Source organism: Electrona antarctica, assembly GCF_951216825.1.
Source record: "Electrona antarctica genome assembly, chromosome: 9".
In the NCBI taxonomy this organism is placed as follows: domain Eukaryota; kingdom Metazoa; phylum Chordata; class Actinopteri; order Myctophiformes; family Myctophidae; genus Electrona; species Electrona antarctica.
The window spans coordinates 55,382,462-55,486,510 of record NC_136790.1 but is presented as its reverse complement, the minus strand read 5'-3'; the positions used below and the strand labels follow the sequence as shown (position 1 = coordinate 55,486,510).

Below are 104,049 nucleotides of genomic sequence, written 5' to 3'. Positions count from 1 at the left end.
CAAGACCAAATAAACAACTACACTTTAGAAACAAGATCAAATAAACAACTACACTTTAGAAACAAGACCAAATAAACAACTACACTTTAGAAACAAGATCAAATAAACAACTACACTTTAGAAACAAGACCAAATAAACAACTACACTTTAGAAACAAGATCAAATAAACAACTACACTTTAGAAACAAGACCAAATAAACAACTACACTTTAGAAACAAGACCAAAAAACAAGTACACTTTAGAAACAAGACCAAATAAACAACTACACTTTAGAAACAAGATCAAATAAACAACTACACTATAGAAACAAGACCAAATAAACAACTACACTTTAGAAACAAGACCAAATAAACAACTACACTTTAGAAACAAGACCAAACTAGAAAAAGTGCCCCTCGGGGCACAGGTCTCCACCAGGGCAGGTCAGGTTGTGGCCTCCTGGTGGCGCTATAATAGGCCAATGTGAAAAGGGTGCCATTTCTTCATACGCCTTTGATGGCAATTGGATGATTTCAGGCATTTTGTTCCAAAAATGTGTTTTGCAAAAATCAACCTGTTGGTGGCGCTATAACAGGCCAATGTGAAAAGGGTGGGATATATTCCTCTGCCTAGTAAGAAACTGTGTGAAAGATTTCACGTAAATTGCATGCTGCGTTCATGATTTGAGGCTTTTGTTCAAAACGGGGCAATCTTGCAAACTGTGAAAGCCAATTATAGCCAATTAGGATGGAATATGAAATATCGGACAGATCCGACTTGCGCACATGACCATAGAGATACTGTGTAACGATTTGTGAGATTTTTGGACAGAATCTGGAGGAGTAATATCAAAAAATGTGTTTTACAAAAGTCGGCCTCCTGGTGGCGCTATAAAAGGCAGATGCGGAAAATGCAGGTCAAAGGTTTGTCCTTGGCCTCTAGGGAGTGTGCATGCAACGTTTCACGCAGATCGGTGAAGTTTTAGGTAAAACATGTGAAAAGCTGCCTCATGGTGGCGCTATAACAGGCCGTTCTGGAAAATGTGGGGCAGAGGTTCATCGTTGGCATCCAGGGAGTGTGTGTGCAAAGTTTGGCATCGACCGGGTTAACGGTGCCGGAGATTAGCTGTACACAGACGGACGGAAGGAAGGACGGACACACACACACACACACACACGGACGGAGTGCAAAACATACTCCCTCCCCATGCCTTCGGCCTGGTGGAGACAATAAACAACTACACTTTAGAAACAAGACCAAATAAACAACTACACTTTAGAAACAAGACCAAATAAACAACTACACTTTGGAAACAAGACCAAACTAGAAAAAGTGCCCCTCGGGGCACAGGTCTCCACCAGGGCAGGTCAGGTTGTGGCCTCTTGGTGGCGCTATAATAGGGCAATGTGAAAAGGGTTTTCTATAAGACTATTGTTGTATTCTATACTCTATATGTTTTTAATGTAGGCTTCTCACTGTTTAGCAGTTCTATATATTTACATATTTTTCCATTGACTGAACATTTTGATGTCGTTTTTGCATATTGTTCTATATATGATGTACAAATAAAGTTTTTGTTGCCAGCAATCAATCACCCACTTTGGGCGTTGGCCTGATTGAGGACAATCTTTATAAATATCTGGTGTAACTCCTTGTATGTCATTCCCTGAAGAAAGCAACTTGTTGCCGAAACGTTGGAAAAATAAAGATTTTGATGGCATCGTGACTACGAGCTGTGCGGCCTCTCTCCTTTCTCAGTCAATGTGAAAAGGGTGACATTTCTTCTTACGCCTTGAATGGCAATTGGATGATTTGAGGCATTTTGTTCCAAAAATGTGTTTTGCAAAAATCCACCTGGTGGTGGCGCTATAACAGGCCAATGTGAAAAGGGTGGGATATATTCATCAGCCTAGTAGGAAAGTCTGTGAAATATTTCACGTATGCAATCATGATTTGAGGCTTTTTGTTCAAAACGGGCCAATCCTGCAAACTTTTAAAGCCAATCTTAGCCAATTGGGATGGAATCTGAAATATCGGACACATCCGTCTTGAACACATGGCTATAGAGATAGTGTGCAACGATTTCAATTCAATAGCCTTTATTGTCTCCGAGGAGAAATGTGTCTTGGGCACCAAGAGACGGCGTTATACACTACATACATACATACACACATACACACACAGTTCATAGTACAAACAATACAGTTCATAGTACAAAAAATAATTATCCTACCCACACTGTGCAAATATATCAAGGTTCAAGTATTGCAGCATTGCACTCTCCCAGTAGTTAGTTATCTGTTATTGAGTGCTTTGATTGACAGTGGAACAAAAGAGAATTTATTTCTGTTTAGCTTGCAGAATGGTGATCTGTACCGTCTGCCAGACGGCATCAACTCATATTCCTTATGGAGGATGTGGTTCGGGTCTCGGGTAATTTTGAGGCCCTGCTTCCTCACTGTACTCTCAAATATCTCTCAAAGAGAACATGGGGGCTGCATTCCTATGATTCTCCCAGCCCTCTTGACTAGGTTTTGAAGTTGGGATTTGAGTTTGACGGACAGGTTATCAAACCATGTGGTGATGCCACAACGGATAACGAATTCTATGTTTGCCCTGTAGAACAGTAGCACGATGTTAGTTGCCACGCCATGGACCCTGAGCCTTCTCAGAAAGTGCATGCGCTGGTTAATTCGGGAACAGACGGAGTCAACTTGGTTGGCCGAGTTTAACTGAGAATCAAAATAAATACCCAAGTACTTATATGAGGTCACCTGTTCCACACTCTCCTCGTGGATGAGGATCGGGCTGTGATCCCCCACAGACCTTGGATCGAAGATGATCTCCTTTGTTTTTGTAACATTTAAAATAAGGTTTTGCTCCTCACACCACCTTACAGCCCCTGCTATCTCTTGTTTATATAAGTCGATGTTAGAGGATTTTTTCAATAAGCTAAGGATTACTGTGTCGTCCGAAAACGTTATGATATAATCATTTGGATGCTGATTCCTCAGTTGCTTTGTGTATACTATGAACAGAAATGGCGAACTTACACAGCCTTGGGGGGCTCCCGTACTTATGGCCTGTAGGTCAGAGAGAGTGGAGTTGACCTTGACCTGCTGTTGCCTCTCTATAAGAAAATCACAGTACCATATAATTATATAAGGGTTGACATCCATCTGTTTCAGCCTGTGTAACAGGGTCTGAGGGAGAATAGTATTGGATGTTTCAGCCTGTGTAACAGGGTCTGAGGGAGAATAGTATTGAATGTTTCAGCCTGTGTAACAGGGTCTGAGGGAGAATAGTATTGAATGTTTCAGCCTGTGTAACAGGGTCTGAGGGAGAATAGTATTGAATGTTTCAGTCTGTGTAACAGGGTCTGAGGGAGAATAGTATTGAATGTTTCAGCCTGTGTAACAGGGTCTGAGGGAGAATAGTATTGTAATGTTTCAGCCTGTGTAACAGGGTCTGAGGGAGAATAGTATTGAATGTTTCAGCCTGTGTAACAGGGTCTGAGGGAGAATAGTATTGAATGTTTCAGCCTGTGTAACAGGGTCTGAGGGAGAATAGTATTGAATGTTTCAGTCTGTGTAACAGGGTCTGAGGGAGAATAGTATTGAATGTTTCAACCTGTGTAACAGGGTCTGAGGGAGAATAGTATTGAATGTTTCAGCCTGTGTAACAGGGTCTGAGGGAGAATAGTATTGGATGTTTCAGCCTGTGTAACAGGGACTGAGGGAGAATAGTATTGAATGTTTCAGCCTGTGTAACAGGGTCTGAGGGAGAATAGTATTGGATGTTTCAGCCTGTGTAACAGGGTCTGAGGGAGAATAGTATTGAATGTTTCAGTCTGTGTAACAGGGTCTGAGGGAGAATAATATTGAATGTTTCAGCCTGTGTAACAGGGTCTGAGGGAGAATAGTATTGTAATGTTTCAGCCTGTGTAACAGGGTCTGAGGGAGAATAGTATTGAATGTTTCAGCCTGTGTAACAGGGTCTGAGGGAGAATAGTATTGGATGTTTCAGCCTGTGTAACAGGGACTGAGGGAGAATAGTATTGAATGTTTCAGTCTGTGTAACAGGGTCTGAGGGAGAATAATATTGAATGTTTCAGCCTGTGAAACAGGGTCTGAGGGAGAATAGTATTGAATGTGTCAGCCTGTGTAACAGGGTCTGAGGGAGAATAGTATTGAATGTTTCAGCCTGTGAAACAGGGTCTGAGGGAGAATAGTATTGGATGTGTCAGCCTGTGTAACAGGGTCTGAGGGAGAATAGTATTGGATGTTTCAGCCTGTGAAACAGGGTCTGAGGGAGAATAGTATTGAATGTGTCAGCCTGTGTAACAGGGTCTGAGGGAGAATAGTATTGAATGTGTCAGCCTGTGTAACAGGGTCTGAGGGAGAATAGTATTGAATGTTTCAGCCTGTGAAACAGGGTCTGAGGGAGAATAGTATTGAATGTGTCAGCCTGTGTAACAGGGTCTGAGGGAGAATAGTATTGAATGTTTCAGCCTGTGAAACAGGGTCTGAGGGAGAATAGTATTGGATGTGTCAGCCTGTGTAACAGGGTCTGAGGGAGAATAGTATTGGATGTTTCAGCCTGTGAAACAGGGTCTGAGGGAGAATAGTATTGAATGTGTCAGCCTGTGTAACAGGGTCTGAGGGAGAATAGTATTGAATGTTTCAGCCTGTGAAACAGGGTCTGAGGGAGAATAGTATTGGATGTGTCAGCCTGTGTAACAGGGTCTGAGGGAGAATAGTATTGGATGTTTCAGCCTGTGAAACAGGGTCTGAGGGAGAATAGTATTGAATGTGTCAGCCTGTGTAACAGGGTCTGAGGGAGAATAGTATTGAATGTTTCAGCCTGTGTAACAGGGTCTGAGGGAGAATAGTATTGAATGTTTCAGCCTGTGTAACAGGGTCTGAGGGAGAATAGTATTGAATGTTTCAGCCTGTTTAACAGGGTCTGAGGGAGAATAGTATTGAATGTTTCAGCCTGTGTAACAGGGACTGAGGGAGAATAGTATTGAATGTTTCAGCCTGTGTAACAGGGTCTGAGGGAGAATAGTATTGAATGTTTCAGCCTGTGTAACAGGGTCTGAGGGAGAATAGTATTGTAATGTTTCAGCCTGTGTAACAGGGTCTGAGGGAGAATAGTATTGTAATGTTTCAGCCTGTGTAACAGGGTTGAGGGAGAATAGTATTGTAATGTTTCAGCCTGTGTAACAGGGTCTGAGGGAGAATAGTATTGAATGTTTCAGCCTGTGTAACAGGGTCTGAGGGAGAATAGTATTGTAATGTTTCAGCCTGTGTAACAGGGTCTGAGGGAGAATAGTATTGAATGTTTCAGCCTGTGTAACAGGGTCTGAGGGAGAATAGTATTGAATGTTTCAGCCTGTGTAACAGGGTCTGAGGGAGAATAGTATTGGATGTTTCAGCCTGTGTAACAGGGACTGAGGGAGAATAGTATTGAATGTTTCAGCCTATGTAACAGGGTCTGAGGGAGAATAGTATTGAATGTGTCAGCCTGTTTAACAGGGTCTGAGGGAGAATAGTATTGAATGTTTCAGCCTGTGTAACAGGGTCTGAGGGAGAATAGTATTGAATGTTTCAGCCTGCGTAACAGAGACTGAGGGAGAATAGTATTGAATGTTTCAGCCTGTGTAACAGGGTCTGAGGGAGAATAGTATTGAATGTTTCAGCCTGTGTAACAGGGACTGAGGGAGAATAGTATTGAATGTTTCAGCCTGTGTAACAGGGTCTGAGGGAGAATAGTATTGAATGTTTCAGCCTGTGTAACAGGGACTGAGGGAGAATAGTATTGAATGTTTCAGCCTGTGTAACAGGGTCTGAGGGAGAATAGTATTGGATGTTTCAGCCTGTGTAACAGGGTCTGAGGGAGAATAGTATTGGATGTTTCAGCCTGTGTAACAGGGTCTGAGGGAGAATAGTATTGAATGTTTCAGCCTGTGTAACAGGGTCTGAGGGAGAATAGTATTGAATGTTTCAGCCTGTGTAACAGGGTCTGAGGGAGAATAGTATTGTAATGTTTCAGCCTGTGTAACAGGGTCTGAGGGAGAATAGTATTGAATGTTTCAGCCTGTGTAACAGGGTCTGAGGGAGAATAGTATTGTAATGTTTCAGCCTGTGTAACAGGGTCTGAGGGAGAATAGTATTGGATGTTTCAGCCTGTGTAACAGGGTCTGAGGGAGAATAGTATTGAATGTTTCAGCCTGTGTAACAGGGTCTGAGGGAGAATAGTATTGAATGTTTCAGCCTGTGTAACAGGGTCTGAGGGAGAATAGTATTGAATGTTTCAGTCTGTGTAACAGGGTCTGAGGGAGAATAGTATTGAATGTTTCAGTCTGTGTAACAGGGTCTGAGGGAGAATAGTATTGAATGTTTCAGCCTGTGTAACAGGGTCTGAGGGAGAATAGTATTGAATGTTTCAGTCTGTGTAACAGGGTCTGAGGGAGAATAGTATTGAATGTGTCAGCCTGTGTAACAGGGTCTGAGGGAGAATAGTATTGAATGTTTCAGCCTGTGTAACAGGGTCTGAGGGAGAATAGTATTGAATGTTTCAGCCTGTGTAACAGGGTCTGAGGGAGAATAGTATTGAATGTTTCAGTCTGTGTAACAGGGTCTGAGGGAGAATAGTATTGAATGTTTCAGCCTGTGTAACAGGGTCTGAGGGAGAATAGTATTGAATGTTTCAGCCTGTGTAACAGGGTCTGAGGGAGAATAGTATTGAATGTTTCAGCCTGTGTAACAGGGTCTGAGGGAGAATAGTATTGAATGTTTCAGCCTGTGAAACAGGGTCTGAGGGAGAATAGTATTGAATGTTTCAGCCTGTGTAACAGGGTCTGAGGGAGAATAGTATTGAATGTTTCAGTCTGTGTAACAGGGTCTGAGGGAGAATAGTATTGTAATGTTTCAGCCTGTGTAACAGGGTCTGAGGGAGAATAGTATTGAATGTTTCAGTCTGTGTAACAGGGTCTGAGGGAGAATAGTATTGAATGTTTCAGCCTGTGAAACAGGGTCTGAGGGAGAATAGTATTGGATGTGTCAGCCTGTGTAACAGGGTCTGAGGGAGAATAGTATTGGATGTTTCAGCCTGTGTAACAGGGTCTGAGGGAGAATAGTATTGGATGTTTCAGCCTGTGTAACAGGGTCTGAGGGAGAATAGTATTGAATGTTTCAGCCTGTGTAACAGGGTCTGAGGGAGAATAGTATTGAATGCCGAGCTAAAATCCATGAACATTAATCTAGCATACGCTGAGGGATCCTTAAAGGGGCATTTCACTCATTTTCAACATTTTACTATGTCATTAATGTACCTTAGAGCTGTTGTGTGGAAATAATAAAAATAAGTTCCCCCATTCTGTGTTTCCTAGAACTAGAGGTCTGAAAAAAATCATTAACATGGCAAAACACATCTTGATGATGTCATCAAGATGTGTTTCACCATGTTAATGATTTTTTTCATAATTACAGTTCTAGGAAACACAGAATGGGGGGACGTTTTTTATTATTTCCACACAACAGCTCTAAGGTATATTAATGACATAGTAAAATGTTGAAAATGGGTGGTTTTCTCCTTTAAGGTGTTTTAAGATCAGATGAGTAGTGGAGTTCAAAGCGTCATCAGTACCTCTACCTCTATTGTAGGCAAATTGGTGAGGATCTAGAAGGTGTTCTGCCTTCTCACACAATTTACCTACCATGATACGTTCTAATGAATTCATTACGATTTGCGGGATTTTTGGACAGAATCTGGAGGAGTAATATAAAAAATAATGTGTTTCAAAAGTCGGCCTCCTGGTGGCGCTATAACAGGCCGTTCTGGAAAATGTGGGGCAGAGGTTCATCGTTGGCGTCCAGGGAGTGTGTGTGCACAATTTGGCACCGACCGGGTTAACGGTGCCGGAGATTAGCTCTACACGGACGGACGGACGGACGGACGGAGTGCAAAACATACTCTCTCCCCATGCCTTCGGCCTGGTGGAGAAAATAATGATTTGGTCTTGTTTCTAAAGTGTTTATACACACACACACACGCGCACGCACACACGCACACACACACACACACACACACACACACACACACACACACACACACACACACACACACACACACACCGACACCACCCTGATACTGTTGCATTGTGACATAAACACACATGTACCCTCCCTCTCTCTCTCTCTCTCTCTCTTTACACGTTTCCCCTCCCCATATTGTTTAGGCACAATTGAATTGAATTGAATTGAATTGAATTGAATTGAATTGAATTGAATTGAATTGAATTTTTGCCAAATTCTCTCTCTCTCTCTCTCTCTCTCTCTCTCTCTCAAAAAAAAAAGGCAAACCCGGCCAGCCCCACCCACCGGGGGAGAGGCGGACCCCCACGACACATGCGCATGATGGGCGGAGTCGCAGAGAGAGAGAGAGAGAGAGAGAGAGAGACCCAGCCCTAAACAGACAGACAGACAGACAGAAGCGTGACTGACTGACTGTTATTATCATTTCTAAAAGCATAATACTAATAATTCCTCCTACTGGGTGGTGGGTGGGGGGGGTCCGCTAGGTGCAGACATGGCGTCCTGTCAGGGTGGAGGTGGTCCCTCCACCACCACGCCGGGCGGAGGAGGAGGAGGAGGAGGGCCCAGCGCCAGCTCCACGCTCCCCCAACAGCAGCACGCGAACAACGGCGGACCGCTAACGGTCCACCCGTCCTGGAACCCCGGAGCCATGGGCTCCATGCAGCAGCACGCCCACCACGGAGGAGGGGGGTCCGCGGCGGGGTCCGCCGCCGCCGCCACGGCCACCACCACCACCGGCCCCGGCGTGGTGGTGCTGGGGGTCCGCAGCCTGGAGCGCGCCCTGGAGGACGCGCAGAGCTCCGGCTTGCTCAACCTCAGCGGGAGGAAGATGAGGGACTGGCCGGCCACGGGGCACGATCTGACGGACACCACGCAAGCAGGTGACCGCTGGCTGGCTGGCTTGGTTCATTTAGTGGTGCTGATGTTATTAATTAATCCATCTGTCTAGTCTTACAATCCACTTCAATCTGTGTGTCAGACAGACTCGAGGTCCAGATCGTCATATAGGCTACAATTTTAACCTTTTATTTTTTAATAATTAGGGTCCATTATATGACATAATGCACAATAGATAACGTCCTAGCCTAGTATTAGGCTATTATTGTCTGTATTACTATTATCGTTAACGGTCGGTGACTGCATGGTTCTATAGTCTCAAAGTGTCAGACCTCAAGGTCCATATGATATCATCCCATATTGGATACAATCATTTTACCGTTTCTTTTATAATTAAGGTCCATATATTACACACTACATACAGGCTATATTCACATAACATGATGCACAATACATAATAGCGATCTTATGTTCATTTGCAAAAAAAGAAAACAGGATCTCCTTCGATTTTGCATTAATAATTAATGTCTATAAAAGTGAGAATTAATTATTTATTCTGTATAAAGGTATAGGGATCGAAGCCCCTTTTTTCCTGCATAGGCTGCAGTTTTTATTTTATTTTTTATATTTCATAATTTTCTTCTAGCCTATAGATATTCCAGGCTGGTCTGTTTGCAGTACTGTCTCTCCTGCATTCATTCTACAGAGGCTGTAGGGAAGACCCTTTTCCCCCTGCATAGGCGGATATTATAATAATACAATGAATGAATAACAATAATTACACAAAAAGTAAATACAAAGCAGTACGTTTTAGCATTATAGAAATGCAGGCTTGTAAACATTCAATTCATAATAGCAGATAATGTATTGGCGACCTGCAAATGGAATTCTAGCTAAATTATTCCAATCTCTTTTTTTTTATTCCAATCTTTTTTTGTGAGTGTGTGTGTGCACGCACAGACATGGAACCAAATGGACCCGTACGGGTCCATTTGGTTCCATGTCTGTGCGAGCACACTCTCAGAGATAACTAGAGCAGTGGGTCACATATGCTTTCACTCTTTCCTATTTTTATGTCTTGTTTTTTAAGCCATCAGTATATATTTATATTGTGTTTTATTATAATGATGTGATGCTGTGATAGTAGAGACTGATTTAATATAATGCGTGGATTGAAATGAGTGAATCCTTCGCGGGTGTTTTTCTGCTGTGAAATCTTCGTATAATAATTAGCTAGGATGCTATAGGGGGGTTTGGGTGGGGGGGAGGGAGGGAGGGGGGAGGGAGGAGCTACACCCGTGGTGTGGCATGCAGACACTAGACATGCAAGTCTGGAACCAATCAACTGTGTGTGTGCGTGTGTGTGCGCGTGTGTGCGCATGCAGCCCTTTAAATTACAACCAGGACATTGTGTGTGTGTGTGTGTGTGTGTGTGTGTGTGTGTGTGTGTGTGTGTGTGTGTGTGTGTGTGTGTGTGTGTGTGTGTGTGTGTGTGTGTGTGTGTGTGTGTGTGTGTGTGTGTGTGTGTGTGTGTGTGTGTGTGTGTGCGCGCGCGCGCGCATGCGCGTCTGGCTGATAAAGTCTTATATACAGTAGGCTACTGTCTGCAACGCATCGTTACACAGTGTAACAGCTGATGGTGCGTGCGCGTGTGTGCGTGTGTGCGTGCGGGAGCAAGCTATCTGTGTATGAATGCAGTGCCGGATCGACCCCTACGAGGGCCCTGGCGATACACCAAATCAAAAGGCCCTGTGTGCGCGCGTGCTTAGCGTGCACATATCAAGAATGTATTTAATTACCTTGTGGTGTTCTTGCTGTCTGTAAACCAACTCTGGATTAAGAGCGCCTGCTAAAGGCCTACTTTGTAAAATGTGCCATCCTTTTCAATGGAAATCTGAAGAGTGCGTCTTGGGCACCTGGAATACAGTCACACGTATTAATGTAGACACGATCTGAACACTGGAATACAGTCACACGTATTAATGTAGACACGATCTGAACACTGGAATACAGTCACACATATTAATGTAGACACGATCTGAACACTGGAATACAGTCACACGTAATGTAGACACGACCTGAACACTGGAATACAGTCACACATAATAGACACGATCTGAACACTGGAATACAGTCACACGTATTAATGTAGACACGATCTGAACACTGGAATACAGTCACACATAATGTAGACACGATCTGAACACTGGAATACAGTCACACGTATTAATGTAGACACGATCTGAACACTGGAATACAGTCACACATAATGTAGACACGATCTGAACACTGGAATACAGTCACACATAATGTAGACACGATCTGAACACTGGAATACAGTCACACGTATTAATGTAGACACGATCTGAACACTGGAATACAGTCACACATAATGTAGACACGATCTGAACACTGGAATACAGTCACACATAATGTAGACACGATCTGAACACTGGAATACAGTCACACGTATTAATGTAGACACGATCTGAACACTGGAATACAGTCACACATAATGTAGACACGATCTGAACACTGGAATACAGTCACACATAATGTAGACACGATCTGAACACTGGAATACAGTCACACATAATGTAGACACGATCTGAACACTGGAATACAGTCACACGTATTAATGTAGACACGATCTGAACACTGGAATACAGTCACACGTAATGTAGACACGATCTGAACACTGGAATACAGTCACACGTATTAATGTAGACACGATCTGAACACTGGAATACAGTCACACGTATTAATGTAGACACGATCTGAACACTGGAATACAGTCACACATAATGTAGACACGATCTGAACACTGGAATACAGTCACACGTAATGTAGACACGACCTGAACACTGGAATACAGTCACACATAATGTAGACACGATCTGAACACTGGAATACAGTCACACGTATTAATGTAGACACGATCTGAACACTGGAATACAGTCACACATAATGTAGACACGATCTGAACACTGGAATACAGTCACACGTAATGTAGACACGACCTGAACACTGGAATACAGTCACACATAATGTAGATACGACCTGAACACTGGAATACAGTCACACGTAATGTAGACACGATCTGAACACTGGAATACAGTCACACATAATGTAGACACGATCTGAACACTGGAATACAGTCACACGTATTAATGTAGACACGATCTGAACACTGGAATACAGTCACACGTATTAATATAGACACGATCTGAACACTGGAATACAGTCACACATAATGTAGACACGATCTGAACACTGGAATACAGTCACACATAATGTAGACACGATCTGAACACTGGAATACAGTCACACGTGTTAATGTAGACACGACCTGAACACTGGAATACAGTCACACGTAATGTAGACACGATCTGAACACTGGAATACAGTCACACGTAATGTAGACACGACCTGAACACTGGAATACAGTCACACATAATGTAGACACGATCTGAACACTGGAATACAGTCACACGTATTAATGTAGACACGATCTGAACACTGGAATACAGTCACACATAATGTAGACACGATCTGAACACTGGAATACAGTCACACATAATGTAGACACGACCTGAACACTGGAATACAGTCACACGTAATGTAGACACGACCTGAACACTGGAATACAGTCACACATAATGTAGATACGACCTGAACACTGGAATACAGTCACACGTAATGTAGACACGATCTGAACACTGGAATACAGTCACACGTATTAATGTAGACACGATCTGAACACTGGAATACAGTCACACGTATTAATGTAGACACGATCTGAACACTGGAATACAGTCACACGTATTAATGTAGACACGATCTGAACACTGGAATACAGTCACACGTATTAATGTAGACACGATCTGAACACTGGAATACAGTCACACGTATTAATGTAGACACGATCTGAACACTGGAATACAGTCACACGTATTAATATAGACACGATCTGAACACTGGAATACAGTCACACATAATGTAGACACGATCTGAACACTGGAATACAGTCACACATAATGTAGACACGATCTGAACACTGGAATACAGTCACACGTAATGTAGACACGATCTGAACACTGGAATACAGTCACACGTAATGTAGACACGATCTGAACACTGGAATACAGTCACACATAATGTAGACACGATCTGAACACTGGAATACAGTCACACATAATGTAGACACGATCTGAACACGACAGTTTGTTTCATTTCGGGGCTTAGACTAGTTGCTGCATAATAAATCAAAGAAAAAAAAGATCGTAGTCTAGATTCAGACACACCTGAGAGCTGAGATCTTATTTAAATCTAGATTCAGACACCTCTGAGATCTCATTTCACTCTAGATTCAGACACCTCTGAGATCTCATTTCAATCTAGATTCAGACACCTCTGAGATCTCATTTCAATCTAGATTCAGACACCTCTGAGATCTCATTTCAATGTAGATTCAGACACCTCTGAGATCTCATTTCAATCTAGATTCAGACACCTCTGAGATCTCATTTAAATCTAGATTCAGACACCTCTGAGATCTCATTTCAATCTAGATTCAGACACCTCTGAGATCTCATTTCTAAATTTGAGCAAACATTGCGCTGCACTTGTTGTCTGTCCATTTTATTCTAGTCAGTCTTGTGTTTTTGCTAAAAGAGAGAGACTTTAAGAGAGGTTTAAGTCTTTAAAAGGATCACTGGCTAATAAGACAAATCTGCCTTAATTAAAACATTATACATGGCCTCTATAATTAAAACATTATACATGGCCTCTATAATTAAAACATTATACATGGCCTCTATAACTAAAATTAAAACATTATACATGGCCTCTATAATTAAAACATTATACATGGCCTCTATAACTAAAATTAAAACATTATACATGGCCTCTACAACTAAAATTAAAACATTATACATGGCCTCTACAACTAAAATTAAAACATTATACATGGCCTCTACAACTAAAATTAAAACATTATACATGGCCTCTACAACTAAAATTAAAACATTATACATGGCCTCTATAACTAAAATTAAAACATTATACATGGCCTCTACAACTAAAATTAAAACATTATACATGGCCTCTACAACTAAAATCAAAACATTATACATGGCCTCTACAACTAAAATTAAAACATTATACATGGCCTCTACAACTAAAATTAAAACATCATACATGGCCTCTATAACTAAAATGAAAATATTAAAACTATTTTTTTTCTTTCATAAAAAGAGAATCTTTCACTCATTTTCACTTTATTTATTTTGTATTTGATCTAGAATTCTACAAACCACCATTTGATATTTAGATTCTAGTATCTACAAACCATATTTAGACATTTAGACTCTCTCACACCCAAAAACGAAAGAATATTTTGTTGCTGTATAGAATGATGCTGTATAGTCGGGGAGCGGAAGGCTGGTTTTTGGCTGAACTTGGTTTTGTCAGATAACGTTTTTTTTTCTCAACTGATTCTTGTAGCTTGGGGTCACCTCTTAAGAATTCAAGAGGATGCCCAGTGATATCCCTCGGGCATTTTTATGATGGAGTCTGAAGAGGTGGGTTTTCAGACTACGGCGGAAGATTGGGAGTGAGGCTGCAGTTCTGATTGTGATGGGAAGTGCATTCCATAGTTTTGGAGCCAGGAGGGAGAAGAGTTTGGGACGTGTGGAGCGTTGTCCTGGCCGTTTTTAGTGAAGGTACTTCCAGCTTACCCAGGAAGGGACTAGTGGACAAGAGATCCAGTATCATTTCATTATACACTTGGTTGCATGCTGAAAATAGCAGATCTACAAGTAATTGTGATATCGGGATCGGATCGGAAACATTGGGACAGCCCTAACATAACCCTAACCGCAGAGGCGGCGCCACACATGTTCGGGAGCGACGGCTGAATTCGGACCCTTAGGTGTGTCGGATAACCCCCCCTCCCTCCCTCCCTCCCTCCCTCCCTCCCTCCCTCCCTCCGGGACCACTGGCTGAAAGAATGGCTGTTAATACTGGTCTGAAAGAAGAGATGCTATGCATTGCTCCCACTCAGCAACACACAGCGGAGCCTACATGTGTGAGATAACTGAGGTTGTTCTGCTGGTCAAAGAGCTTTCAACAGATCCCCCTTGGGACGCGATGGATGAGGCCAGAGCCCAGAATTTCATGAAAAGCAATAGATTATGGTGGCAAATTCATAGTTTGATGTATTACATTGTATTATAAGGATATTATATGAAAATGAATATAAAAAATTAGAATCTCGGTTATTTCTCATATAAAAGTGCATGGTGGTAACAGGTACAAAGCTACCAAGTTGGTAGTGCTACCATGGTTTAAATGATACCATGGGCATGTGGGAACATAAACATCATCATTAGAATGTGCCACCAGAATCTATTGCTATCGAGAGGAGAGGAGAGGAGAGGAGAGGAGAGGAGAGGAGAGGAGAGGAGAGAGGCGCACCCAAGCCAAGCATTGCAGAACAAGCACTTGCATGTTAGCTGTCTGTCTGTCTGTCTGTCTGTCTGTCTGTCTGTCTGTCTGTCTGTCTGTCTGTCTGTCTGTCTGTCTGTCTGTCTGTCTGTCTGTCTGTCTGTCTGTCTGTCTGTCTGTCTGTCTGTCTGTCTGTCTGCCTGCCTGCCTGCTGGCATGGTGACAGTATGAGCTAGCTAGACACAGTGCTTATCAACCTTTTGGGGGGGAGATGTGAAAATGTGGCACAAATCTTTGTATATACTGGTATATTCTTTTAGAGCGAACATTTTTAACTCAAATCTTTGCTTCTGGGAGGGTCCCTGTAACAACATATTGTCAGATGGGGGTCGTTGGCCAATTACAATACAGTCCCTTGACATGAGAAACACTGACATACATAGAAACGTAGGTTTTTCAGAAATCTCTTAGAATCGGCCTCAGGTTGAAATGGGTTAAGGGCATTTGAGGTGCTGTGGTACCAGGAGGTGCGTGCATAGTCGAAGAAACCTTGTTCCCAAGTAGGCCGGCCGCTGGTCGACAGGCACAGGTCTGGTCTGTGTAAATGTGATTAGGTGTCCGTGTGGCTGCCTGCGTGACTGTATATCACATGTGTGTGACGTTGATAAGACCCTCTAGTCTCTCTCTGACCGGCCGTCCTTCGCTAGACGTTTAGTCCAGTTCGTCTCTGCTCTTTTAGAACTGAGAACTGATTCTAAAAAGGTCTTCCATATCCTGACAGTTTTCTGAAAAACCTACGTGTTTGATATCAGTGGTTCTCAAAACGATTTCATGTCAAGGACCACAACAATGATGTTATTGGCTGCCGACCTGCGTCGCAATATATTTTGTCCCAGGGACCCAGTTCAAATTGGAATACGTTGGGGGTTCCCCAGTTGAAATATGATTACTTTGGGGTGTCCCCAGTTCAAATTGGAATACGTTGGGGGTTCCCCAGTTCAAATATGATTACTTTGGGGGTTCCCCAGTTCAAATATGATTACTTTGGGGGTTCCCCAGTTCAAATATGATTACTTTGGGGGTTCCCCAGTTCAAATATGATTACTTTGGGGGTTCCCCAGTTCAAATATGATTACTTTGGGGGTTCCCCAGTTCAAATATGATTACTTTGGGGGTTCCCCAGTTCAAATATGATTACTTTGGGGGTTCCCCAGTTTAAATATGAATATTTTGGGAGGTCACATGCTGTAACGTTCAGGGGGTTGAGTTTCCTCCAATAGCTCCACATTGATCCAGTGAGTGTGTGAGTGTTCAGCTAGTGCTCACGCCTCACACACTCTGGTCCACATTTAAACCCAAACCACCAGTTTAGCAACAGTGTTCACTTCCTCTCTGCTTCAGGGGGAAAGGACTTCCTCTCAGAGCGTTTTCTAAAAAACATGCAGCAGCAACTTCCCAAAATCAACCAAACACTAAGACCTTTTTAAAAGCATGCACCAGCAACTTCCCAAAATAAACAAAACACTACAATGGTGTTTGAAGCTGCCGTACGACGGTACGTGTGTCATGTTGTTATATGGTTTATCCCAGACGTATTCGTTACGTTTTAAACCGGTTCAGCTGGAGTCTACGCGCTTTATCAAATTTCTAGCCCTGGATTGGAAGCGCTCCAAATGGAACCAAATGGACCTGTGCGGGTCCATTTGGAGCGCTTTCAGAGTCAGAGCAGTCATTAAGGTTTTTACTCCCGTACAGATGGAACCAAATGGACAGAATTAGATCTGACATTAAGGAGTGTTTACTCCCGTACAGATGGAACCAAATGGACCCGTACTGTCAGAATTAGATCTGACATTAAGGAGTGTTTACTCCCATACAGATGGAACCAAATGGACCCGTACTGTCAGAATTAGATCTGACATTAAGGAGTGTTTACAGTGAAATAAATGCTGAATGGACTGGGTCAATGTTTTCAAATGTCTTTCTTAATGTGTGTTTGACCCTGAGAGCGCGCTCAGGGTGCGTGTGTGTGTCTCTCTGTGTGTGTGTGTGTGTGTGTGTGTGTGTTTGTGCATTGTTTGCATGTGTGTTCTCAGGTACAGAAGAAGTGATGCCTCCATCTAGTTTTACAGATTTCCGTTTTCATTTAGTTTTAGTCCTAGTCTCTTGAATAGTTTTCATTTAGTTTTAGTCACATTTTAGTCACCTGGAATGTTTTAGTGTTAGTCTAGATTTAGTCGACTAAAATCTACAGTTTATTTAGTCGACTAAAATGTATTTTGGCATCTATTGATGCCGTCATAATGACTGATTTTACACATGCTGAAAATAGCCGATCTACAAGCTCACAACGCGTCGTAGTTCGACGCGTTGAGCTTGTAGATTGGCACATTTTCAGCATAGCATACAACCAAGTGTAAAATGACCTTCACTGGATCTCTTGTCCACTAGTCCCTTCCTAACATTTTAGTCTAGTTTTTATTTGTTTATGAAATTGTCAACACATGTTACCGTTTCTGACCGAGGCTAAGTCATTGAATTTCTTGTTTAATTTTCGTTTTTGACATCTTGGTTGTTCAGTTTGACCCACCAGTTTTGGAGATATGGCTTATATTTTTGTAGAAATAGCAGCCACTTCTCTCTGCATAGTTTCATTATATAGATATTCCACTGTTCTTAGCTTACGTATAATTCATGATAATTATTTTTATGAATATAATTTAACATGTTTTTTTGTTCTTGTGTAAGCCTACTGTAAATCGCTCTGGATGAAGAGCGTCTGATAAATTCCAGCATTTCAAATTGCGTGTGTGTGCGTGCGTACGTGTAATCCGTGTATTAGTGTGTGCGTGCGAGTGCGTGTATGCGTGTGCGTGCGTGCGCGCTGGGACCGGGTTGTGTGGTGTAGCTACATGAACTGAGTACTTTCTGTAGAGGCAACAGCAGGTGCTTTCAGATAAGGGTGTGTGTGTGTGTGTGTGTGTGTGTGTGTGTGTGTGTGTGTGTGTGTGTGTGTGTGTGTGTGTGTGTGTGTGTGTGTGTGTGTGTGTGTGTGTGTGTGTGTGTGTGTGTGTGTGTGTGTGTGTGTGTGTGTGTGTGTGTGTGTGTGTGTGTGTGTGTGTGTGTGTGTGTGTGTGTGTGTGCATGCACAAAGTCTCTGGCTTCCTAGATTCATGCCCCCCCCCCCCCCCCCACACACACACACCTCCTTAAAACTACCGCACTACGAGCTCGTAGGTCTGCTATTTTTTGTAAAAATGTGGCACAAACCTTTGAATTTATATTCTTTCAGAGCGAACATTTTTAACTCAAATCTTTGCTTGGTGACGCGTTTTGAGCCTGCAGATCGGCTATTTTTGCTTTTATTTGAATTCAAATCCTGATTTTCTTTTTTTTATTGGAATCCTGAAAAGTAACTTTTTTTTAAATTCATTTCAAATGCCTTTTCAAATTTCCAATTACGTGCCTTACCATATGGTTTTTGTACCATATGGTTTTTTGTCGGCAGAATCATCTCATCTCTCCCAGAAAGCATCAACGATGCATTTTGAGCTTTTGTAGATCTGCTACTTTTTATACGTTTTGAATTTGAATCCTGAAAAGTACGAGTTTTTGGAACATATGCGGACCTCCTGGAACCCCTTCCTGGTGGTCTGTGGACCCCATGTCGAGAAACGGCTCATACAGACAGACAGATTCTTCACAGAAAGTCCTAGTTACTGAGACACACACACACACACACACACACACACCCACCCACCCCTCTGTCGCATGCAGTGAGAATAGAATAGTGTCACTTTCCCCCCCAAAAATGTCACATTTCTCATTTAGAATTCAGCTCGAATTGGAAGGTGTTCTTTCTGCTGTTACCACTGCATAAAACATAGAGTGTGTGTGTGTGTGTGTGCGTGTGCGTGTGCGTGTGCGTGCGTGTGTGCGTGTGTGTGCGTGTGTGTGTGTGTGTGTGTGTTTGTGTGTGTGTGGACATGTTTGACAAGCACATACTCGAGGTGGGAATTTGGTCTTGGGAGGTTGCAATTACATTGTCTACTTTTTTTTTTTTTTCTTTTTCTAATTTTTTATCCCACAATCTTGTAACCCATCCCCCCCCCCCCCCCCCTCCCCAGTGTCAATTATCTAATGTAATCCTGTGCGCTACACTCCCTCTGCCAACCTCTGCCAACCTAGCGAGAGCAATTTAGGCATTTATCAGACGCTCTTAATCCAGAGCGATTTACATTAAGCAATAACAAAAAACATGGCAATACATCACATAAAGTAGTTATCATGAAACATGCGTAAACTAAGAACGTAACAGTGGAATATCTATATAATGAAACTATATATATAGAACTGCAGCCTCACTCCCAATCTTCCGCCATATATATATATATATATATATATATATATATATATATATATATATATGGCGGAAGATTGGGAGTGAGGCTGCAGTTCTGATTGTAATGGGGCGGCGGTGGCTCAGGGGTAGAGTGGCTGGATGGTAACCGCAAGGTTGCCAGTTCAAACCCGGGCTCCCCCAGAGTTAGTGTCGAAGTGTCCTTGAGCAAGACACTGAACCCCTAATTGCTCCTGATGTGCTGGTTGGTGCCTTGCATGGTTTCTGACGCCATCGGTGTATGAATGTGTGTGTGAATGGGTGAATGTAATGCACAATCTATGTGAAAGCGCCTTGGATAAAGGCGCTATATAAATGCACCATTTACCATTTATGGTAAATGGTCTTAGACAAAGGGCCCGCATGCAAGCGTAGCCCTTATGCCCATGTCGCCGCAGAGCAGCGCCAAAAGTGTAAGTGCATTCCATATTTTTGGAGCCAGAAGGGAGAAGAGTTTGGGACGTGTGTGGAGCGTTGTCCCGGCGTTTTTAGTGAAGGTATACTTCCAGCTTCCCCGCGTTGGCTGATCTGAGTGCGTGGGAGGGTTTGTAGGGTTCGATCATACTTGCACGATATGGGGGAGCCATACCTTGTACCCTGGAACAACATATTTTCAGATGGGGGGTCCGCAGCCACAACACAGATCATTCTGGCGGTCCTTGACATGAAATGGTTTGAGCATCATGCACTGACATTATAGAAACAAGGTTTTTCAGAAAAAAGGTCATGATTTTGGTTTGACGTTTTGGTAGAATCTGGTCTCCGATCTTAACCCATTCTGGGCGGGAACCCCTTTTTTGGTGTTGTAAGCATCATGTTATGCTTTAGCTATTGAAAAATAGCAGACCTACAAGCTCATAGCGCGGCACCGCCGCGCTACGAGCTTGTAGGTCTGCTATTTTTGAAAAATCGTGAAATTGTGGCACAAATCTTTGAATATATATATATATATATATTCTTTCAGAGCGAACGCTTTTAACTCAAATCTTTGCTTAGTGTTGTAAGCATCATGTTATGCTTTAGCTATTGAAAAATAGCAGACCTACAAGCTCCTAGCGCGGCACCGAGTGCCGCGCTATGAGCTTGTAGGTCTGCTATTTTTTGAAAAATCGTGAAATTGTGGCACAAATCTTTGAATATATATATATATATATATATATATATTCTTTCAGAGCGAACGCTTTTAACTCAAATCTGTGCTTTGTGGATTGACTGTAGCGTACATGAAGACCTACACGGGTGTCTGTCTGTTTAGAGTCCAGTGAGTCCCGCCTGGTCTGTGAGGTTTGTGGTTCAGCTTTAATGATCTTAAATCCCTTTTATTTTAGGTCGTTTTTTTTTGTAATAAATACAACATAAACATTACAGAGAGCCTTTAGTTGTTACTGTACAATACTTTAAAACAGTTGCCGTGTTGCACACATTGCCTAAAATTGCTCTTATTTTGCGCCGCCCTCGTTGCAAAACAATGTTTTTCCAACTCCAGTTTGTCTCAGTTCAGGCTGCATGAACAGTAGGGATGTCTCAGTTCAGGCTGCATGAACAGTAAAGATGTCTCAGTTCAGGCTGCATGAACAGTAGGGATGTCTCAGTTCAGGCTGCATGAACAGTAGGGATGTCTCTGTCTCTCAGTTCAGGCTGCATGAACAGTAGGGATGTCTCTGTCTCTCAGTTCAGGCTGCATGAACAGTAGGGATGTCTCTGTCTCTCAGTTCAGGCTGCATGAACAGTAGGGATGTCTCTGTCTCTCAGTTCAGGCTGCATGAACAGTAAAGATGTCTCAGTTCAGGCTGCATGAACAGTAGGGATGTCTCAGTTCAGGCTGCATGAACAGTAAAGATGTCTCAGTTCAGGCTGCATGAACAGTAGGGATGTCTCAGTTCAGGCTGCATGAACAGTAGGGATGTCTCTGTCTCTCAGTTCAGGCTGCATGAACAGTAGGGATGTCTCAGTTCAGGCTGCATGAACAGTAGGGATGTCTCAGTTCAGGCTGCATGAACAGTAGGGATGTCTCAGTTCAGGCTGCATGGACAGTAGGGTTGTCTCAGTTCAGGCTGCATGGACAGTAGGGTTGTCTCAGTTCAGGCTGCATGAACAGTAGGGATGTCTCAGTTCAGGCTGCATGAACAGTAGGGATGTCTCAGTTCAGGCTGCATGAACAGTAGGGATGTCTCAGTTCAGGCTGCATGAACAGTAGGGATGTCTCAGTTCAGGCTGCATGAACAGTAGGGATGTCTCGGTTCAGGCTGCATGAACAGTAGGGATGTCTCGGTTCAGGCTGCATGAACAGTAAAGATGTCTCAGTTCAGGCTGCATGAACAGTAAAGATGTCTCAGTTCAGGCTGCATGAACAGTAGGGATGTCTCAGTTCAGGCTGCATGAACAGTAAAGATGTCTCAGTTCAGGCTGCATGAACAGTAGGGATGTCTCAGTTCAGGCTGCATGAACAGTAAAGATGTCTCAGTTCAGGCTGCATGAACAGTAAAGATGTCTCAGTTCAGGCTGCATGAACAGTAGGGATGTCTCAGTTCAGGCTGCATGAACAGTAAAGATGTCTCAGTTCAGGCTGCATGAACAGTAAAGATGTCTCAGTTCAGGCTGCATGAACAGTAAAGATGTCTCAGTTCAGGCTGCATGAACAGTAGGGATGTCTCAGTTCAGGCTGCATGGACAGTAGGGTTGTCTCAGTTCAGGCTGCATGAACAGTAGGGATGTCTCAGTTCAGGCTGCATGAACAGTAGGGATGTCTCAGTTCAGGCTGCATGAACAGTAGGGATGTCTCAGTTCAGGCTGCATGAACAGTAGGGATGTCTCAGTTCAGGCTGCATGAACAGTAGGGATGTCTCAGTTCAGGCTGCATGAACAGTAGGGATGTCTCAGTTCAGGCTGCACGAACAGTAGGGATGTCTCTGTTCAGGCTGCACGAACAGTAGGGATGTCTCTGTTCAGGCTGCATGAACAGTAGGGATGTCTCAGTTCAGGCTGCATGAACAGTAGGGATGTCTCAGTTCAGGCTGCATGAACAGTAGGGATGTCTCAGTTCAGGCTGCATGGACAGTAGGGATGTACCCATGAGACATTTTGGCCGAAATCGATATCCGATATGATTAACCCGTTTCGGCCTGACGTCAATTTTTTTAATTTTTTTAAATAAATCCTGACAGTTTTCTGAAATACCTCATGTTTCTGTATCAATGGTGCTCAATATTTCATGATCTGTATTTGGCCGCCGACCCCCATCTGAAAACTGAAATAATATATTCAAAGATTTGCGCCACATTTTCACGATTTTTCAAAAATAGCAGATCTACAAGCTCGAGCTTGTAGATCTGCTATTTTTTAACAGCTAAAGCGTAACATAACGCTTGAAACACCAAGAGGGGTTCCCGCCCCAAAATGGGTTAATTGCTACTATGGACGATAACCGATATAATCGATATGATCTCATTCTGTATTTAAAATGTATCATTATTTTGGCCATTCTGAAAAAAATGCTCCGTTATTGTAATGTTGGCTCACATCCCAACATAAACAGCTTGAATGTAGTATTTCTTTTTTAATGTTCCAACTAGTGACTCTTTCGAAAGCTTCCCCAGAAAACACTGATATATAATTTGCAGCCTTCATCATCACAAAAAGGCTTTTTCAGGCTTTTTTCAATTTATTTTTCAACATAATTATAATGAAATTAATTATCTGCTAAATCCGATATACTCTTTTACCGATTACCGATTAATTGGTTTAAGGTCCAATATCGACCGAGTACCGATGTGTTTGCCGATTAAAACCCATTCTGGGCGGGAACCCCTTTTGGTGTTGCATTATGTAATGCTTTAGCTATTGAAAAATAGCAGATCTACAAGCTCATAGCGCGGCACCGAGTGCCGCGCTACGAGCTTGTAGGTTTGCTATTTTTTAAGAATCGTGAAAAGTGACATGAAAGTGTTTGAGAACGACTGACATAGAAAAACATTTTCAGGAAAACAGTCAGGATTTAGAAGACATTTGTAGAATCGTTCCCAGGTCAAAATGGGTTAACCGTTTCCGTCCGTAGGACGTGTCCACACGTGTAGACGTCCTAGCGCATCCTCAATGATACCGGGCAAGCGAAGAATATTCTGAATTTTTTCGGCTACCGTATGCTACACTCTGCTACACTCATGTTAGCTTACCGTTGACTTAGCTGTTAGCGCGGCAGAAAGAATGACTCGTCTCTCCTAATCCAGTCTCTCCGTGGTTTTGATCTGACGGATATACTAGCGCTTCATTTCTGCTCCTCATCCGTCTCTCCCGCAAAATATGAACGCTTTTTGGATCATATATCGTATAAATTAAAACGATAGCAATGTAAGCTAGCAATGTAAAGCAAACTTTTTTTTAGCTGATTGTTTCCGGGGGGTGGGTTTCAGAGTAAAAGCGGCCATGTCTTTCCGGCACCCCAGAGCTCCTATTTTGAAGGAATCCCGCCACGGATTGTGTTGAGCAGCTCTCGAGCGTTCAGTTTTCTGCCCCCTCAATGTCCTAACTCTGTCTTATAGGCCGATTCAGAAACGGGTCTCATGGTCGCAGGCAACGTATTTCCTGTAGGCGGAGACGACATATCTGTGGTTTATACCCACACCTCTTCTACTACAGTGAATGGAAAAGTGACTGATGTTAGTCTGCCTCAAACGTTACTCTTTTACCTGCTTTTTACTAACACTAACATTACAAAGATGCCCAGAATATCGAGATGAACCTGTGTAGTTTATGGCTGCTCCAACAGTAGTGGCAACATTCCCAAAAAAAAAAAGACGGAATGTCAGAGGTATAAAGTACAGCAGCCTTGTGTTCCTAAAACAGAAAGATTGGGTATTGGGTAAGACTGACGTTATGTATCTTTCAGGACCTTTCACTGCTTTGTCTCAACCATTACTATATGGCTCTGGTCTCAGCCACCGCGGTAGATATTTTGACATTTGGAATGTTGCCACTACTGTTGGAGCAGCCATAAACTACACAGGTTCATCTCTACTGTTGGAGCAGCCATAAACTACACAGGTTCATCTCTACTGTTGGAGCAGCCATAAACTACACAGGTTCATCTCTACTGTTGGAGCAGCCATAAACTACACAGGTTCATCCCGATGTTCTGGGCATCTTTGTAATGTTAGTGTTAGTAAAAAGCAGGTAAAAGAGTAACGTTTGAGGCAGACTAACATCAGTCACTTTTCCATTCACTGTAGTAGAAGAGGTGCGGGTATAAACCGCAGATATGTCGTCTCCGCCTACAGGAAATACGTTGCCTGCGACCATGAGACCCGTTTCTGAATCGGCCTATACTCTAAGGCTCTGGGGGTGGTGGTGGGCCCCCCGCTGTGGGTCCCAGATGGTGTTTGGTGGTGGGGGGACGGAGGAGGGGTGATGAGTGGGGCCAGCCCAACAATGATTGCCCCTACCCCCCCCCCCCGCATCCATCCCATAATGACCAGCCAGATGGAGTCTCACTGTCTTTACAGTAGAGGTCAGAGGTCACGGCACATCAAAAGTGCAGCGTTCCCATTGGATCTTATTTATTTATTTATTTATTTGTGGGGGTGGGGCTATTTGTCCCTTTTTTATGATTTTTTTATTTTTATTTAATTTTAGTTTTTTTTACTTTTTTGCGAATGAGAATGCACCATAGTAAACGCTGCATTCGTGGTCTGGAGAGGGCAGTTGTTTTACAGACGGGTAAAAAGGGTGCCTGGGCCGTGGCTCAGCGGTCCAGGCACCTTGGCAGTGTGCCGCAGGTTCGACTCCCGATCCCGACGGCCTTTACTGCATGTCTTCCCCCCGTCTCTCTCCCCATGTCCTGTCAGCCTATTGTCTGTCCCTCTATAAAATATATAAAATAAAGGCGAAAGCCACAAAAAAAACATACAAAAAAAATTAAGGGTAAAAGGGGCAGGGGTTCGAAGCCCCCCTTTGATGTCTATGTGTGCGTGTCACTAAACCCACCGTCCAACCCTATGCAAAGTGACGCCTGTGAGAGTCTGGCTCAAGGACACTTGGACACTAACTCATTTCAGGACGGGAACTCGTCTTGGTGTTTTAATCATTATGTTATGTTGTACTTTAGCTATTGATAAACAGCAGATCTACAAGCTCATAGCGCGGCACCAATCTTTGAATATATATTCTTTCAGAACGAACGAACAAACATATACTTTTTTGAGGTTGACATGAAATTGTTTGAGCACCACTGATACAGAAACATAGGTTTTTTAAGAAAACTGTCAGGATTTACAAATCACCCGTGCTGCTGGTTACAAATCACCTGTGGATTCCTGTGAGGTTTGGGTTAGGGGTATTAATAATAATAATAAATAATACAACTTTATTTATATAGCACCTTTTCAAATTTTCATTACAAAGTGCTTTACAACAACAAATCAAATATACAGCAGAAGACATTTAAAAATAAAACAAAAATTAGGAATTGGGAGTGAAAGCTAATCTATAAAAGTGTGGTTTTAACACTTTGATTGCTGCAAGATCTCAACAGGCCTATTTGGATGTTGCTGCCGTTTAACATTGCACAAAGGCCTTGTTCGGGGGCCCACAGTAAAATGTTCTCTTATAGCGAGAATCACACGCCTACATCAAAAGAAAGCTGAACTTGTCCACTTCAATTAAAAAAATACATTTTGATTTTACCATGTTCCATTCTGGAGATATTGACCTTTTTGCAACACCTGCATTTGCCTGGAAGTGGTTATCTTGAACAGCGAGCAGAGTTATGGATGGTTTAAAGTCAGAGACATTGACAGGCAGATATAAAATTGAACCCAATAAATATCCTATACATCCTATACACCGAATGAAAGCCCTGAATGTGTACTTTTACGAGGAAAACAGTAAACATTGATCCCATCTACAGTTAGACAGTAATTGGTTATTGAATGCAGCTTGTGCCCACCAGATAACTTCAGAGAAGACATGGACGTGAACTCCTCAATATTCACAAAATAAGGCCTATAGCGACATATAAATACTATATACCGTATGAAACAGAAGACTCTCTGCTTTCATAAGGAAAAAAATTGTACTGTAATAATAAAAAAATCACACCCCTGTGAAGTGAGCAGTGCAACTCTACTTCTCTACTTATTCACTACAGCTCGCTATATACGGACTGAGGCAGAAAGTCATGTAAACCTTTTATTTACAGTTTGGTCTGTAAACTTCTACTGTAATAATAAAAATCACACCCCTGTGAAGTGAGCGTTGCAACTGTTCTGTACTTATTCACTACAGCTCGCTATATACGGACTGAGACAGAAAGTCATGTAAACCTTTTATTTACAGTTTGGTCTGTAAACTTCTACTGTAATAATAAAAATCACACCCCTGTGAAGTGAGCGGTGCAACTGTTCTTTATAGTTGCGCGGTGCAACTGTAGAGAACAGTTGCACCGCTCACTTCACAGGGGTGTGATTTTTATTATTACAGTAGAAGTTTACAGACCAAACTGTAAATAAAAGGTTTACATGACTTTGTCTCAGTCCGTATATAGCGAGCTGTAGTGAATAAGTACAGAACAGTTGCAACGCTCACTTCACAGGGGTGTGATTTTTATTATTACAGTAGAAGTTTACAGACCAAACTGTAAATAAAAGGTTTACATGACTTTCTGCCTCAGTCCGTATATAGCGAGCTGTAGTGAATAAGTAGAGAAGTAGAGTTGCACTGCTCACTTCACAGGGGTGTGATTTTTTTATTATTACAGTACAATTTTTTTCCTTATGAAAGCAGAGAGTCTTCTGTTTCATACGGTATATAGTATTTATATGTCGCTATAGGCCTTATTTTGTGAATATTGAGTTCGGGTCCATGTCTTCTCTGCAGTTATATCTGGTGGGCGCAATGTGCATCCACCCAGTATCCAATTTATGACAAACTGTACATGGGATCAATGTTTACTATTTTCCTCGTAAAAGTACACATTCAGGGCTTTCATTCGATGTATAGGATGTATAGCATATTTATTGTGTTTATTGTTATATCTGCCTGTCAATGTCTGACTATAAACCTTCATAACTATGCTTTCTTTTTGATGATGATTGCCGCCTCGCCTAATCTATCTCACTGCTTTCATTGTTTTGATCGCAGTAACATTGGGGGGGGGGTCATGGGCACATTGGGCAGCAAAAGTCTTGATCCGTACGGCTATAAAAAGTCCCATTCCACCGTTCGGTTCAGAACTATAGTATAACGGCGAGACGCGTTGTCATCAGCTGATTTTGTTTTTCAAGCTAGTGTAGGGGAACATGCCTGGGCATGCTAGCCTGGCACGGCCAGACTCATAGCGAGGGTTCACTGATGTTTCCTCCGGGGAAGAATCTTCAGTGAATCCCCGCTATGAGGCTGGCCAAGCCAGGCTATGGGCATGCAGCTTGGGGGCGATGGAGGGGGAAAAAAGCGTCACCCGGCTGTGATGTCGACGAGAAGGAAAAAATGACTTCCACAGATGACAACACCACGGTTTAGGTCGCGGAAAAGTTCGTTATACATTACACCCGGGTCGATTACGTCCCCGACGCGTTCATTGCGGTCTTATCACTACAATTATAATGAATAAAAAAGCGTTACAATCACACGTCTGAGCGATCTCCGATTATGACGGCTCTGCATGGCGATACGTGATCCACCAACGGAACACTGTCTTGTCGTGGCAGCCCCTCGATACTGTGGTTAGTTCGTAGTATTGTAGGCTCGGGGATCGTTTGGTCGCTACAGTATGAAGAAGGAAACATGCATCTGTCCATGTGTGTTGCAGATGTTATGCATTGCAATGCCGATCTGGTGCATATGTGTTTAGGCAATAGGCAGCGTTCCGTTCAGCGTTCAACTGGCTTCTACACGTAAAGCGGCCAGCCCTCCTGTTTTCAGGAGGGGAGGGGGGTTTTTGTTTTTTGTTTTTTTTTCTGATCACGTGAGCGGGAGTAAGCAGCAATGATAGGGCGATGGTTCTTCATTGTCCGGGTGGGTAAAAAGATGAATGAAAGTATTCTATAAAAAAGTGATTGAAACGTATTGATACGTGATCCGCACCCGACGTTTGATTAATTGATAACGTATTGATACGCGATCCGCGTTGGGAGTGTTAAAAGGGATTTAAAAGAGGACACTGATTCAGCACGATTGATATGTAGGGGCAGTGTGTTCCAAAGTATTGGCGCTATGGTGCTGAAGGCCTGGTCTCCTTTAGACTTTAGCCGACAAATTTGAGGGTTAAGAAGGTCATTGGATGAGGATCTCAGGGAGCGGGTTGGGACATAGGGGGAGATAAGATCGGCGATGTAGGGTGGAGCGAGACTGGACCTGGCCTTGAATATGGTGAGAAGGAGTTTGAAGTTGATTCTGAAGGGAATTGGGAGCCAGTGCAGGGACGCTAGAACGGGGGTGATATGGTCAAATTTCCTGGAGCCAGTTAGCAGACGAGCAGCAGCATTCTGTACTAGTTGGAGACGATTAATAGATTTTTTTAGTGAGGCAGGTATACAGAGAGTTACAGTAGTCTAAGCGTGAGAATATGAATGCGTTAATTACTTTTGTCAGGTCAGAGGGGGATAGAAATAATTTTATTTTGGCAATGTTTCTTAAATGGTAAAATGATGATTGAGTGACTTTTTTAATGTGGTGTTCGAAGTTGAGGTCAGGATCAAAAGTGACACCTAGATTCTTAACAGTGGGCCTGAGATTTACGGTTAAGGGGCCAAGGTCATTTTCTATTTGGGCTCTGGCGAGAGGGGGGCCAAATACTAGCACCTCAGATTTTGAATCATTAAGCTGGAGGAAGTTTGCTAACATCCAGCTTTTGATGTCCGCAAGGCACTTATGGAGGGTGGATAGGTTGTCTTTATTGTTGGGATCAATGGGAATTAAGGGGTTAAAGTATAAAGTAAGGTATTTTTCTAGGGCTTCTATTGGTTCTACTGAGTGAGGACCCGCCCTCAATTCGGTTGCAGCCAATAGCAGTTGCAATAGCAATCTTTTTTTCTTTTTATTTATTTATTTTTTACCGGAAGTTCAAAGGTGGAGGATTTGAATTTGATGAAAAAGTGTCTCCAAATTGTGTCTGTAAAAACCAATGGGCCTCTCTTTTTCTATATATATTTTTTACAGTATATGTCAAGAATTTGTTGAATGCTGTCTTTTCCTGCTGGTTGTCATGGCTGCCAGTTCCCACCTGATGTTGTGTGGGAGTTCAGACTGATCCAGACCGTACTGAATAACTGCCAGCTTGCATAAGGTCTTCAGACTAGGACTCAAGTCTAAGACATACAGGTCATCATTGACTGTGTTGTATGATCTACGTCCTCCAAAGAAGATGATATGATCTCCCACCATGCAACAGAATACCACGTGACTCCATGTTGTGTAATAAGTGCTTAAACATGGAACATTCCCTTTGGACTCACCCTTCTTCCAGGTGAAGGTCGCTGGACTGAATTTCCACAGATTATTTAAGTCCTGGTTATAGGTACTGCCACCAAATATGTACAGCTCTCCATTGTAGGAAAAGGCTGAATGACCGTAGCGTCCTTTTGGAAGAGGCTGTGCAGAAGGTGTGTCCAGCCAATGGTTCGTCTCTGCGTCAAACACTCTGATGGTGTTGTAGTACTGATGCCCCCAGCCCCCAAATACAAACATCTTTGTCCCGATGATGGTGGCAGAGTGACATTCTGTAGCAGGTGGTGGAGTTCCTCTGGTGTTAATTAAAGTCCAGACCATCGTGGTGGTGTCCAACTTGTAGATGTCATTAGTGTGTCTATCAGGCCTTCCTCCATGGATAAACATGACCTTCCCAACAACACAGGCTGAGTGGCCGTGTCTCCCCTCTGGAACAGTCCCAGAAACCTTGGGTGTGAGCATTCTGTGGTCGTCGACATCAAATGCATAAAGGACCGTGCTGTAGTGCACTGTGCAAGTCATTCCCCCCCAGATGTAGATGAAAGGGTCGATCAGCACAGCTGTGCGGCTGGTACGCATGGGGCGAACCTCAAGGGGGCGTTGTCCTCTTCCATGTGTCTCTGGGGGCAACTCGGTCCAGCATAAAGACTCTGTGTTGAAGACATGCACTTCAGTCCGACGCTTGGACTCAATAAAGTCTCCTCTAAAGCAGTACACTTTGTGGTCCACTGCTACAGCAGCATCATACGGTGTCTCTGGAAGCCCTTTTAGGTGCACCGTCCAACAAAGCATTTCACACAGTAGTTTATAGGTTTCTCCCTGTAAAATAATGCAGTCCTGAATACCTTGAAGGAATGCAGTCCTACTGTGTGGGTCAGCACTTATATAGGTTAGGGGGCCTACGTGTGACATAGACATGATGTCACATGTAGGCCAAGTTGGCGTGTCGTAGATGACTGACGTCATAGACCATACATGGGCAGCCTTCACTTAACACATTGGATTCTAAGGACAGGTATACTCGTCATATAAATTAATTACGCACGGCGCTAATGGCGACTGGGCTCGTCTTCAAATCGCTATAAGTTCGCCTCGCTGTGTTTAATTTTTGGAACCGCTCTGGTTGCTATGAATGGTTGCTAGCCCCCTCCCCCCCAGCACCGTTTCTGTAAGACCCAAGCACAATTAGCTTCTGTTTTAGCCGCGGCCTCTTTTCTCTGAAACTACTGACACCGTCCGTGGTTTTGAACAAATCGTAGATGTTCAGAGGTGTTTTCTGACTGTCCGGTAATCGCGATTGGAACATTGTCATTTTCTAGAGCAAGGATTGGCCTCCATTTTATCTCACTAGCATTAACGCTAATACTTTAGCATCCAAGATGGAACCCAAAAGCGGGTGCGAGTCATAGTGGAATTGCTTCTCATCACGCGGCACCCATAAGCACCACCACTTTCGTCCACCAGGTGGCACTCAATGTGTTCATGTGGCCCGCAGATTCATATCAGCATACTGAAACATTATTGATTTGATGTCAGCTGTTAGAATTCCAAACATGCAAACATGACCCGCTTTAATGATGTCCGACATGCAGTACCACTCGGTGCCACTCGGAAGTGACTCCTGTGATGGGCTTCAACCTCTCCCAGCAAGACAAATGACGTCATGATGACGTACTCCGGTGACTCCGGTGACGTTCAGGACTAGGCCAGATCACAGCCCATATGGGGATGATCTTTACGTTCAGGACTAGGCCAGATCACAGCCCATATGGGGATTATCTTTACGTTCAGGACTATAGGCCAGATCACAGCCCATGGGGATGATCTTTAGTTCAGGACTAGGCCAGATCACAGCCCATATGGGGATGATCTTTAGTTCAGGACTAGGCCAGATCACAGCCCATATGGGGATGATCTTTACGTTCAGGACTAGGCCAGATCACAGCCCATATGGGGATGATCTTTACGTTCAGGACTAGGCCAGATCACAGCCCATATGGGGATGATCTTTACGTTCAGGACTAGACCAGATCACAGCCCATATGGGGATGATCTTTACGTTCAGGACTAGGCCTAGATCTGCTATTTTTGGGGGTGCAACCCAGCACTCTTTATCTACTGGAGATGTGGGCGTACAACATGGATTTCGAAACGTCTGGAGAGGGCAGTTGTTTTACAGATGGGTAAAAGGGGCCCCCTTTGATGTCTTTGTGTGCGCGTCACTAAACCCACCGTCCAACCCTATGCAAAATGATGCTTGTGAGAGTCTGGCTCAAGGACCCTTGGACACTAACTCATTTCAGGACGGGAACCCGTGTTTTAATCATTATGTTATGTTGTACTTTAGCTATTGAAAAATAGCAGATCTACAAGCTCATAGCGCGGCACCAATCTTTGAATATATATTCTTTCAGAACGAACGCTCAAATCTTTGCTTTGGGGCTTATATGTAATACATTATTATTACATATAATTTACAATTTAGGCATTTAGCAGACGCTCTTAATCCAGAGCGACTTACATTAAGCAATAACAAAAAAGCATGGCATACATCATATATATATATTTAAAGTAGTTATCATGGAACATGCGTAAGCTAAGAACGTAACAGTGGAGTATCTATGTAAACTATACATACTATACTATATTATATATAATACATGTGTACTATAAAGTGCTATGACTACATAAAATGCAATTCTAGTGCTGTCTACGTAACATGCTAGAAGTCTGTTTAAAATACTATCTAAGTCTACATAAAGTGCTATCTAAGGGGCTAGGGTAAGTGCTACGGGCCATGATGGAGTCTGAAGAGGTGGGTTTTCAGACTACGGCGGAAGATTGGGAGTGAGGCTGCAGTTCTGATTGTGATGGGAAGTGCATTCCATAGTTTTGGGGTCCTTGACATGAAATTGTTTCAGCACCACTGACACAGAAACATAGGTTTTTTTAAGAAAACTGTCAGGATTTACAAATCACCCGTGCTACTGGTTACAAATCACCCTTGCTGCTGGTTACAAATCACCCACCCTGCTGGTTACAAATCACCCTTGCTGCAGGTTACAAATCACCCGTGCTGCGGGTTACAAATCACCCACCCTGCTGGTTACAAATCACCCTTGCTGCGGGTTACAAATCACCCTTGCTGCTGGTTACAAATCACCCTTGCTGCGGGTTACAAATCACCCACCCTGCTGGTTACAAATCACCCATGCTGCAGGTTACAAATCACCCGTGCTGCTGGTTATAAATCACCCACCCTGCTGGTTACAAATCACCCTTGCTGCACGTTACAAATCACCCTTGCTGCAGGTTACAAATCACCCATGCTGCAGGTTACAAATCACCCGTGCTGCTGGTTACAAATCACCCCTGCTGCGGGTTACAAATCACCCGTGCTGCTGGTTACAAATCGCCTGCGCTGCAGGTTACAAATCACCCCTGCTGCAGGTTACAAATCACCCATGCTGCAGGTTACAAATCACCCACCCTGCTGGTTACAAATCACCCTTGCTGCAGGTTACAAATCACCCATGCTGCTGGTTACAAATCACCTGCGCTGCTGGTTACAAATCACCCGTGCTGCGGGTTACAAATCACCCGTGCTGCTGGTTACAAATCACCCGTGCTGCTGGTTACAAATCACCCGTGCTGCGGGTTACAAATCACCTGTGGATTCCTGTGAGGTTAGGATTAGGGGTATTAACACTAGCATGTCTGAATTAAAATCACTACTACTATGACGGCTAACGGTCAGGCTGACCGGTGTTTTTCGTGCAATTCCATTGGCCACTCTCTCCCTGCATCTCTTCACACCTCTCCCCCCGTGGCGGGGGGTTGACGACTTGCCATTGTCTTCTAAATGTCACATTCCAACTAATTCAAGGCAGCGTTTCAACTCGACAGGACAACTCAAAGTTATTTTTCAACATGTATTTATTTAGCTATGCTCAATAGATAGGTGGAAACAATACGCCAGTCAGTCAACACACCATATTTCACCATATTTTTGATGCGCTGATATGAATATGCGCGACAGCTGTGCGTGCGTGCGTGCAAATCAGAAAAGTTTAGGCTACAGACAAAGGAGTTGGGAGTTTGGGAGCGGCCGGCTAGCCACATATTAGCCTATATATATTTTAAAAATACCCAGCATAATTGTTGGGAAGGCTAAGCCTGGCCTAGCCGCCGCCTATGATCGATGTCATTTATATATATTTGATTTATTGTGCCAGCAGAGAGATCCGTAGCAGCAGCACGGTTTATATATACACCATAGGATAGATCAAGTCATGTGACGCATCACCGCCACAAATAGTGCTACAGCGTTATCTAAAATGCACTTCCGCATACCTCACCGTCAGTTACTTGGATATTTTCTCCCTCTCCACGAGAGAGGGAGGGAGAGAGAAAAAAGAGAGCCGTGATGCGTGGAAATCAGTTCCACTGGTCGCGTGCAGAAAAGTTATTTTCTTTTTCATTTCAGTTTACCAAACTATAATTATAGTGACGATGTGAGCGCTATATATTCAATATAGCGCTAGCTATAGCTAGTTTCTGTACAACACACCATATTTTCTTTTTCATTTCAGAAACTATAATTATAGTGACGATCTGAGCGCTATATATTCAATATAGCGCTCACATGTCACTATAATTAATTACCCTTGCGCAGCAATTACACTGTCCATCTTTGTATTGAGACAATAAAATAAATACGACATTAGCGTTATATATTGTCATTTTTATATAGAGGGGATACATTATAGGGAAGGAGGTCTATCGCGTTGGAATGATTCATGTCATTGATTCATGTCATTTTTACACTGTTCGTTTAGCGTGCCCTCCGAAAAATAAAGTAAAAATATTTTTGATGCGCTGATATATGAAATGAATATGCGCGACATAGTCACAATGCTATAAACTTTATTATTCCAACATAATTATGCTAAAGATGGTGTGTATAGTCAACATATTTCTTTTTCCGTTTCGAGAAATAAAGTCAGACATCGTTATTTCTGCAAACCGCATATAAGAAATATAACATCTAAAACAACATTTAGTTTATGTAAGTTTGTAATGTAAGTTTGCCTACATGTGGACTTCCACATGTAGGTTGGAATGCAAATGACACATTAGCTTGAACAATGCCCGTCTCCAGCCGGGAGGAAGGTGTGAACAGCACGGCTTGTGGGGGAGAAAGGGTGAGGGCTCTAAGAGCGGTCCCACGGACCGCAAAAGAGCAGACATTTTAGTAGAATTATGTCTAAAATCATATTTCCAAAACGTTTCAGATGAAACAAAAAACAGAGATGGTTTGAATCGAACATTTAGAAAAAGTCATGCAAGGGGAACTTTCTCAGGACTTCATGGGCAAAGAAAATCCACTTCAAAATTTCAAAATCGGTCAGCCTGACCGCTCCGACGCGCTAGTGTTAAGGAGTTACCGTAAGTATAAAGTAAGGTATTTTTCTAGGGCTTCTATTGGTTCTACTGAGTGAAGACCCGCCCTCGCTTCAGTTGCAGCCAATCGTTTAGCAGTCGTTTATTTTATTCATTTATTTTTCTTTTACTTTTTCTTTTTTCTTTTTACTGGAAGTTCTAAGGTGGAGGATTTGAATTCGATGAAAAAGTGCCTCCAAATTGTGTCTGTAAAAACCAATGGGCCTTTTTTACAGTATATGGCAATAATTTGTTGAATGCTTTTTTAGCTCTCCCCCCTCTTTTTCTTTAGTGGCCTGTCTTTTCCTGTTGGTTGTCATGGCTGCTAGTTCCCACCTGATGTTGTGTGGGAGTTCAGACCGATCCAGAACGTACTGAATAACTGCCAGCTTGCATAAGGTCTTCAGACTAGGACTCAAGTCTAAGACATACAAGACATCATTGACTGTGTATGATCTTTGTCCTCCAAAGAGGATGATACGATCTCCCACCATGCAACAGGATACCATTTGACTCCATAGTGTGTAATAAGTTCTTAAACATGGAACATTCCCTTTGGACTCAACCTTCTTCCAGGTGAATGTCGCTGGACTGAATTTCCACAGATCATTTAAGTCCTGGTCATAGTTCCTGCCACCAAATATGTACAGCTCTCCATTGTAGGAAAAGGCTGAATGACCGTAGCGTCCTCCTGGAACAAGCTGAGCAGAAGGTGTGTCCAGCCAATTGTTCGTCTCCGTGTCAAACACTCTGATGGTGTTGTAGTACTGACGCCCCCAGCCCCCAAATACAAACATCTTTGTCCCGATGATGGTTGCAGAGTGGCACATTGAAGCAGGAGGTGGAGTTCCACTGGTGTTAATTAGATTCCAGACCATTGTGGTGGTGTCCAACTTGTAGATGTCATTAGCGTTATTCCCAGTCCATCCTCCATAGATAAACATGACCTTCCCAACGACACAGGCTGAGTGGCCTTGCCTCCCCTTTGGAACAGTCCCAGAAACGTTGGGTGTGAGCATTCTGTGGTCGTCGACATCAAATGCATAAAGCACCGTGCTGTATTTCAACCTGCCAGTAACTCCCCCCCAGATGTAGATGAAAGGGTCGATCAGCAAAGCTATGCGGCAGGTGTTCATTGGGCGAACCTCAAGGGGGCGTTGTCCTCTTCTAGGTGTCTCTGGGGGCAACTTGGTCCAACATAAAGACATTGTGTTGAAGACATGCACTTCAGTCCGACGCTTGGACTCGATAAAGTCTCCTCTAAAGCAGTACACTTTGTGGTCCACTGCTACAGCAGCATCATACGGTGCCTCTGGAAGCCCTTTTAGGTGCACCGTCCAACGAAGCATTTCACACAGTAGTTTATAGGTTTCTCCTTGTAAAAGAATGCAGTCCTGAATACCTTGAATGAATGACCTGAAGGAATGCAATCCTACTGTGTTCGTCAGCACTTATATAGGTTAGCGGGCCTACGTGTGACATAGACATGATGTCACATGTAGGCCAAGTTGGCGTGTCGTAGATGACCGACGTCATAGACCATACATGGGCAGCCTTCGCTTAACACAGGTATATAAATTAATTACGCACGGCGCTAATGGCGACTGGGCTCGTCTTCATATCGCTATAAGTTCGCCTCGCTGTGTTTAATTTTTGGAATCGCTCTGGTTGCTATGCACGGTTGCTCCCCCCCCCCCCCCCCCCCCCCCGCCCCCAATTGGAACATTGGCGTTTTCTAGAGCAAGGATTGGCCTCATTTTATCTCACTAGCATTAACGCTAATACTTTAGCATCCAAGATTGAACCCAAAAGCGGGCGCGAGTCATAGTGGAATTGCTTCTCATCACGCGTCACCCACAAGCACCACCACTTTCGTCCACCAGGTGGCACTCAATGTGTTCATGTGGCCCGCAGATTCATATCAGCATACAGCATAATAGGATACATTATTGATTTGTTCTCAGCTGTTAGAATTCCAAACATGCATACATGACCCGCTTTAATGATGTCCGACATGCAGTACCACTCGGTGCCACTCGGAAGTGACTCCTGTGATGGGCTTCAACCTCTCCCAGCAAGACAAATGACGTCATGATGACGTCCTCCGGTGACTCCGGTGACATTCATGACTAGGCCAGATCACAGCCCATATGGGGATGATCTTTAGTTCAGGACTAGGCCAGATCACAGCCCATATGGGGATGATCTTTACATTCAGGACTAGGCCAGATAAAACCCCTATGGGGATGATCTTTACGTTCAGGACTAGGCCAGATCACAGCCCACGGGGATGATCTTTAGTTCAGGACTAGGCCAGATCACAGCCCATTATGGGGATGATCTTTACATTCAGGACTAGGCCAGATCACAGCCCATATGGGGATGATCTTTACGTTCAGGACTAGGCCAGATCACAGCCCATGGGGATGATCTTTACGTCATTTCCAGGACGTCTTCACCAGTTTAAATAATATAGCTTATTCTGGGCCAGATCTGACTATAGGTATGATATGACCTGGCCTCGATCGGACTCTCTCCGATTCATCCAGGGACAACCGTCTTATTGGGCAGAATTTATGTTGGTTGAAATCAGGTGATATTCTGGGCCAGAACTGACTGGTCTTGGTTTGACTTGATCTGGACCCCAATAGAGACGTCATTAATTCGTCCAGGTCCTGATCTGGACCCCAATAGTTGGGTCACAGACTAAGGTTCTGTGACCATCCTCTGGCAAGGATGGTTTGATGATTGATTTGACCTCTATGGACCCTTTATAAAAGATTTAGCCCCCAGGTCCCTTGCAAAAATCCCGGCATTCTTTGCTAGAGGGCCAAATAAAAAATGGCGTCCGGCGCCATAGCCAAAAATTTACTTTTGATCTAGATGACCTAGAATCATGTATGAAGACACTTTTCCATACAAGTCAACCATGAGGATTCCAAATCTGACACCATTTTAATCATAAGACCTCGTGTTGGCCCCGCAATTCAAGATGGCCGCCATCCAGTACAGTGAAAACATTACTTTTGAATCTATTTGGGGGCTGTAATTTTTACAGACACAAAACACGTGTGTCACTGGTTTCTGAATCATCAGATTCAGATGACTCCACCCTCCTCTGTGCATCATCCACCTCCTCATCCTCCTCCTCCTCACTCTCAACTTCCTCGTCCTCTTCAACTGGCCCTGTTGCAGGTATCACAAAACACATTTTACTGGGAGATCATCCTGTGTCCTCATCACTCTGATCAAGGCAGTCAGGCAGAGAACCCAGACAAGTACCATGACATTGTGTCCTTTCTTGGTCCTTTCCATACACAGTGTGTGATGATGAATGCCATCAACAAGCGCTACAAGGGGGAGAGAGAGCGAGTGCATTTTCTGGCAGCGGCATCAGCCGCGGAACACCCACGGCAGGAGGTACAGCAGTGTTTCTCAGCGGCATCAGTCCGACACTCTACCCCAAACCCTAAATCTAACCCTAACCACAAGCATGACGCAACGCATGGCATCAGCCGCGGCACACCCACGGCAGGCGACAATGTTTCTCTGCGGCATCAGTCCGACACTCTACCCCAAACCCTTACCCTAACCGCAAGCACGACGCAACGCATGTTGGACCAACGCACAGCCACGGAAGCGAGCGGCAGTTGAGTGTCATAATCCCAGTTTCCCCGGCAGATGCCGCCCCTCCCCCCGGCAGCGCCGCAGCTGTTACCAGCAGTTTACCGGCAGTTGCGGCGTCTGGAGCACAGCTGCCGAATGTACCGACAGTGCAGCAGAACGGACCTGTCATAATCCATCCACCTACCCCCGGCAGCTGTCAGCCCTCCCCCGGCAGCGCCGTGTCTCATTGGCGTAGAATGCACTCACTGCTTCTGACAAGGGGAGTGAGCTAGGAGATATACTTGTCACGGGAGGAGTCATTGCTGTGGGATCTGTTGATTGTGCGCTGATAGGCAAGCATTATAAGAGGGGCTGGGTTTCTTGAGGCTGATGTATGAGGCACTTATGAGTCAGCTGGCCAAGGAGAGGCTGATATCCAACCTAACAGAGGAGATGAGATAATCTTGATATTCTGAGGAATACAAGTCTCTCCCAGGAAACCCTTGCTGCTGCTCATGCAGCACTGGTGGATGATGCAGATCTCAAGAATCTCATCAGCAACCTTTTCTCCCAATTAGAGGTCAGTGAGATGGCAGACTACTGGAGGGACTTCCTGTTCATGACAGCTAATGCAGAATGTGCATGCAGTCCATATCTACAACTGGGAAGAGTATGTCAGCTCTCTGCGTGCTATGCAGCCGTGGATGGTAGCATACAACAACAATACGTATTGGAGGTGGCTGCCTGACTTCTGGGATGATGCTGACAGCTCTTCCTGCTGAACAGGTTGCCTTCCTTCGTACTAATTTCACTCAGTCCATCACAGGTAACTATTATTCCAATATGGCCTAGGACATGTAGATTGAATGTACAATGAACAAGGGCAGCAAAATTAAGTCAGGCTGGTTCTCCATCCTCTAAAATGAAAAGCAGCTGCTGGTGCACTCCAGAAATGTTAACAATTTGGCCCGCATAAGAGCGGAACACAACACTCTTGCCACCCGAAAAGAAGCCAAGAGGAAGCACGCGGAAAGTGGCCCGAATGGGCATGATCTGAAGGATGGCAACTCCATCAGCAGAAGATCGAGATCAAGAAGGCAACCCATACAAGTGCTTGGACTATGTCCACAAGGTGTAATCCATCATCCTTGCTTGCCATTGTGATGCTCACCATATCATCTGTGTGAATGACCCATACGATGCAGCATACTCAACTAAAGATGATGAGCGAGACCTGCGTGTAAGTGTAAGGCACATGTTACCAACACGTACATGAAATTGACTGACACCTTCCCCTCTGCCAAGGCATTCAAAACACTACTGTGTAGTGTCAGTAACAATGAGTGGTTGAAAAAATGAATGTGAATGAATGTGAATGCAGCGATTGTCAACGCTATGCTGTTGGCGCACATTGCATCAACTTGTCAACACAACAACCGATGGAAGGCTACAGCATTGAGCAGTCTGAAGCTGACACCATCCTCTTCACTGTTTATGCAGGCTGTGATGCCAACTCAGCCTTCTTTGGCAAAAGAAAATCATCAGTGTATGACAAGTTGGTAAAGAGCTCTGTGGCACAGCAGCAGCTCTCACGGTGTGGAGATAGCCTTGACCTTGAGAAGGAGGTAGAACAATAGTTATTTGCATATACGGGACAGGTCATCTATGGAGACAAGAAGCCTGTGCTGCCAAGTAGAAGAGAATGAAGAAAAAATAATGAATCTGTCTCCCTCCAGATGGAGATAGCCTACGCCAACACTGCCTCCACACCAACTACTTGGTGTATCTAGTGCTCCACCCCACACTGAAGCACCACCCCTCACCACTCGGACAGATTGGGAGTTGGTGGGTGGTCGCTGTCGTCCTGTCTGCCACCTGCGGCCTGCTCTCCCAACACACCTACCTGCACCAGTTGAAGAGGTCGAGGAAGTTGAGAGTGAGGAGGTGGAGGAGGAGGAGGATGCACAGAGGAGGAGGGTGGAGTCATCTGAATCTGATGATTCAGAAACCAGTGACAGAATACTATCTGACACATGTGTTTTGTGTCTGTAAAAATTACAACCCCCAAATAGATTGCTTTCCTATTCAAAAGTAATGTTTTCACTCCACTGGATGGCGGCCATCTTGAATTCCGGGGCCAAAACGAGGTCTTATGATTAAAATGGTGTCAGATTTGGGATCCTCATGGTTGACTTGTATGGAAAAGTGTCTTCATACATGATTCTAGGTCATCTAGATCAAAAGTTCATTTTTGGCTATGGCGCCGGACGCCATTTTGAATTTGGCCCTCTAGCAAAAATGCCGGGATTTTTGCGAGGGACCTGGGGGCTAAATCTTTTATAAAGGGTCCATAGAGGTCAAATCAATCATCAAACCATCCTTGCCAGAGGATGGTCACAGAACCTTAGTCTGTGACTCAACTACAATAGAGACGTCACTAATTCGTAGGAGGTCCTGACCGTGCTTGCTGGGCTAGTATGTCTGTCAGAAGCAGCTGAGGGCTGATTTCACCCCCCGTGTTGCACTGTTTACCGTTAGATATAGCAACCCAATGCTAATGTATGTGGTGGCATTACGACCCCCATGTATCATACACCTCTCTCTCTCTCTCTCTCTGTCTCTGTCTCTGTCTCTGTATCTCGTTGTCTCCACCAGGCCGAAGGCATGGGGGGAGAGTATGTTTTGCACTCCGTCCGTCCGTCCGTGTGTCCGTCCGTCCGTCCGTCCGTCTGTGATCAGCTAATCTCTGGCACCGTTAACCCGGTCGATGCCAAATTTTGCACACACACTCCCTGGATGCCAACGATGAACCTCTGCCCCAAAATTTCCAGAACGGCCTGTTATAGCGCCACCAGGAGGCCGCTTTGTGCAAAACAAGTTTTTGGACAGTACACCTACAGATTTTGTCCAAACATCACGCAAATTGGTACACAGTCTCTCTAGAGCCATTCAACGAAACGGGTCTTTCAGATTTCTCAGACTCCATCCTGATTGGCTAAGATTGGCTTCCAAAGCAAGCAGGAGTGCTCAGTTTCAAACAAAATGCTGCAAATCATGAACACATCGTGTGATTTCCGTGAAATTGTGCACGCACATTCCCACTAGTCCGAGGAAGAAATGCCACATGAACATTTTCAACTCGGCCTCATGGTGGTGCTATAACTGGCAGAAAAGTGTTTTACCTCTAACTGCACGGATCTGTGGATAACTTTGTATGCCAACTCCCTAGAGGCCAAGGAAAAACCTTTGCCTGGAATTTTTCACATCTGCTCTTTATAGCGCCACCAGGAGGCCGACATATGTAAAACCCATTTTCTAATATTACTCCTTCAGATTGTATCCAAATTTCACGCAAATCGGTACACATGCTCTCCATAGTCATGTGATCAAGACGGGTTTGTTTGATTTCTCATAATCCACCCTCATTGGCTACGATTGGCTTCTAAACTTTTCAGGAGTAGCCGTTTTGTACAAATCGCCACAACTACTCAACACAGTGTCCGATTGTGGTGAAACTGTGCATGCATATTCCCACTAGGCTTTGGAAGAAATGCCACTTGACAGTTTTCAAATCAGCCTCATGGTGGCGCTACAACAGGCCAAGCCACGTCACACAAACGTACGCATGTACGCACGCACAAGCATGTTTATATTGCTCCTAAACATTTTGCCAAACATCACACTCACACTCCTATCCTCCTGGTGGAGACCTGTGCCCAGAAGGGCACTTTTTGTAGTTATCTCTCTTTCTCTCTCTCTCTCTCTTATCTCCCCTCTCTCGGACCTGTCCAGTATATAAATATGAGGTCATATTTTATTAACAGTTTAGACGCCACTCCCGAGTTAACGAGTTAACCTACCTTTGTCCAGGACACCACGCCCGAGATAACGACATTTGATGAATTGTTTTTTTGGGGTTGTTTTAAGCTTTTTTTTTTAGCATTTGTAGCTAACCACCGCTAGCGTCCACATAAAAACAGCCACAATCCGTCTTTATTGGCATTATGGCTCCTAATGCGATACCCGGGGCTTGGTTTCAGCTCAATTTGGCCTATGACAAAAATAGCTATTATAATATAATAATAATAATATAATATAATATAATTATTATAACAACAATAATTAATTATACATGTGTCTCTCTCTCTCTCTCTCTCTCTCTCTCTGTGTGTCTGTATGTCTCTCTCTCTCTCTCTCTCTCTCTCTCTCTCTCTCTCTCTCTCTCTCTCTCTCTCTCTCTCTCTCTCTCTCTCCCTCTCAGACCTGTCCAGGAACCGCCTGTCGGAGGTTCCTCCTGAGGTGTGTTTGTTTTCTCCTCTGGAGTCTCTCAATCTGTACCACAACGTCATCAAGGTGATCCCCGAAGCCATCATCAACCTGCAGATGCTGACCTACCTCAACGTCAGGTGAGACGAAACGCACGCGCGCACACACACACACACACACACACACACACACACACACACACACACACACACACACACACATTGACCTACCTCAATGTCAGGTGAGACGAAACACCCTGCACGCACACACACACACACACACACACACACACACACACACACACACACACTGACCTACCTCAATGTCAGGTGAGACGAAACACCCTGCACGCGCGCGCGCGCACACACACACACACACACACACACACACACACACACACACACACACACACACACACACACACACACACACACACACACACACACACACACACAGGACATAATAATTCAGGAAATATTAAATTTGCCCCTTACTCACATGATCAATTCTGTATCTGTCGATCATGAGAAAAACGATCAGTAATCGGCATCGGTCCCCAAAAACCTGATCGGCGCACGCACGCACGCACGCACGCACGCACGCACGCACGCAGGCACGCACGCACGCACGCAGGCAGGCAACGCAGGCAGGCAGGCAGGCAACGCAGGCAGGCAGGCACCGCACGCACGCAGGCACCGCACGCACGCACGCACCGCACGCATGCACCGCACGCACGCACGCACGCACGCACGCACGCAGTGCACGCAGTGCATGCACGCACGCACGCACGCACGCACGCACGCACGCACACACACACACACACACACACACACACACACACACACACCCCACAACGTCATCAACTTCTCTTTCCAGAATGGCAGCGGCAGTGTTTGATTTTGGCAGCAAAATTCTATTTTAGTTTCAGTCATAGTCTCTTGAATGGTTTTCACCCGGGGATGTTTTAGTGTTGGTTTTAGTTTTAGTCCTGTTAATGCTGTGTGTGTGTGTGTGTGTGTGTGTGTGTGTGTGTGTGTGTGTGTGTGTGTGTGTGTGTGTGTGTGTGTGTGTGTGTGTGTGTGTGTGTGTGTGTGCGTGTGTGCGTGCGTTCGTGCGTGCGTGCGTTTCCAGTCGTAACCAGCTGGGGGCGCTGCCCAGACACCTGTTCTCGCTGCCTCTCAGAGTCCTGGTGGTCAGTAACAACAAGCTGCAGTCCATCCCAGAGGACATCGGCAGGGTCCGGCAGCTCATGGAGCTGGTGAGTGCGTGCGTGCGTGCGTGCGTGCGTGCGTGCGTGCGTGCGTGCGTGCGTGCGTGCGTGCGTGCGTGCGTGCGTGCATCACATTTCATTTTCATATTTCATTCATAAATGCATTGGCCCGTGACCAGGTCTTTCAGTCGTGTCGTATTCAAGGCGAACCCGTGGGGGAATCATTTTGCCTCCCGTCCTTTATAATGGAGGAGGAATCATTTGGACGACGGACCAACGACTTCCGGTTTTAGACTGTAGTGTGTCGCCGCTCGCCGATATCAGACCAATATGAAGCATTAACACATTATCTGCCCAGAACGGAGATCTCCACCTTTTTTAGGTTTCATGACCTCAATATTACACCCAAACACAACCTGAACTTTGAGCATTCAGTGGATTGTCTGTGGTCTGGGGGTTTTCTCTGTGTGTTCTGAAGCCTTTTGAACAGTGATGTCATCTGCTGGCAAATTCCTATGTCTTATATGGGGTTTGTGGACTGTTACATCACAGTCCACAGTCCAATCAGAGCAGAGAAAACCTCAGACCACAGAAAATCTACTAAAGTTGAGGTTTTTTGGGTGAAATTGAGCTCGGAAAACAAAAAAATAAAAAACAAATACAAAAAACGTTTTTTTAATGTCACGATCCCTTTAATCAAGCCGCCCACACGTACCTCTGAAACACCTGTGCTCTCTGTCGCCCCCTGCAGGACGTCAGCTGCAACGAGATCCGAGTGCTGCCCCCGCAGGTCGGGAGGCTCCATGCTCTGCGAGAACTCAACGTCAGGAAGAACCACCTCCACATGCTGCCAGAGGGTCAGTCAGTCTGTCTGTCTGTCTGTCTGTCTGTCTGCCTGCCTGTTATTATTAATCATATTATAATTTCATTAAAATATTAACATACTCATTAATGATTGGTCCAGAGCTGTGTGAGCTGCCTCTCATTAACATATCATTAACATCTCATTAACATACAGAGCTGTCCGATCTGCCTCTCATCCGGCTGGACTTCTCGTGCAACAAGATCACAGAGATCCCTGCCACCTACAGGAGGATGAAGGAACTGCAGCACATCGTCCTGGACAACAACCCCATGCAGAGCCCACCCGCACAGGTGTGTCTGCGCGTGCGTGCGTGCGCAGGGTTTAGTTAGAAGACAACACAAAAAGAGCATAGACTAATAACAGTTCACAAGTCCACACTAATTATCCATAATGTATAAATGATTAGGGGTCAGGACAACCAGGTTATTCGTCTATAGTACTTAGTGGCTTTTAAAACCAAGGGTGCATAACAGTGCCCTCTGGTGTTGAGTCAGATCACTGCCCGTTGTGTCCCGTTCTAACCTTAGAGTATATATGAATAGAGACAGCACCCGGAGGAAACCCTGAGGCGAAATGGACATAGTGGCTGAATTTGGTATTGCAGCGCTGGGCCAAACTCATGAACGTCCTGGTCCGTTGACTAACGCCGGGGCTCCACCGGACGTGTTGCGTCTCCGTCGCGTGCGTCAAAAAACTAACCGGGGCAATTTTAATGCAGTCACGCAACACAACGCGGGCAGTGGAGCCACTCTTCATTGATTAAAAAGGGAACATTCCCTGACGGTGATTAAAAAGGGAACATTCCCTGATGGTGACGGAGACGCGACGCTGACACGCCCGGTGGAGCCTCGGTGTACCATTGCACACGTTCATGATGACACGTGAACGCTGTTTCATATGTGAACGCACGTGAATGCGTGCAATGATAGTCAACGGCCAGCGCGTTCTATGCGATCTACACATTTATTTCACCTCAATTATCAATATCGGTGAAATAAATAACCGATGTAATGGATACGCTACCGATTACACCGTGTGTCTCTAGCAATATGAAAGCAGCTGATCTACAAGATCAGCCATTACCGCTAGGGGTTCATGTGGTTAACACAATCAGTGCCGGAAGTCCTTCAAAATAGGAGCTCTGGGGTGCCGGAACAACATGGCGGCTTTTACTCGGAAACCCATGACCCGGAAACAATCCACTAAAAAAAGTTTACTTTACATAGCTAGCTTACATTGCGATCGTTTTAGTTTATACGATATATGATCCAAAAAGCGTTCATATTTTGCGGGAGAGACGGATGAGGAGCAGAAATTAAGTGCCAGTATATCCATCCGTTCAACACCACGGAAAGCGCCCTGGATTAGGAGAGACGAGTCAACAGCTAACTCAATGATAAGCTAACAATTGCCCAGAGCGCAGCATACGGTAGTCTATAACTGACAATTAAAAAAAAGGAAAAAATTCTGAATATTCTTATCTCGCCCCGTATCATTGAGGATGCGCTAGGAAGTCCTATGTACGCGTCGATTGGGACCCCTAGGACGTGTGGGGACGTCCTATGTACGGAAACGGTTAATGAGTTGATGTACTGTGCGTATGTTTACAGATCTACTGTGCGTATGTTTACAGATCTGTCTGAAGGGCAAGGTGCACATCTTTAAGTACCTTCACATGCACGCGTGTCGGACGGACAAGAAACCTGACTCTCTGGACCTGCCGTCGTCTCTGGGAAAACGATGTTGCCTCCCCCAGCCCCTGACCGACAGGTTAGTACCGTGGTTACGTATGTAACCTCTGACTGACAGGTTAGTACTGTGGTTACGTATGTAACCTCTGACCGACAGGTTAGTACTGTGGTTACATATGTAACCTCTGACCGACAGGTTAGTACTGTGGTTACATATGTAACCTCTGACCGACAGGTTAGTACTGTGGCTATGTAATCATTTTAATGCCAATAGAAAATTATGTGATATACACACATCTCATTTTAACAGGGCAAGACTATAGTATTAGACACGCAGTCCTGATGGTGGCGGTAACTTCACCGTTATGCCGATTTTTACCGAATAGAGCCAATCTGGCGATGTCATTTCCGGTTAAACGGAACATCAACATCCGCTAGCTTTCTGCACTGTTACACAGTCATCTGTCCCTGATGCTATGCGATGATGCGATCATCGTTTATTTTAATATCTAAGTCAAATTAAGCTCTAATCAAGGATTTCGGCCGGTTTTAGGTAGAGGACATCGGCCGTTAGCCAAACATGCTAAAAGTTGCTACATACTGTAATTTAAAACAAAGCCCCCGCTTATAAGGAATAAAACAATTACATCAATACCGTCAAGGGCAATAAGAGGGTTAAAATGTGTTCCCTACAGCATGGAGGACTTCTACCCCAGTAGAAACCACGGACCGGACTCCGGGATCGGGAGCGACAACGGCGACAACAAGAGACTGTCCACCACAGAGGTCAGAGGTCAAGCATTATAGCTGCACATGTCAGCCGTAAAACACGGCAGCTGGATCCATGAGTAGGATGTGCTCTTAATCTCTCCTCTCCTCTCCTCTCCTCTCCTCTCCTCTCCTCTCCTCTCCTCCCCCCCAGCCATCAGACGATGACACCATCAGTCTCCACTCCCAGGTTTCGGAGACGGCCCGGGCCGACGCCCTCTCTCTGCTCTCCAAGATGGACCCCTGCAAAGGTGACTTGTGACTTTAGCCAAATTACTTACTTAATACTTACTTACTTATGCCTACTACCCCTTCTGGGGCATATAGGCCGTCAACAAGCGATCTCCAGGCATCTCTGTCTTGGGCTGTTCTCTCCAGCTGGTTCCAGGTCATCTTCATGGTCTTGCGCCAGGTGTTTCTTGGGCGACCTCTTTTCCGCTTGCCCTGCGGGTTCCATGTCTAACCCATTTAGGCATGACCTCAAAATTAAAAAAAAAATCTTCTAAAACCTCCGGTTTTCTGAAATAAATATTTTCACGATTTTTCAAAAATAGCAGACCTACAAGCTCGTAGCGCGCCACTCGGTGGCGCGCTATGAGCTTGTAGATCTGCTATTTTTCAATAGCTAAATTATAACATAATGTTTAAAACACCAAAAGGGGTTCCCGCCCAAAATGGGTTAATGGTTAATGTGGTTAAACGCTAACGTGACATGGATGCGTTCCAGGTCTCAATGGATTAAAACACCAAAAGGGGTTCCCGCCCAAAAGGGGCTAATGATGGTGCTTGCGGGCTTTCGTAGGGTGTGGCCTATCCGTCTCCATCGGTGTTTTCTTATCTCCTCTTCTGCGGGCAGCGGGTTTGTTCCCTGCCAGAGTTCTGTGTTACTGATGGTGATTTAGCCAAATTCCAACACCCAAAATCTCGGGGCCGCTCGCTCACTCACACTCGGGTCACTCCAGAATGGCAAATTATGGTGAAATTGGTGACACAAGTGTGAAAAGAGGAGTTAACGGGCAATTATGGGCAATTACGGGCAGATTTGCCCGTAAACCTCAAGTTTAGCAGCATATACAGTTAATATACGGTAATATACAGGTGTGATGGTACAATTCGGGAGTTTACCGGAGTTTCCTGTAATATACACATCCGTATTCCATGCTTTTAGCGCAGTGTGAGCTGCTCAAATATGTGACCATCGTGTGGTCTTCACACAACTTACATGGAGGTCTTTAAATAAGTGTCCCGAATACAGCTAGATTGATCTCTGCTAATGAACAAACTGCAACCATTTACATTGGGACACTGACGTGATGTGATTGTCTACACAATTTACAATTTAGGCATTTATCAGACGCTCTTAATCCAGAGCGATTTACATTGAGCAATAACAAAAGCATGGCATACATCACATATATAAAAAGTAGTTATCATGAATCATGCGTAAACTAAGAACGTAACAGTGGAGTATCTATGTAAACTATACATACTATACTATATAATATATTATACATGTGTACTATAAAGTGCTATGACTACATAAAATGCAATTCTAGAGCTGTCTACGTAACAAGCTATAAGTCTGTTTAAAATACTATCTAAGTCTACATAATGTGCTATCTAAGGGGCTAGGCTAGGGCAAGTGCTACGGGCCATGGTGGAGTCTGAAGAGGTGGGTTTTCAGACTACGGCGGAAGATTGGGAGTGAGGCTGCAGTTCTGACTGTGATGGAAAGTGCATTCCATAGTTTTGGAGCCAGAAGGGAGAAAAGTTTGGGATGTGTGGAGCGTTGTCCCGGCGTTTTTAGTGAAGGTACCTCCAGCTACACGATGGTCACATTGTTCAGCAGGTCACTAGTTCCACCGTAACACCTCCATGCTGGAGTGAGCCAGTGTGAGTGAACGAGATTTTTGGGGTGTTGGGATTTGGCTTTTGTTGTGGTGTACTGTTGAGGTCATTTAGCCTCATTACTTCTGACCTGCACTGGGCAAAAAGCATGGAATACGGATGTGTATATTACAGGAATGTGTATATTACAGGAAACTCCCGTTAAACTTTCCAACAAACTCGGGTAAACTCCCGAATTGTACCGTCACACCTGTATGTTACCGTATATTATATGGTTTACAGGCAAATCTAGTGCCCATAATTGCCCGTTAACTCCTCTTTTCACGCAGTGCTGAGTCAATGGGCCCGACGCGCAGCGGAGGAGGACATTATAAAATACCCGTTAAACTGGGACCTTGCGTGGCTTATTGCTATTCTAAGGTCGTTACAAACATATAGCACTATTCCTGATTCAAAGTAGCTACACTTTGCACCACCAGAGAGAGCAGAGACACTTCCTTGTTTAATCAGCCAGTCCAGCCAGGCTGTGTTTACGACTTGATTGATTGATTGAACTCAATACAAAGACTGTTAACTGTGAGTGGACGACCCAATACATTTGTTTACAAGAGGGTCCACCTTGTTCAATTCATCAAAACATTTAGAGACGTACAAATGGACACTTCTATATAGTCAAAGAACAGAACAGGAATTCATCATAAAGGAGGTAAAAATGGAAAAGAAACATACAGTGAGGGGGAAAAAGGGGTGGGGGGGGATTCAGATTTTACGGGGGCCAGTTTCGAATTGCAGCCGTCCGTAGGTGCCCTTTGAGAGCGGTTTGAAGGAGTCAAGGGATTTGCATGTCTTAATGACAGTTGGTAGGGCGTTTCACTTTTTGGTGGCATAGGAGCGAAAATTATTTAGTCCCTTGTTTGTGCCGATTCTGGGTTGACTCACATGACATGAAAACATGAAAATGTAAAAAAAAATTAAATGAGGTCAGAATCGGTCACAAATATAAATGCTTCCGTCATACGGTCTGGAGCAACGGAAGCTCTGATCATGAGTAAAATATAAATGCTTCCGTCATACAGTCTGGAGCAACGGAAGCTCTGATCACGAGTAAAATATAAATGCTTCCGTCATACAGTCTGGAGCAACGGAAGCTCTGATCATGAGTAAAATATAAATGTTTCCGTCATACAGTCTTTGGAGGGCCGGGCCAAAAGGCTTAACTTAATTTTGCATAATATCAATTGTATTTCTATATAAAAAGCAGTACATGGCCATTTATGATGATGTACAATAAGAGCGCCCCTCATTTCACATGGGTGTGATTTTCTACTTGCATGCTTGAGACGTTTCCTTTCCCAGTTGAAAACTTTGTTTTTGTTTAAGTTACAAGTCATGTAAATACTAGCATTTTATTTGAACAATGAGAACATTGTTCTTCCATACGGAGGACCCTGGAGGTGCCACTTTCACAGCCCACATGGCGCACTGCTTACTATTGTTGAGTCACTCACAACCATTAAACAACGACGTTCTGAAAACACAATAACAAGCCAACCAGTGAGGATCTGGTTCTTGTTGAGACTTGGCAGCCTGGCAGGCATTGATGTGTGCAATTCTGCCAGATTTACTTTGTGGTACAACGGTGTCGACTCGTGTGCCGAAAACAGACGATCCACAATTGTGAGCTTAAGCTCACGGCGCATCATTAAGAAGCGTGCCACATTCGGGGCGCAAGCACCGCCGTATGATGCAGCATCTTAAGTTAACTTTATTGGCGAGGCGGGTTAGAGCGGGTTAAATAAAGCATAATGGGATTTAACTTGTCCTCCTGCGAGGAAGTTTGGTAATCATGCGCCTGCCCTACCATGTTGTGGAGCTGCATGCTTAGCTGGGCTTCATGGCTATTTGCATTCACCGACGCTGTTGTCACCAATAAATCCAAAAAGCCGACATTTTCGCATATGAGGGGGGTGAAGGAAGGAAGACAGGTTCTCAATCACACGTGCACAGTTGACGTGCAGATTGCATGCGGTGTGAGAATACATGGGCTTCAAAATAAAAGCAATGCGGTTTTAGTCCACCCATATGGTAATGAAGGTATGTTTTATTTTCTAATTATCAAGTAATCTTTCGCGGGCCGGTCAGAGTCAGCCGGCAGGCCGTATTTGGCCCGCGGGCCGTACAATGCCCAGGTCTGGTCTGGAGCAACGGAAGCTCTGATCACGAGTAAAATATAAATGCTTCCGTCATACAGTCTGGAGCAACGGAAGCTCTGATCACGAGTAAAATATAAATGCTTCCGTCATACAGTCTGGAGCAACGGAAGCTCTGATCACGAGTAAAATATAAAGCGGAAGTGAAGCCCCTATGATGTCCTTGGTTCCTTTCCTATGTCCTTGTTTCCTTTCCTTCCAGATCAGGACCTGTATGACTTCATAGATCCTAACCCAGAGGATGACTGCGTGCTGCTGTCGGAGGACGGAGGTCCACAGGGGGTCCATGTGTCCTGCATCAAGGTACATGTTACTGTCGGAGGACGGGGGTCCACAGGGGGTCCATGTGTCCTGCATTAAGGTACATGTTACTGTCAGAGGACGGGGGTCCACAGGGGGTCCATGTGTCCTGCATTAAGGTACATGTTACTGTCAGAGGACGGGGGTCCACAGGGGGTCCATGTGTCCTGCATCAAGGTACATGTTACTGTCAGAGGACGGGGGTCCACAGGGGGGGGTCCCTGTGTCCTGCATTAAGGTACATGTTACTGTCAGAGGGGGAGGGGGGGGGTCCACAGGGGGGGTCCCCCCACAGGGGGTCCCTGTGTCCTGCATTAAGGTACATGTTACTGTCAGAGGACGAGGGTCCACAGGGGGTCCCTGTGTCCTGCATTAAGGTACATGTTACTGTCAGAGGACGAGGGTCCACAGGGGGTCCCTGTGTCCTGCATTAAGGTACAGGAGGACGAGGGTCCACAGGGGGTCCCTGTGTCCTGCATTAAGGTACAGGAGGACGAGGGTCCACAGGGGGTCCACAGGGGGTCCCTGTGTCCTGCATTAAGGTACAGGAGGACGAGGGTCCACAGGGGGTCCACAGGGGGTCCATGTGTCCTGCATTAAGGTACAGGAGGACGAGGGTCCACAGGGGGTCCACAGGGGGTCCACAGGGGGTCCATGTGTCCTGCATTAAGGTACAGGAGGACGAGGGTCCACAGGGGGTCCATGTGTCCTGCATTAAGGTACAGGAGGACGAGGGTCCACAGGGGGTCCACAGGGGGTCCACAGGGGGTCCATGTGTCCTGCATTAAGGTACAGGAGGACGAGGGTCCACAGGGGGTCCACAGGGGGTCCCTGTGTCCTGCATTAAGGTACATGTTACTGTCAGAGGACGGGGGTCCACAGGGGGACCCCCACAGGGACCCCCACGGGGTACACAGGGTACAGTCCCTCCCTAACATTTATTTCTACTGGATTTATCATACGTCGATTTAATAGCCAGATTGATACGGTGGTGAGTCACCGCAGTGGGGGGGCAGCCATGTTTGTTGTCTGACGCTGTCGAGTGACTGGGCTGATGGCCAATCAGGTGAATCAGCTGCTGCGATCGGATTGCGATTCTGAACGACACTAACGCCGCCGTAGTCGGAGAGACTCCAGACCTGAATCGCCAGAACATATTTTCTGAATGGGGCGTGGCTAGCGATCCAGGGCTGGAGCCAGGCTAGGTACACCAGAGGACGACGGGGTACGCTGTACGTCTGCTGTTCATTTAAAAAGATCTTTTGTTTGGTGGTGTTTGTGTTTCTTCAGGACCTGGAGAAGGTTCTGAACATGGCCCACCAGAACAGAGACAAGGAGGAGGAGTCAGGGTGAGTAACACCTTATATGGACATACTGTCCAGTTTTAGTCATCACAGCTTAATCTTTATCGTGTTTTCATTTAGTTTCCGTCTTTGAAAAAGTCGACAAAACTTTATTTTATTGTATCCTTTATTAATTGTTCCCGTATGTGCTGAATGTATCCCAGCCATGCATGGCCATCAATTCGACCACGCCTGCTTTTATGGTGTGCTAAAAAAAACATACCATTATATAATGTGTGATAACATTTTGTATTCATCTCGACGGGATCCCAGCTGTGAGCTGGCTTCATTACACCAGGGGTTCTCAACGTTTTTGGCCGGGGACCCCCGGAAATGCTTTGGCAATGTCTCGGGACCCCCGCCCCGCCCCCTCCCGACCCCCAATATAAATTGACTGCTACAATAACCTTAAACCATTTTGGGCGGGAACCCCTTTTGATGTTTTAAGCATTGTTATAATTTAGCTATTGAAAAATAGCAGATCTACAAGCTCATAGCGCGCCACCGAGTGGCGCGCTATGAACTTGTAGGTCTGCTATTTTTGAAAAATCGTGAAAATAACATTTTTTTTTTTTTTTTTTAATAATTTGGGGACCCCCTAAAATAATTTGGCGACCCCCCGAGGGGTCGCGACCCACGGGTTGAGAACCCCTGCACTATAGATACAAGTTACGTCATGTCTGTAACCCATTCAGACCTGAGGCCGATTTGGTTTTGCCTGACGTTTTGCGAAGAAAAATTATATATACGATATTCAAAGATTTGTGCCGCATTTTCACGATTTTTCAAAAATAGCAGACCTACAAGCTCGTAGCGCGCCACTCGGTGGCGCGCTATGAGCTTGTAGATCTGCTATTTTTCAATAGCTAAATTATAACATAATGCTTAAAACACCAAAAGGGGTTCCCACCCAAAATGGGTTAAGGTTATTGTAGCAGTCAATTTATATTGGAGGTTGGGAGGGGGCGGGGCGGGGGTCCCGAGACATTGCCAAAGCATTTCCGGGGGTCCCCGGCCAAAAACGTTGAGAACCCCTGCATTATATAATGTGTGATAACATGTTTTATACATCTCGACGGGATCCCAGCTGTGAGCTGGCTTCATTACACATGCTAGATACAAGTTACATCATGTCTTTAATGGCATTCATTTATCATAGTAGTAATAATGGATGAATGCAGGATAACGTAATATGTTTTATTACATCTTAATGGAGCTAAACATGAGCTGGCATTCTCTGAGCCCAAAGTAAACGTCCTTTAAAGTTTACTCGGTCCCTGGCACCGAAACATTTCGGATGGTCTATCGCTCTGATAACAGATCTGACAAGCAGCAGCAGGTGATAAATGGACTATTTCTATAGAAACATGTTCTATCTCTCTCTGAGAGTCTCGCGTTACCAGACTGGTGCCTCTCGCAATTTAATTCGGCATTCAGCATTCGGAGATTGTGGAATAGTTGTCTGGATACGCGAGAATTATCTTTCTGATAACAGATCTGCAAGGTAATAGAGTATAGTTCTGCTATAGAAACATGTTCTATCTCTCTGATAACAGATCTGACAAGGAGGCGCCGGGCGAGGAGGAGGACGAGGAGCTGAAGGAGGTTCTAGACCTGAGGAAGATCGCCGTGCAGCTCCTCCAGCAGGAGCAGCAGAACAGGTACCCTGTGGCACTCCTTTTTTAACGAGAACTACAGGTATCCTGTGGCACTCCTTTTATAACGAGAACTACAGGTACCCTGTGGCACTCCTTTTATAACGAGACTTAGTTACCCTGTGGCACTCCTTTTATAACGAGACCTACAGGTACCCTGTGGCACTCCTTTTTTAACGAGACCTACAGGTATCCTGTGGCACTCCTTTTTTAACGAGACCTACAGGTACCCTGTGGCACTCCTTTTATAACGAGACCTACATGTACCCTGTGGCACTCCTTTTATAACGAGACCTACAGGTGCCCTGGGGCACTCCTTTTATAACGAGACCTACAGGTACCCTGGGGCACTCCTTTTTTAACGAGACCTACAGGTACCCTGTGGCACTCCTTTTTTAACGAGAACTACAGGTGCCCTGTGGCACTCCTTTTATAACGAGACCTACAGGTACCCTGTGGCACTCCTTTTATAACGAGACCTACAGGTGCCCTGGGGCACTCCTTTTATAACGAGACCTACAGGTGCCCTGGGGCACTCCTTTTATAACGAGGTACTACAGGTACCCTGTGGCACTCCTTTTATAACGAGACCTACAGGTACCCTGTGGCACTCCTTTTTTAACGAGACCTACAGGTACCCTGTGGCACTCCTTTTATAACGAGACCTACAGGTACCCTGTGGCACTCCTTTTATAACGAGACCTACAGGTACCCTGTGGCACTCCTTTTATAACGATACCTACAGGTACCCTGTGGCACTCCTTTTATAACGAGACCTACAGGTACCCTGTGGCACTCCTTTTATAACGAGACCTACAGGTACCCTGTGGCACTCCTTTTATAACGAGACCTACAGGTACCCTGTGGCACTCCTTTTATAACGAGACCTACAGGTACCCTGTGGCACTCCTTTTATAACGAGACCTACAGGTACCCTGTGGCACTCCTTTTATAACGAGACCTACAGGTACCCTGTGGAACTCCTTTTATAACGAGACCTACAGGTACCCTGGGGCACTCCTTTTATAACGAGAACTACATGTACCCTGTGGCACTCCTTTTATAACGAGAACTACAGGCACCCTGTGGCACTCCTTTTATAACGAGAACTACAACTCCTTTTATAACGAGACCTACAGGTACCCTGTGGCACTCCTTTTATAACGAGACCTACAGGTACCCTGTGGCACTGCTTTTATAACGAGACCTACAGGTACCCTGTGGCACTCCTTTTATAACGAGACCTACAGGTGCCCTGTGGCACTCCTTTTATAACGAGGTACTACAGGTACCCTGTGGCACTCCTTTTATAACGAGACCTACAGGTACCCTGTGGCACTCCTTTTATAACGAGACCTACAGGTACCCTGTGGCACTCCTTTTATAACGAGACCTACAGGTACCCTGTGGCACTCCTTTTATAACGAGAACTACAGGTACCCTGTGGCACTCCTTTTATAACGAGAACTACAGGTACCCTGTGGCACTCCTTTTATAACGAGACCTACAGGTGCCCTGTGGCACTCCTTTTATAACGAGACCTACAGGTACCCTGTGGCACTCCTTTTATAACGAGACCTACAGGTACCCTGTGGCACTCCTTTTATAACGAGACCTACAGGTACCCTGTGGCACTCCTTTTATAACGAGAACTACAGGCACCCTGTGGCACTCCTTTTATAACGAGACCTGCATGTACCCTGTGGCACTCCTTTTATAACGAGACCTACAGGTACCCTGTGGCACTCCTTTTATAACGAGACCTACAGGTACCCTGTGGCACTCCTTTTATAACGAGACCTACAGGTACCCTGTGGCACTCCTTTTATAACGAGACCTACAGGTACCCTGTGGCACTCCTTTTATAACGAGACCTACAGGTACCCTGTGGCACTCCTTTTATAACGAGACCTACAGGTACCCTGTGGCACTCCTTTTATAACGAGACCTACAGGTACCCTGTGGCACTCCTTTTATAACGAGAACTACAGGTACCCTGTGGCACTCCTTTTATAACGAGACCTACAGGCGCCCTGTGGCACTCCTTTTTTAACGAGAACTACAGGTACCCTGTGGCACTCCTTTTATAACGAGACCTACAGGTACCCTGTGGCACTCCTTTTATAACGAGACCTACAGGTACCCTGTGGCACTCCTTTCATAACGAGACCTACAGGTACCCTGTGGCACTCCTTTTATAACGAGACCTACAGGTACCCTGTGGCACTCCTTTTATAACGAGACCTACAGGTACCCTGTGGCACTCCTTTCATAACGAGACCTACAGGTACCCTGTGGCACTCCTTTTATAACGAGACCTACAGGTACCCTGTGGCACTCCTTTTATAACGAGACCTACAGGTACCCTGTGGCACTCCTTTTATAACGAGACCTACAGGTACCCTGTGGCACTCCTTTTATAACGAGACCTACAGGTACCCTGTGGCACTCCTTTCATAACGAGACCTACAGGTACCCTGTGGCACTCCTTTTATAACGAGACCTACAGGTACCCTGTGGCACTCCTTTTATAACGAGACCTACAGGTACCCTGTGGCACTCCTTTTATAACGAGACCTACAGGTACCCTGTGGCACTCCTTTTATAACGAGACCTACAGGTACCCTGTGGCACTCCTTTTATAACGAGACCTACAGGTACCCTGTGGCACTCCTTTTATAACGAGAACTACAGGTACCCTGTGGCACTCCTTTTATAACGAGAACTACAGGTACCCTGTGGCACTCCTTTTATAACGAGAACTACAGGCGCCCTGTGGCACTCCTTTTTTAACGAGAACTACAGGTACCCTGTGGCACTCCTTTTATAACGAGACCTACAGGTACCCTGTGGCACTCCTTTTATAACGAGACCTACAGGTACCCTGTGGCACTCCTTTCATAACGAGACCTACAGGTACCCTGTGGCACTCCTTTTATAACGAGACCTACAGGTACCCTGTGGCACTCCTTTTATAACGAGACCTACAGGTACCCTGTGGCACTCCTTTCATAACGAGACCTACAGGTACCCTGTGGCACTCCTTTTATAACGAGACCTACAGGTACCCTGTGGCACTCCTTTTATAACGAGACCTACAGGTACCCTGTGGCACTCCTTTTATAACGAGACCTACAGGTACCCTGTGGCACTCCTTTTATAACGAGACCTACAGGTACCCTGTGGCACTCCTTTCATAACGAGACCTACAGGTACCCTGTGGCACTCCTTTTATAACGAGACCTACAGGTACCCTGTGGCACTCCTTTTATAACGAGACCTACAGGTACCCTGTGGCACTCCTTTTATAACGAGACCTACAGGTACCCTGTGGCACTCCTTTTATAACGAGACCTACAGGTACCCTGTGGCACTCCTTTTATAACGAGACCTACAGGTACCCTGTGGCACTCCTTTTATAACGAGACCTACAGGTACCCTGTGGCACTCCTTTTATAACGAGAACTACAGGTACCCTGTGGCACTCCTTTTATAACGAGAACTACAGGTACCCTGTGGCACTCCTTTTATAACGAGAACTACAGGTACCCTGTGGCACTCCTTTTATAACGAGACCTACAGGTACCCTGTGGCACTCCTTTTATAACGAGACCTACAGGTACCCTGTGGCACTCCTTTTATAACGAGAACTACAGGTACCCTGTGGCACTCCTTTTATAACGAGACCTACAGGTACCCTGTGGCACTCCTTTTATAACGAGAACTACAGGTACCCTGTGGCACTCCTTTTATAACGAGAACTACAGGTACCCTGTGGCACTCCTTTTATAACGAGAACTACAGGTACCCTGTGGCACTCCTTTTATAACGAGACCTACAGGTACCCTGTGGCACTCCTTTTATAACGAGAACTACAGGTACCCTGTGGCACTCCTTTTATAACGAGACCTACAGGTACCCTGTGGCACTCCTTTTATAACGAGAACTACAGGTACCCTGTGGCACTCCTTTTATAACGAGAACTACAGGTACCCTGTGGCACTCCTTTTATAACGAGAACTACAGGTACCCTGTGGCACTCCTTTTATAACGAGAACTACAGGTACCCTGTGGCACTCCTTTTATAACGAGACCTACAGGTACCCTGTGGCACTCCTTTTATAACGAGACCTACAGGTACCCTGTGGCACTCCTTTTATAACGAGAACTACAGGTACCCTGTGGCACTCCTTTTATAACGAGACCTACAGGTACCCTGTGGCACTCCTTTTATAACGAGAACTACAGGTACCCTGTGGCACTCCTTTTATAACGAGACCTACAGGTACCCTGTGGCACTCCTTTTATAACGAGACCTACAGGTACCCTGTGGCACTCCTTTTATAACGAGAACTACAGGTACCCTGTGGCACTCCTTTTATAACGAGAACTACAGGTACCCTGTGGCACTCCTTTTATAACGAGAACTACAGGTACCCTGTGGCACTCCTTTTATAACGAGACCTACAGGTACCCTGTGGCACTCCTTTTATAACGAGACCTACAGGTACCCTGTGGCACTCCTTTTATAACGAGAACTACAGGTACCCTGTGGCACTCCTTTTATAACGAGAACTACAGGTACCCTGTGGCACTCCTTTTATAACGAGACCTACAGGTACCCTGTGGCACTCCTTTTATAACGAGACCTACAGGTACCCTGTGGCACTCCTTTTATAACGAGAACTACAGGTACCCTGTGGCACTCCTTTTATAACGAGAACTACAGGTACCCTGTGGCACTCCTTTTATAACGAGACCTACAGGTGCCCTGTGGCACTCCTTTTATAACGAGACCTACAGGTGCCCTGTGGCACTCCTTTTATAACGAGACCTACAGGTGCCCTGTGGCACTCCTTTTATAACGAGACCTACAGGTGCCCTGTGGCACTCCTTTTATAACGAGAACTACAGGTACCCTGTGGCACTCCTTTTATAACGAGACCTACAGGTGCCCTGTGGCACTCCTTTTATAACGAGAACTACAGGTGCCCTGTGGCACTCCTTTTATAACGAGACCTACAGGTACCCTGTGGCACTCCTTTTATAACGAGACCTACAGGTACCCTGTGGCACTCCTTTTATAACGAGAACTACAGGTACCCTGTGGCACTCCTTTTATAACGAGACCTACAGGTACCCTGTGGCACTCCTTTTATAACGAGACCTACAGGTGCCCTGTGGCACTCCTTTTATAACGAGACCTACAGGTACCCTGTGGCACTCCTTTTATAACGAGACCTACAGGTGCCCTGTGGCACTCCTTTTATAACGAGACCTACAGGTACCCTGTGGCACTCCTTTTATAACGAGACCTACAGGTACCCTGTGGCACTCCTTTTATAACGAGAACTACAGGTACCCTGTGGCACTCCTTTTATAACGAGACCTACAGGTACCCTGTGGCACTCCTTTTATAACGAGACCTACAGGTACCCTGTGGCACTCCTTTTATAACGAGAACTACAGGTACCCTGTGGCACTCCTTTTATAACGAGAACTACAGGTACCCTGTGGCACTCCTTTTATAACGAGACCTACAGGTACCCTGTGGCACTCCTTTTATAACGAGACCTACAGGTACCCTGTGGCACTCCTTTTATAACGAGAACTACAGGTACCCTGTGGCACTCCTTTTATAACGAGAACTACAGGTACCCTGTGGCACTCCTTTTATAACGAGACCTACAGGTGCCCTGTGGCACTCCTTTTATAACGAGACCTACAGGTGCCCTGTGGCACTCCTTTTATAACGAGACCTACAGGTGCCCTGTGGCACTCCTTTTATAACGAGACCTACAGGTGCCCTGTGGCACTCCTTTTATAACGAGAACTACAGGTACCCTGTGGCACTCCTTTTATAACGAGACCTACAGGTGCCCTGTGGCACTCCTTTTATAACGAGAACTACAGGTACCCTGTGGCACTCCTTTTATAACGAGACCTACAGGTACCCTGTGGCACTCCTTTTATAACGAGACCTACAGGTGCCCTGTGGCACTCCTTTTATAACGAGACCTACAGGTACCCTGTGGCACTCCTTTTATAACGAGACCTACAGGTACCCTGTGGCACTCCTTTTATAACGAGAACTACAGGTACCCTGTGGCACTCCTTTTATAACGAGACCTACAGGTACCCTGTGGCACTCCTTTTATAACGAGACCTACAGGTGCCCTGTGGCACTCCTTTTATAACGAGACCTACAGGTACCCTGTGGCACTCCTTTTATAACGAGACCTACAGGTGCCCTGTGGCACTCCTTTTATAACGAGACCTACAGGTGCCCTGTGGCACTCCTTTTATAACGAGACCTACAGGTACCCTGTGGCACTCCTTTTATAACGAGACCTACAGGTACCCTGTGGCACTCCTTTTATAACGAGACCTACAGGTACCCTGGGGCACTCCTTTTATAACGAGAACTACAGGTACCCTGTGGCACTGCTTTTATAACGAGACCTACAGGTACCCTGTGGCACTCCTTTTATAACGAGACCTACAGGTACCGTGTGGCACTCCTTTTATAACGAGACCTACAGGTACCCTGTGGCACTCCTTTTATAACGAGAACTACAGGTACCCTGTGGCACTCCTTTTATAACGAGAACTACAGGTACCCTGTGGCACTCCTTTTATAACGAGACCTACAGGTACCCTGTGGCACTCCTTTTATAACGAGACCTACAGGTACCCTGTGGCACTCCTTTTATAACGAGACCTACAGGTACCCTGTGGCACTCCTTTTATAACGAGACCTACAGGTACCCTGTGGCACTCCTTTTATAACGAGACCTACAGGTACCCTGTGGCACTCCTTTTATAACGAGACCTACAGGTACCCTGTGGCACTCCTTTTATAACGAGACCTACAGGTACCCTGTGGCACTCCTTTTATAACGAGACCTACAGGTACCCTGTGGCACTCCTTTTATAACGAGACCTACAGGTACCCTGTGGCACTCCTTTTATAACGAGACCTACAGGTACCCTGTGGCACTCCTTTTATAACGAGACCTACAGGTACCCTGTGGCACTCCTTTTATAACGAGACCTACAGGTACCCTGTGGCACTCCTTTTATAACGAGACCTACAGGTACCCTGTGGCACTCCTTTTATAACGAGACCTACAGGTACCCTGTGGCACTCCTTTTATAACGAGACCTACAGGTACCCTGTGGCACTCCTTTTATAACGAGACCTACAGGTACCCTGTGGCACTCCTTTTATAACGAGACCTACAGGTACCCTGTGGCACTCCTTTTATAACGAGACCTACAGGTACCCTGTGGCACTCCTTTTATAACGAGACCTACAGGTACCCTGTGGCACTCCTTTTATAACGAGACCTACAGGTACCCTGTGGCACTCCTTTTATAACGAGACCTACAGGTACCCTGTGGCACTCCTTTTATAACGAGACCTACAGGTACCCTGTGGCACTGCTTTTATAACGAGACCTACAGGTACCCTGTGGCACTCCTTTTATAACGAGACCTACAGGTACCCTGTGGCACTCCTTTTATAACGAGGTACTACAGGTACCCTGTGGCACTCCTTTTATAACGAGACCTACAGGTACCCTGTGGCACTGCTTTTATAACGAGACCTACAGGTACCCTGTGGCACTCCTTTTATAACGAGACCTACAGGTACCCAGCTGTGGCAGAAAACTGTCAGGATTTAGAAGACATGTAATGGTGAGTGACAGCACTAACCGTAGTGTGTCCATTTCTCTCCCTCCCCCGCTCCTCCTCATTGGCCACCGTCTTCACGCATCATCATCATCATGGCCACGCCCAGGCGGCGCTCCCTCATATGCAGAGCGGAGAGTCTGATCCACCGACGGAGGGTGACGGGCCGAGCACACAGGTAGGACTTGTGTGTGTGCGTGCTCCTCAGTCATTCTGGTTGTTGTTAAAACACTTTAATTGCCCGGAACTATTTAATCCATTACATTCATGCGCCCAGTCGATTTATAAACACGGACGCCTTTTCCGGACGGACCGGCCGGAAGTTCATGATGTTGTGTAGCAGCTAACAATAGCCACAGCACTTTAGAATCGATCGACAACAACGGGAGACAAGAATAAATCTATCGAGACTAGCGACTGGACCGCGGAGCGGCGTCTAACACAGGATCTTTTTTCAGAAAAAGACGGGATGATTTAGATCGCAATTTATGAACGTTTTAAGATTTTCGTTTTCATCAGCTAAACAGAGGAGGGAGTTTTTTGATGACGTCTCAGTCTTGCGCGTCACCGAGGAGAGCCCAGCAGGTGCGCCTGGGCTATACAGCCAGGCGATCTGTTCTCGTATCAATAAACTTCGTCTTTAGGACAATACTTCGTCCTGAGCGTGTGTGTGTGTGTGTGTTCAGGTTCCTCAGTCATTCCGGAGGCTCCAGCAACAAGCAACGCTCCACAACGCAGACGGCACGCAGGTACTGATGGACTGATCTACAAGACCACAGTGTACTGATGGACTGATCTACAAGACCACAGTATACTGATGGACTGATCTACAAGACCACAGTATACTGATGGACTGATCTACAAGACCACAGTATACTGATGGACTGATCTACAAGACCACAGTATACTGATGGACTGATCTACAAGACCACAGTGTACTGATGGACTGATCTACAAGACCACAGTATACTGATGGACTGATCTACAAGACCACAGTATACTGATGGACTGATCTACAAGACCACAGTATACTGATGGACTGATCTACAAGACCACAGTACACTGATGGACTGATCTACAAGACCACAGTATACTGATGGACTGATCTACAAGACCACAGTGTACTGATGGACTGATCTACAAGACCACAGTATACTGATGGACTGATCTACAAGACCACAGTATACTGATGGACTGATCTACAAGACCACAGTGTACTGATGGACTGATCTACAAGACCACCGTGTGTCGTGACGCGACACACTGTGGGCTTGTAGATCGGCTATTTGCAAATGGCCGGTATTGTGTGTGTATATTGGGTCTAGGTGGGGTAACGTGTGTGTTTTGTAATACTCAAAACATACACGTTTTCATATAGCAGTAATTACTGTGTGTGTGTGTGTGTGTGTGTGTGTGTGTGTGTGTGTGTGTGTGTGTGTGTGTGTGTGTGTGTGTGTGTGTGTGTGTGTGTGTGTGTGTGTGTGTGTGTGTGTGTGTGTGTGTGTGTGTGTGTGTGTGTGTGTGTGTGTGTGTGTGTGTGTGTGTGTTCTCAGTGCGTCTCTTGATGAGGGGACCAGTGGGGGTCCAGCGATGATCGGACAGGTACGTGACCACATTGACGGGGGGGGGGGGGGGGGGGGGGGGTCCCTGGAACTACATATTTCCAGATGGGGGTCCTTGACATGAATTAGTTTGAGCACCACTGATATAGAAACATAGGGTTTTCAGGATTTAGAACATGGGTTCTCAACCTGGGGGATTATTTATCTATCTATCTATCTATCTGCAACTGAATTGCTAGAAAATGGAAATGAACAGTTTACATAGTACTCATAGTACATGCATAAACTTTCCTTAATGATTATATCTGGTTTCAGTATTTTTTTCTGATGACATGAAGGTTATTGTAGCGGTCAGTTTGAGGGTAGGGAGGGGAGGGGGGTGTGGCGGTGGTTGCGACACATGGCCAAAGCATTTCCGGGGGTCCCCAGCCCAAAACCTTTGAGAACCCCTTGATTCAGAAGACATTTAGGTCTAAAAACTCTAAATCATCAAAATAAAATAATTCTGAACGCAGACGTGTGTTTGTGTGTACCCCCCCCCCCCCCCCCCAACGCAGCCGTCCTCTCCCTGACCTCTGACCTTTCTGACCCCCCCCCCCCGCCCCCCATACAGCCGTCGTCCTCCTGTTCCTTCGACGGCGGCCTGAGGTCGGAGCCGCCGTGCGACTCTGAGCCGCGCTGGCCCGACCTTCCCCCCGTCCTGAACCAGAACGAAGAGCGCCGGAGGACCAAGTACCTACGCAAGGACTACCTCAAGGTAGGCTCTAAAACATGGCAAGGACTACCTCAAGGTAGGCTCTGAAACCTGGACACGGACTACCTCAAGGTAGGCTCTAAAACCTGGCAAGGACTACCTCAAGGTAGGCTCTAAAACCTGGCAAGGCCTACCTCAAGGTAGGCTCTGAAACCTGACCAGGACTACCTCAAGGTACGCTCTAAAACATGGCAAGGACTACCTCAAGGTAGGCTCTGAAACCTGGACACGGACTACCTCAAGGTAGGCTCTAAAACCTGGCAAGGACTACCTCAAGGTAGGCTCTAAAACCTGGACAAGGACTACCTCAAGGTAGGCTCTGCCAAAACACCTAACTAAAACACAACTTATAACCTGAAGGTAGGCTCTACCCAAACACCTAACTAAAACACATCTTATAACCTTAAGGTAGGCTCTACCCAAACACCTAACTAAAACACATCTTATAACCTGAAGGTAGGCTCTACCCAAACACCTAACTAAAACACATCTTATAACCTTAAGGTAGGCTCTACCCAAACACCTAACTAAAACACATCTTATAAACTGAAGGTAGGCTCTACCCAAACACCTAACTAAAACACAGCTTATAACCTTAAGGTAGGCTCTACCCAAACACCTAACTAAAACACAACGTATAATCTTAAGGTAGGCTCTACCCAAACACCTAACCTAACTATAATATAACCTGAAGGTAGACTATAAATACATACTGTGTGTTCTCTTCTGCAGTACAAGTGCCAGAGTGCCCGCAAGAACTCCTGTGGAAATGACGAATGTGAGGTAAGAATACAAAACGTCTTTTAGATCAGTTTACAATGATTGTGATTTGTTTCGACTAATACTATGACGAAAAATGTTCGTCGACTATCCTTTTTCTCTGACGAAAACTAAATGGAAACTACATGAAAACTGAGCTACGATGACTAAAAGTAAGACTAAATATATTGACAATTTCGTCAACAAATAAAAACTAGACTAAAATGTTAGGAAGGGACTAGTGGACGAGAGATCTAGTATAAGTAAGACACAAGTCATTTTACACTTTCATTTCCTGAAGAATTAACATTTTGGAGTTATGAGGTTTCCTCCCAACAACAGAGATAATGTAATAATTATATGGTCAGCACACTCTATAGTAGGGAGGATTATCACACACAAAAGAAAAGAGATATTTGAATTAAGTGAAACAACTGAAGATACCTGTAACCATAGATATATATATAGAAAGCTAGATGGCTCACCTGCGCTCTGGCCAATGGAGAGCGACGTTGCTACGTGGCGGCCATCTTACCTCAGGGCAGCATACCATTGTGTTTATGGGCGTGTAGTTTTTAAATAACCATAACTAACCATAACTTTCAACCGATTTTCAAACGGTTTGGTTTGTTATAAACGTCAGAGACGTCCGCATACTTTTATACGACGTTCATATAAAACAACATTAAGCAGGTAAGCGTCCTGAATCATAGCCACGTTGACAACGTTTGTAATAAACCAACCCGTTTGTAAATCCGTCCAGATTGGAGGGAGTTATGACTGTTTTTTATTTGAGCTGCCATAGCACATACTGTAGCCCCGAGGCAAGATGGCCGCCGGGTGAACTACGTCAGAGCCTTTAGCCATCTAGCCTTTATATATGTCTATGGGCTGGTAGAGTACATAGAACTACAGATCCCACAATGCACTGCGTCATCTAGCCTTTATACATGTCTATGCCTGTAACCCTATTATATCCTGTCTGTGACCAGGATGGGGTGATGAGGAACTCAGACTATTATTATTGTTATTATTAACCCCATCCTGTCTGTGTCCAGGATGGGGTGATGAGGAACTCAGACTAGTATTATTATTATTATTATTATTAACCCCATCCTGTCTGTGTCCAGGATGGGGTGATGAGGAACTCCGACTTCAGCAGCACTCTGACCGTGTTCGGCTTGAAGCCTCGTTCAGGTGAGCTTTTGTTCCTCTCCTCACTCCTCTCCTCGTCTCCTCTCCTCACTCCTCTCCCCTCCCCTCCCCCTCTTTTAAACATTTATTTTGCCCCTCCTATATTCGGCTATTAGTGTAGGTTTTTGTCTTACACAAACATTAAATTCACATTGACAATGAATGGAGAATCTTACATCATTGTGGCTGAGCAAATAGACATGTGAGAAATAATGTACGATGATAAGAGCGCCCCTCACTTCACACGGGTGTGATTTTTGAGGGGCGCTAGCCCCTCCTATATACAGCTTTAATGTTTGTCTTTCAACGATGCTTGTTTAAGAAAACGCCTCATAGACGATAAAGATAAATGTAATGTTTGTTTTGAGACTAAAACAAACATTATGTTGTAATTGATGTTGTACGATGATGAGAGCGCCCCTCACTTTACACGGGTGTGATTTTTTAAAATATATATAACCCATTTATTTTTTATATATTTAGACTATAAACAGCTTTTGTCCCCACACGTCTCAAGATTTGCCTTGACCACGGTAAGAGAATTCCGGTCAAATGTCCGCTTTTTATGACGTAAATTAAACATCACAACAACATTGAAGGGAAAATTGACGTCGTATGTAAACGAGCAAATCAGATAAGCAATCACAGGCAACAGGCATTCTGATTGGCCAGAATTAACCAATCACAGGCAACAGGCATTCTGATTGGCCAGAATTAACCAATCACAGGCAACATTCTGATTGGCCAGTATGGGATGATGCATGATGATGTATGAAGAGCACTGACAAGAGCGCCCCTCATTTCACACGGGTGTGATTTTTATTATCGCGAGAACGATGGCTTCTAACATTCATCATGAACATTGCTGAGGACCGATTATATGACAAGAGGTTGAAAAGTGGTGAAGCTGTCCTTCGATCCAGCGCGACTTACAGTAAACGAGGTGAACGCGAGGCAATATACGTCAAATGCATATAAATAGCCATCTAGAACAGTGGTTCCCAAACCTTTTCATGTCAAGGACACTAATCAGCCCCGCGGACCCCCATTTGAGAAGATATGCCAGGGACCCCCAGTTGGACATGCATTAGTCTACGGACCCCCTATTTAATGGCATTTCTATCTCTGGGACCACCAATGTATATTGTAAAATCAAACACTGAGAGTGTACATATGGAACCAAATGGACTCGTTAGGGTCCATTTAGTTCCTACTCTCACCTATGGTCATGAAGTGTTCCTACTCTATATATGGTCATGAAGTGTTCCTACTCTCACCTATGGTCATAAAGTGTTCCTACTCTCACCTATGGTCATGAAGTGTTCCTACTCTATATATGGTCATGAAGTGTTCCTACTCTATATATGGTCATAAGGTGTTCCTACTCTCACCTATGGTCATGAAGTGTTCCTACTCTATATATGGTCATGAAGTGTTCCTACTCTATATATGGTCATGAAGTGTTCCTACTCTCACCTATGGTCATGAAGTGTTCCTACTCTATATATGGTCATGAAGTGTTCCTACTCTATATATGGTCATGAAGTGTTCCTACTCTATATATGGTCATGAAGTGTTCCTACTCTATATATGGTCATGAAGTGTTCCTACTCTATATATGGTCATGTAGTGTTCCTACTCTCACCTATGGTCATGTAGTGTTCCTACTCTCACCTATGGTCATGCAGTGTTCCTACTCTCACCTATGGTCATGCAGTGTTCCTACTCTCACCTATGGTCATGAAGTGTTCCTACTCTCACCTATGGTCATGAAGTGTTCCTACTCTCACCTATGGTCGTGAAGTGTGGGACACGACAGAAAGAACAAGATTGAGGACAAACTGAGTTGTTCAGACGGTTGGCTGGCATCTCCCTTAGAGATAGGGTGAGAAGTTCAGTCACACGAGAGAGACTCGGAGTAGAACCGCTGCTCCTTCATTTGGAAAGGAGCCAGCTTAGGTTATTCAGGCATCTGGTTAGATCCAGATGGATTATATCTCCACTGGGAGGAGACCCCCGGGGCAGACCAAGGACCAGATGCGGTGGATTTTGTCCATGGGGAGGAGATCCCGAGGCAGACCAAGGAACATATTGGGAGATTCTCCCCACTGGCGTTGGAATTTTTCAGGATCCCACAGAAGGCTAAAGTTGCACGGGACGTGGAAGTCTGCAGCTCTGCGCTGGAACTCGACTCCGGGTAAGCGGTTGAACATGGATGGATCTCTGCATCTGTCTTTGGACGGAAGAAGACGCATTATCTTAATAATACTTGTAATGGTCGCTATCGGGCGGCAACCGTGTGGGTCCAAAACTTTACGTTTTCAGGAAATGGGACAAAAAAAATGACCCGTTTCAATTTACGGTTTCAATGGAGATGCATTCCCACCGAAAGATGAAATGTCATTGAATCACTTGCAACTCCACCTTGGGGGAGTCGTCATCTTCATGCAATTCAGATGATCAGTCTAATCTACGTAACTGACAGGACAGATGATCAGAGGAGCAGAGTTTCTGCCGCCATCGTTGAGACACGGACTGAAAAACGGAAAGAGTTTCTCGGCGGCGAAGACGCAGCCCGTGTACGAGTAGAGGTGAACTCTGGTCTCCTCGTCGTAGAAGGAGACCACGCCCTCCTCGTAGTCCACGAACACGCCCACCTTCTGGACCTCCTCTCTCACGGCGAGGAGAACGGCGGGGCCGGCGGCGGCGCGGTACTCGTTGGCGTTCCTCAGCACTATGGTCCAGTAGCCGTCGTCCGGGCTCAGCGTGATGTGGCCCTTCCTGTTGATGGACTCCCTGGCCACTCCCAGGCTCCACTCGGTCTTCCCTTTGACCTTGACCTCGTAGTACATCCGTCCCGTGGAGAAGCCCTCTATTCCCAGGGCGTTGACGTCCTCGGAGAACCTCTCGGCGTTGTCCGGGAGGTCCTTCCACACGTTGCCGTGGCTCACCTGCTTCCCGTCCTCGGACAGGATGAGTCCGCAGTGCGCCGTGTCGGGGTCAAGGGTCACGTCCACCAGATACTGCTGGACCCTCTTCAGCTCGGCCTCGTACATCTTCTCCATCTCCTCGCCGAGCGCCTTCTCCAGCCGAGACACGGTCGTCCTCACCGCCCGCACGTGTGAAGTCTGATGGACGTTGACCCTCGTCCAGTCCTTGGTGGGTCTCCACCCAGAGTCGGCCACGGACGGGAACTTCTGTCCTTCGGCTCCCCCCGAGAACCTCTTCAGCTCGGCGCTTCTCTTCTTCAACTCGGCGATTTCGTTCTGCAGGTCCTTGATGAGGCCCTCGGCCTGCTTCTCGTTGGTCTTCTGCCTCTCTTCGATCACGTCGATGAGCTCGGCCTGGCTCCTCTCGATGCAGCTGATCAGGGCGGCGAAGACCTGCACGCTGGCCGCCACCACCGTCTCCGCGTCCTTCTTGCCGAGCTCCAGCGAGCGCTTGACCTCCTGGATCTTCAGCTGCCTCTCCTCGATCATCTGCTGAACCTCGGCCTCGGTCTTGGCCTCGTACTCCTTCAGCTTGTGGTTCCTGAACTGCTCGGCCATCTCGGAGAAGACCTTGTTGACGGAGAACTCCAGTCTCTTGTAGAACATCCTGTTGCACAGCGGACACCTGCACGCGTCGTCGGCGTCCCAGTAACGTGTGATGCAGGCCTTGCAGTAGTTGTGTCCACACGGAGTGCTGATGGGCTCTGTGAACGCGTCCAGGCAGATGGAACACAGGAAGTGATCTTCGGACAGGAGGATGCTGGCGGAGGCCATTTTCTTCGCAATGAGGATTAAAAGTGAAACGGTGTGTGTGTGGTGGGGAGGGGGGATTTTATTATAGGATTTAACAACTGGGGATATATAAAACGGGAACTGCAGTAAGACGTCGATGATGTAGGATCTGGGAGGTGTTTATGGTGTTACGACTCTACGGGCTGCGGGATAATTCTATGGTGTTCTTCTTCACGATTTTACGCTCACTTTATCTCAGTGTCTCTCGCTCTCTCTCTCTTAGCACTAAGTACTTCACATCGTCACATCGGCTTTTATGCTGAGCTTTGTTGAATCTTACGTCATCATGGACGGTTACGTCAATCCCCCCCAAACGTGGAGTTCCACAGGGCTCTAAACCGGAGCCTCCACCTACTCTGATCAGCATATCTAGATGGATACATTATATATTATCGACTGGCATGTCCATGAACAAGGACATGCATACCGGTCGTTATGCGTGACATTACTTGCGCAAGCAGAGCGCGCAAGTAAGGTGGCCGTGCCGTATTTGTTATGGGTATGCCGTGGTATATATACTGATTTTGAGAGTGACGTAATGAAGATATGTATCAATGCCGGGGTATAACTGGCTCTCAATGGTGACGTAATAAAGATATGTTTCAGTGTCGGGCCTGTCGGGTGGATTAAAGGTAATGTCTGTATGTATACATGTATGTAATCTGAAATTACATATCTTTATTACGTCACCATCGAAAGCCAGTTATATCCCGTCATTGAATTTAAGCCAATGTCACATCGTATGTAAACCATCTGACATTTTATAATGTCCACAGCTGTTAAAAATCACACCTGTGTGAAGTGAGGGGCGCTCTTATCATCGTGCATCATCATACTGGCCAATCAGAATGTCTGTTGCCACACATTTACGTCATATTTGGCGGACATTTGACCTAATTTCTCCTTTCATTGTCGATGGCAAAATATGAGACGTGTGGGGACAAGATGACGTACATTTTCCCTTCATTGTCAACGGCGTTTAATGTTTGTGTTGCGGACATCTTGTAGGGGACAAAAGCTGTATATAAATCACACCCGTGTGAAGTGAGGGGCGCTCTTATCATCATACATCATCTCATTCTGGCCAATCACAATTTGTGTCCTCTTGTCTTCACTTTTCTGCCTTCACTTTTAGCTTTAATATGTTCTTAACGGCTTGAACATCAGTACTGATTTAACTGATTATCCAGGACCTCCCACGGTGCCAAATATGTTTTAATGCGTTACTCAGCATTCTATTTAACACAATTGTGCCGGGATGCCTTCAAAATAGGAGCTCTGGGGTGCCGGAAAGACATGGGCGCTTTTACTCTGAAGCCGCGCTAACAGCTAATCGAACGGTAAGCTAATATGAAGGCAGAGCGAAGCAACGGGTGCCTGAGAGTCTCAGTCAAAAATTTAAAAAAAGGGAAAAAGTCAGAATATTCTCCCCTCGCCTGATATCATTGAGGACGCGCTAGGACGTGTACACACATCCTTTGTACGCGTCGATTTGGTTCCCTAGGACGTGTGGAGCCGTCCTACGGACGGAAACGGTTAATGATAAAGCTATATTGTTGCCTTACAACCAGGGTCCCTGGAACAACATATTTTCAGATGGGGGTCCGCAGCCAAATACAGATCATTTTCTGGGGGTCCTTGACATGAAAAAGGTTGAGCACCACCGATATAGAAACATGGGTTTTTCAGAAAACTGTCAGGATTTAGAAGCCTTTTTTTTAACGACCTCAGTCTAAAATTGGTTAAGTAGCATACATGGCAAACTAGGGGGTTTTCATGCTAGCAAGTTTAACGGACATAGAGTGGCAGCCAAGTCTATGGACTTTTTCAGGCAGCCCTCACTGACACTTGTTTCACCACTTGAAAGAATTGGTGCCGTCACACCGAACCTTAATTGGATCGTGTATCTATCCTTGTATATTAAAGGACCTATAAAATAAAATTCATTTTTTTCAATTTCTTTTGTGTTTTTGGGGCTCCCATATGTGTTTTCTATCCCCACAAATAACCAATCAGGCTTTCATATCTTATAGGTGCTTTAATAGAAATCGGCTCAACTGATTTTGTCCTCATCGTGATGTCATCAATGTCACCCTACTTTGTATAATTCCTCCTTATTCAGTCTTCAGTTCCACATTTGCATTTCCACTTTGTTTACAATGTCCACCATTGTTGATTTTCCAAGCTGGCATGGAATGGAAACAAGCCTGGTTTTATCTAGCATCAGTATTATAATGACTCAAATAATAAATAATCTGCATATCAGCGCCCCCACCCACCTCAGGACATTGTGGTATTGCAGCTAAAACTGCTTTCAAAGTCCAGAAATAAATTACATATCAGAGTGGTGATTGAGGCTCAAACCATTAGAAATAACTTTGAGGGACATAGACAATATCATATTAAATATTAAAAGCAGTATTAAAATGCATGCATGTTATTTTCACTTTAATATTAATGTTTTCATGCCGTATTGTCCAGAATATAAGACGACTCTGCTCATAAGACCATCCACATTGTCCAAGACTCATTTGTGGAAGATGAACATTGAATGTCAAATGTGACTAAATTTGACGTATTGACCAGTCTTGGAGACATGGCTTATAGAGTAATGTCTTGCAGAGAAACAGCAAGTTGAGAAAACAGGCTTGAAAGGTTCACTTCTGTGGTCTCTAACATTACACCTAGCTACATGTTTAACCATTTATTTCATATTTACATGTCGATTTCAGCTCTGACACTTATTTCAGACATGCTCTAGTATGTGAAGAGTCTGCCTGTGCCGTTAACTCATTTTAACTAAAAAAAAAAGAAAGTGTTTCTCCTCTGGTGAAAAGCTGTAATTTGCGTCTCTCAGTCAAATCTGGTCACAAATGGTCTAGTCCCCAATTCACCCTTTGTCAAGTCCCGCCCGTGGTTCTGCCCCTCTTCGCACCCATTGGTTGCCGTGTCATGGTTGGACAAAAATCCTCTCTCTCCATCCACTACCATTGAAATAATAGGTTTTTCAGTTGCTTCGTATTAATATTCTGTCCATTCAATTATTTTTTTAAACTTGGGATGTTTTAGCAAATTCAACATAAACAAGGCGGAACCAGGGCGGAAGAGCCTGCTGGTTAGTCAGTCAGGGACCAATCAGAAGGCTGACAAAGGGTGAATTATAAAACGACCCAGTTTTCTTTTAGGATATTCCCATTGGAAACGAACGCCTTATATTTCAGGCCAATGGGGTATCTTTCACACCTTCATATCCTTTCAAACACTTTTTAAAATATTTTTTTTAAATGTTTTTTAGTTTTTATATGTAACGCCGTGTGAAGCCCAATTTAACTCTGAAGGTTCAGTGGAGATCTTCATTTCATTTTCAGCCGTACTACTGGCCTGCAAAATGAACACATTTCACAGCTTTATGTCAATACAATCAATACATGTGCAAGGAGTTGGATGATTTTGACAGTTGATTTTTCAATCAATCAACTGATTATTCAATCAACTGCCAAAATTAGTACTAGTCTATGTGATGATCAGAGGAGTAGAGTTTCTGCCACCCTCATTAGGACCAGGACTGAATAATGGAAAGAGTTTCTCAGTGAAGTAGCAGCCAGTGAAAGAGTAGAGGTGAACTCTGGTCTCCACATCATAAAAGGAGACCAGACCCTCCTCATAATCCACAAACACTCCCACTTTCTGGAGCTCCTCTCTTACAGGGAGGAGGACAGCAGGGCCAGCACCAGCACGGTACTCATTTTCATTCCTCAACACTATAGTCCAGTAACCATTGTTGGGACTCGGTATGTGTTCACCTTTCCTGTCGATGGACTCTCCGGCCACTCCTAAACTCCACGCAGTCTTCCCACCAACCTGAACCTCATAGTAAAACCTTCCTGAAGAGAATCCTCGTTTTCCAAAGACATTGAAATAATATGAGAATCTCTCTGTGTTGGCTGGGAGGTTCTTCCTTACGTTTCCATGACTCACTTGTTTATCATCCTCAGACAGGATGAGATAGTGACCTGCTGTATCAGGGTCCAGAGTTACATCCACCTCATATTGCTAGATCCTCCTCAGCTCAGCATCATACAGCTTCTCCATCTCTTGACTGAGTGCCTTATCCAGCTGAGACATAGCTGTCCGCAATGTCCCCACATGTGAAGACTGGTGGACATTGACCTTTGTCCAGTCCTTGGTCGGTCTCCACCCTGTGTTGATGGATGTGAAGTTCTGGAGGAGGTGGTCTTCAGAGTGTGAGATCTGTTTCAGCTCAGAGATTCTCTTCTCTAACTGAGTGACTTCCTGTTGCAGATCTTCAATGAAGCCTTCAGCCTGTTTCTCGGTTGTTTTCTGCCTGTCTTCAACCACACCAATGAGCTCAGCCTGGCTTCTCTCAATACAGCTGCTCAGAGCATTGAAGACCTGAATACTGACGGCTATGACTGCATCTGCATCTTTCCTGCTGAGCTCTACAGAGCGTTTGACCTCCTGAATCTTCAGTCGTCTCTCCTGGATCATGTGCTGAACTTCAGCCTCAGTCTTTGCTTCATATACTTCTTTCAACGTGTGGTTCCTGAACTGTTGAACCATCTCGGAAACAAAAGTATTGACGGATAGTTTTGGTCTCTTATTGAAGGTTTCTTGACACAGTGGACACTTGCACACATCCTTAGCGTCCCAGTAACGTGTGATACAGGCTTTGCAGTAGTTGTGTCCACATGGAGTGCTGACCGGATCAGTGAACACCTCCATACAGATGGAACACAGGAAGTGCTCTTCAGACAGAAGACCGCTGGCGGACACCATTTCTACACTGCTGAGAATGAAAGTGAAAGTGTGAAACTGGAAATACTGCAGCTTTTATTCAAGAAAGTCCAATAAAAAACACAACCAGCTAGTTAGATCTAAAGGTGTGTAAGGTGTGAATCTAAAGGCATCTCTTTCGGGCTGTACGGTAGCTCTTCTCTCAGTCGTTCTCGCTTCGGACTAACGAACCCACATCACGTCATCGGCTTTTAAGCTGAGCTTCGTCAAATCTTGCGTCATCGCACGTGACGTCAGTCCTTCCCAAACATGGAGTTCCACAGGGCTCTAAACCGGGGCCTCCAAATACTACCTCTCTGATCTGACATTGTGTGTATCATATGATGATGGCATCGTTACTTGCGCGAGCAGAACACGTACTGTTCGGCCAATCAGGGATTGTGTATTTTTGGTGACGTAACTATGGTACATTTCATTGGCTGGGTGATCGTCTATGCATGCATGTATGTATGTGTACGTACGCACGCATGTTGGGGGTAAGAACGGTGGTCCCTGATTGGCTGAGAGACAACACCGTCACACTTGGTGACGTAAGCAATCTATGTTTCAAAGTTATATATAAGAAACGTAAAACATTGTGCCACAACATGTAAGTTGACACGAGTCTGCAGTGGTTTGGCCGTTCTTGTGTGCAAAGCGCAAGTTGGCAGCTCGACAGAACGCATTTCTAAGTTTTCTATGCATTTCGTGCCCCCCCCCCAAAAAAGTGGGGCGTGAACAGTAAATCTGTTCATGATCAGTATTCTAGATAATTAAACACTGTCTCTGGTAGCGTTGAGGTGTATTCTAGATAATTAAACATTGTGTCTCTCGTAGCGTTGAGGTGTATTCTAGATAATTAAACATTGTGTCTCTCGTAGCGTTGAGGTGTATTCTAGATAATTAAACATTGTGTCTCTCGTAGCGTTGAGGTGTATTCTAGATAATTAAACATTGTGTCTCTGGTAGCGTTGAGGTGTATTCTAGATAATTAAACATTGTGTCTCTCGTAGCGTTGAGGTGTATTCTCGATAATTAAACACTGTCTCTGGTAGCGTTGAGGTGTATTCTAGATAATTAAACATTGTGTCTCTGGTAGCGTTGAGGTGTATTCTAGATAATTAAACATTGTGTCTCTCGTAGCGTTGAGGTGTATTCTAGATAATTAAACACTGTGTCTCTGGTAGCGTTGAGGTGTATTCTAGATAATTAAACATTGTGTCTCTGGTAGCGTTGAGGTGTATTCTAGATAATTAAACATTGTGTCTCTCGTAGCGTTGAGGTGTATTCTAGATAATTAAACACTGTGTCTCTGGTAGCGTTGAGGTGTATTCTAGATAATTAAACATTGTGTCTCTCGTAGCGTTGAGGTGTATTCTAGATAATTAAACACTGTGTCTCTGGTAGCGTTGAGGTGTATTCTAGATAATTAAACATTGTGTCTCTGGTAGCGTTGAGGTGTATTCTAGATAATTAAACATTGTGTCTCTCGTAGCGTTGAGGTGTATTCTAGATAATTAAACATTGTGTCTCTGGTAGCGTTGAGGTGTATTCTAGATAATTAAACATTGTGTCTCTGGTAGCGTTGAGGTGTATTCTAGATAATTAAACATTGTGTCTCTCGTAGCGTTGAGGTGTATTCTAGATAATTAAACATTGTGTCTCTGGTAGCGTTGAGGTGTATTCTAGATAATTAAACATTGTGTCTCTCGTAGCGTTGAGGTGTATTCTAGATAATTAAACATTGTGTCTCTGGTAGCGTTGAGGTGTATTCTAGATAATTAAACATTGTGTCTCTGGTAGCGTTGAGGTGTATTCTAGATAATTAAACATTGTGTCTCTGGTAGCGTTGAGGTGTATTCTAGATAATTAAACATTGTGTCTCGTAGCGTTGAGGTGTATTCTAGATAATTAAACATTGTGGCCCTCATTTATCAACCGTGCGTATGCCAAAATATGGGTGTACGCCGAAATTACCGCAATTTTCGGCATTTACGATTTGCGCCAAAGATTGAAAATTATCTTGTGCCAAGACAAAACTCACGTCTGGTCGGGAGCTGTCGTACGCTTTGTCCTCACCTGTTTTTCTGTCGTAGAACAGCGGAGCAGCATTGTTTGACCAGCTGAGAGGCTGTCACAGGCATCGAAACATATGTATTCACTCCTAAAATGTTTATATAAAACTGTATAGGTATGTATATGGGCTAAATGTAAAAAAGAAAAAAAAGTAAAGGAATACATCAACGATGTGTCTTTGTGTCATATGAAATTAGTAGGAGATTTCCAACTTTACAAGCAAGCAATTCAAATCGCGCATTTAAAAACAATGTTGCAAGTTAGATGCGTAAGCCATTTAAACAGTGTTTTGCATGATGAGCGCATACATATGAGGATTTGGGCTGTCTGTGCTGAAATATTTCCATGACGGGACGTTGGAGAGTATAGTGCAGTGCTGCGGCAGCGCGGAGAGTCCCAACATGGGTAGCCTACTGTAGCCTAATCTACAGCAGGCCGATGTCTTTCTGGAGTTACAGTATGTGCAATCTCCTCCTCGTTTAATAAACCTGACGCGTCGCTCGAATGCCAAATGTGCCGTGCCAGCGCAAGTGGGAACGCATCGGAGATAGTATAGGCTAAGGCAGCCTGCAGCCCACCACCATGACCACCACTGTCCAGTGCCACATGAGGCTACGGTTTTGGCTGCAATATTCATATAATTGACAGTTGACAGCGAGGCAATTTAAATAGACTGTCGGACGTGCATGGTCAATTGGTCACGGTGTCACGGACGGACCAGAGAGACAGACAGGACAGGAGATGCACCTTGCAAAACAGCAGCGTGTGTGCGCGCCTATTTGTTATATAATTCATGGTTCACAGGTTCAGGTTTTCGTTCACTAATATATCTTGTTGTATATTAAATGAATAAAGACTTTAATAATTGAATATAGGCCTACAACTAACAACACAGTGACAGTTGCTTGCAAATTGCGATATGTGCGTGCGTGCGTGCGGGGGGGTGAGGCGGGCATATTTAATTCATGCAGGTTTATTTATTTAAGATACAACAAGTTGCGTGTGCGTGCGTGCGTCTGTGTGTGTGTATGGGAGGGGGGCAGGGGCAGCAAGGCAACTTAGGCAAGCGAGTGAAACATTTTTTCTTCCTGTAACCATGGTTTCCAGGTCGTATTGCAGTTGTTCATGTCGCAAAAACGAGGGCGAGGCTTGATTTTATAGGGTGTGCCAGATTGATTTCAGCCGTCACATTTATCACTGCTAGGAATGAAATTAGGAAGAAACAGCTGTCTGCGATCACTTTGTAAATGCCGACCCGACGTGGGTGTACTACGAATCCTACACTCGAATTTGGGGCAGATTTTACACTCGATTGATAAATGAGGGCCTGTGTCTCGTAGCGTTGAGGTGTATTCTAGATAATTAAACATTGTGTCTCGTAGCGTTGAGGTGTATTCTAGATAATTAAACATTGTGTCTCTGGTAGCGTTGAGGTGTATTCTAGATAATTAAACATTGTGTCTCGCAGCATTGAGGTGTATTCTAGATAATTAAACATTGTGTCTCTCAGCATTGAGGTGTATTCTAGATAATTAAACATTGTGTCTCGTAGCGTTGAGGTGTATTCTATATAATTAAACATTGTGTGTCTCTCTCGTAGCGTTCTGTAGGGCGACTCGACAGCAGGAGAACTCTGAGCCCGGCTTCACCATGAGGAGGAAGATGGAACACCTCCGAGAAGAGATGGAGCAGATCGCACTGCTACGACAGGTCAGGATAATGACGAGAATCAACTGGTTTCTGGTGAAAGATAAACGTTGTGAGCTAACGCTAACGTAAGCCGTTCCTTACAGTGGCGGTCTCCGAGCCGGGGAAACGGAACAATGCCGTGGCAGCCTGTACCTACTGTTCGCCGCCACCGTGTGACAAAGAGTTAATAATAATAATCACTGGGTCTGGGTAATAAGTCTGGGTCTTCCAATGGTGCACCCGGATCTGTAGAGCGTGTTTCTTTTGTGTCTTTTCAGATTGTTTCCCAGATTGGTCGATTGGTGTGTGCGCGCGCGCTGTTTCAACAGCTAAAGTTTAGAATAATGAAAGGTGGTTAAACACTAAGGCGACGTGCATGTGTTCCAGGTCTCAATGGGTTTTAAACCGTTCATGTGTGTGTGTGTTTTTTTTTTTTTTCAACAGAACATCGAGTGTCGGCTGAAAGTGCTGCTCCCGGACGACGTTGGCGCCGCCCTGATGGACGGCGTGGTGCTGTGCCACCTGGCCAATCACGTGTGTCCTCGCTCCGTGGCCAGCATCCACGTGCCGTCCCCCGCAGTGGTGAGTCTCCCTCCCTAACCCATAGGGGGCAGTGGTGAGTCTCCCTCCCTAACACTAGGGGGCAGTGGTGAGTCCCTCCCTAACACTAGGGGGCAGTGGTGAGTCTCCCTCCCTAACCCATAGGGGGCAGTTGTGAGTCCCTCCCTAACACTAGGGGGCAGTGGTGAGTCTCCCTCCCTAACCCATAGGGGGCAGTTGTGAGTCCCTCCCTAACACTAGGGGGCAGTGGTGAGTCTCCCTCCCTAACCCATAGGGGGCAGTGGTGAGTCCCTCCTTAATCCATAGGGGGCAGTGGTGAGTCCCTCCCTAACCCATAGGGGGCAGTGGTGAGTCCCTCCCTAACCCATAGATATTATAAAAAATAGATTGCCGTTGCAGTTCATTGGAGCGACGTGTATCCGAATGAAGGCAAGCGGAAGTGCAGCTGAAGATTTTTTTTTAACAAATGTTTATAACTGTCATGACAATACATTACAATACGAAACAAGACAAACAACAACAAAGTTATTAATACAACGATACAACATCAGAGCCAGGGGGATTAGATTACTAACAGAAAACATTAAAGAGTGAACACAAAGCAACAGTTCTCCGCAGCTTTCTTATTTAGAAGTGCTGAAGGCGTCTTTTCCGGGACTTATGTTACACACGCGGAAGCTGCTCATTGAAGGCAAATGCTTTGCAAGGAACCTCGGGAAAATTGTGCCTTCAATTGTGACACGCGCCTCAGAGCCGGAAAGGGCGTCTATGTTTATATGTCTATGCCTAACACTAGGGGGCAGTTGTGAGTCCCTAACACTAGGGGGCAGTGGTGAGTCCCCCACACTAGAGCAGAGGTTCTCAACGTATAAATTCCACTGCTGTGCGAGGTCTCCAAACTTTTATGAGTTGAGAAAATTATGAAGACATGCAGACACGTCTTTAGCATCACAAGTGTTAACCCATTTAGACTAGAGTTCTCATCGGGCCTGAAAATTAAGGCCTGGCCCTACCCTACCCTAACTGGGTCGGCCCGACCCTAACAATTACCATAATGTCAGGCCCGAAAACCCGAAAAAGCCCGAGTGAAAAAAAAGAGAAAAAAAGGGGGAAAAAAATGCCACTATATGGCCGCGGCGCCGTGGATTATTGAGACGACCGTGTCAGAGAACGCACTAATAGTCTAGTCGCCGAAATAAAGGATTTATGTAACTCATGTTAATTGGCTGATAATGTTCCATTTCCAACATTCTAATGGTTTCCAGCAATTTCCAGGGGTGAGTAAACATCTTCTGAATCAAAGTAGCAGCGATCCTCTGAAGTGACGCAGTTAATTATGTCCAATAGGCTACTGTCCCGTTAACAAAGTGCAACTATTTCATCATTCACCCGAACAGAGCTATACAATATTATGACAATTGTCAACTTGGCTATAATCTACTAGGTTACTGTATAGTTTACATTAATCATTGCCTCTCAAACCCACATACCACGCGTAATGTGCGTTGCCTAACCAAAAGAACAGACATACAAACCATCAACATGCCGCTCGATGGCGTGTCGAGTCTGTCGACAGCTTGCAGATCTTTTATTTTGGGCAGTGGGCACACAACGTGGTGCGCTGCGCTACGATGGGGAAATTAAATAGCGTAACAGCGCGCTGCGATACGATTTGTAAACCAAATATCTGTAGCCTACAGTGTGACTGTAACATTGCTTGGTCATCATGTAACTATATTACGTGTATGCAGGCGCTTTCATAGTTATATGGAGCTGATAGTTGATTAGGTAGCCTAATTTAGCTTATTCACCCAGCTGGGTTCAACGAGACCATCGTTAAGCCCCGACGTTTCCAAAACGAGCTATTGCGGATGAATCGATGGTCTTATAAAACATTTAAGCATATGGCAAGTTAACTTAAGTTATATAGTTGATGCTGAGCAGTAAGCAGCTCATTTGGTTGGCAAACCAGAGGCCAGTCAGCGGTAGCAAGTTCAACAACCACCGTTCTATTCTGTCACTTTGGTGCGCTGCTGCTGATCATCGCCTCATCCTCCTTCAGTCACATATAGTATAATAGCCTAAACTGTAAAAGTTAATCGCCAACATTCACCAGCTCAGCCCTCTTCATATTAAATAAATACATTACACAAACAACAGAATTGTTATTTTTGTTATAATACAATTATTAAAAAAAAAATCACGGAAAATCACAGAGTCCGAGGCTCGGCCCGGCCCGACTAATTATCGTGCATTTTGGGCCCGGCCCTACCTAAAATATCGGGCCGGGCCGGGTTCGGGCAGAGATTGAGAACTCTAATTTAGACCTGAGGACGATTCAACAAATGCCAGGTGCAGTACTTAGTTTAGACAGTTTTTGGTTTGGACTAGTCATTGGTTAGACCAGTCATTGGTTAGACCAGTCATTGGTCCTACAACTACAACCTATCTCACGGGGCAGCACACCTAAACCTAACCGTAACCCATGTCTAACCAATGACTAGTCTAAACACCCCACAAAGGCCTTCTAAATCCTGACAGTTTTCTGAAAAACCCTATGTTTCTATATGTCAGTGGTCCTCAAACATTTTATTGTCAAGAACCCTCAAAAATATATGTAATTGGCCGCCGACCCCAAAATATGTTATTCCAGGGACCTCCCAGAAGCAAAGATTTGAGTTAAAAATGTTCGCTCTGAAAGAATATATGTTCAAAAATCTGCGCCACATTTTCACGATTCTTCAAAAAAAATACAAGCTCTATGAGCTTGTAGATCTGCTATTTTTCAATAGCTAAAGTATAACGTAAATCTTAAAACACCAACAGGGGTTCCCGCCCAGAATGGGCTAACTAAATGTCTCACTGTGTTTTCTTCCAGCCAAAGCTCAGCATGGCCAAATGCCGGAGGAACGTGGAGAACTTTCTGGATGCTTGTAAGAAGCTGGGCGTCCCACAGGTAACTTTATCACTATTAGTATTACCAGTAAGACGCCTCAATATAGGCGACGGGCGACCGAAGGGCTGAGACACTACCGGAATAATGTCACTTCATTATGTCATTATGGCCCCACAGTGGTGGAATGAACTTCCCACTGATGTTAGGACAGCAGAGTCACTGCCCATATTTCGCCGCAGGTTGAAAACCCACCTCTTCAGGAAACACTACCCTTCCTCTCTGCCTGACCTACTTGTTGTTAACTAGTTGTACGAACGCTTGTTTTCTATTGTTGTATTGTTTATTGGATCTTGTTTAGTCGATACACTTAATTGTTTTAGCTCATGCTCATTTGATTTAGCTATTTTGTCTCATCTGTTTAAGGAAATAGGTAGCTGATATATTGCACTTTTACCTTAGCGCTAGGTATACTCTTGGTTGCTTGTTTTTGCAGAAAATGCACTAAAGACTTCTGGTGATTAGTAGTTTTTGTTCCCTACCTATGTTGAATACACTTATTGTAAGTCGCTTTGGATAAAAGCGTCTGCTAAATGACTGTAATGTAATGTAATGTCGGCACTGTCACAGAAGTTTCATTTTAAATTGTCTATCTAACTAGGGAACTATCCCTTTAACACACCCTTTGTGTGCATGTGCGCGCGTGCGTGTGTGTGCGTGTGTGTGTGTTCTAATCAGGATCAGCTGTGTCTTCCTCACCACATCCTGGAGCAGCGAGGCCTGGTGAAAGTGGGCGTGACCGTACAGGCTCTTCTGGACCGGCCCCCTTGCAGACCCTCCCAGCTGCTGGCTGTTTGACGCTGTGGCGCGTGTGTGCGCGTGTGTGTGTGTGTGTGTGTGTGTGTGTGTGTGTGTGTGTGTGTGTGTGTGTGTGTGTGTGTGTGTGTGTGTGTGTGTGTGTGTGTGTGTGTGTGTGTGTGTGTGTGTGTGTGTGTGTGTGTGTGTGTGTGTGTGTGTGTGTGTGTGTGTGTGTGTGTGTGTGTGTGTGTGTGTGTGTGTGTGCGTGTGTGTGTGTACCTCGCTCCCTTCCATCCACCCAAACTGACCATACCGTCGTCACCCCACCCCCCCAAACGGCCTGCTGTGACTTATTGGCGTTCCAATGTGACCGGAAACCATCTTGGTTTTCTTTTAGCGCTAGCCATAGCACTCGGGAGCCAACCAGAATATGGAGAACATAGACGGCGGATTTTCATAATTCAATTAGAAAAATTGGGGACCGCATGTAATTACGACGGAGCATTAGTCCGACATGCGTCCGCATGTCGGACTCCTGTACAGCTCGTTCTTGGCGGTCAATCGCGCTTTTTATAGCCGGCCGGCCTGTCTGTCTGTCTGTCTGTCTGTCTGTCTGTCTGTGGCGGCTGTGTGCGTGCGTGCGTGCGTGTGTGTGTGTGTGCGCTGCGGTCAATTCCCTGTCCAGACCCCCGTACCCGTTACCGTGACATTCCAAAACTTTCAGAGAGCCCCGCCATCCGTGGACGAAACATCGGTGAATTGTCCAGGCATCGTCACGGACGGACAAAATGTGGTTGCGGATTTGGTTCCAGGTGTGAATTTGTAAAACCACACTAACACGACAAGGATGGGAAGAGAAACAAACATGCGAAGAGGTCGGAGGTGGACCGAACGACTCGGTCGTTTCGTTTTTTCTCTGAAGAAGGCGTGTGAACTTGTCGAAGTGAACTGCATGATGGGTAAACTGAACTCACGTGGTCCTTCAACGCAAGGACTTTTAACATTGTTTTTTTTGTATGTATTTATTTTTTTGCACATTTTGCTTACTACCCGCTGTCTGTTATTTAAATCTGTTATTTAAATGCTGTACTTTTCTTTCTTATTTGGGGACACAGCAGTAGCCAAAACAAGTAACTCCGTCACAGCGAGTTATCGCCAAGCACTGCTTTGTTTGGGGGTCCAACTGCAAGATTACTGATCAGGGCAGAAAACAAAAGGTAGGATTTATGATATTCATAATATGAGGATATTGCAGTTGTCCGGGATGCATATAACCTTTAATTTAGTAAGCCTTGCCGAGCCATGAGGCCCATCTCCTGTTTCTGTAGCCGTGAGGCCCATAGGGGCAGGAGCCTATCTCCTGTTTCTGTAGCCGTGAGGCCCATAGGGGCAGGAGCCTGTCTCCTGTTTCTGTAGCCATGAGGCCCATAGGGGCAGGAGCCTATCTCCTGTTTCTGTAGCCATGAGGCCCATAGGGACAGGAGCCTATCTCCTGTTTCTGTAGCCGTGAGGCCCATAGGGGCAGGAGCCTGTCTCCTGTTTCTGTAGCCGTGAGGCCCATAGGGGCAGGAGCCTGTCTCCTGTTTCTGTAGCCATGAGGCCCATAGGGGCAGGAGCCTATCTCCTGTTTCTGTAGCCATGAGGCCCATAGGGACAGGAGCCTATCTCCTGTTTCTGTAGCCGTGAGGCCCATAGGGGCAGGAGCCTGTCTCCTGTTTCTGTAGCCGTGAGGCCCATAGGGACAGGAGCCTATCTCCTGTTTCTGTAGCCGTGAGGCCCATAGGGGTATGACCCGGCCGGGGATCGAACCACCGACCTCCAAGTCTCAGGGTGGACACTCAAACCACAAGGCCACTGAGCTGGTATAACCTTTAATTTACAATGGCCATATTCCAGCAATTAGTGTATAAAAGGGAATATTTCACTCTCAAAGATGTTTGGGGATCATATTTACATCTACTCTGGCTTTTGGGAACACCCCAGACATGTTTTAGTTATTTTTTTCTACAAGCTCGTAGCACAGCACCGAGTGCCGCACTACGAGCTTGTAGATTTGCTATTTTTGAAACATTTGTGCTGCAAATCTTTTTTTCTTTTTTTTTTACTCATCTTTGCTTCTGGGGGGTCCCTGGAACCGCATATTTTCAGATGGGTGTCTGCGGCCAATTGCATAATTGCAATTGCATTAATAATTCTGGGGCTACGTGACATCAAATAGTTTGACATAGAAACATTTTTTTTTTCAGTCATGATATATAGAAGACATTTTGTAGAATCTGGTCTCAGTCCTAAATGGGTTAAATGGACACTTTTGCAAAAAAAATAGATGTTAATGACTTTTAGAAGATCTAGAACACTTCCCTGGGGGTCTTTATGTGTGTAATATGTGGTTTTAGATATTTTACATTTTAGCCGTGAGCCCCAGCCTGGTGGAACCACTCCGCCTGCTGGACAACATTTGCATTCTGCCAGAAGGGAGAGTCTGGAGTCTCTCAGGCAGTAGCCTCGGAAACCCAGACGTTTTAATTTCCAGGGAGAAATCCACTTCAATTCGGCATAGAGTAGCGTAAACGTCGATCAATCTCTGCTGATTTCTGATTGTCTGCACCTTTGTTAAATTGACGCACACACGCACACCCGTACACACACACACTCCTCTCTCTCGCTCTAATTAATTAGTCTCATGTCCAGCAGCTGCGCACAGTTTCTGCCGGCGGATCCTGCCGGGAGCTGCCTATGCCATAGAAAGCATAGGTGAGTTCCAGGCTACTCAGGCAGAGACGATGTACTCCGGACCAATTCTGTCCGGAGCGATATGCGGCCGCTAGAGGCGGGATCAACGCGAGACTGGTGACGTATTGTAGCTGTGCCACAGCACAAATATAAACACAACCTAACAAGACTACAACTCAAAACTATTATGGAGATATCAGGTTTTTGTCCCGCTGCTTCGGGTTCATCGTTTCTGCCTGAGAGAGAGACCAGATGCAGGCAGGAGGTAGCCTGGCTAATAAGCCAGACTAATATCACACAACACTGTCGCGGTATATCAGTCTGGGCTGGCTCCACTTGGATTTCATTTCCCGGGGAACATTTTCTCTTTGACGCAATTGGTCAGAGCTACTGTCAGTCAAAAGTCTCAAGCATTGAACGTCACTGTACCAAAGCCCGCCTATATTGCATACCGTGTCCCGATTGGTCCGACCTGTTCTCTGCTGTAGGAAAGAGGCGTGCTACTGAGCCTCGCCAGACCGTAATCCGCTGGTAGGCAACTTTTTTTTGCCAACGGCTGATTCGGTCTGGTTTATTAACCAGGCTAGGCAGGAGGAGGGAACTGGTGAACTCAATACTGCCACCATCTGGCGGAGTCAGGTTAAGTGAGCCCAGTGTCTCTGATGTTATGGATACTGGGGCTCACTTCCTTCCTGACTACAATTCCCATAATGCTTCGGTGCACTGCTCCTCCTTGTGGATAGGGGGAGGGGCTGTCTCACTGAGACAACATGTAGTCCAAGGACTGTCTAAAGAGGACGAGACGTGAAGACCGTATGGGCGACGCCATGTTGCTCCATGGTGCTCCATGGAAGGAAAGAAACATGTGCAGTTGAGACCAGGAAGTTGTACATGCACAAATTTGGGCATGTACTGTCTCTTTAGACAGTCCTTGATGTAGTCCAGTAAGTAAGTGGGCCCAGTGTCCATGACATCAGAGACACTGGGCTCACTGCTAAAATGTAAAATATCTAAAACCACATATTATATTACACACAAAGACCCCCAGGAAAGTGTTCTAAATCTTCTAAACATCATTAACATTATATATTTTTTGCAAGTTTCCCTTTTAAGTACCATAACAACTGTCAACATGAAACGAGTCATCGTTGGACAGTACTGCCGAAACGAAGACGAAGAGGAAGAAGAGAATAAAAAAAGATGTGTGTGTATATAAAGCTTTTTTTAGTATTTAAAAGGAAAGGAAGAAACCCAAACGGAAATGCATGCAAGAATACCGAACGACTTAAAGCCTCGCTTGTGTAAATACAGAGTCGTGTTCCGACCGCGTCGTCCACGTCGAGTCCAAGTCGGACATGACTGTTAATTTATTTTATCAATAAGACTGTTTAAAGTATGTTCATTTTGTTAATATGTGGCCAAATTTGACTGAGGGACTGCCATTGGATTTAATTTTTAATTTTCCATTTTGCACGTCATATGAAAGCAGGGAATCATAGCTTCAAATTGACATATTGGTTGTTCAGTTTGAGATATGGCTTATAGAGTAATGTCTTGCAGAGAAACAGCGAGTTGAGAAAACGGGCTTGAAAGGTTCACTTCTGTGGACTCTAACATTACACCTAGCTACAATGTTTAAGCATTTATTTCATATTTACATGTCTTCTGTGGACTCTAACATTACACCTAGCTACATGTTTAAGCATTTATTTCATATTTACATGTCTTCTGTGGACTCTAACATTACACCTTTAGCTACATGTTTAAGCATTATTTCATATTTACATGTCTTCTGTGGACTCTAACATTACACCTAGCTACATGTTTAAGCATTTATTTCATATTTACATGTCTTCTGTGGACTCAAACATTACACCTAGCTACATGTTTAAGCATTTATTTCATATTTACATGTCGATTTCAGCTCTGCCATTTATTTCAGACATGCTCTAGTATGTGAAGTGTCTGCCTGTGCTTAATTTAACTCATTTTGGATACAATATAAATAAATTCAGTTTTTCTCCTCTGGTGAAAAGCTGGAGATGGCAGGCTCTCAGTCAAATATGAATATGAATATTTTAATAACATGACACTCCAAGGTTCTGGACATTTATGTAAAGTTATCTCATTAACATAACCTGTTCAAAATCTGGTGAGTTATTATTTTGTATGTTATTTTAATTACATGTCTGCAGTGGCGTGCACAGACATTTAGAGGTGCTCAAGTGGAAAAAAGGGCACCTTGTGCAGCGCGTGGAACCGGCCGGTTGCCTTAATAGTGTGATATTTATAGATTGTGGGGCCTAAATAATTTATTAGAAGCTTTTTTATCAAGAATTGATCAATGTCACCATGGTCCACATACTGTACAAGGGCACATTTGTCAAGAGGGAAAAGGGCAGTGGGTGCTCTAGCACCCCCTAGTGTCTTATCTGTGCACGCCACTGCATGTCTGGTCCGTTTCTTTTCAACGACGCGCTCGTTTATGGCGACATTTGATTGGTTCTTAAAGCTCTGTAGCTTCTCTCTGATTGGTTCTTAAAGCTCTGTACATAATTATCTTCTGTATAAAATTCCAGGGAAATTTCTTACGAAAAACATTAAAAAAAATAAACACAGGAAAATAATGGATCATGGTCAACTAAAAATAAAAGTGAAATTCTTTACAACTTGTGTGTGTGTGTGTGTGTGTGTGTGTGTGTGTGTGTGTGTGTGTGTGTGTGTGTGTGTGTGTGTGTGTGTGTGTGTGTGTGTGTGTGTGTGTGTGTGTGTGTGTGTGTGTGTGTGTGTGTGTGTGTGTGTGTGTGAGATCTGCGGCTGGCAGATGTGGCTGCGGTTGCTGTGGATAACCGCACTTCAGTGATGCTTGCGGAATTCGACTTCGTCTCGTTCCTGACCGCATCACTGTCGTGGCAATAATCACGTTAACCCACACCCTCTCGTGTAATATTGCTTCATTCTTTCTCAACGTTTTTAACTCAAAACTTTGCTTCTGGGGAGGTCCCTGGAACAACATATTTCCAGATGGGGAGGCGGAGGTATATTACATGTACTTTTTGGGGTCCTTGACATGAAATATTGAGCACCACTGATACAGAAACATAACGTTTTTCAGAAAACTGTCAGGATTTTGAAGACTTTTTAATTTCGACGTCAGGCCAAAGTGGATTAATTTATGTGTATAGAAACACATTGAATTGCCTTAATTGTTATTGAAATGTGCTAAAACTATGAAACATTTCACAGATACATTTTCAGGCAAACATCAACATGTCCACCGTAAGATGTGCATTTTAAAGTTTGAATGGGGTTTCTAGGTGTAAGTATGTAGGACTAGTAGCGTGCCAAAGGTTGTGCTACAAAAAACATGCAGTAATCCTGGTCACTAAACTTTCCCCCTGGCCAGCCGGGGCACCTGATGGAGGAGAAAGGAACTGGTTGGAATAACGTGTTCCTTCCACGCGCTACGTCCAACCAGGGAAAACTCCCCCCTGTCGGTTTTCAACCGGTGGTCCAGCCAGGGACCACCATAGGGCCTTGAGGCGGTCCCAAGTGGTCCCCAGCTACAGGATGGAGAGTTGGTCTCATTTTAGGCTCTCATGAGGTAATTAATTATTGTTAAACATCTGCATTACTTAATTTACAAGAAAAGTACCCATTTAGAGACATCATCACGTAGCATGGAATTGTGGACAACATCTTATCCTTATCCTTAACTAAATATTCTTACAAACTGAGTGGACGACCAATAAAGCACTAGACTTGTTTACCTTGTTCAATTCATCATAACATTTAGAGACATACAAATACACACTTCTAGTGAAAAAATAGGAAATCATCATAAAAAAACATAAAACATATAGGCCTACAGTGATTGGAAAAAGGGTGGGGATTCAGATTTTATGGGGGCCCGTTTCGAATTGCAGCCGTCCGTAGGTGCCCTTTGAGAGCAGTTTTGACTGGCAGAATAAATAATGGGACTTGATATGAAAAGCATTGAAAACCACACACTGCTCTGGTCTATTGTCACTGCTGTTGCAGATCAGAACAGAGAGAGAGAGAGAGAGAGAGCAGGTGAAACTACATGTTTAAAGTCGTTTGTCATGGACAGACTGGGAAACCGACCTTTTGCTGCCATCTAGTGTTCACCAGCAGACACTGCATGTGTCTGAAGATTGCAGCAGTTCTTGACAAAATTTTATTTTGGGGGGGGGATTCAGATTTTACGGGGGCCAGTTTTGAATTGCAGCCATCCGTAGGTGCCCTTTGAGAGCGGTTTTGAAGGAGTCAAGGGATTTGCATGTCTTAATGACTGTTGGTAGGGCGTTCCACATTTTGGTGGCATAGGAGCGAAAATAATTTAGTCCCTTGTTTGTGCCGAATCTGGGTTGTACATGGTTCGTTGCACTCCCTCTGGTGTTGTGGTTGTGGACTTCGTTAACATTAAGGAAGTATCTAGACAGGTACATGGGTATCTTGGTGGTGTATCGAATCTTGTGGACCAGACCCATTGCAAGATGCTGTACTCTGTCGTCAACCCTAAGCCATTCCAGCCTGTCAAAGTGGGCAGGGGTGAGGTGGGTTCGGGGGGTGAGGCCAAATTGGAGCCTGACCAGTTTGTTTTGGGAAGTCTGGAGCCTAGTTTTAAGGGCCTTTGAGGTGATGTGGTACCAGGAGGTGCAGGCATAGTCAAAGAAACCTTGTAGGAGGGCTCCTGTTAAGGTCTTCAAGGTGTTTTTGTTGACCAGTGAGGAGATCCTGTAAAGGAATCTTGTTCTTTGGTTGACTTTTTTGATTACGTTGGTGGCCATTTTATCACCGGAAAGATTAGCCTCCAGGATGGAACCTAGGTATTTCATCTTTACGTGTGATAACATTGTCACCCACTCTAACCAAGAAGCCATTTGCCTTGCTGAGATTACTATTAGAGCCAAAGAGAATGGATTCAGTTTTTCCCAGGTGTAAAGATAGCTTGTTATCAGCGAGCCAGGTGCAGATTCTACCGAGTTCAGAGCTGAGGGCCTTTTCAACCTGCAGTTTGTTCCTGTCCGAGACTAGCAGTGCCGAGTCATCTGCGAACAGGAACAAGTTGCAGTCACAAGCTGAAGTCATGTCGTTAACATATATTAGGAACAGTAAAGGCCCTAGTATGCTTCCTTGTGGAACTCACTGGGAGGGGTGGGGGGGACAGTGTTCCATTCACCTCCACCATCTGTTCTCTCCCCTCCAGGTAGGATTGCATCCATCTCACTGATGTGCTATCGAAACCAATTGCTTTAAGCTTGTTAACCAGTATGGAGTGGTTCACGGTGTCAAAAGCCTTTTGGAGGTCCAGCATGACCATGCCGCAGTATTTTCCAGCATCCACCTCATGTTTGATGTGGTCGCTCAAATAGAGAAGGCATGTGTCAGTGGAGTGGGAAGTGGGATGTTCTGAAGCCAGATTGGAACCTTTTCATACAATCATCTGTCTGTCTGTCTGTCTGTCTGTCTCGCGTGTGTGTGTGTGTGTGTGTGTGTGCGCGCGCGCGCATGCGTGCGGCTTGTAAACCCACACAGCTGTGAGTGATCCATTCACTCTGACGGACGGACCAATGACCGACGGGACTTTCCAATGACGTAGGTCAACAGACCCGGATGCAGTAGGCGGGGCTTCAGTCAGATTTCACTCTGACGGACCAATGACCGACGGACTTTCCAATGACGTGGTTCAACAAACCCGGATCCAGTAGGCGGGGCTTATGATTTAAAATGGAGCCTCGCGCGGTGCATAGCAGAGTGTTTGGGGGCGTAGCTGCTGAAAGGTACGGTTTGGTTGAGAACTGCATGGTTTTTATCCACCATTAACTCTGTTATTGTTTAAACATTAGTGTTGTTAGAAGGACTGTTTATTGTGACACTAAATGGACAACAATATATTGTACTTTTATACTCTACTGTTATTTGGAAACTTTGAATTACTGGTTACTTTGTAAAAAAAATAAAAAAAACATTTGAAATGGGACATCCTGCATAATGAGTACTTTTGGTCATTTCTAAGTACGTTTTGATGCCATACCCTTTTACTTGAGTACATAATGGTACTTTTACTTGAGTACATAATGGTAACACAAGTTGTAACTGTGGCTCAGACACATTCATAAGATTCATCTAAAATAAATGTCTATCTCTGCTGGATGGAAAACTCAAATGTACAAACTTCTCAGAATTACAAGTAGCAGATCTACAAGCTCAAACTGTTTTGTGCTTTGATTAAAGTCTGGAGGTCATGCATTAAAACTAAATGAATCCACAGCACTATATAGTCATTAAAACTAAATTAATCCACAGCACTATATAGTCCTTTGTTATGTTGACCCATTTCTACCAGACAGAGACAGAGTTCTACCAGTTACAAAGTTATTGTGACAGTAATAATTGCTATAGTGTGTGTTCAGTAACTGTTAAATAGCTCTATATTGTGGCAGTAAGCCAGTAATCATTGCTATAGAGTGTGTGTTCAGTAACCGTGTTTATAATAAATAGAAAAAAAGGTTGGGAACTCGGGCCCTGGTGTTTACAAGGCGACAACTCTAACCATTCGACTACAACACGGTTTAACAGAGATGTAGTATCATAATATATATAAATAACATAACATAACATAACATAACAAGTAACGTAATAAGTGATAATAGATGTTTGAACAACAACAACAGCGTTAAGTATTAAATAACATGAATTATTTACCTGCAGACGACGAGCACGACGTGTGACGTGGCACTCCAAACAGACTGAGCAAACCCGCCTCAACGCGCTTGCGCCTTATTTGAGGGGAGCGTCACTTCTTTCCGGTGTGAAGCTCCACCCAGCCACGAGTTTTTCCCGCAAGTTTTTTGTAGTCACTTGTAGTCCTACGTTACGTCCGGGTCCTATAGTAGGCACCAGCTCCCGTCCGCTTCTCATTGTAAGTAGCAATAATATGAACGCGTGAATCTTTTTACAATAACGTTATTTTTCAGAAAGGAAGCCATTGAGGGTTAAAATGGGTCTTAATGCTTCCAACTCGAGTAGAATTATTAATGTAACTGATGTGGAAGTTTCCTTGAGTATAGAACCCGGAAGTGGCTCTGGAAGAGCGGCTGACGCTGACGTCAGTGTAGACCAGGGTTCCCCAATAGGCGGCCCGCGGGCCATTTGCGGCCCGCGGAGCGCCCCCTGGCGGCCCGCGGAAGAATTTCAAAAAAAATTGGGGGGGGGGTCCCAGATATAAATGGCATTAAATGGGGGTCAGTAGCCTATGCATGTCAAACTGGGCATCCTTTTCAAATGGGGTCCTGCCCTGAAAATGAATTTTCAGGGCAAGACCTCGACCTCACGCGTGCGGACTCGGCCCACAGCCTGGTACCCTAGTCAAAATATGGCCCTCGAGGAAAATTAATTGGGGAACCCTGGTGTAGACTATATGATGCTGCTGTACTACCTACCTTTAGGGCCAAGTCTCTTTAGTCGAGTGGAAACGTACTGTGCCTCTGGAACAGGGGACCCTGGTTCGCCTCCCCTCCATAGCTACACTAATATAGATTTTTTTCCCCCCTGCTCTTCTTCATCACCTTGTTCCTTTTTCACAGCGAACAATCAAATCAAGGTCTGTGAAATACTTTGTAATTAATGACTAGCCTGACTATCTCGCGATTTCGGGCCTTTATGTTTTATTTTATTCATCTTTGTATATATATTTACGGTGTCATGTGTGTGTGTGTGTTTTGTTGGTTTGTTTAAAATAAAGACTTTGTATTGATACACTTACCCTGAGGTTTTGATTGATTGATATGTTTATTGTTTATTGACGATATTTACATGTACAGAAAAATGCACATAGTTATCATCACTATCAAAAGGATAAATGCAAGAAAGCCAACAGCTTATTTCCATTGCAGTCCCTTAGTTGAAAATGAAACAACAATGAATGTGTATGAGTGAGCGTGTCCATGTGAGTGTTTTAGGAATGTGTTATATAATAATGATTATGTTGTTATTATTATTATATTTTTTTGTGTGTGTTTTTCGTGTGAGTGCGTGTGCCTGTATGTATGTGTACACAAGAGACAATGGGTAGGCCTACATAACACACAGGGGGATATGCAATAGTAAAAGGATACAGCATTCAATGTACAATAATTTCAAGTAATAGTAGAGATAAAACAAAAAGGTTCTTTACTGTTACATCCTACATACCGGTACAGTCCGGTAGGCCTACTTGTGCACAGCGTAAAATGATTGTGTTTTCCAAGCTCTATGTTCAACAGCAGCAGATAGGGAAGATGAAGAGAAGAGTTGCGTAATTTCACAGAGTTCAACAGAAATGTTTAAAAGTATTTTGTTGTGATTTTACATTGAAAGAAAAAGGGATATGTGCTATAACAGCCACTAGATGGCAATGATGATGACTATATACTACTTCTATATCTAGACCAGTGGTAGTTCCCAAACTTTTTCATGTCAAGGACCCCCAAATTGACACTAATTATCCCGCGGACCCCCATTTGAAAACATATGCCAGGGACCTGCCATTTTGGGTGCACCCATTTTGGGCGGGAACCCCTGTTGGTGTTTTAAAGCATTATGTGCTCTACAAGCTCATAGCTTGTAGGTCTGCTATTTTTGAAGAATCATGAAAATGTGGCAAAAAAATCTTGGAATATATATTCTTTCAGAGGAAACGTTTTTAACTCATATCTTTGCTTCCGGGGCGGTGGTCCCTGGAACAACATATTTTCAGATGGAGGTCGGGGACCAATTACATATCATTTCTGGGGGTCCTTGACATGAAATATTGAGCACCACTGACATAGAAACATGAGGTATTTCAGAAAACTGTCAGGATTTAGAAGACATTTTTTTAAATCCGACGTCAGGCCAAAGTGGGTTAAACCGCAGGCCTCCATGACACGTCTACAGCTTAAACCAGGCCTCCATGACACGTCTACAGCTTAAACCAGGCCTCCATAGCATGTCTACAGCTTAAACCAGACCTCCATGACACGTCTACAGCTTAAACCAGGCCTCCATGACACGTCTAAAGCTTAAACCAGGCCTCCATGACACGTCTACAGCTTAAACCAGGCCTCCATGACATGTCTACAGCTTAAGCCAGGCCTCCATGACACGTCTACAGCTTAAACCAGACCTCCATTACACGTCTACAGCTTAAACCAGACCTCCATTACACGTCTACAGCTTAAACCAGGCATCCATGACACATCTACAGCTTAAACCAGGCCTCCATGACACGTCTACAGCTTAAACAGTAAACAACCTGTTTGTCTGTATTCACAAATTCAGTATGTGAGAGATCGTCATAGTCATGCTACCAGGCAGGCTACTAGTGGCCACATGGTCAAGTAAAAACTCAGAACAAATGCGGTTTGCAGATCTGTAATGTTCAGGGCTATTTCAGTATGGAACACGTTACCAACTATAATCACGGAAGCACCCAGTAAGGCTAGTTTTAAGAGGCTCCTTAAGAGACACCTGATCAATTACCCCAATTTTATAATTAACTGACATCATTTAAGGGGATGTCTTGTTTAGTGTTTTTATTGTCTCTGTATTTTTAATGTCTTAAATGCATTTGTATTTTGTATTATGAATCTATTTTTTTCAAGATTGCACCTGTTTTTATTGTGCAGTGTTATTTTTTTATTGTGTTGTGTTATATGTATTGTTTGTCATGGACCCCAGGAAGAGTAGCTGCTACTTCGGTGGCAGCTAATGGGGATCCATCTGAATAAATCTGAAATCTGAATAAATCTGAATCACTTGTCTCCAGTCCACCCTATCCCATCTCCATGTATTCTCTCTGCTGTCCCCCCGCCGCCCGGCCCGGCCCGGCCCGGCCCAGCCAGCCGCGTGCCTCTCTCTGTGTCCAAGGCACCCACGGGTGATATTGTGGGCGTCGGCACTTCTGCTCCCTCTATAGATTAAACCTGCCTTTGTGGCGCTGGACAATGCGAAGCCCCTCCCTCGCTGCTGAGCCGGTGCTTTCAGCATGGCCCTTTGCCAGGGGAGGCTTTAAAAGGGTGGGGTGGCGCGTGTTTGCTCTCATTCCCACACCAGGACGTCTCCCCAAGGGCATCAAAGCAAGACATCATGACTCGTCACTGCACCAAGTTCTCCGGCCACTGGAAGATCGTTGTCTTCGACGAGGAGTGCTTCCAGGGCCGTCGCCATGAGTTCACCTCCGAGTGCTGCAACGTGATGGCGTTCGGCTTCGAGACCGTGCGCTCCCTGAGGGTGGAGAGCGGAGCCTGGGTCGGCTACGAGCATGCCTCCTACCAGGGCCAGCAGTTCGTGCTGGAGAGAGGAGAGTACCCTCAGTGCGACGCCTTCGGAGGCAGCAACGCCTATCACATCGAGAGGATGACTTCCTTCAGGCCCATTGCCTGCGCTAACCACAGGGAGTGCCGCATGACCATCTTCGAGCGTGAGAACTTCATGGGCCGCAAGGGCGAGCTGAGCGACGACTACCCCTCCCTCCAGGCCATGGGATGGTGCAACAACGAAGTTGGCTCTCTGAGGGTGCAGTCTGGATCCTTCGTGTGCTACCAGTATCCCGGCTACCGTGGATACCAGTACATCATGGAGTGCGACCGCCACTGCGGAGAGTACAAGCACTTTAGGGAGTTCGGATCCCATTCCCAGACCCCTCAGATCCAGTCCATCCGCCGCATTCAGCAGTAACCACTTTAAATAACTCCTGACCCTCACTCTCCCATGTGATGCTTCACCCTTGACCCCTCTACTGCTCTCCCCCCAAAAAAAAACAGACCTCCATGACACGTCTACAGCTTAAACCAGGCCTCCATAGCATGTCTACAGCTTAAACCAGGCCTCCATAGCATGTCTACAGCTTAAACCAGGCCTCCATAGCATGTCTACAGCTTAAACCAGGCCTCCATGACACGTCTACATCTTAAACCAGACCTCCATTACATGTCTACAGCTTAAACCAGGCCTCCATAGCATGTCTACAGCTTAAACCAGGCCTCCATGACACGTCTACACCTTAAACCAGGCCTCCATGACACGTCTACACCTTAAACCAGGCCTCCATGACACGTCTACACCTTAAACCAGGCCTCCATGACACGTCTACACCTTAAACCAGGCCTCCATGACACGTCTACACCTTAAACCAGACCTCCATTACACGTCTACAGCTTAAACCAGACCTCCATGACACGTCTACAGCTTAACCTATTTTGGGCGGGAACCCCTTTTGGTGTTTTAAAGTTATGCTTTAGCTATTGAAAAATAGCTATATATTCTTTCAGAGCAAACGTTTTTAACTCATATCTTTGCCTTCCGGGGCGGTTGTCCCTGGAACAACATATTTTCAAATGGAGGTCGGGGGCCAATTACATATCATTTCTGGGGGTCCTTGACATGAAATATTGAGCACCACTGACATAGAAACATGAGGTATTTCAGAAAACTGTCAGGATTTAGAAGACAATTTTTTAAATCCGACGTCAGGCCAAAGTGGGTTAAACCGCAGGCCTCCATGACACGTCTACAGCTTAAACCAGGCCTCCATAGCATGTCTACAGCTTAAACCAGGCCTCCATGACACGTCTACAGCTTAAACCAGGCCTCCATGACAAGTCTACAGCTTAATCCAGGCCTCCATGACACGTCTACAGCTTAAACCAGGCCTCCATGACACGTCTACAGCTTAAACCAGGCCTCCATGACACGTCTACAGCTTAAACCAGGCCTCCATAGCATGTCTACAGCTTAAACCAGATCTCCATGACACGTCTACAGCTTAAACCAGGCCTCCATAGCATGTCTACAGCTTAAACCAGGCTTCCATGACACGTCTACAGCTTAAACCAGGCCTCCATAGCATGTCTACAGCTTAAACCAGGCCTCCATGACACGTCTACAGCTTAAACCAGGCCTCCATGACACGTCTACAGATTAAACCAGGCCTCCATGACACGTCTACAGATTAAACCAGGCCTCCATGACACGTCTACATGCTGGTCCAAGATTCTGCGTCGCATCTCCTAACTGGAACCTCGGGCAGGCGTGACCATATAACACCTGTCCTGGCATCTCTTCACTGGCTCCCCGTTCGTTTTAGAGTTGATTTTAAGGTTGTACTGTTTATCTTCAAATCACTGAATGGGCTGAATGGCACCGCACTCTCTCTGTGATCTTGTAGATCGGTTTATACCCCCTCAAGGCCAGTTGAATCTTATAAGGTCACAAAAAAGGCACGTCTAAAGACCAGAGGTGACCGAGCTTTTGCTGTCGTAGCCCCCAGACTGTGGAATGACCTCCCCTCCCATGCCAAACTGACCCCCACTATCCAAACTGTGGAATGACCTCCCCTCCCATGCCAAACTGACCCCCACCATCCAAACTGTGGAATGACCTCCCCTCCCATGCCAAACTGACCCCCACCATCCAAACTGTGGAATGACCTCCCCTCCCATGTCAAACTGACCCCCACCATCCAAACTGTGGAATGACTTCCCCTCCCATGTCAAACTGACCCCCACAATCCAAACTGTGGAATGACCTCCCCTCCCATGTCAAACTGACCCCCACCATCCAAACTGTGGAATGACCTCCCCTCCCATGCCAAACTGATCCCCACCATCCAGACTTTTTCTCGCCTTAAGACCCACCTTTACTAACCTGACTCCGCCAGATTGGGCAGCAGAGAGTACACTGGGTACAGCAGCTAGAGGCGGGATCAAGGCATACACAGTGCTGCCTTGATCCCGCCTCTAGCTGCCACTGATTGGCCAGGCCGTTTTGTGGCCGGGCATCAAGTCTGCCTGAGAGTTCCCAGATGGGAGCAGGAGGGGGGAACCCAGTGTACTCTCTGCTGCCCCATCTGGCGGAGTCAGGTTACACCTTTACACCTTGGCTTTTAATTCCGTTTGAGTTCTCTGTGTTTTTGAGTGGTGTAAACCACTCCTACGACTGGCTTTGTTAGTTTACGTGTCTGTCTGTCTGTCTGTCTGTACCAAAAAAATCACACCCGTGTGAACTGAGTGGTGTAAGGTTTTATATAGCCTGATCAGCTCTGATCTGACGTAATGAAATCACACCCGGATGTGATTTCACAACTGGCTTTTTTTGTGCAGAGAAAATGAGCATGGTTGCTACAGTCATCCAGTTCACCCGGGTGTGATTTAATTACGTCAGAAATTATTTTGAACATAGCAACCATGCTCATTTTTTTCTGCACACAAAAGCCAGTTGTAGGAGTGGTTTACACCACTCAAAAATGAGCATGGTTGCTAAGGTCATCCAGTTCACACGGGTGTGATTTCATTACGTCAGACCACAGCTGATCAGTCTATATAAGACCTTACACCACTCAGTTCACACGGGTGTGATTTCATTACGTCAGACATTACGTCAGACCACAGCTGATCAGTCTATATAAGACCTTACACCACTCAGTTCACACGGGTGTGATTTTTGTTATGTGTGTGGCCTTTGTAAACCCTGAGTTGTGAAATGTGCTATATAAATAAAGTGGATTGGATTTTAAATAGAAACTTTAAAATAGAAACCATTTGATGAATAAAATGTAACAATTCAATGTCTTCCACTCTTCCACTTCTTTGTTTCTACTAATATGTAAACCAAATGGACCCTTGCGGGTCTATTTGGACTCTTGAGAGCATGAAATGAAACCAAATTATCTGGTTTCATTTCATGCTCCCAAGAGTAAAATTATTGTTAAACATCTGCATTACTTTATTCACAAGAAGTCTACACAATTAGAGAATTAGAAGAAAAGTTGTTATTTTGATCAACGTTTGCCTGTTATCTCTAATCAATACAGCATGGACTTGTGTAGCCCTGGTCCAGTGCTTATAGCGAGTCTCTGGTATCCGGAGAACTCGCCAGTTTACCAACTCGCCGCAATTTAGTGCATTTTAGTTTTACTTCACCTTCATTTAAATTCAATTGAATTGAAATAGAGAGAGGATAGTTGTTTAGAGTTAACATTAGAGAAAGTAGGAATGCTATTGTACCGAAACAATGTAATTCATTAGTAAACAATTTCTGAAATGGTAGGCCTACTTATCATTGGTATTCACATACTCACCTTTTTATCATCATGTACCTGACCATTTAATTGCACAAAATAATTTGATCACTTTGGAAATGAACTATAACATCTGTGAGTTTGACATACTACACTGATGAAGACATCGATGAAGAATCTTCGCCGTGGCGACTTGGTAAACTGGCGAGTTCTCCGGTATTCGAGTCTCTCACTAACGCCCTGACGGAAATCCCTCTGCGCGTGCGCAGCGCACACGGGTAAAGATTCCACTGCTGGGCGAGGGGTCCAACTTTACCGAAAATAAACAAAACTACTCCTAATCTCTAATCACCGAAACGAAGCCTAGCTGTTTAGTGTTGGTGAAAGTCTATTCTCCAGGCTGGGAAGCGTCTCAGTTCCCCAGCTTCTCTCTAAAATGGATTATTTATTTCTCATGAAATGAAATGCATCCAAGTGGATCAGCGCAGGCACAACCCAGAAATGCCGTAGTAGAAGAAGTTACTCTGTCCGGTACATTACTTTATTAAAATGGCACAAAGTGCATTTTATAGAGAAACTGGGGCCCAGAGACGCTTCCCAGCCTGGAGAATACTAGTTCGTAATCGTAGGTCTAGCAGGCTTTGTTTCGGTGAGTAGCTACGTGGTTTTGTTTATTTCCGGGAAATTCTAAACCCTCGCACGACAGTGGGAAATTAGGCTAGAGGGCGGGCTAATGTCATCAAATGGTGGTCCGTGGCTCAAATGGGTCTGAGAGGCTAAATGTCATCAGATGGTGGTCCGTGGCTCAAATGGGTCTGAGAGGCTAAATGTCATCAGATGGTGGTCCGTGGCTCAAATGGGTCTGAGAGGCTAAATGTCATCAGATGGTGGTCCGTGGCTCAAATGGGTCTGAGAGGCTAAATGTCATCAAATGGTGGTCCGTGGCTCAGATGGGTCTGAGAGGCTAAATGTCATCAAATGGTGGTCCGTGGCTCAAATGCTGAATAAATAATAGGCCTTGATATGAAAAGGGTTGAAAACCACTGCTTTAGTTTAGACTATAGCTCAGACATGTTTGTGCTGTTGAAAGATGTTTTCTTATTATCCTAAAGTTGTGCCATGAATTAAATAGTGAGAATAAAAGTGAGTTTTGTTCAGCCAAGAGGCTGAACCCAGGAGGACATAGAATGGCATCCTTCTGATTTACTGATGGATGCTGAGTCCAGAAACACTTCAGGACGGGCGGCGGTGGCTCAGGGGTAGAGTGGCTGGATGGGAACCGCAAGGTTGCCAGTTCAAACCCGGGCTCCCCCAGAGTTAGTGTCGAAGTGTCCTTGAGCAAGACACTGAACCCCTAATTGCTCCTGATCTGCTGGTTGGTGCCTTGCATGGTTTCCGTCGCCATCGGTGTGTGAATGTGTGTATGAATGGGTGAATGTAATGCACAATCTATATGTAAAGTGCCTTGGATAAAGGCGCTATATAAATGCACCATTTACCATTTAGGACACTGCGTCCTCACTCATACCTCTGTTCTGTTTCTGGTGAGGGAGAACGGGACACTGCGTCCTCACTCATACCTCTGTTCTGTTTCTGGTGAGGGAGAACCAGACACTGCGTCCTCACTCATACCTCTGTTCTGTTTCTAGTGAGGGAGAACGGGACACTGCGTCCTCACTCATACCTCTGTTCTGTTTCTGGTGGTGAGGGAGAACGGGACACTGCGTCCTCACTCATACCTCTGTTCTGTTTCTGGTGGTGAGGGAGAACAGGACACTGCGTCCTCACTCATACCTCTGTTCTGTTTCTGGTGAGGGAGAACGGGACACTGCGTCCTCACTCATACCTCTGTTCTGTTTCTGGTGAGGGAGAACAGGACACTGCGTCCTCACTCATACCTCTGTTCTGTTTCTAGTGAGGGAGAACGGGACACTGCGTCCTCACTCATACCTCTGTTCTGTTTCTGGTGAGGGAGAACAGGACACTGCGTCCTCACTCATACCTCTGTTCTGTTTCTAGTGAGGGAGAACGGGACACTGCGTCCTCACTCATACCTCTGTTCTGTTTCTGGTGAGGGAGAACAGGACACTGCGTCCTCACTCATACCTCTGTTCTGTTTCTGGTGAGGGAGAACAGGACACTGCGTCCTCACTCATACCTCTGTTCTGTTTCTGGTGAGGGAGAACAGGACACTGCGTCCTCACTCATACCTCTGTTCTGTTTCTGGTGAGGGAGAACAGGACACTGCGTCCTCACTCATACCTCTGTTCTGTTTCTGGTGAGGGAGAACGGGACACTGCGTCCTCACTAATACCTCTGTTCTGTTTCTGGTGAGGGAGAACGGGACACTGCGTCCTCACTCATACCTCTGTTCTGTTTCTGGTGAGGGAGAACGGGACACTGCGTCCTCACTCATACCTCTGTTCTGTTTCTGGTGAGGGAGAACAGGACACTGCGTCCTCCTCACTCATACCTCTGTTCTGTTTCTGGTGAGGGAGAACGGGACACTGCGTCCTCACTCATACCTCTGTTCTGTTTCTGGTGAGGGAGAACGGGACACTGCGTCCTCACTCATACCTCTGTTCTGTTTCTGGTGAGGGAGAACAGGACACTGTGTCCTCACTCATACCTCTGTTCTGTTTCTGGTGAGGGAGAACAGGACACTGTGTCCTCACTCATACCTCTGTTCTGTTTCTAGTGAGGGAGAACAGGACACTGCGTCCTCATACATACCTCTGTTCTGTTTCTGGTGAGGGAGAACGGGACACTGCGTCCTCACTCATACCTCTGTTCTGTTTCTGGTGAGGGAGAACTGGACACTGCGTCCTCACTCATACCTCTGTTCTGTTTCTAGTGAGGGAGAACGGGACACTGCGTCCTCACTCATACCTCTGTTCTGTTTCTAGTGAGGGAGAACGGGACACTGCGTCCTCACTCATACCTCTGTTCTGTTTCTGGTGAGGGAGAACAGGACACTGCGTCCTCACTCATACCTCTGTTCTGTTTCTAGTGAGGGAGAACAGGACACTGTGTCCTCATACCTCATACCTTTGTTCCCGGTTTGTTTTGGAACAGCTAGAGCGTCCTGCTTCCATTAGACGCGTTCCCAGATGGGATTAAAAATAATAACTTGCATTTGAGAAATAAATCAGATTTTAAACGGATTTGACTCGGAACGTGACCGTGGTCTAAAAGCCCAAACCACACAATTTGCACACAAAAAAAAAAAAAAAAAAGTTTTTAGGTCAACCACACCAATGCAACTCAAGATGTTGCATTGGTGTGTGGTTGAC

At 45.1% G+C, this 104,049-nt stretch overlaps 2 protein-coding genes and 1 long non-coding RNA gene across 3 annotated transcripts; all 3 read left to right on the top strand.

Annotated features, from left to right (window-relative positions):
* The first annotated feature begins 8,658 nt into the window (after positions 1-8,658).
* On the top strand, positions 8,659-84,095 carry lrch2 (leucine-rich repeats and calponin homology (CH) domain containing 2). Its single transcript, XM_079511082.1, has 21 exons — positions 8,659-8,961; positions 43,510-43,654; positions 44,646-44,772; positions 45,476-45,581; positions 45,743-45,879; positions 47,223-47,359; positions 47,976-48,066; positions 48,203-48,299; positions 52,309-52,409; positions 53,697-53,755; positions 55,306-55,410; positions 63,209-63,277; positions 63,786-63,848; positions 64,653-64,701; positions 65,275-65,418; positions 66,148-66,198; positions 67,305-67,371; positions 79,621-79,730; positions 80,154-80,291; positions 83,149-83,226; positions 83,902-84,095. Exons 1-21 carry the CDS (start codon positions 8,730-8,732, stop codon positions 84,019-84,021), a joined length of 2,226 nt encoding a protein of 741 aa, XP_079367208.1. The 5' UTR covers positions 8,659-8,729; the 3' UTR covers positions 84,022-84,095.
* Positions 84,096-85,617: 1,522 nt separating this feature from the next.
* LOC306929199 lies at positions 85,618-89,347 on the top strand. Its single transcript, XR_013790764.1, has 2 exons — positions 85,618-86,959; positions 87,289-89,347. It is a non-coding gene; the product is annotated as an uncharacterized lncRNA (long non-coding RNA).
* A 7,478-nt stretch (positions 89,348-96,825) lies between these two features.
* Positions 96,826-97,416, top strand: LOC306929438 (beta-crystallin A4-like; the record flags this gene model as incomplete). Its single annotated transcript, XM_079509975.1, has 1 exon — positions 96,826-97,416. One exon carries the CDS (start codon positions 96,826-96,828, stop codon positions 97,414-97,416), a length of 591 nt encoding a protein of 196 aa, XP_079366101.1.
* Positions 97,417-104,049: the final 6,633 nt, after the last annotated feature.

What these genes read in the sequence shown, in the direction of transcription:
- lrch2 (XM_079511082.1), top strand. Translation starts at nt 8,730, where the DNA reads ATGGGCTCCATGCAGCAGCACGCCCACCACGGAGGAGGGGGGTCCGCG. An exon ending in TCCATGTGTCCTGCATCAAG is followed by an intron (nt 52,410 to 53,696) that starts GTACATGTTACT and finishes GTGTTTCTTCAG; the next exon opens with GACCTGGAGAAGGTTCTGAA. An exon ending in ACGTGCCGTCCCCCGCAGTG is followed by an intron (nt 80,292 to 83,148) that starts GTGAGTCTCCCT and finishes GTTTTCTTCCAG; the next exon opens with CCAAAGCTCAGCATGGCCAA.